The following is a 144,179-nucleotide window of genomic DNA, read 5'->3' as shown; positions in this document are numbered from 1 at the left end:
CTGAAAGTAGGGCCTCTCTAGTCCTGGTTGGAGTCTTCATTACTTGATTTTTGAAACTGCAAAACATAAGGGTCAAAAGTATGATCAGCCCTTCTACTCTGCCCAACAGACACTGGAGCAGTAACTTTCCTGGATGAATGCTTTTTGGCAGTGGTTTTTTCCTGTAGTTCCTGTGCCCAGTCTTCTAGTCTCCAGGTAGGTTCACCATCCCACTTCCTCATATCGTCCCCCTGGTCACACAGGAGGAACCACAAGATTGCATGTGGTGTGCGCCACCAGTATCCTTTCCCTTGAACAGGAAAAGGCTGACTCTTAATAACTGAGGCCTTGGTTGCAGTGCATGAGGAAGACCTGTCCTTCTCAGCTTGCTTGGACATTTTTGAGGGCAGTCTGTCCACAGTCAATACACAGGCCCACATGGAGAAAGTGAGATCATCTTCATATTCTCAGTGTTATCTTTAAGTGAGATTATCTTCATGTTAATCTCTAATCGAGATTATCTTCATATCCTGATCATCTGTATTTGGTGCCTCTGTGTCTGTCCAGCTCATTATCGCTAGGGTGTAGGTGTGATGTCAGTGAATTTCATAAAAACTTTCGACACATGGACTGCATGTACCGGATTTCATCTAGGTCTTTGGATGCCTGGTCATCATCCAGGTTGTTATAGATCACCTGCATCACGGCTAATTCCCTCAGGTACTGGATATCTCCCTCAAAGTTCGTCCATTTGCTTCAGGAATTTGCAAGTTCTTCCTTGAAGGGATACCTGTCCTTCACACTTGACAGGAGTCTCCACCAAAGACTGAGGACTCTTGCCTTTTTTCCAACCCCTTGGTCAATTGTCTTATCCTTAGCAAGGGATCCTAGCTGCAGGACTTCCTTACCCTCTAATTCCTGACTACTGGCCCCAATATCCCAGCAGTGGAGTAATCAGCTGAGAATTAGCTCACCTGGTTGATGGCTAAAATCTTTTCACATATCTCTCAGCTCACTTACGGATAAAGATCAGGTGATTTCCATCTCATTTATCATTTCAGTCTCTTCCTCCTCCTGTTCTTGTGACTGCTCTGCTGCGGAACAGGCTGCCTCTCCTGATTCTTTCTCTTGCTCCCTCTTAGGAGAAGCTTCTTCATCCCTTACTAAACGAGCTGACTTCTGCTTCCATTTTTTCTTTTTAGTTATAGAGGCAACTGGTACAGTGTCTGGTTTAGCCATAGTGTCTTTTGGTATGTTTTCCCTCTCTTCTCCTTGAGGGTACTGCATAATATCAAGCAGTGTTGGGTAGATGCTGGCCAGGGCCCAGCACAGTGTGGTAAGTTGTGCCCCTTGGGAATAGCCACAGCATTTTTTTTTCAAACATTCTATCACTTCATCAGGATCCTGTAGTTGTTCGGGAGTGAAGTTCCAGAACACTGGAGGTGAGTAGTTCTCTAGATACCTGCCCATATTTTGTCACATGCCATGCTACTCATGACCATACTCTCACAGAGCCTGAGTCGTATTCCTAAATTGCTTGTTAGCCTTAGACAAAACCAAAGCAATATGCCTAAGAAATACCAATAGAAGTATTTGAGCTACCCAAGGATGTTCAAGACACTGAGAAGGTACTATTCTGTATTTCCTACACGGTAAGAAGTACATGTGTTAATTGTCTCCATGACATAGTACCTAAAGTACGGTAATGGCTTCAGTACAGAGCCCAAATAGCAGATTAAGCTCAAGGTCAGTGTTTTAATAACAAATCTTTCAGCAAAGCAAGGAATTAATTCACTACTTCCCATCGGCAGGCAGGTGTTCAGCCATCTCCAGGAAAGCAGGGCTCTATCATGCATAACGGTTACTTGGGAAGACAAATGCCCTCACTCCAAATGTCACTCCTTCCTTCTTCTTCCCCCAGCTTTATATGTTGAGCATGACGACATATGGTATGGGATATCCCTTTGGCCACTTGGGGTCAGCTGTCCCGGCTGTGTCCCCTCCCAGCTTCTTGTGTACCCCCAGCCTACTCACTGGTGGGGTGGAGTGAGAAGCAGAAAAGACCTTGACTCTGTGTAAGCACTGCTCAGCAATAACAAAAACATTCCTGTATTATCAACACCGTTTCCAGCACAAATCCAAAGCGTAGCCCCATACTAGCTACTATAAAGAAAATTAACTCTATGCCAACAAAAACCAGCACACCATCTTTCTTTTAACCCCTCTTTAAGTACTGGAAGGCTGCAATAAAGTCTCCCCAGAGCCTTCTCTTCTCCAGGCTAAACAACCCCAACTCTCTCAGTCTATTCTCATAGGAGAGGTGTTCCATCCGTTTGACAATTTTTGTGGCCCTCTTCTGCACCTGCTCCAACAGGTCTGTGAATTTCTTGTACTGAGGATTCCAGAGCTGGATGCAGTACTCCAGCTTCTTCTGTGTATCTTTAATGCCCAAAGTGGTATGTTTGTGGGAATATTCAAACATCTACCTTGCCTTCATCTTACTGTCTCAAGGGTCGTCTCCTACCGCTCTGAAATGTAAAGTGTGTCATTATTGACCTGGTCTTCACTTTCTCAGATCCGACATTGGAAAAGTAAAGTTTAATACCAGATAGTCAGCAAAAGAGAGTTCATAAAGAAATAGTTATTTGCTAGGGCAGGCCAATATGCTGCACAGTGATACTCTTCCCTTTTTTCTATTGCCTTCTTCTAAGCACACAGGTAGGACTGTTTTCATGTTGACACATAAATTTTAAGGAATGAGGCCTCCAGCCAGTAGATGCTTGCTTCACTAACCTACAACTTCCAGATAGACATGGATTATCCTTGAAATAATTCTCCTTAGAGTTCTCTGACATCCAGATGTACTCTTCTTTAAGCTTTCTCAGAAGTCTTTGAGACAAGCAATACCTTCAGGGAATTACACCTGTAGCACTGGATATGCTCCAGGCAGAGTCTGCAGAATTAATCAACATTGAACAGGTGCATCTGGAAGAGATTAAAAATAAGGGTAAGGTGTACACTCTAGAATTTACCAATATGTGCAAGAGCTAGTAGAAGTGGAGGGTGAAGCGATAGAGAAGAAATATGGATAGATATTCCCATAGCTCTGAAGAGCAGAAAGAGCTGTGGAAGTTTTTTACCTTGAATCAATATTAAAAATTATTCCAGCAAAATGGAAACAATTTATATTACTTCTCTTTTTGTTTGTGTGTGTGCATATTGTTTGTGCATTCTAGAAAGCAGTCACTCGAGATTTGCAGGAGAGATATGGACTCTGAGCAGACACATTTTTTTTCTTTGTTTTTCTGTTAAAAATTGTGTCATGTTCCCTTCCTATTTTGTCCCTCATTATTCTCCATACTTGAATCAATAGAATCTGCATAATAGTTCATGAGATTTCATCAGATCTTTCATCTTTATGCTTGAGATGGTGGATCCATGTCTTCTGGGGAACAATCTTTGAGATTTCATAGTTGCTATTTCTTGAGAAAAAGCACAGTCTATATGATTATTCTGAAGCTCACAGTATGTTTAACCTCTACTGTCACTGTCAGGATAAAGTCTGTCTGCCATAGGGTATCTGCATTTGCCCTACAACAAGAGGAGACAGCCAAAGAGTTCACATTATCATTATTTCTAAATAGCCCTAATTATTATAAGGCTTAGCCATGATCCAGGAATCTCCAGACTGGAAAATAACCACCCAGCATCTGAGTGCATAAATTCTTGGTCCATGCAGTAATGGCTGTATATTTCGGATAAAAGTCAAGAGACCACTTGAATAACCTTATAGCAGAACTTTTGGAGCAAGAACCACTGAAAAATTAAAATCTGGCAGATTTCATAAGCAAAAAAATGTCATAATGTAGCATTACCCACTGTAAATGCCTGTAGTTAACATTTATGAATCTGAGAGTTGGCCAAGCAAAACTAAGGAAAATAAGTGCAAATCCAAGAAGATACAGGGATTAAAAACTTCTAGTTTAAGAATTCAACTCCTGAGTTACTTATAGCCTTCTTAAAAACTTTGCAGTGTTTGATAACTAACAAGTTATCCAAAATTTTAAATCTCCCCCCTCATTTTGTTTCTCAAAGAATTTCCTATGTGTCAAACTGCAGCTCCCAAAATGGCAGTTCAAGATCTCATCAACAATCATTGCTTAAACTAGACTATTAGCAATTTTGGAAGGCTATGACCATGAAGAAGCATTACAGTTTTCTGAGCTTTTTCTACTGGTAAGAACGGCAGATGGCAGTAACTTTTGGAACCATGGATAGAACTGTGACTATCCTTGCCTTTTGTCTCCCCCACTCCTTTATTCTATGCTAGACTGCCAGGTGGCCATAAACGGCAGTTTTGCAAAAAAGAGAAAGTTTTCCTCTATTTTTATTAACTTTTAAAACCTGATGGCTGAAAGCTTATTAAAAGGAAAGCCTCCAGGCAAGGTGAAATAAATTGTGAATCATCTCCCAAGACAGCTATGTTTTCCCAAATGGACCCCTACAAACCTTATTACACTATAAAAAAAGACTTTCACAGTGGGAGGAAATGTTCTCTTTAAAGGTCTGATTACACTGTACAGCACCCAAGGAGTAAATGAAAGACATTTTGTGTGAATGGCTTTGAGTATTTATAATTTCCACTGATGCTGATTATTACTGAAATTCCCTAACTGCTTTACCCCAACTCATTTTCTTTTCAGGGCAAGGCAGGTGGGCTACCATATATAGTCAAAACTCAGTAGCCATTTAGGAAGTTATTGACCTCCTGCCTCTTATTTGAATTGCTGCATTTTTAGTTATCACCTAGGAAAAGATAAAAATTGCAGTCCATCCCATCATATTAAATAACAGAAAATATTCTTCATTTCCACCACAGAGTCTTTAACTGCTAACACAGTTTACTTTTGGAAACTGCTTGGGACAGAATCCCTACAAGTCTTGAGTTATATATATTCCTCTAGCTGATAAAAAAGTAGAGCCATTGCTGAGGTTTTACTGCCACTCTGGCTTTACATGCCACAAAACTATTTATCTCACCAGATACTAGTTTACTGGCAGTCAAGTCTGTCCTTCTGCCACAGTACTATGTCAACAAGAACATTAAGTGAAAGTGAATCAAAGCTGGTTTTCGTGCTAGGCAGTGTACAGCAGAAAGGATGGCAGTGGCAATAAATACAGTAGATTAATAGGTCTGGAAATGATACGTGCTCCCAGCATAGAAGTATTTTTATCCTGCTTCTTACAGCAGCTGATAAGAGGGAGAGAGGCGAAGCAGGTGGAGGAGGGAAGAACCTCCTTATGGCCTCCCTTTAGTATGTTTTGGTTCATGTTGCAAAGTGTTCTTGGAAAGCATGAAGTAGGCTCATTTAGGATGAAAAAACCAACAAGACATACTCAGGCATACATCTAATATGCTCCAACTGCAAAAAGATAACCAGTCCCCAGTACTGGACAAGAGTAAGCTAGCAGAAAAAACCCATAGTGTGCACATTGTGTTGCCCCACACTCACTTTTTTGGTCATATTGTGCTACATTACTTCAATAATAACACAGTTATTGAAATTCAGATGAGGAAGCAGTAGTCGCTACCTAATGCTTTAAATCTGTCCAACTGAACAAACTAGAATCAGCTGACGTTACCCTAGAATACACTTTTAAATGTTTTATTTATATGTGAGGCACTGGAAGCAATTTGGACAATACTACTGTAAAAGTGAACACACAAAGGACATCGTAAAATTCTAAACTTTTTCAGAAGGAAATTATTTTAATGAAATGGCAAATGCAGCAGGTTTGAAGGGCATCAGATTCAAGATAACTTGCGTCACTGGTAGAAAATAAATTCAAACCATAAGATTTTTCCAGACAACGCTTCTCATGTACTAGATAAGGTCTCACCTCATCTTGTGGCAATACAGGTTTTAGAAGAGTGTTTCCAGGCACTCAAAATATTTCAGGATAAAATGGCAGACTAATCTGGAGAAGAAAAGAGAGGGAGGAAATCATATTGTTCTGGTTTGTCCACCATGCTGTCAGCAGGTTACAGCAATTTTTCCTCGTGTGCTTGAGTTATATATTAATTCAGATATTTTAAGTTGCAGTCAATGACACCATGAACGTATTTTCAATGTATATATATCTACATAAGCAAATATCACAATCTCCTCTCCATCTATAGCAACTGCTCTTGAATCATATTATTTTGTGTTTTTTAATGAAATGTAATAAATATAAGACTACATTCCTGATAATATTTGCTTTCATTTAAAAGCTGCTGGAAATTCTACTTCAGAGATGTTTATATTGATTTCTGTGGAAAGTTTCCTGAAACTAGAAAATTTTTTTATGATCCAATCCCTAAAATTTTTAAAGAAAACTGTTTGGAATGAAAGTATCCATCACATAGTTTAATTAAATTAATGAATTTATTTAATGACTAGATTTGCCAACTAAGCAAACAATGCATCAATGCCATTATCCACTGAAATACATTTATTTAAATATTTGGTTACTGCTTAACATGGTTCATTATATGCTTTAGCCTTATTGTATAATGTGCAAATAATGCTAGAATATAGCCTTGGGGTACTGTATTCAATATTAAAATTTCAATGCCCCTTTGGCAAAGAGGAACATGAGATGATATAGTGCTTTTGCATCTCAGCTTCAACTTGGAAGCTTAAGGATAATTAATGAAGGACTTAGAGGAACATATTGGAAATAAAATAACAAAGCCCATGTGATACACCTTAGGTTAGGCTTTGCCCTCCAGTGCTCCCACAGTATAACTACGTAATCTTTGTGGAATTATACTGGAAGACATTGCCAGAGGTTTTTTGTTCAATACAAAATAATTTAAGACCAATGTACAAAAGTATTTCTCAGACCTCCAAATATTTTTTTCTGCAAACCCGTGTATTAGTGTATGTTACATGTGGTATACATTAAGGCACAGTACTTCCAATTCCTTCTAGTTTTTTAAAGTGTTTTATTTTAAACATTTGACAAAGGCAAATGATTCTTTAAACAGAAAGAAAGAAAAGAAAGAAAGAAAGACAGATTTTTTTGTCGTTTGAAAATAGATAGCCTAACTAAATTTCTTGCTACTATTGGTCATGTAGCTTCTGAAGTAGCCAAAAAATCAAATGCTGAGGTAACTACTGGTTTTGTTTAACCTCCTCCTGAGTTATATTCCTGCAGTGTTATTGGAGTTGTGAGACTTTGTAAGTAACCAAAGATGCTTGGCTTATTGCAGGAACAGTCATAAAAGAAAAAAATCAGAGACTCAAGGTCAGAGACAGTAGCTTCTTGTGCAACAATATTTTAAAGACTTCAGTGATCAGTAGTAATGACTCACTAGGATGGAGAGAAGAGATAATTTTTAATTTTAAATGATATTTTATAGTGTTTAGTGTTCCTGGTCTGGCATTTCTGAATAGCAATTCTGTCATCCAAGTGGAAAAATCATAGGAAAACTATCCGTATGGATGAGTATGTCCAATATTTAAAAGAAAACAATTTCATGCTTTCAAATAGGTAGAGAAAGGGCTTAAATGGAGAAAAACTGTAGCTTTTGTAGCTCTGAAATGTATACTGTATTTTTCCCCTGTGATGAAATAGCAAAGCAAAAATTTTAATATTAAACCCAATAATATGAGTTAACATGGGCTAGCTGAAATTACTGAGGAACTGAGCTAGAGCAAATAAAACCAAACCAAGCCAAATATGTAGGACTTGAATAGTCACTGCATTCCGCTGTGATAGTGCAGATGTGTGATTACCTGTTCAAAGGTATCTGCATAATGGAAGGGGAAGTAAATAGCGCATATTTCTTTTAAAAAGTGTATGTCTTAAAGCTATTCAAAGGAAAAGGTAGGTTTCATCTGTCTTGAAGTCTTGCAATCATGTCAGAATTTTTCTTAATTATTTATTTATTCCAATACAGTATGTTCAGATAGAATCCTGTTGTGTTTTATTAAATATTCCAAAACTTAAAAGTTTGAAAAGTCTGAGAATAGAGTCAAACAAACTGGGATCAAAGATGTTACAGGTGAAAGCACACAGCTAATAAGAAATCACCACTAGTAAAGTCTGACTTGCTGTGACTGAAGAGTATGTCTTGCATTAAAAGTATGGCATAAGGATTCCTCCTAATGCCAGCATTATATTTTCTAAAGCCAATTGACATACAAACAGTGTTAAACACGAATTTTATTAAAACCACCATTAAATCCACTGCTGACTTAATGATTACTACTCTCAGCAAATACTCTAAGTGGGCCTCATGGAACAAGTAAGGGATCTCTTTGGGTACTTTTCAGTAAAAGATGTTGAAGTGAGGGAAACACAGGTTGAGCCCCAACAAGTGGATAATGTTGCTATTGTGATCTGAAAGCTTTAACTATGATTCTGCCAACTGGTGCACAGCTCTGAAAAATGAGAAATGAAACCCTCGTGGCTTGATGTCCAAGTGGAGATCAGTGACAATGGTGTCCCTCAGGGGTGGTATTGGGACCGGCACTATTTAACATCTTTGTTGGCGACATGGACAGTGGGATTGAGTGCACCCTCAACGAGTTTGCTGATGACACCAAGCTGTGTGGTGCAGTTAACACCCTCGAGGGTAGGGATGCCATCCAGGGGGACTTTAACAGGCTAAAGAGGTGGGCTCATGTGAACCTCATGAAGTTCACAAGGCCAAGTGCAAGGACCTGCACATGGGTCAGGGCAATCCCAAGCACAAATAGACGCTGGGCAGAGAACGGATTGAGAGCAGCCCTGAGGAGAAGGACTTGGGGGTGTTGGTTGATGCAAAACTCAACATGACCCAGCAATGGGTGCTTGCAGCCCAGAAAGCCAGTTGTACCCAGGACTGCGCCAAAAGAAGCGTGACCAGCAGGTTGAGGGAGGTGATTCTCCCCCTCTGCTCTTCTCTCACGAGACCCCACTTGGAGCACTGTGTTCAGCTCTAGGGCTCCCAACATAAGAAGGACATGGACCTGTTGGAGCAAGTCCATATGAGGGCCACAAAGATGATCAGTAGGCTGGAGGGAGCACTCTCCTATGAGGACAGGCTGAGAGAGTTGGAGGTGTTCAGCCTGGAGATGAGAAGGCTCCGGGAAGACCTTATACCAGCCTTCCAGTACCTGAAGGGGGCCTACGAGAAAGCTGGAGATGGACCTTTTACAAAAGCACATCGTGATAGGACAAGGAGTAATGGCTTTAAACGGAAAGAGGGTAGATTTAGACTAGCTATAAGGAAGAAATTCTTCACTATGAGGGTGGTGAGGCTCTGGAACAGGTTGCCCAGAGAAGTTGTGGATGCCCCATCCCTGGAAGTGTTCAAGGCCAGGTTGGATGGGGCTATGAGCAAAGTGGTCTAGTGGAAGGTGTCTCTGCCTGTGGCAGGGTGGTTGGAACCAAGTGATCTTTAAGGTCCCTTCCAACCCATACCATTCTATGGTTCTATGATTCTGTGAAAAACAATGTAAATTATAAACGAAGTAAACAAGGCAGCATAAATAAAAGTGTAAGGTGGTTAATGAAGCTGTTAACATACTTATTCAGGAGAAAAACTATTACATTTTTAGCTAGTCTTATAAGGATAGGCAAAGAGGTTGCAAATGATGTTAACAGAAAGAGAGGGTGTGTTTTTTTTCAGGCCTGGGTTCTGAGATTGTTAACTGCAAATCAGTGGTGTAGAAATGTAGTAGTTATTTTAAGAGCTCTGCAATATGTAGAGTGCAATTGATTCTCAATGTTCTGGATGGTGATCTATTAAAATGTCAGAAATAGAAAAGCCCTGTTGGGTAGACAACTAGTTTTATAGAACTTCTCTGTCATGCTACTTTTTACTTTTTATTGATCTGGTAACCAAAAGGACTGGATAATAAGTCCCTCATAAAAGCTTGATTTCTACATTGCTTGCCATGTAAAAGCAGAGTTATTTGACCTCAAAAATCAAAAACTGATTTATATGTTCTCAACCACATCCCAGATAAGAAAATTGAACAATTCAGAGAAAGTATTCTAGAAGATAACCATAATTTGCCTTCATGAAGATTTTCTTAAAACAGAATATTGCAGGTGAGGGGGGGGATCATGTGACTGTAAAATTCTACTTTTCCTCCTTTGTGCATATATATATATATGCGTATATATATATATATTTGCAGTATGTGCTCTGGCAATGTTAGTAGCTCCCTCATAAAACACAGGTCAGGTGGTTGAGAAAGGCTATTGAAATATGCTCACTGGCACTAATAAGTATACTTTGAGTAAAGCAAGGCTGTCTCAAAATGAACATGTTCATCCAGTGTCTTTATATACTTATTAAAGCAAGTGGTCTCCCACACTTACAAATTTTTTTGACAATTACTGGCCTCAGAAAACTGTATAATCTCTTTCCATTTAAGGGCCATAAAACACACTCAGTAAGTGAAGACATTACTATATGCTAGCTTATATCTGGTATGTTGTCTGACTAAGGAGGGTGGTGAAATCAATGCATTTGACATCTTACATGCACAGTGCTGTATCAGCTGCATACAAAGTATGAACAAATCCTAATGTTGAACCTCAGGGTATTTGTTTGTCTGAATTCTTCTCATTCTTTTGCTCAACTGGGAATCACTACAGTTTCCCTCTAGAGATGTATAGAGAGGGAAGGTGGTGCAGATTTTCTTAGCATCCCTTACCCCACAATGCTAATTTCTGATTTGGCTAGTCTTTTTTCTTGCTCTCTGTGCTACCATTTGTTTTATTTCTAAAAGTAGATAGACAAAACCAACATATTTATATATGAAATTATCTATAGATTTTAGATACAGATTCTAGATATAGCTATAGAGGTAGAGATGTATACTCCAAACTAAATTTATCATAATCCAAAGAATAAGTATTTTTTCCTCCTAAGTGACCTGCATGAATATTGACAGCATAAGGCCACACAACCATGCATACAATTTATTGCACAGTTCTAAGAAAAAAAATATTTAAAAACTCCCAAACCTGAGTCCAGAATGTTTTTCTCTCAATTTTATTTTTTTTAGAACAGCATTGGAATGTGCTACACATGTTAAGTAAGGCAGCAATCTCAGACTCGTAATGGAGAGACCTGAGTAGGATGAGATGGACCCTAACATATATAGTATAAAAAAAAAGGAGGAAGTTAAAAACCTGGCTTTGTACTGCAGATTTTTTTCAGAAACAAAGTAATTGTCCATGAGGTGGTTTCCCTGGTCCAACATTTGAAAGGAGAAGTTACAGGATTTAACTCTCCACTGACATTCTCCAAAGTTCTCCAAATCTGGAGTCAAGGATGCTGCATTTTAGAAAAGGTGCATCATGAACCTAAATGCCTAGCTATATTCCGGTACAATTAGATAAGCAGGAGAAAAGAAAGGAAAACAATTTCAGAGTGAGAAAGTACCATGTCTTACATCATCAGTCCAGAATGGGCTGTAAATCTTCTCTAATATTAAGTAGCAGTTTGAGGAATGCAAATTGTAAACATGAGAAGGTATTTTTTAAATTTGACTATTTCCAAACTGTTTTAAGAGAACCCTTTAAAGAAACTAACAAGTAGTCGAACCATTCATTTGCAATCTATTTAAAAGTTATCAATCATTTTAAAGTATGTTAGAATATATTTAGTTTATATTTCACTTAAAATTTCACTTTTTTAAAATTACAATTATCTAAATTCAGAAATATTTTTTGTTGTTCTGTTTTTGGTCAAGCAAAGAACCTCTTTCATTTGAACTGAAATAATTTCCCTTTTATCATTTATAAATGTCAGCAAAATGAAACAAGCAACCAAGTGAAGAAAATCCATCCTATTAATCAGTCTTCTTTTACTAAAGGAGTCCCTGTGGATTAATAAAGTATGAAAGACCTCACTGAATGATGAAATGAGTATCTGAGAAATTTGCTGGCAAATTTGTACCTGTACCCTTCTACAGACAGAGCCATGAACATAAAGAAATATTAACATCAAACTACTTACTATCACAGCAAATCACTGATAAAAGGGATATTCAAACTACGTAGTGTTTTAATTGCAAAACTCATTTGCAAGAATATTACTTCCAGCCTAGAACTTTTGAAAGAAGTGAGTGAGTGAAAGAAAGATATTTGATTGAGCTGGCCTGCCCAGTTATAAACTGAAAACCGTGTCTAGTCTTATTGCAGTAGAATTCACGGTTTTTACTAGTTTAATCTCCTTTCTGTTAGGCTGTAGTTTTGAGATGAAAGTGTTACCAACAATTAACAATTTAAATTTTAAAAAAATCTGACCTCTAAAAAAAATTTTCTGATTTTTTGAGAATTCTCTAGAGCCCTCCCTATTTTGGAGCACAAAGTTAACTGCTACAAAGGTTCACATCTACACTAGTAAGTACCATGCTACTTCTGCAGTTTTGCCCAGCTTGAGTAGAAGCCAGTCCAGTTCCAGTCTAAGAGGACTTTTCAACATGGCATAGTGCTATGGACCTTTCTGCAAGGAACTGCATGAATATAAATTCAGAATGGAGGATATGTTTCAAATTATCTGCAAACTCTCAAAAGACAGATTTGTTGACCTAAGTGGATCCACAACATCAGATTATAACCCTCTTGTTCTTCTGGTTCCTTGTTCCCCTGTCATCCACACTCCAGTTAATCCTCTTTGGAACAACCAAACTTGACCTGCTTGGGTTGAAACCTGCACTTGGATGTCAAGAGATTTTATTCCAAGGCCTGCTACAGAAACTGGTTTGAATAGGATAGACCTGAAGTTGTTTCTACACAGGACAGAGTAATTTATTTAGGTGGCTAAGAAACAACTATCTTATTATTTGACCCTCAGGCTAGTTAAAAATAAATGGTCGAATACAAAGCAAAATCTCATATTTTACATGGAAAGAAAAAAAAAAAGGTAAATTAAATGCAAAAGACTAGTTGGTTAATAGGGCATACCTGTGAGTACTTCACGACCTTCCCACAAGGCCTGTAAGATACATAATAATGCCATTTCCAGAGAGAGGAAACACTGACCTACCACATTTATTGCAGCGAATAAGTATCTCAGCCATGCACAGACAATGCTGAACTTGGAACAGGAAGTCATAAGTTCACTGCTCTTTCTGTTTAAAAGTTTGAGTTACAAAAGAAAATACTGAAACGTAGCTGCAAACTTCTGTATCAGAAAAATAAAATAATTCACTGTGCGTATTATGAGAGCAGGACACTGGAATCCAGCAACATCTGAAAGCTGATGGACCCTCTTGAGGGTGCCGTTACAATGATATAAAATTAATGCTATTGAAAAGCTGGAGTACAGCCTCTTTACAAAACATGGTCACTGCTTTGTAAAGTCTGGAGGCCAGGCCAGAACCATAAGGGGCATATTGGTTGTCAGACACACAATATAAATCTCTTTAATGTGAACAGGAGTTACAGGCACCCTCATGACTGCTCAGTCATTCAAGCACCCAGACATATTCAGAAGCCAATTACAGAAGCCAGCCTTGCAAGCCCTCCTTCACACAGACCTTCCCTGTTCACACAAGTGCACATGTAAATAAGGGCTTGTGACCGAATCAAACCACTCACTGCACCTATACAAATTTCTTCTCTTCCATTTCGCTTTGGCAGTTATTTAAAAAGCAGAAAGCCATGCTCCTACAGGTGCAGCATTTCTTCTGTAATGATCCTTTGGACATATATATCATATTTAAGAGCCAACAGCAAGAGATATTTTTCATTCAGAATAATTAGTTGCTTAATTGACTTTTAAGAAATGAGGAGCAATTGGATGTCATACATGTCTGGCTGTCAAGACTTCTATTCTGCTCCTGAAGGTTTTTTTTGTTTTGGCTTGGCTTTGCATTACACAGTAAGATTTTACATACTCAGAACATTAATTATAACTGGTATTTATTAAAACCTCAGTTTTTATTAAAACACCATTTAGAAGGGATTAGTCACTGAATTATTGCTCATTCCATGCTCGCTAGTTTAGTTTCTCCTCTTTGTGTTCAGAATTATCTGTGACTATGAAGTGACTCAAAGTCCTGTTAATGTAAATGAGTGAAAACTTCAGGTTAATTTTTATATCCCTTCTTATCTGCTTACATAAGTAAACTGATTGCAGTTTGGTCCTTGAGAGGCAGGGTCTTATGGGGTAAAATCTTTAAAATCAGTTTAAATATGGAACATATTTACTATCTTAATTGACAGTAAACTTGGCTGCTAAACTTAAGATCCAGTCTTGAGATCCAAACCTCTTCTTCCACCCAGAGTGGAACAATGTCTAACATTGTTCAGCTCCATTTATTGATAAAATGAAAGGTTAACTATCACATATGTTTCTCATTATTGAAAGGCATAGAAATGTTAATGAAATTTCAGTTATATTTGGGCTTAAATTCATACAAACTTCAAATGGATTTAATTATCTTCACCTGACTATTCAGCCTGATCCAGTAACAAACATCTTTTTGTCTTGTGGTTCTCCTGCCTTTCCCAATTGCCATCATTGTTTTGTCTGCTGTTTGTTCTGGCATGTGCAGGAGTATAAAATAATAAACACATCACTTTAAACCAAAAAACTTGGTGAAAGAGTCCCATAAAGAAGATATTAGTCCTGCTATTTCAACATCCTAAGGAATGTTTTATTCTGAATCTTCAAATTTTTCATTGATTTTGAGAAACAGAACTGAACTTTTCACCTATACTCTCTTCACTCTTTCAAAAAAACAATGCCAACTAAATTGATTCTAAAACCGTGTGAAATTGTGAGATTGAAGGAAATGTGGGGAACAGTGATTTTCTAATGTAAGATAACTAGCGTGTGCATGTCAGCAATTACATAGTAAAAATATATGAATTAAAAACATATAATTCTTCTTTAGAGAGGGACATTTGAATTCCAAGTGGCAGAAAATTTCTTGTGGCAAAGTAATTTTAGTTAAGCAGATACATGTTCCCTCCAGTTAATATTTTTTTTCTCTTTGTGAAAGTTCAAAACTGTATTGCAGCAAGTTGAATGACAAGCCCACTTTGTCTCATTTTTCAAACAAGCATTATTGTTTTACTGGTTAGTTTGCATTCTGTTTTCAGGAGGATGGTCTGCTTTTTGTCTTCTCTAAAAAAAATGACAGTTTGATGGGGAACGTGTCAGACTATTGAATACAAAATTAATGTGTTATCCCTAAGGAAAAACCTACTAAAACAGGTCAAAAGCTGTCTGAAAAAAAAACATTTACATTTATGAACTCCTCATAAATTTACATGGCAGGAACAATTCACAATATAAATTCAAATATTCGTGTTTCTAAAAAGACAGCAGGTAGTGAAAAAATACCTACTTTTCTTATGAAGAATTCTATATAAGCATAAGGTTTATACCAAACATTTTTGTGACCTGAGGTTTTAAAAAGTATTAGAAAGTCTAACAATTACTAATATTCTTTCATATCTAAACCCAAAGTTTACCAGAAGATGAATGTCACATGTCACAGGAATGAGATTGCATTTGACACTCTGGCATTTCCTTTGGATCCAGAATTAGCTGCAGCACTTATCCAGTGGTTTTGTAGTCTGAGGTTACCCTTTCAGTAGTTCAAGAAGGACATCCCTGGGGACATAAAATGTTTCCTGATGTAGCCCAGTGACCAGCACAGACTGCTTTTGGTCAGTCTGATGAACTCCACAATGACAGGCCTCTGCTTCTTCTTACATAGCCATTAAGACATACCTCAAAACATCTCCGGCTTTTTGAGGGCATGCATTTTTGTGAAGAAAAGTCTTATCTCAAAGCTTAGCCCATATTTTCGCAACACACTATCATCTCAGTCAGGGTCTAAAGCACTATAATTACAGTAATACAGTAACAATTACTTCTGGTTTTGAAAAGAAAGGTGGAAGAACCCTCTAAAGATTGCATGTAAAATTATGAACCTAAACTGGGGTGAGCTATCCTCAATATAAGTTCCTCTGGAGTTGTGTTTTCAATGTGAATGTCTGTTACCAATCTAAAATTCTCTAATTTTCTCTCAGAAAATATTTGGTGAGAAACATTAAAATGTATACTTTCTGTTTCTATTTTTGCGAGCAGATCACTTGTTAGAACAGTCACAGGAACTGAAGACAAAAGAGAGACAATCACATCCTAAGCAGATCCTATTTTTTATTCACATGAATATTCATAGTGGAAATGTAAGGTGTTTGGCCAACCCTAACTGATTTCCTTCTGGTAGTTCAATATTATTTTTCTGCTACTGGCAGAAACCAGAAACCAGAAAACAGAAAGAATCATGCAAATGTCAAAAGAAAAAAGAAAAAAAAGGAACCAACCAAAGACACTTCAACCTTTAAATACTTATTTTTGTACATGGGCTATGCAAACACTCAAATTATAGGAAAATCGAGATCTTGTGCAGGAAAAGAAGAAAGAGAACAGGAAAATAGAAAAGGCTGTGACAAAAAAGTTTGTGTACAATGACTTTTTCAGAAAACACATGCATAAACCCAGTTATGTCTTTTCCTTGTACTACTTGCTGTTTTTTCTTAGTATGAGAACTGTTAAGAGATGAACATAAAGTACTGCATGCAAAGATGTTTTTAATCAGATACCAAAATATCTATATTTAGCATTGTTCATGGTGCTCAGAAATAAAAACGTATGATTGTACTTCATAGAAAAAAACTCATCTTGTTAAAAAGATTGCCTTGTGTTATGTACAATATTAAGAAGAAATAAGATAGGCTGCTATGTTGGAATCAATTTTTTTAGAAACAGAATTCAAGAAGGAGGTCAGCTAACTGAATATTCTTTTCTTTCAAATGACCACTCAAAGTTCTGGAGTCCAACTGTTTCAAATGTATTGTGATGTTATTTCAGTTTGTATCTGCAAAGCATGTTATTAATCCTACAAAACACTTACTAAACTAAATAATTTGAGAAATTAGAAGAAATAAATTCCCAATTAAAAATAGATTACTAGAGATACCTCCTTGAACAGCTTCTTGTAAAAGCAAGTTATTAACCAACCATAGCAGGATCATTAAATGTAACAATACAGTCTTTTTAAAAATGTCTCTATTTCAGATAGCTTATAGAATTTAATTCCTATTGGGCATAACATTCTAAAGTCAATTGCAAATTGAAACATCATGCAAATGGTTTAGAATAAATCTATTTTCTATGGATTTTCCTCCTCTTGAGTATAAGTTGTAAGTTTTGCATCACTGCAGCAAGATTACAATGCATCCCACTGGAACACATTGGTGATCCTTTTCTTGGAGAAATTTACATTTTCTTTTTAATGTAATATGGAAAGATGAACATAACACGTAAAAATATACTGTACAAGATCAGTATACTAAAACAACCAATGATTGTATTAAAATAAAAGTGTATTAAAATAAAACCTGTGAAAGAACACAAAATGCCAATTACCACCAGAATATCTAAACACTCATCCCTATTCTCAAGTCAGTTTATAAAGGAGTTAAAAACACATTAGAAGGCCTATTGACTGATTAAGCATATCAGCAAAACTTTCCAAGAGGAAGTAAGTTTAAAAAATTGCCTTCATTTAAAATTTTGCATTGATGAATTACCCATCTATAAAAAAAGGCATTTTTAATGAATTCTGAAGGTTAGCAAAATGTTTATGAGGTACACAATGACTTTGATTTTCCCCTACAACTGGAAGAGAAAGTTTACGTTTCATCCCTCAGAATACATTTATGTTTAGATAATATTTATTTAGATAATAAGTACCAAATCAGCACAAATAATATTGTGCAAGATACAGCAGTAAAATAAGGTGGTCACAGTACATCTCAGAAAAAGTTGCATTGACTAAAGGGGTTAAAAGAAGTTTGAAAAAAGTCTGCTTTATTTATGTTATATCTTTGTGGTTTAGCACATAAAGAGTATTTTTGCATGACAGATGTCAGTAAGTTAAATGCATGCTTCCATATAACTTTCACAAAAAACCTCACACCTCAAAACGAACCCCACCAAAATAACCAAAGTACAACACCACTTCATGTCCAGTCTTAATCTATAAATAGAGCAGTATTTCACCAAAAGTCAGTAAGAAATAGTGTCGTGTAAGATTAAATATATTCCACTAATCTAAATAATTTACATAATTATTTACCTGAAAAAAGACAACAGTTTTAATGTGTGCATTCAAGTAAGAAATCCAAGGCTGACGGAATATTTTCTCATCCCCTCCATGTGTTAAAAATAAAAATAATATAAAACAAATTTTATAAAGACAGGCAAGTAGACAAGGCAACCTAGAAAAGGCAGTGTTTCTTGAAAAATGTAGACAATCATTCATTCATTAATTATTTCATTTGAAGGTAGGCAATCTGAGTGCTTATGGAATATGTGGGTCTGAAGAACACAACTAGGTGTGTTATCTTGAATGGAGATGAACTTTTATCCAATCTCCTGACCTGTATTCAGGACAAAGCTAATTTTTTATGTCTATGCATACGGATAATAGGATTCTAGGTTCCTCCTTACATGGGTTTAGGAACATGTTTAGAAAAACTTTCAGGATGACACATACATATCTTTCATGTTAAGATATCTTTGTAAATGTAGATTGTAATTCTCAGGGAAAAAAAAAAAAGGTAAATGCATTAATATTCTTATATGAAAGGTTTCCTAAAAGAATTCTCAAAGCTAATGAATTAGCCATGAAGGTAAGAAACCTGGTACTGGACTTCAGAGTCCCTACGGGAGCCCATGCTGAGCCCCACATGGGCTAAACAAGTCGCAGGTCAGTGGCGTGCTGAAACACTGCTGTGCTTTTTATACCAGCTTTTTACATTGACAGGCACTGACCTATCCTGAGCAAATTTTTTTGTGGTTAATCTGTCTGTTGAGTCCCTGTGTGGATATAGAATTGGTGTATCTGGAAGTCACCTTTCCCAAGATGCCTCTTTAGGAGCCAGACTGACATATCTATGAAGGAAAAATGGAGTAAATTCTGAATGACAGTGACCTTAAGTAACAGAGTTTCCATAATGTCTCCCATCCCAACTTCAAGAAAATGAAGTCTAAATTTTACTCACAATTAAAAAAAAAGAATCAGACAACTCTAAACCAAAGTTAATTTGATGTAGCTACATGACTGTAGTATATATGTGTCGTGGTTTAACCCCAGCCAGCAACTAGCACCACACAGCCGCTTGCTCACTCCCCCCCGGTGCAATGGGGGAGAGAATCGGAAGAGTAAAAGTGATAGAACTCATGGATTGAGATAAAGCCAGTTTAATAGGCAAAGCAAAAGCCACGCACACAAGCAGAGCAAAGCAAGGAATTACTTCACTACTTCCCATGAGCAGGCAGGTGTTCAGCCATCCTCAGGAAAGCAGGGCTCCATCACGCATAATGGTTATTTGGGAAGACAAACACCATCACTCTGAACGTCCCCCCCTTCCTTATTCTTCCCCCAGCTTATATACTGAGCATGATGTCATGGTATGGAATAGCCCTTTGGCTGGTCTGGGTCAGCTGTCCTGGTTCTGCTCCCTCCCAGCTTCTTGTGCACCTGGCAGACCACAAGAAGCTAAAAAGTCCTTGACTAGTGTAAACTCTGCTCAGCAAGAACCAAAACATCAGTGCGTTATCAACATTATTCTCATCCTAAATCCAAAACACAGCACTTTACCAGCTACTAAGAAGAAAACTACCTCTATCCCAGCTGTAACCAGGACAATATGTTTCTTGCTTTTACAATGTCATTAAGTTAGCTTTGGCTCTTTTTGGTGCCAGTAGAGTCTTGTATGAAAGTCAGTGAAATAGTTAACTGAAGGAAGGGAAAGTTGCTCTTTTTCACTTAGTATACACTATCTTATTATGTGGATAATCAAGATCGCATGCTAAAGCTAATAAATATTAACTGCCGAGTGTTGCTTTTTCATCAGAATTTCTGTCATGTGGCTCTGTTAAATAAAAAACTATCCCATGGAGACTACTTTACTGTACTGGTTGGATTTGGGTTTTAATTAAAACATATTATTGCTGGTCACTCCAAAACTGCTCTTTCTGATAGCTTCCCCCCCACCCCCCAACTTAGAAACTTCATGTTTCCTATTACATATAAAATTGCTTTATTACACCAAACATCATTTGATTTTCCATCATGAGGCACAGTCCCTGTAGGCTTAACCATGGGATTTTAGATTGCTCTTAAATCTCTTTCTCTATCAGTTCTTCAGTAAAACTAACAGCAAGAGGTAATATTTAAATATCACTCTCTGCAACAGAATTATTCTTAATCAATTAAATGTGGTCAGTTTATTTTTCTAGGTGAAGATGTTTGCTTGACACTGATCCATGACCCTTTATAGTGTACTAGCTATCATTGCTCTCTTCACGGCCACCCAGCTGATTTTAAAACCATATGATAAGGCAGCTATACTAACCCATTTAAATTTATTTATCTATGAAAGAAATGAGAGAGGTGTTGTTAAGTTTCACTAAAGTTTACGCATATGACACTGTATTCTTTGTGTTCTTTAATTCTGGAAATCTTTTGAAATAACATATACTTTGATTTGTTCTTTCTAAGCCTATGTTGTTTACTGGTCTCAGTTCTATTATTCTTTAGTCTGAAACTCTTGAAATGTGTGAAACATTTGAATCCATTTGTGTTAAAGATATTTGAGTTCTGGTAACCTGATTTAAGGTGTTACTGTTTGCCCTAGTCCCATTTGCAAATGCACCAATTCTAGTATCATTTCTAGCTTCTCTGACTTTTTTCTGCAATACTTGGACTTAAAGCAGAATTGAAGGATGAACAGAGCAGCACAACTGAAAACTCCAGTCCTAGTGATCTTTCACTTGTTCACAGACATTTTTAGTAGCTCTGGGATGAGCAGCTGTGTGATAAATTGGCTGAGATCATGTACAAACCATTAGCAAAATTAATACAGAGCATCTTCTAATAAAAATAGCTTGAGACTTTTCTACCACTTATCTGTCTTCAGAGTACAGACAAGAATTAATTATATAATGATATCCTCTGAACTTTTCTGGTCTTTTTTTAATACAACAATGATTCAGACCTAGCAGAATAACCTCCACTAGTCTATAAGAAATTTTCTTTTGAACAAAGAATCCTTCTCTAGGATTATTTCACCTTCTGGGAACCACTACAAACTTGTGGTATGTGCTTAAAACTCCTCTGAGCCTACCTGTCCAGGGCATGGCAAAGTGTTTCCCACCCACTTCTTAAAAGATGAAAAAGTAGGGGGAGAGAAGAGAAAGATTGTGAAATACGTTGGTTCAGGTGCTCCCTGCTCCCTCTTATTTCCACAGGGACCAGGGGGAGGACATCTCTGCTGCTGTATTTTCTTATCCCACAATGCATCAAAAGTAGCTGGCAGTGCTTTGCCTTTGGTAAGGGACACAATGACCAGATCAAGACTGAAACTGCAAATACAGAAACATCTCAAGAGGAGAAGTGTGCTATAATTCAATTCATAGTTTGCCTCAGGAGCAGGAGAGGATTACAAATTGTTGTTTTCTCTACACTGAAGAATTGATGCTTAATCCTTGGCACTATTAACTGGCATACATGCAGATTTATGCTAATTAAATATTCCATTGCTTTTTGCCACACAGTTTGCAAATATACTGATCTCACATGGTTAGTCACTGATACTATGAAATATGACCTTGAAAAAGTTCTGAATAATACATTGCATATGTGACATAGGAAGCTGCATAATTCTTTGGGAACTCTGTGATGTATACCCTGGACATTTGTTCACATAGGTGCCTGAGATAGTTGCTGAATAATTCTATTAATTTAGAATCTCATATTACTTTGAGCGCAGTATAACTAGTTTCCCTATTTCCCAAATTACAGAATTCCTACTCTCAGAACACCATGATTCTGTATAAAATTCCTGAAAAAAAAAAAAAAAAAATACAGCTGAGTTCTAGACCAGAAACAAAAATACATTCCTATTATCAACTTTCAGTTATGTCTAGACTTGTTTTTTAAGATTTTCTATCCAGAAACATTATTAATAAATCTTCATCCTCTTCAGTTATTTCTATGATGCGATTCATTTTTTCAGTCATCTGTATAGGGCGTGGATAAGACATTTTGTACATTATTCAAGAGTAGCACTCACTTTAGGGACAGATGTTGATATTTAGATCCCCCTAACCAAATCTTCTTTGACTGTGAAGTCCAGGACATAAGGGTCCTGGCTCCCTGAGGTAGGCATGTTTGGGGAAATCCTCTTGAGAATATGATTATCTGGCATACATTTTGATGACATTTCAGCAGCCTGGCAGGGCTTCTGAAAAAGATTTTACATGTTTCAGTAGGAAGAGACAAAATAAATGTCTTTGTTAACAGGATACTGAATTTTCCCTGTTCTGTAGCTCACATAAGCAACAAATATGTCCAGATCTTGTTCTCTTTGGAGTCAAATTAGAGTTGACTTCAGCAGAAAGAATCAGTCTTACAACAGGACAGGAACTGTTCCTGCTACAGCTGCCAGAATGTGGCAAATATAAAAAGAACAAGTACCCTGAAGGGATAAGGCATCCCCTTTAGAAGAAAATGCTAAGAGAAAACAATTCCCTGAATGGTAGGAGTTAGATAGATTCGAAAGCCAAATTAGGAGAAAAATAGAGATAGAATCTAAATATTTCATAGTTTGCCTGAATTGATTCTAATGGTGATGAGGGACAGGAATTTGTGCCTTTTCTAATGCTTATTGATGGACCCCTACAAATGTGACTCTGTGGAGCTCATGCAGGTTGACTTACGTAAGTTTACAGCCTTATGCTTATCCAGTTCCTTCCTCCCCTAGGAGCCTAGCTATATTCAGGATATTTAGACTACTCACTTCTACTTCAGTAGGTAGACTAATGTTGTATCTCCACATGGCTATTAGGCCTGAAAATAACTAGAGTATCATTTCAATATCTTCTGTGGCACTCTAACAGTCTCTTAAGCGCTCTGTCCTAATTTTCTAGTTAACTTTTACATCTGCATCCTGCCATCTTTTAAGTACTCAGCACTAGTTTGCTCATTCCCATTCAAACTTTTCTATCTTTTCAATACTGTTTAAGATTTAAAAGTTCTGAAGTCCCTCAGATTCTCATTTATTTTTGAGAAGAATAATTTTGCTACTCTTACACAGGTTGTAGAGAAAGCAAACTGTAAAGATTTTTTCTAGGACAGGGATCATTTCTCAAATTCCATTTTTTGTCAGTCTTTATTCTTGAAAATGACCATTAGCCCTAAGACCCTTGCCTTGCCTTGCTCCCTTTCCCTTTCCCTTTCCCTTTCCCTTCCTCTTCCCCTCCCCTCCCCCCCCCAACCCCAAGTAACCTCTTCTAACTCCAGGTCCATCTCTGATTTAAAGGCTCTCCTTGTCACCCCTCAGGAATCACACAGCACTAGCACCTGCCTCCAATTCTTGCTGGATGATATCTCTCAGAGGTACTTCTTCATTAAAGTGGCTGTGCCTTGGGGCAGTGCTGGTTGCTGCCAGCTCTCATGGCTCTTTGGAATAGAGTGCCTTGCTGAAAAAGGTTAATGATTTATATTGATCACAGGCACCCAAACTGGTTCATACTTTACAGAAGCAATAATCCTTTCGACTGGCTTGGTAACTCACTGATATTTGTGCTAAACCCAGACTAAGGAGTGAGGAGGAGATAATAAGGAGTCAGGCAGAAGTCAGTTTTCTGCCTTTTGAAACCTCTGGCTCTGAGTTAGGCTTCCTGTAAAGATAAAAGACTTAGAGGGTATAAAAGCTTATGGCACTAGGCAGGTGTTGAAGGGTATGTAGTACAATTCTTTGTCCCTTGTTTTTGAATCTCTCATATGCCACAGTTATTTTAATATAGCACTCTAAATGCAGAATATACTAGTGACTCAGAGAATATACAGTTTTATGGAAAGAGGAGTTATGGAGGAAGTCGAATCCCCTCTTGTAGGAGAGACTTAAGAGGTCTGACACCTCACAGGGTGACACAAAGGTCAGCACATTGGCTGAAATAAGTGCTTCTAAATCGCCAAACTTTTCTTCTTTTTTTTTTTTTTTTTTCTTTTTTGTAAATATCTGCCTAATAAAGGACTCTGTTATTGATCCTTGTGTTTCAGGGAATCATCTGTGCCAACAGACCAGAGAGAGAGAGAGACAGAGAGAGAGAATGTAACTATGTTTTCAGCAACGACCACATTTCCACAGGAGTAGTACTCTTATTCCACTCTTTGCTCAAGTAAATGCTTCACATAAATTTTAACTGAAACAAGAAAAAAATCCAGCATATTCCAGATCATTACATAAGTATTCAAGACAAGTTTTACTTTTCACCTATTCTGTAGCCCAGTAAGTGTTTATTGTAAAAAGACAGTAAGCCCTCTCTGGAGTGCTATGCACCAAAAGGATGGACAGTTTCCAAGTAGTCTATCAAAACAGAGAAGTCCTGTCAAAAGCTGAGTAATTTTGAGCAGCCCAGAAACAATCCTTTACATCATGGGGAATTTTAGCAGCAAAAATATAGGCTCTTGCATAGTTTGGATCTAAATTTTGTTGTTGATACCTATATAGATAACTAATATGGATGAAGGAAAGGCATCCATTTCCTAATAAATCTTTGTCTCCATTGCTTAATAAATCTTACCCTATAAATCTTAATTTCTTCCTTGCATTGAGAGAGACTTACTACTGAGGACATACTTATGGATGTATTCAGGCATTTTTGGATGCAGATAGGCACTTTAGGAAACCAGTCTTGTATTCAAAAGTTCCTAGGTACCAAACTTTCTTTGCAATTACATTTCTCAAACTTTCTTCTTTTCTCCAACTGAACTCTTATTGAGCTTCATTTAAAATATATGGGTTTTTTTTGCTGTGGTTGCAGTAAAAATCACTATACTGCAAACAATACTTTTTCGATAACCATTCCAGAAGATGAAAAATAATATATGCAACATTGCCTACTCAGCTGAGCTTGTAAAATTCTTATTTGGGAGAGAGCAAACTAGCATTATTTTCTTCAAAAATGGTCTCTTGTCATTTTTGCACTCTTACAGAAAATGGCTTTACCAGTTTATGACTACTCCTGCCTGAAAGGGAAGTAGGAGGAGGGCAGATATTTTTAATTTATGGTATCACTATAGCACCCACAGAATTTCATACTGCCATTTAAGGTTTTCCTGCCACTGTTTTATTTCTTCAATGGTCATTTACATAGATAACTCCCATTGCATAAAAAAAAATCTGTTATAATTCCAAGTTGTTTGAGAATTAACAGACAAAAAACTGATAGCTGGAAAGGTTTACAGATAATATTCTGGTTTGTATTAAACATTAAATTTATTTGCAAATACAATTTCCCCTCAAGAAATGATGAATCACTGCTTCTCTATGTCTATATGTAAATCTTAAATAATCAATCATTTTTAGGCAGTTCGCATTTAGGAACATTTGTTGTCAAGTTGCTTTTACATTAAATCTTCATATATTGTTTTACAAACATGACCTTCAGGGTATAAGATTCATTTCAATAATATGACTGTTCTGCAAAGGCATAGTAGAGTCTAATATGAATGTAGTACACATCAGGATTGTCTAGCTGTAATCTACCTGAATTTGCAACAATTATTACTTCACTGTGTAAATGGAAAGAATATTTTCCTTAAGAGTCTCCTTTTCACATTCTTGTCATGCATCTCTTTGCATGTTTCACCACCAAAATTGAACAGAATTTTGTTAATAATCTGTGCTTGATATTACTTTTTCTTGATGTTTTAATTCTGCCATAGAAGCAGGAACATCATCAGAGAAGGGATATTCTCCAAGCATATTTTGCCTCACTTTGCAGCTGGCAGTGTGGAAAGAAGATAGTCTTATTCTTACCCTGTCATACTACGGTCACTGTCCAAGAAGAGATAAATGTTTTTCTCTTCAGTTATCTTTGCTTTTAATACATAAATCTTCAAAGCTAAAGACATACTTATGGCAGACCAGTGGTCTACCCCTATTCTCTGAAACCTTGGAAAGCATGTTCTGAGGCCCCAGGAACTTCAAATCACATGTCCATACTTCTGCATAGATTAGGCGATGCTCCATAAGCTGTAAGCATTTTCTTCAGTTCTCCAAAGAAAAACATGTAAAATATCTCAGTTTCAGGAACAATGTGTTAATATCACTTCATAAATGCATTCAGAATATATTTAACTGGTGTTGACTGGCAAGTGTCCTGAGTTAGGTCTCCATGGCCCAGTTCAGGTCCTGAAGGCAGAATGCAATAATGAGCATGTTTAGATCACAGAAGCCATGTCCCTGCATAAGCACTCAACTCTGCATAGAATAATTCACCCTCCTGAAAGTTACATGGAGAATTTTCACACTGTGTTGCCATATGCCAAGTATATGTCCCTCAAGAAACAATCGACCTGGGACTCTTGTATGTGGATACGAGGAGTTAACTAATTCATTAATATTGCATCTAAATTCAGATGTAAACACCCTCTTGCTGTAATCTCTTCATTCCACAAACTTTGGCTAATTTCTTATAAAACAAACTGTTTCAATTTTCCTTCTCAATAAAGTTCCTCAGCGAGATTATCTCTTCCTTATTGTTGAGTCTTTCTTACTCTTTTCCATTCTTTCTTCCTACCACTAGTTATAGTTTTTGTTCTGTTTTTCAATAAAAAAATTTTGTGTCTTTTCAAATTAAAATAATCTTCAATGGTTCTTCTTTGAATCTTCCTCACTGAATCTTAATCAATGATTATAAATTATTCTATTCTTGGCTCTTCTTGTCTCTTCTCTATTTCTTACAAGACACTTCTAAAGTGTCTGCAGATACCTTGTTGATTATCTCTTCAGAAACCCTTACTAGAACACCCATGTTCTGATTTTTTTCTTCAGTCCCTGATTCGAGTTGTGAGGATTTCAAAGTGTGTACTAGAATACATGAGTGAAAAAACACCAAAACATAAAAACACTAATAAGGAACCTGTACACCTAAGAGCTGAACATATCATAGAATCATAGAATCATAGAATCATTAGGGTTGGAAAAGACCCTTAAGATCGAGTCCAACCATTAACCTAACTGCCTTGTCCGCCTCTAAACCATGTCCCTAAACACCACATCCACACATTTTTTGAATATTTCCAGGGACTGTGATTGCACCACTTCCCTGGGCAGTTTGTTCCAATGCCTAACCACTCTCTCCTTGAAGAAATTTTTCCTAATATCTAATCTAAATCTCCCCTAGCACAACTTGAGCCCATTTGCTCTCACCCTGTTGCTTGCTACCTGGGAGAAGAGACCAATCTCCACCTCACTACAACCTCCTTTCAGGTAGTTGTAGAGACCAATAAGGTCTCCCCTCAGCCTCCTCTTCTCCAGAGTAAACAACCCCAGCTCCCTCAGCCGTTCCTCACAAGACTTGTGCTCTAGACCCTTCACCAACTTCGTTGCCCTTCTTTGGACACGCTCCAGCACCTCAATGTCTTTCTTGGAGTGAGGGGCCCAAAACTGAACACAGTACTTGAGGTGCGGCCTCACCAGTGCTGAGTACAAGGGCACTATCACTTCCCTAGTCCTGCTGGCCACACTATTTCTGATACAAACCAGGATGCCATTGGCCCTCTTGGCCACCTGAGCATACTGCTGGCTCATGTTCGGCTGGCTGTCAACCAACACCCCCAGGTCCTTTTCTGCCAAGCCGCTCTCCAGCCACTCTTCCCCAAGCCTGTAGCGTTGCATGGGGTTGTTTTGACCCAAGTGCAGGACCCGGCACTTAGGCTGGTTGAACCTCATACAGTTGGCCTCGGCCCAACGATCCAGCCTGTCCAGATCCCTCTGTAGGGCCTTCCTATCTTCAGGCAGATCAATACTTCCACCCAACATGGTGTCATCTGCAAGCTTACTGAGTGTGCACTCAGTCCCCTCATCAAGATCATTGATAAAGATGTTGAATAGAACCAGACCCAATACTGCGCCCTGGGGAACATCACTCATGACTGGTCACGAACTGGATTGGTCTCCATTCACCACCACACCATTTAGCCAGTTTGTTACCCAGCGGAGACTGCACTTATCCAAGCCATGAGCAGTCATTTTCTCCAGGAGAATGCTGTGGGAAACAGTGTCAAAGGTTTACTAAAGTCCAGGTAGACAGCATCCACAGCCTTCCCCTCATCCACCAAGTAAGTCACCTTGTCATAGAAGGACACCAGGTTGGTCAAGCAGGACTTGCCCTTCATGAACCCAGAAGGGTTCAGCTGAAAGGTAGTACGGGCATAAGTTCTTGTTTATAACTATTGTAACATATCTAGTTAAGCAAGTATTGTTGACAAAGTATATTACAAATCCACCTACTAATGTATCTAATGAAAATGTTCTTAATGTATTTATTTTATTTCATTACATAGCCAGCTTGTTTCCTGGCCAAGCAAGCTAACATGCTTGTATTATGAGCTGTTTTTTTGAATATTTTCCAAACAGAGTTCAAAATTAGCCTAAGCATCTCTTGCTTCTAACCAGAAATTGAAGAATTATACCTAAAGATTCATTTTTTTGATAAATTCTGCACTTTTCTAATTACAAACAGATCTCAGTCTTCACAAATTTGGTCATTATTCAGAATTTAATGTTTGGTTTTTTGGCCACTCCAGTCCTGCACCATTTGTTGCAACAGTAAAATCTGCTTTGACAACACTGGAACTAGGCCAGGGATAAAGCACAAGTGATGTGTATGAAAAGTGGCTCAGACTGCTAATTGAAGTGTTGGAAGTTGGTTATCCTTCAACACCTTCCTCAGTCAGATGATTGTTTTTGTGGATTGATTGAAAAGGGATAAGTATTACATAGGAAAGATATATAGAAGGGCGTAAACAAGCCTTTTTTTTTTTTTCCATTTCTTATCCAGAGAATGAGGACCTGTTTTGAGGAACAAGTGCAAGATGCATAAGTAGGATTGTGGATTTTAAAAAATATATGACTTCGTTTTGGACCAAAAGAACTCATCTGAGTGTCACCTAAGTGCCAATGTTATTATATGGAAATATAGATGGGTTGGAATCAGATTTAATGAGATTTAGTTTTTCTTCTGTTAAAATCTATTGTAATGTGATATAATATAGTATAACATAATACAATATATTAATGTGATATGATAAGATAATAATTAATATAATACAATATAATAGTGGTGGGAGTGTATTTTTAGAGGCTGAGAGCATGAACAATCTATTTTCTAATTTATATGATTATTTGACTGGTGGGCTTGCACCACAGAGAGCCAGCAGTAATCACAAGTACTCTGGTTTTAGAAAATTTGATTGCAAAGAATAAAATTTTGATAAAAATAAAAAGGAAGGAAAACCCCAGAAGTACATATTTTTATTTGCTCTTTTTAAGTCTCCTTTACCTAAAAATTAATTGTCACATATTTCATATGTTATATTTGTATATATTTTAAGGCTTTTAAATTAATCACTATAATAATAATTTTTAATGATGTCCTGGTTTCAGCTGGGATAGAGTTAATTTTCTTCCTAGTGGCTGGCATAGTGCTGTGTTTTGGATTTAGGATGAGAATAATGTTGATAATACACTGTTTTTGTTGTTGCTAAGTAGTGCTAAGTAGTGTTAAGTTGTTGCTAAGTAGTTGCTAAGTAGTGCTTACAGTAGTCAAGGACTTTTCAGCTTCCCATGCTCTGCCAGGTGCACAAGAAGCTGGGAGGGGGCACAGCCAGGACAGCTGACCCAGACGGGCCAAAGGGTTATTCCATACTGTATGACATCATGCTCAGTATATAAGCTGGGGGGAGTTGGCCGGGGGGCAGAGATCGCTACTCGGGGACATGCTGGGCATCGGTTGGTGGGTGGTGAGCAATTGTACAGTCTATCACTTGCTTTGTATATTATTATTGTATTATTATTATTAGTTTTTATTATTATTACTACTACTAGTACTACTGCTACTGCTACTGCTATTTCTACTATTTCATTTTATTTTACTTCAATTATTAAACTGTTCTTATCTCAACCCATGAGTTTTCTCCCTTTTACCCTTCTGATTCTCTCCCCCATCCCACTGGTGGGGGGATGAGCGAGCGGCTGTGTGATGCTTAGTCACTGGCTTGGGTTAAACCACGACAAAAGATTTCTTGGACATACTTTAATTTTGGTACAGGGAATTAGGGCAACAAATGCTTGTACATGTAACTTTTGAGTTAGTACTATGAAATATCTTATTCTAAATGTTTTATTGATGGTTAGCACCCATGATGGAGGAATAAAGTACTTCTCATAGAACAGGAGAGATTAATCTACCAAAAGATATCAATGCTTCATGAAGAATCAAATAGGGTTGAAAGCAAATGTCAACTCTAAATCAACCCCAACAGAGGTTTTCATAGATTTTCTAAAAGCTGCTCAATTCTTGAGTCCAAATATCAATATGCTTTTAAGATTTCTCTTAAAATACCAATTTCAGAAATACTCAAGAACAATCTGGACAGTCCCAACTCAGAATTTACCACCCATTTTAATGATGGACAGATGCTCTGTGACTTAGCACAGAGGATTTCATCATTTGTTGGTTGTAAAAATACCTTTTAGCAACATCTTAAACATTCTGTTGCCCAGTTACACATTTTAAATTGCCTTAGTTCTAATCATCCTATGCTCTCTTATATTTTTTTTTCCTAAAGTTGATTGGAAAATAAGCTTTCAAAGGCTGTTGTGACTGCCAAAGTAAATGTCCTTCCCACATATCCTTTTTTCTTTTTTGCATTCATGAACCCACAACACAATCCACAAATCCTCTGAAAAAGTACTCAGTCTCCCTGTTCAACACAACAAGGGGACTTCCTTAAAAGTGGGTCTCTAAAAGTCCTTTGTTAGAGGGGACTTCTGCTACAGGATAAGTCAAAACAGTTTTCATAAACGCAGAGAGGAAGCCCTAAACACTACCACACAGTCTCTGCATACAGTAACTGCAGACTTCATACTCTAACTTATTTAAAGTTCTGACAACATATGTCAGAGCCAAAGGCCACTTCTACAAGAAAACTTGTACAAGCAAAAATCACATTCATACAAGTTGAAAAGTAAATTCCTTTTTCCTTGTACAAAAAATGAATTTGTCTGTTTCTTTATAGTATTTGATCAATAGTTCTTAGTTAGGATTTAAGCAAACAGTACATTTTTAAGAAGTTTCAATGCATTAGAACATGTCATTCTTATCTGATCTGTACAAAGCTTCCTGATTCCTGAACCTGTGACCAGGAATTGTGTTGAAACTTTATCACAATTTATTTCCTGGTACCTTTCCGTGTTTTCCTGCATCCAGATATGTCCCTGTACACATAGATTGTATCCTGCTTCTGTTTTTCTATAAAACATGTTCACAAAAGTATAAAACCTGTTTTCATATTTTTGTTAAACTGTAGTAGGAAGACTGCTTGAATCGTCTGAGCATGGAAGCATATATCATCACAACTTCTTCAACAGTTCCAAAAGGCAAATTTTTGCAGCATTTTTTGTAGGTTTACAAGTATAGCCTGCATATCTTGAGGGACAGGTCAATTCAGTTTCAGTGACAGTATTCTGCTGAATACAACTGTACTGTAATTCACTGTATGCTAGATAGTTCTACTTCTATATGAGATATTTAGATATTGATGAATTTTGAAAAAATCATTTCCCACACTCAACTAGATTACAAGGAAATTTATAAAAGAAAAAAATAAAACCAGATTAAAACAGGAACAGGGAAACATGTCAGTCACTCAAAGATAAAAAACTGCCTATCAGTGGAGACACAAAAGCAATGACAAAGAGTTTAAATGTGTCTGTATATTTGGATAGTGAATGGATAGAAAACTTCACTGGAAATATCTGAAAAAAACCAAAATGTCTTCATTCCAAAACCTAAATATTTCCAAAATGTCCTCTCTGCTGCTGAATTCTGACTTGCAATGAACCTTCTATCTTTTTAGAGAATTTGTTAAAACAAAACATCACCCTGTCTTTCTCATGACCTTGATACATACTGTGTTATGTCATTAACTCAGATCATTCTCATTTTTACTAAGCATTTCCAAGTAGGTGAAGAAGGTCATGCAGCATGCTTAATGACACACAGTGCTGCTTTGACGTTGATAGACAGGAGCATCAAAGCAAAAACTGGAGTATTGCATGTATGCCAAAGAAGCAATCGGTTAACTGTTCAAGAAATCCTAAACCAAGACTAACCTGAGGATGCAGTAGGTTCATGTCTTCACCATGTGTGTGCTCCTATAGACACGAGCCCACAGATTAAAAAAAAAATGCATCTTAAGCATCTGTAAAAACAAATACTTATGAACATATTGTTGTGAGAGTTATGGAATGTAAGTTACAAATAAGATATAAGGAAGAAAATCAGATTTGTCCTATGGTTATGGTTCTGGTGTAGCTACGTATAAGGGACGTGGGCACATCTGGTATACTTACCATTTCTCTGAGTTGTTCAGATGCTCCCTTCCCAGTGAGGCTCTGTACAGGGAGGCAATAGGCTGACTGGAGACAACAGACAAAGTTGAGACAAGAGGCTTGCCCGACTTTATAGCAGCCTTCATTGCAAAGCATGGACTGATTGTTGCAGGAGCTGTCCAGGTGAGAGCAGTGCCAAGAGTAACTCCACCAACCTCTATTGGGACCTAACGCTATTTATTTGTGTGTTTGTGTTGACTGACACCCTGGGTGGAGAGTCTGGGAAGCCCAGTGACTGCCTCAGGGAATCCTGCTGCAGAACTGTTGAGGCTGCATCCAGATGAGTCCTTGTGAATAATCAGTAGAAAAGGCTCCTGTGAATGAGGGAATGGTTGCATAGACAGCCTTTGGCACATACTTCTGATACTTAGGAGATATATTGTGTCCTGGTTTCAGCTGGGATACAGTTAGTTTTCTTCCTAGTAGCTGGTATAGTGCTGTGTTTTGGATTTAGCATGAGAATACTGTTTATAACACACTGATGTTTTGGTTCCTGCTGAGTAGATTTTACACTAGTCAAGGACTTTTCAGCCTCCCATGCTCTGCCAGGTGCACAAGAATGTGGGAGGGAGCGTAGCCAGGACAGCTGACCCAGATTGGCCAAAGGGCTATTCCATACTGTATGTCATCATGTTCAGTATATAAGCTGGGGGAAGAAGAAGGAAGGGGGGGACATTCAGAGGGATTGCATTTATCTTCCCAAGTAACCATGACACGTGATGAAGCCCTGCTTTCCTGGGTATGGCTGAACACCTGCCTGCCGATGAGCAGTAGTGAATGAATTCCTTGCTTTGCTTTGCTTGTGCGCGGGGCTTTTGCTTTACCTATTTAACTGGCTTTATCTCAACGCATGAGTTTTATCACTTTTACCTTTCTGATTGTCTCCCCCATCCCACCGTGGGGGGGAGTGAGTGAGCGGCTGTGTGGTGCTTAGTTGCTGGCTGGAGTTAAACCGCGACATTTTGTACATAATTTAAGGCAATCAACTCTATGTAAAGACCCGAATAAATTAGCTGCCTTTTTTTTTTTTTTTTTTTTTTTTTTTTTAACAGACTATGAGTGTCTGTGCAACAGTATGTAATGAACACGAGAGCTCCTGGGTCACAGTGGAGCACATAGCCAAGCGTATAAAAATTAAAATATTTAAAGAAAAAAAATCTGAATTTCTTTCTGTTTTCTGATTGAGTAATTTTATCTCTTATTTATTATACCAAGAAAGAAAGAAGAAATCTGAAAATTTGCTGAAGTAATCTATAGAATCACCCAGCAATCACTATGAATGTAGTGTGAATGAATGAAATTATTTCTTACAACCTCCAGTAAAAAAAGAAAAAAAAAAAAAAGAAGTGAAATAAGATTAGCTTCCAGTAGAGTATGGAGAATAGCATTTAGATTACCTCCAGGCTATGACTTCACTGGGGAAATGGGGAGTGCCAAAAATCCTTCTGATTCCACCTGCTTAATATTCAGAGGATTACCATGTATTATCAAGTTCAAATACTATTCTGTAAATACTTTTGCTTTACTACAACTTTGATATAGGTATAGCCAAGTGTGAAATATTTTCTTTTTAAAGAATTTTACCAATTCTTTCAGTAGAGTTTGGCCTGCTTTTTAGATGGAAATACAACATCTTTTATCAGCTAGCATGCTTTTTTGCATATTATTTCAGAATAAGAAGAGTCTCAGAACATATCCTAGACAGCCATTCAACTGAATAAAGTAAAGGAACAGCGGTAAGTATATGAAAGCTGGAGCATTTCTTAGGAATGCATATCAAACTAATAAGCAAAAAGCATACAAGTTTTGAAATCAAGAAAAGCAAGTGAGTCCAGGCCACAAATCCCTGCTTTGTTTCACTTAATATCCAGTTGAAAAGCAACACTAAAATCTCAATAAAGGGGATGTAGTGGGACAAGATTTTTTGTTTCTGGATGGAATTCACATAGTACCTATATCCTTACACCCTTCCACACCTCTCCCAGCCTCTTCCCAATAAAACAAATGTCCCTTGAGGTAGCCATTTTAATTCTTAGCCATTATACTGTATTATACTGATATTTAATAATGATATTTTAGCTTCCTGCTAATTAGGACAACTAAATATTTACTGGATTACAACAAGAGGAAATATATAAAAATTAATATCTGAGAACTAGCAATGTCTAATCCATTCCAAACAGATAATGGACAATTTTCTTCTTTTTTTCTCAGGCTCCATGCATGTTTAGAACACTTCAGAGAAGGCTTGCTCTGTGTTAGCAGTGCCGTCTAACAAGTCACATTTCCTCTGCTGAGAACGTTCATTCTCCTTCAATGCAGAGCTGAAGGCAGTGTCTCCCACGGGGGCTAGTAAAAATGCTGGCAGAATTATGATGTGCATTTTACACATCAGTTCACAGAACTGGAAAGATGCACCACTGAGATCAGCCTGTATTTTTCTACAATCCACTTGAAGACTCAAGAAATTCCTGTTATCTCTCCATTTCTTCGTCTCTCCCCTTGGTAGTGACTTTATGGACACATATGTGTATTTAGTTCCTATAATCATGAATTAATGCCACTTTTCAATACAATTCACTCACATTATTCCTGTGGCCTTTACTAATGACAGATTAATGCAAAGGCCAAACTTTAAGAATACAGTAAGGTACTGTAGGAACTAGTTATGTTTCCCTTTGCCCAGTCATTAAGACCAGTGAAGAATAACATATGACAGCAGAAAACTTCAAATGGTAGACAAGAGTGGTTGAACTGTCACAAGGGAAGGCTCTTTCCCCATACCAATTTCCCCACACCAAATGGAACAAAAAGGGAGCAACACATGAAAAGGAACCTTTGAGGCATTACTCCAAAATCTGTCACCAGTGTGAATACCTGTCACTAGGGACTCTGCTGCCACGGCTAGGATTTGAAAGCACAATAGTATCATGTGGCTGGTCTTATCAGTTGCTTAGAAGAGAAATATTAGCGACCAGGGCACTTTATTTTGTGTATCCCAGTGAGGCTGCTTCTGGTGAGTGGATGTCAGAAAAAACATCCTCTGTTTTTTTTTTTTATTGTGAGAAAATAGGTATAATTTTAAGGGAAGGTACAACATTTGGTGTAGATTGAAAAACAGATGAGAAGTTTTGTGATTTGTTTTATAAAGAAGCTATAAAGGAGGTTTCCAGAAGGAAGGGTAATATCTAAATAGACAACAAGACAGTTGAATAATGTATTTGTAATAACTACAAAAGATTGCATGGTGTCTGTTTATGCAGCTAGCCAAGATTACCTGTTAGGATTTTGAGAAGGTTCTTCCAATATGCCACAGATCTTTAAAGCCTTTTCTTTTTTTTAATCTCTAGAACTCCTCAAGGGTATGTTTGCTCATCAGAAGTAAAAGCTATAAAAGACAGCATGTGCCTTTAATTGTGTTGAAAAGTAGTGCTGGATTCAATATGTAGCTCTTTTAGATTTCACAAAGCACTATTTACATAGTAGGGAAACATTTAAAAATTGCTGAGACTATCAGGATTCAGTCTTAAATAGTTCATGGAATCTGCAATATTATTGCAAATTTTGTATACTTTATGGTCTGACAATCAATTGCTGAATAATTAAGAAGAGAGTCCAGATTGTAGAAAATGTAGCAGTTATATCACATGTTTCCAAGAAACAAAAAAACTATTTAACATTTTGGAAAAGGGTGATGAAACCAATTTCAGGCATTAAAAATTGTCTTCATCAAAGTGATGCATTACAACTAGCTGCATGAACACAATGAATTATTTATGTGTTTATAAGACTCAGTGCAAGGTGTAATATGGAAGATGAAGCCAACACACCAAAAAATACATCTTTCCAAAGAAAAATGTTGTCAAACCTCTTAAAATAAAGTTTTTAAAGTCAAAATATTTTTAATTTTTTTAATACTAGTTTACTTGACATCCACAACTCATTATGGCAGAACATGGCACATCAACGGTTTTGAAGGTAAGTGCACCTCTTTCTTCCTCATATCATAAACTATTATTTCAGTACTATTGAAAGCTGAAGATCTGCAAAATTAAATTAGGAACTTGTATGTTTTAAGAGAAATTTGGATTCTTTCACTGTAACTTCATGCTGGTCTTTGGCCTACAGATCTAACTCCACAAAGGGCTTAGCATCTCTGAGGGGTTTAATGTAAAGATTGTAGACACCTACTTCAACTAACCACCCTGCGATAGGACCCTAGGTCTTCTGTACAGCACAGAAGAATGCAATTGAGATAGGGCTGTTGAAAGGAAGGTATCTGTCCCTACACGGAACCCCTGTCTCCCTCTGGGAGGTGGTAGAGCATGGCTTGTCTCTTCTCCAATTTTACCTGGGGAGTCAATGACCATGACCAAACTTACACAGAATAAAGAAACTTTTCTCCATGCACTTGTGCTCTGCCGCACATTCCCAGAAACAAAATTTCTTGAATTTAAGAAGAACTCAATGAGCTGGACCCTCAGCACAGGCTGCATGTGGTTAAGTGAAAGCAAATACCGGGCAGTTTGTTTTACATGTATGGTAATTATGATTTGCTTGCAGCAGCCTTGTTTTGAAAACAGGTCCTCAGCCACAACAGGTAAGTTTTGCCTTCTGTATTAGTTAACAATATGATAACATGCATATCTGTGATAACACATTATATTTCCGGTAGATTTTGAGACTGTAAGGATCTTATTCAAGTTAATGAAATTATTTATCTTTCTTTCACTGGGAACTGAACAGCTTTCTAAAGCCCTTTAGCCTGTAGGGCCAGAGAATTTTGACACATATGTAGACATGTATGCATGCATGCATAATCATTTGTCTAGAATAAAAGAATTGGTTTGAGTTAAGTTTGTAGTAAGAGAAGTAATTAGCAGTTAAAATTTTTGTACCCAATGTGAATTGTTTTGCTTAGAGGACTTTTTAAGCCCTGAAAGTGAACAGTACTCAAAAATCAAAATAAAGCTCTTGAACCAGTCTATTCATAATTTTTTTTCTAAGAAGATATCATTTACTTCGGCAAAGCAGTGCAATGTGTTTGATTTTATATTACCATGAATAAAATTTACTCTGTTTGTGAAACTTTCTTTGTACTAATAATAGAAATAGTCTCCACTACTAAACTTCGCTAATATAAGTCCAGCACTGACAGACTTCAGAAGAATGCTTTGACTGACACGTTGTTACAAACTTGTAATGGTCTCTCTCCATGTGTACTATTCTTAATCATTTTAAATTAAGGTTTGATATTGAAGGAATTCCCAGGAGTAAGATTGAAACCATTGTTGTGTACTTTGCTGACAATCTGAGTTGTGGTCTCTTTTCACTTTTTTTTTTTTTGTGGTCTCTTTTCACTTTTTTGTAGCCTATGCATTTCTAAAGATGGAGATCTGAAACTTTACAATTTCTTCATGAGATGAATAGTAAAAGCTATCTATTCAAGGTTTCAAGAGTGAATATGCATGCAAACTATACTTCCACAGAGGTTGATAATAAAAGATTCTGTTTATAGCAGGGGCTTAAAAAGTGAACAAAAGCCAAAGCAGTGGTTTGAGCTATTTGGATTTTTAAAATCTTTAAAGTCATAAGAGAACACCATTTAAAAAGGTCTAAAGTGAATAAAAAATGCAATTTGTAGCATTTATTTCCCACAATAATTAAGCATTAAAAGTAATGCTGAGATGTAGACAGTGTTTCAAATGGAACATAGTGTCTCAGTATATGTCTGTACTTAGTAGATATACCAGCATGTGGCTTTCGCCATATAGTAGATGAATAAACTAGGTACTTCACAAAGTTGATAAATGGATTGTGTACTGCATTTAGCAAATGAATGTTTTAAGTAACACTTTCTGTTTTTCAGAGTTAAGTTACATCATAGTATAACCACAAACAAAAATCAGAACTATTTATCTGTTTATTTATCAGGTTTGGGGAGGTTAATTATAAGAACACAATGTATTGATATACAATGAATTGCTCCTTCTGTACTTTGGCAGATTATTCGATTTTAAAAATTATCAAATGGTCTGTTTTTAAACTTGGTTAAAAAAAAAAAGGAAAAGGAAAAAAAAAAAAACCAACAACCTTCAAGGATGAAACCTTGTCTTCCAAATTTAAACACAGAGTAAAATTTTACAGTTGAACCATAAAGCCATGAAAATAGGAGGTTATAATGGAATTAATGACACAGCCTTAACTGTTTCACTACTAGCAGGTATAGCTACAATATAAAACACCCTCAATGTAATAAAAACCCTGGTCATGCATAACATCAGGGTGTCAGAGACATTATGTGCTCCTGGAGAAAACACAAAGAAAAAACCCAAAACCCACAACTGCTAAGATACAAAACCTTAATATTTTGGGGTTTGTCCTTAGTGAAAGGGAAGGAATATTATTCTCTATACAATGAGGAAAAGATCAGGAAAAATTAGAAACAAAAGCATAAAATGATGAAAAAAAATATTTCAGTCATTCTTCCTTCATTGGTTAATAAGAATTGTGGCTGATACAGAGTCCTGGTGTTACAGAGCAGCTCTGTAAAGATATCCTTAAAGGGATATCTTAGGATCCAGGTTGAAACACTGGAATAAGAGATTCATTATAAAATACAGCTTAAAAATGTTTTCAAAGGTTTTCCATCCAATCTCTACATATTATTGTCAAGCTCATAGGAATCAGATCAGAGCTAAAAATTAGAAGCATGCTGGGTCTAATGATGCAGAGCACACAGGGGAAAAAAAAAAAAAAAACAAAAACCAAAAAACCAGGAAATCCATGCTTTTCTTATTTTTGCCCCAATTCTATGTTATCAATTTGTTATTTTATATTACAGACAAATATTCACTCAAGTTTGGTGGGTGTTTTGTTGTGCATATTTCCCAATAACGAATACGGTCAGCAGCAGTTTCCTCAAGACAGAACTGCTTCTGAAAATCAGGTATCTAAACAATGGGTTGGTTTCCTTTCAATATATTTTCCTTTCAATTTTTTGTTTTCTGCTCTTCTGGGCTTTCAGAAGCACAGATGCTGCCTAATGATCTCATTTAAAAAAAGAAAACTAAAAACAAAACCAAAAAACAACCCAAATTCATTGATCTTCCAATTCTACCAAACCCTTTTAATTTGAGGTTCTTATACTCTCTTAGAGTCTTATGGAAATATGTAAGATTACTAAAATTAATTATGTTTTCCACAGGGATTCTGGATTCCTTGTTAAAATTTAGAGCCTTGACATCATTGAATAGGTTTTATGTGAGAAGCAAGCATTATCTCATAATTTCCTGAGATATATACAAAAGTTAATTTTTCCCCCTTGATGTCATATAGCTGAGCACACAGTTTTTCAGTAACTGGGCAAATTAAATGACTAGAAAGTCTGACTGCAGGAAATTCCTTGGCTATTGTAGGGAGAGACTCTACAGCGTGTGTCTATCATGCAAAGACAGAATGTGACATATAAGAAATGCCAAGAGAAAATTTATAACAGTAAGAGAAAAAGTGGATAGAAAGGAACTATTTCTGCATTAGTATCAAAGTGGGCTTTCAGAATGATCCAGGTGGACTGCCCAGGATGTGTATGAGAAATAGAGAAGACTTATTTCCACAACAGTGCTTTTTTTAAAAAGTTCTTTTGGTTTTCTTAGTCTTGAAAAAAGGTTGTCTTGTATTGTGTCTAAATTTTGGCTGAAAGGGCTGAAAATGTTTCTGTGAGTCCCTGAGATCTAGTGATCAGAGAATTTAGCCATATAATGTTCTCATATGCACTAACAGTGTCAGACAAATCCTTCATAATGACGGAAGCCAAAATGGACTAACAGAAGGCTTGTGGGTGGAAGCATTTCCCATTTAAACACACCTATGAAAATCATAAGAAAGACAAATTAGTTTAGTACGGAAGTACAGAGGAAATCACATCTATCTAGAGAGGTCTGCTCAGTGACCTTTGGACTTGAGGAGAGATAAATTAAATTAATTTGAAGAATTCTTTCAGAAGAATAGAAGAAAAGAAAGGAAATATGTAGAATGTAATGACTGTTTAAAACTTAATGCTATTAAATATTACAACTACCTTTTAATAACACATTAGGGCTAAAGTTTTAAGTAAGATATATTCGGCTGTTAGTAATATCATACTGGTACACTTACTATAATAAAAGGAACCCCTGAATACTGAGTTGATGTTTCTTGGACTTATTGTAACTGATTTCCATTTAACAATGTATTGACTACACACATACATGCACACACACACATCTCCACATATACGTGTGTGTGTACATATGTATGGATAATATAGGTTATGGACTGTTTTATAACAGTTACAGTTGATGCGACAAATCTTCAATGTTTTGCTTATTTTGAACAAAGTTTTCTGAAAAAAAGCCAAACAAACTGGAGCTTAGAAGAAGAAAGCAATGGAAAATGGTAGGGAAAGATGACATGTTGAAGAAACTTACTTTGATTTAACTGAAAACAAGAAAATAAGCTAATCTCCTACATTAACTTTACAGGAGAATTAGCATAGAAACCTGAAAAACAATCTATATTATCAAACTTCATTAAGTAAAAATATTTACACTACTTGTCTTTAGATAAACAGTAACTTACACCATTGCAATCTTTCTGAATTTCCATTCAGAACAAGAATGGTTAGAACTCTTCAAGCAGAAGTGCAATTTTCATTCAGCCTCATTATCTTTCTTGTTATGGCTAAATTCAGCAATGGAAAAAGCACATTCCTGATTTATTTTTTTTTGGGGGGGGGTTAATTTTAATTATTAAGATCATATTTCGCCTTACAGATATGCAAGACTTTGCTGTAACTTTTATAAGGATGAGACACATCCTTAGAGAAAATTAGCAAATAGATATTTGCCAAGTTCAACAAAAAAAGAAGCAATAAGTCATAACTGCTGTAAGTTAATCACCTTTAAGAGTAAAGTTGCTTGATAAATTTAAAGGAGTTGAAAATCTTTCCTTTGCTTTCTCCCCTAAAGACCTATTATGAAGATGTTTATGTAAGAAGCCAGGGCGTGCCAAGCAGGCAGTTACAATGCTAGGTACTTGTATGGTCAATTTGCCCCTATTGATAGTCTCACATTCATTTCCAAACAATATCATTGACATTTTATTTATAGAAAGCAAAATCAAGTGTTAAAATACATCACTGTTATTAATTTGGTCAATGTGAGAAGCTTTTTTTTTTTTTTTTTTTTGTTAACAAATACTTCATAGAAAAGGTCATAGAAAATTCTTGGTTGATGATCTAGAGATCATTTCCCCTTCTGAGAGTGTAATATGTATCTCTTCTTCCTCTCCATTATGAAATTACTCTCCAACAGATCTTTCACTTCTTTAAGTCTGTCAGACATACAAGTATCAACATATCTGCATAGACATATTTACAACCGCTTTCTACTTTGACTGCGTATCTTCAGATATGTCAGCATCACCATGCTCTTTGTCACTGAAATATTTATTCAGGTAATTACTTTAGTAAAGTAATCTTCAACTTCTTCATCTTTCCCAACCCTCATATAATGGTTCTGGAGCTTTTTTTTTTTGTTTCTTCTACCAAAATTTTGTCTGTGTCAGATTTACCATTTCCCTGACAACTGTAGCTTCCAGTTCATTCAAGTTATGACAATTAAAGAATTTTATCTTTCAACAAAGTTCAGCAGTGATTCAAATCTCTTTACTGACTTCAGTTAATTACATACTCAGTCCAAAGTTTTCTACCTCATCTTCAAACCAGTTTGCTGAAGCTGGAGTTATATACCATCAAACTCACTGCACTGAAGTTGTTTTGAAGTCACCTACTTTTTCCTGTTTGTATCTCACTAATCTGATTGGTTTCAATGCTAGCCAAGATTCCATCTTCCTCAGCAGCATATCACAGCATAAAAAACCCAGTTCTGTACATGTCAGTGATTTTGTGCAGACTTAAGTATTCCAGAAATATCTAAGAAGTAGGGTTTTGCTGCAGTCTGCCACTGACTTCAGCAGAGATAGTGTCTCACTCAACAATTTTTTTTAATATATTATCATATTTTATTTTGAACTGTAGTATTTAACATGTCTTAATAACATTTTTGAAAATGGCAATGTTGAAAACATTTCTGTCTTGATCATAGTTCTCCTGTCCCAAAGCCTTGTTTTCATTCTTAAGTGATCAAAAATCACCTAATTTTTCTGCTGTTTCTACTGCTAATCTCTTGAAAATCACACATACTAAGACCACAGCAACGTTACCCACATATGTGCTCATCATATATTCTCTTAGACATAGTACTTTGAGAAATAAAATCTAAAAAACCTCTGGCAGCCATCATTTTAAAGAGCTGTGATGTGTGGGAAATACCAAACCTTTCTGTTTCTAGAGGCACTGTAATATCCCAGGATTCCTTTGGTCAAATGCTATTTACAGGTCTGATTAGCAATAGGTTTCAAGCTGTATTACTTATTGTAATAGTTTCTCAGTGTTGTGTCTTCCCTGTAATGCTTTCTTATAATGTGAATCATATTTTATAAGCAATATGTCCACTTCATGATGTATTTACACTATCACTTTCTTATTAGTCTTTTTATAGCTTTCATGACACAGGCTAGAATATTTAAAATTGTCACAAATCTTTATAGTAGCTGACAACACAGACAGTATTTTGCTACTTTTCAATGACTGACATAAATGTAATAATTTATATGAGATTACAATAGAATTAAAACAGAAGACTGGACTAGAATGTTGTAAGAGGCTACTTAATGTACTAAAATGAGACTGCCTCAAGTCCATTACGTATGCTACCATAAATTCCTGTTAGATGCCATCTAAATGACAATGAATTTAGAAATGTCAGATTTATTTCATACTGACTTTACATTCTAACCCTAAGGACTAAAAGCCTCTTTTGTGACCCTGGGTAAATAAGGATTGCAGTAATCGATTCTTGCATATTCATTATGTAAGACTACACGTAGTTATTTGTGCAGTCCAAGAACCATGCTTATTCTAAGTTAACGGTTATGCTAAAGAATATCTAGCAAAATATCAAAATAAACTGAAAACAGAATCTAAAATTGGTAGAGTGGGAATGTTTGAGATGAGATAAAGGAAATGTTGATTTACAGAATCAATTGTCTCCTGGGTATATGGAATATCTTGCAAGAATAGTGCATGCATCTGAAGATTGTAACTGTTTTATGCTGGATGTTTTAACATTCAGAAATGAATAGGAATCATGCTTACTCCGTATAAAATAAAAGTGATTCCATGCCAATGAGGTGTATTATTCTAGTTCACTATTCATTCAAAATGCTGATAAAACCTATAAGCCCAGAGGACTGAAACAGCTCAAGAAATTGATATTGGTAAAAAGAAAATAAAAGTGAAGATAAAGAAAGAAACTCATTTTTATTTGTAGTTCAACAACAAATTGCACTGCTTTCAAATGAACCTAGGAGAACAAGGTGATTTCACGTTCAAGAGATAAGTGTGGATTTCAGATGCTTCCTGAAATCATGTTCACCATGCAAACCACTTTCCTTATTATGCAGCAAAGAATTCAAGTTTGCTTTTATTATCCCAGGGCATTGCTACTGCTCTGTTTGGTCTACTGCCTGTTCATATATAAGTACAGTTGTACTGTGTGTATGAATTTAAAGAAGAGCTTGGGTAGTTTAGTATTTGGCATAAGCACTTCTGCAATGAAGTTAATATGATTGCTAAATTGCTTAAAGGATGAACCACGACAGTTTATGGTATTGTGAATAACGTGATGACAGTTTGCCAAGTTCTGCTTCTAGTACATTAGTGTAAAACTAATAATAAATACATTAAATTCTCCATGGAATTTGACTGGGATTTAAAGGCAGCACACAGTTACAATTATCTGAAGACAATCCCTTCCAGTTCCATTCAGCAATTTAACATTTCTGTTGCATCCCTAGTTTTCTACTAAATGAACATCTGGCCTTTTATACATTTTGTCTGGACAGTTCTTGTCCAATTACAGCTCAGGCTGTCATACAGCTATTTTTGTACATGTGTAAATTTCAAAATCAAGATCTCAATGACACTATAATTTTGGACAGGGATAAAAAGTTTTACAGGAAATTTTGGAAGTAGCAAGTCATCCAGTGGGTGATGTAGATATGCACTTCCAAGATGAAAATACATGGGTTTTTTTCATATATTCCTAAAGAATTGATTAATTTAGTAGATGAGCTAGTAAATTAGGACAAATTATTTCTTGTTCTTAAAGACTTCTTACAATTTTCGGTCATATATTCCATTTTATAGTTACTCATGCTAATTTTATTCTAGTGAGAATTCCATTTTCTGTAAAAGAATTGCTTCTGCATTACAGCTATGTGAGTTTGGAAAAAAATGTTTTCTTTAGAGACATGTAGGAAGGTATTTATCTGAAAGTATAGGGCTATGATTCTGTCTTAATGCAAAAGATAGACCAATAAAGATGAAACTGGACTTGTGTTTCACTTTTATATAACTTCCTAATAAATAACGAGTACAAAGTTTCAGTATCTTCCCTTACATGTCTTGTATCCAGGCAGCAGTATAAGATCACTACTTACTTGACATCTGAATTTATTTTAGGTTTCCTTTGCTCAAGCACAATTTATTGCTCAGGATTTGAGTCAAAGATAGCCTTCTGTCTTTGAAAGATGAGAAAGTACAGGCATTTTTTTCATATGTTAAAAAAAAGGAAGTGTTCTGTGGTATCCTCTGATTTTATAACTAAATAGCATTTGGAGTTTGGGCTGTTTTCTGGTTCAAATGATGCTTACAAGGTGAAGACACTAAATGCTAGAGGCATGATTGGAGGAATGTCTGCATAATTGTTCTGCACGTCAGATACAGAAATTTAAAAATGTTTGCTCTATCAGTTTGCCGCTGATTATGCACCTGAGATATGGTATGCTACACAAGTTTTAAAGTACATTCTTTCTTAAAAAATATATTTTTTTTCAGGTTTCCTGCATAATATTGTTATCTAACAAAGTACAGGTCTTTCTTTGTGCAAATTTTTGTAAACCTAGAACATATAGAATATTTTCAAAGAAAGATGCAGCCTCAATTGAATATGTGCTCTGTGTGAAACTGCTTACTATATCTCACCAGAATAATTGAGACAAACCTGAGACAATTATAAATGGAAGGGTAGCTATTCTATAACAGTAAATTTGTGTATCTTATTTTTAATTGGATAAGGAAATAGTATGAACAAAGACAGTCCTTCTTTTTCATTCTTAGTTCGAGTTGGGATTTTTGTTTGCTGGGAGAGTTTTAGTGAAAACAAATTTAACTAGGCTGAGCATGTGCCTAGGCTGAAGCATGTGCTACTGAGAAATAACATTGGTATTTTAGAATTTCTAGATACCTTCTTTCAATAGCTAAGCTAAAATATATATGTTACAAATCTAAGATAAATAAAAGAGTTCAGAATACCTATTCACATTATTCTATTCCCAATTTAGCTATTAAATAGTAACCATCAGTTCAAAATACCATTTAAAAACATTCTGGAAAAATATGAAAGATATATTACCATCTCTTAGGTAGGATTTCTTTTCTCAATAAGTAACATGTCTCCACAAAGTGTTAAATGGAAATAAAGGCTGAAAGTGAACACAGTAAAATGTAGTGATGGAGGAAAGCTATGTTTTGGGAATAACAAGATTAGTAAATACTTAGGGAAATGGTTTGATTATATTTAACATAACTGAAAAGTCGAACACATTTCCACCTTTAAACCTACTACTTTCACTAGATAAAGGAGAAAGTTGTAATCTAGAAAAAACAAAATAAATCAGTCCCTCAATTCCTTATTCAAGTCTGAACTGAGAGATTTGAATAAGCATGAACATATTTATTTATTTGGATCTATACTTTCTATTATTTGTTACAAGCTTTCCTGATAAATTCAGTTTGGTCCTGATCATACACACTCCACTCTTCTGCCCTCGCCCGTCATGTGTATTTCTTCTGCTCCTTGTCAAGAGTCAGGCTTTGTTTGAGTCATTTCTCTCTCCCTCTCCCTGCCTTGCTTGCATGCCACACATTCCAGCCACATCCTCTGTTGTCTCATACCTTTTATTCTTCAAGTTTCTTCTTCCTTTTTGCATCTGCAAATCTTTAGTTCAATTTTATTATAATTCTTATGCAACACAATAGCAGGGACTGTGTAAACCCCCCACAAATCTACATCTGAATGTCAGCTGATACAGTGTTAATTTTTTAAACTTTGTACCACCCTCTCTGTACCCTGGAGTGTCTTTGGTGTTTTTCTTTAATTATCTTCCTTCTATTTGCCTATCATGTCCTGATTACTAGATTGAGTGGGGGTGAACAGCTAAGTTACTATTTCACTGACTGATGTAAAATTATCTCAGACCTCAAATAACAAAGTGCCTGCATGCTCCCAAGAGCTTCTGTCTGGGTCAATTCTTTCCATAACTTTTCACATATAAAATCCACTGAATTGATAACAGACATAAAAGTATTAAATATCTGATTACCTTATAGCATTTTATGCTGAAACACCTCAGATGAAAACACTGTTTCAAATGGCAACAGCCTGGACTAAAGGACTTTGTATCAACAGCAACAATTTGTTTGTTTGTTTGTTTATTTAAATGAATGGACACTGAAAGAGCCAGAGGATGAGAACAAACAAATCAGAGAGGGAAATAAAGACTATGGTGTATTGATACTTAGGAAGTAAAGGAGAGATTGGAGAGATTTAGCAGATTTGCTTGAGATTGCATGTGATATGGCCTTCATCCGTTTTACACGTTGAGACTTGACCTCCTGAACACGGTTGAATATTGTAAGAAGAACAAAGTAGTAATACAACATTAGAAGATGGGGCTGTGGATTTCATTGTAAACTGTTTTAGGAGGACTGTTATGTGAAGATGCTGTCACAGTTAAAGCAGGAATTAAATTAAGTTGTAGGAGTCATATAAATAGGAGGTGAGTTCATCATTAAAGATGAAGCCAAAAGAATGCAGAAATGAGACAGCTACACTTCAGAATATCCTCATTGCTCAGAATAGTATTGTTATTTCTGAGTCATTCATGTTGAAGAATATGAGGAAGAAAATTTCCACAGGGAGCCAACATGAGAAGTAAAAAAAAGCCAGGCATATATACAGTAGAATACATTTTTCACAGATGTGGAACAAAGGTCATCTCAGTGTTTAAAATGGTAATCAGATTACATCTACAAAGCTATTTATGTTGTGATGTGTATGCTAGCGAAGTAATACTCTGAAAGGAGCTAGAAGCAAAACTGGATGGAAAACAAAGACAGTTGCAAAGTTGGCAATTGCTAAAATGAAAAGCACCGCTCTTCCTTTAAAAAAAGTTTAGTGTACTGATAGGTGTTTGGGTTCTTTTCCTGCTATTCCTGGAACAATAATCAGGACTTATTAAGCACATTTGTTTTCTCCTGAAAATGTTAGGTTTTCCTTTCAATTAGAATTGAACAGCATGAACAAAGAGACAGCTTCATACATGCAGGATCAAAAGTCAATGAAGCTCTGAAATTTATACAACCTGAGGATTTTCCAGCCATTTATTTCATTCTTTCTGCTTAAAATTAGTTTTCACTAACCCACAGGTGACATTCCCAGATGACTTTGGAGATCTGCACTAGAAAAATAGTTACAAGGAAAAGAAGCTTGGCCTAGTTCTCCTTCATTATGACAGCACTTTGTTTAGTTGTGACACAGTGGAAATATCTCAAAGGGCATTTGAAAGCCTTTTTCACTGAAAGGCCTGTTTAAAAGGGACATTGGCATAAAACAAAGATCAAGACCCTTGCCTTTGAAAAACTAATGCATTTTTACAGAGAAAGGGCTGGATAACATTAGCATTTTCTCTTACACATTGGAACTACACTTGTCTATTTAATTGTGGCAATCGCAACAAAACTACCTTAAAGAAGGGTCAAGGGGGGATGTTGAAAACCAGATGGGTGCTTTGAAAGGTTGACTGTTTGGATTCAATCAGTCACATTTGCTGGCATTCTACTGGGACAAGAAAAAATTGTACAGATTACTCTTAAAATTTCATAGCTGTTTACTGTTTTACTCTTGTTAGCTGTAGGCTTTGCTATGTTAATTACAACAGGATGAAGAGTAAAAATGAGTAGCAACAATACAAAAACCTAATGAATTAGAATATATGTATGCAGTTTACTAGCATATTATCTATATGCTATAGATGTACATTTTGAAATTAATGTTATGCAAGTAAACAAATGAATCTTGATCCTTTCTGTTGAAAACCTCTTGCTCAGTAGAACCACTGATATTAATGAGAGAGTTAAAATTCTTTACTATGCTGAGCATAGCTAATGCTACAGCTGCAGGCCATAGTTAATCTCACCTCAGTATTTTCTCTGGTGCTCTGACTTAAATGTAGCATAGAAGAGGAAATGATAGTAAATCTTAAGGATTAAGTCTTCTCAAGAGGAGAAATATCTGTGTGTCACAACCCTTGGTCATGTCTATGTGGAATCAGTGACTGGAAGCAACTTAATGTGATTAAACTGATCCCTGTCAGGTCAAACCGGTGTACCTTGTGATTCACCGCATCTGAGGGATGAGGGATTAAAAGAGAGTAGTAGCATGGTCTGAATGACACGTGAGGGGAAAATGTTGGCAGTCTGGAGCTATGTTATTGGCCAGGTGAAGGAAAGTAAAGTTATATCAGGAGGAAGAGTTGTGTTCAATTTTCACTACTGTAGCATGCCCTGTTGCACTGACTAAAAACTTTAGGATTATGCTGAGATGGAAGACAATTTTTCTAAAATATGATTTTTTTACATTTTGGAGGCAAACCAACAAAAAATTCAACATTACCCTCACACTGACATTTCTACTATATTCTGCTGCTATAGGTATGATGTTAATCCAACTAATTCTGAAGGGTTTACTCTTCCTTTTTAAAATGCCATGTTGACTTCTGTCCTGATGGACAAACTATTCAATTCTTCAGTAATTTTTAGTGGATATCAGAGTGTAAATCAATAAACCCCATCTTGATTTTGGTTTTGGCTTATAATCCAATATAAAAATAGCAGGGGGGCGGGGGGGGGCAGAAAAAGGAGAAAGTAGGCCATTGTGACATGGCCATGACTTTCTACCAGCTTGACACTGCTCTGATACTTAACATTATTTTTATTTTGGCTTCTAAGATTATTTTTCAAAGAAAAAGAAAAGTCTGGCAATCTTTATGAGACTTGCCTTGAGCAGTGCCAGAAGTAAGTTGGATCGAACAAACAGTTGCTCACATTTACAGACCAGAATATATAAGATGTTGAGTCTCACTGACAATTTCAAACCCATCTGCCCCTGCCTTAAATGACTGTATAATAAATGTGTCTGAAATGTAACATATGGACAAAGCTGTATTATCTTTCTTACTCCTTATCACATTATTTTTGTAATGTATTCTAGAGTTTCTTGGAAATAGAACTTTTAAGATTTTAATGGAATTCTCTGTTATATCTTATTATTATCCAATAATATCTTAAGACTACATTTTAACTGAATTGCAATTCACTTTAACCTAAGGGGAAGCCAATTTGCCAGGAATCATAAACACAATTACATGTATATGTATACATGTGCATGTATATGTATATCGATATATTCAGAATCCCACAGCTTCACATCAGTGTGTACATGTAGGCTCTTATGAGCAGACAGTGCTATGTAGGTGATTTGAAACTTCAGCTTTTCCTTGGCTAAGCAAGAGAATCCTACTCACAGCTTACATGTCTGAGGGAAGAAATAGATAATGGCCCATTTACATATAGATTCACCAGGTCAGCATGCTTACTAGCATTATTACAACTTCAGCAAAAGGAAGTTATCTTTTATGCCATCTGAGAATATGGCTCAGTATCAGGCTGAAGTTTGTGATGTCAATATAGGGACACATATATAGGATTCCCAGTAACAAAAATGATTTCTGAATGTATATTTGTCAAAATTAGTGTGCGTGTTGAAACCATATCTGACTATTCTGTGAGGCAGAATGGATTCAGAACCTTTTTTTTAGGTATCTGAATTCCCCTTCAGAATCTCTGAGTCAGTCTGAAAAGTCTTACTTTTACAAGACCAACATAACTACTGTCAGATATAGCATAACTGGTAGCAACATGCAGTAAGAGTTAACATAGTCTTTTTACCCCTGTGTAATTAAGTAACACTAAACTGCCAGATTTCTCAGTACATCTGTGAAGCTTCATTCTAAAGGTTGCATAGTAGAAGGATTGTAGAGGCAGGAGTTAATTTGTTTGACAAATAAGCAATTACAAATGCATTCATTTTAAGTTTCTATTAAATAAAGCAAATATAATGATTGTGGTGTGAACATTCATCAAGTGTAGTTTCGTTTTGATATTTGTTATGAATATATTATAGATATGTGCATACAATTATCGGTAACGATTTAATTACTTGTTTGGTAAACAGAAAATTTGCACTACAATTATTTGTGTAATTTTAGGATAAAGTGAGATAAATAATAATTTTCTGTGTTCATGACAATTGTGTTCCATAATTAAACACTTATTTTCATTTTGAAATTAATGAGTAAAATAGCAAAAACTAGTTGATACATAAAACAAACAAACCCAGCTATCTGGAGAATTTTCCCACTAAGGAGAGATCAAATGAATGTGATGAAATACAGTACAGCAACAACCAATCTAATGCAAAAATGACTGTAAGAGAACTCAAAGTGGAGCAGGTACTAAGTGGAATGCTGCATTACACTTAAAAGCCTTGCTGAAAGGTAAAGACTGCTGCTGAGGGCAGTTCTATTCTAAGGATCAAGCCAGTAACTTTTTTCTAGGCTTTGCATTGTAATTTGTGCATTTGGAACTTGCATTGCTACTTGTTCTCATGGCTTTGAACTCCACTGCGTTGGATATATACATGCCGCAGTTTATATCAGAGCAAATATTCTTGTTTCCTTGTGTTATAGAAGAAAACTTAACTGACTTTATCTTCATATTTCTGCTGTACTTGATGTATAAAGATTCAAGGTATCACACTGCAAATTTGGAGGTATGAACATTTCATAAGCCCTACTCATACCTCCAAGACTTTGAGAGGGTTCCTAGTAATGATTAGAGTGAAGCAGAATTTTGATTTTGCATTTCTAACTGTACCAAATACACACAAAGAAAAAACATCTTTCTTTCTGTCACTGGAATGTGCTTTGAAAGTCTTACCAGGCCAAACACTCCATGCAAAGACATGATCTAGTCTCCTATTCTGCACTCATCTGTTCACTATGATACTTTCTTATTGAATTGGTCAATTAATTATAGGTTACCTTAGCAATTTCTCTAACGCATACACAGTTAATGAACAATAGCAGACAAATAATTATAAAGAAAACCTTTACTGACAGCATTTTGATTTGTTTAATTAAGGAATGTTAACCACATTGGACTGTCATGCTGATGCTGGTCAAATAAAGACAATTCATTTCTGACCTCTTTAGTGGGCCAAAGCCTTCAAGTCCATGGGAATGATTGGGAGAATATTTCTTCTTAATGAATTTTTAGACTTTTGATTACTTCATTGAAGAGAAACTACATGTCCCAAAGTGCCACATCTACAAGTCTTTTAAATACCTTCAGGGATGGGAACTCAACCACTTCCCTGGGCAGCCTCGTCCAATGCTTGATACCCCTTTCAGTGAAGAAATTTTTCCTAATATCCAACCTAAACCTCCCCTGGCACAACTTGAGCCTATTTCTTCTTGTCCTATCGCTTGTTACTTGGGAGAAGGGACCGACCCCCACCTCACTACAACCTCCTTTCAGGTAGTTGTAGAGACCAATAAGGTGTCACTTGAGCTTCCTTTTCTCCAGACTAAACAATCCCAGCTCCCTCAGCTGCTCCTCGTAAGACTTGTTTTCTAGACCCTTCACCAGCTTCATTGCCCTTCTTTGGACACACTCCAGCACCTCAATGTCTTTCTTGTAGCTAAGGGCCCAAAATTGAACACAGTATTCAAGGTGCAGCCTCACCAGTGCTGAGTACAGGGGAATATCAATTCCTTAGTCCTGCTGGCCACACTATTTCCGCTACAAGCCAGGATGCTATTGGCTTTCTCGGCCACCTGGGTCAAGCTGGCTGTTGACCAGCACCTCCAGGTCTTCTGCCAGGCAGCTTTCCAGCCACTCTTCCCCAAGCCATGATACTAACCTTCTTCTTCCAATAAGAAATTTACAATACCATTTCTGAATAGATTAGTCCAACTGTGACTATATTCCAACTATAGATTTCTTGAAATGCAAAATGCATTAGCCAAAAATGTTTGTGTCTATGACATTTGGAACAGAGCATGGCCTCACTCCTACGAGAGTGAGGAATACAGGTCAGTCCTCTTTCATCCCACATATGTTCTTCACTGGCTTCAGCATCAAAAGTAACTAACAGGGCTTGGGGAAGAACTTTGGAATTCCTTTTTTCCATTTAATGGTGTTGGATTAACATCAAATATTATACTAACAAGAAAAAGCCCTCATCTTCTGGTCAGCAATCCAAAAAATAACAGGCATTCAGAGGAACTCAACTCTAAAGATATGTGCACAGCAGGCAATTTTAAAATGGGCCAGATTGACATGTGTTTTGTCACTTTGACAGAAACTAATCTGTATTCATATTTTTGTATATTTTATAGCTAGAAGGAATCACTGTGATTACCTTGTCTGACCTCTCATGCCATTTGGAAGACAAGACTTACTAATATTAATACTTACTTCATATCTAATAGATGTGCTTGAACTACTACATGTTTTAGGGGGAAAAAAAAAAAAAGAAAAAAAAAATTTAATATTGATTTATAAATTTCCAGTAATGGAAAAGCCTTGGTAAATTGTCCCAGTACTTAATTACTATGTAACATGAAAATCTATGTCCTGTTTATGGTCTGAATTCAGGTAGCTTGAGCTTCCACCCATTGATTCTTCTCCCTTAGAGTGAAGAATGCTTCATTAATCAGATTTCTGTTCCTCAGTAGGTACCCATAGACTGTGATTGTGTCAGTCTTAACCTTTTCCTTGATAAGCTAAATAGAGTGAGCTCCTTTCAAGTCTGTCATTACCTGTATGACAAAAGGACAAGTTGCTGGTCATGAGTATAAATTAGAGGATAAATTAGAGGATAAGAACTGGGGTTGGGAGGGAAAAAGTATAGGAAATATACAAATCTACACTGTCATCCATATAGACAATTATAAAAATGTGAAAGTAATGCTACAAGCAAACGGTTTTGGAAGATTGCTACAACATGTTTATTTTGACTCCTGAATAACACCTTTAACTTTTCTTTGAACCTCTGAGTTTTTCAACTTTATTTTCTGGAAAAAAAGTGAAGTACAGACACCGTAACTGGGCTCAGTATTCCAGTCATATCCACATCAAAACCAGAGATATATACATGACACAGAAGTAATAAAAATTCTACTCCAAATAGATTATTTCCCCATAGAAAAGGTTTCATTCATTTATTCACTGTCAAACTTTTGGCCACAATGACACACATATTTAGCATATATTTCAGCTTAATAACTATGATTTTTTTTGTAATCAGTGCTTCCCTGAAGGATTTTCCATTTAGTTAGCATATGCTACATTTTTCTGCTTGACTAATTTACTTTACAACTGTCATATTCTAATTCAGCCAGTTTATAAGTGACTCTGTTTATGTCAGTGATCTTCACTATTTATGATTTAATGAATTGGTATTTGTTATGTACAAAATTTATCATTAAGATTTTATTAATGTTTTTTTATTAGCGGAGGATCAAGAAGCAAATCCTACCGAGTCCTTCAAGATACACTGAAAACCAGATTTTATACCATACAATATACACCAAGAGGATTTTGTATTGTTCAACTCAAGGCATCAAAATAGAATGATTCAAAGTCAAAGGAAGAGATTATGTGCATCCCCCAAATTTGCAGTTGTATTCAAAGAAGATACTAAGTTGAAGTTATAAGACTTAGTTTTCGTAAGTCCATGTTAATTGACATTAATTATATTAACTCTCTTAATTCTTTTTAATCAAACTCTGTTCCAGCTGCTACATTATTTTCTTCAGGATCGATAGCAGGCTGACAGGCCTATAATTAACCAGATCTATTACCCAGGTTAATTTACCGTTTCTAAATATTGACATAGCATTAGTTTTCTACTAGCATTCAAGAATTTCCACAGTCTTCCAAAACTTACTTAAAACTGGTATATATGAGTGCCAACTTAAAAATTTTTAATGTTAATAAATGTCGCTTAACATGCTTTAGAGTTAGTGGCAGAATTAGAGTGTTTATCATCATCTTTATCACATGAACACTGCATCTACCTCTTCCTGAAATACAGACATACTGGACACTTTTGCCTTCTCTGCATTGTTGCTAGCAGTGCTAGGATGTCCTTCTATAACAGTCCAGTATCATGCAGATGGTTCCTTAATGCATGTCAACAAGAGGTAAGTCAATGAAGACCAGAGACTCTTGCACTTAAACATGGCAAGTTCAAATGGCAAGAAGTAAAATGGGGTAAATTTACTGTATTGAGACTAGAAGCCATGTAGTACTATTAACCTATCACTTTGCTTTACCTGGACATTAGTAGTAAAAAATCGTGAGTAGTGAAATTAAAAACACAAGCTCAACTTTTTGATAGTTCAGGCTAAGCAGTGAAGTGAAATTAAACCCTTTTCTTCTGAACGTGGAAGTAGGTATTTGCCAGCCATTGTCCACCACCACTGAAGGTAAGGCTTATTAGCTGACAAATGGCCTATAATCTTTTTGTATTCAGGCTGACTTGTGACTAAGCATATTGACATCAGTGAAATTTATTTCTCTTAACATTGCAAGCAGTTGAGGTTTTTTTTTTAATTAGGTATTTGTTTTACTTATGGATTTCTACAGTTCAAATTTTCTCATCACTATCAGTTTTCACTTTCCTTCCCATAACCCATATTATAGGGTTTTGGTTTTGCTTTTTGATAGATATTTTCACTTTGGTTTAAAGATTTTTTTTTAAAGACTTTTTTATTACTTTTTCATTCATGGAATCTAGTACAGTTGTCATTCATTCATTTAGGTATTTATTGTCCCACCCGCTTCTGCGCAGAACAGTTTTGAAAACTGGACACCTGACCTTTTTTTGGTACCAGCTGTGTTTATTAATAGTTTCAATTTCAAATGTAGCACATCTAATCAAGTGATTTTTATTCCTGTGATCATACTGTCTTTAACTGTCATAATATCTAATGTCAAATTCCCATATGTCAGAAACAACGGATTATTAGAATACTTTTAGAAAGAGCAACATCATTCTATAGATACGTTATCCAGTGCTTGTCATGTGTATTATAACATGAAGGCATAGTTATCCAACATTGTTTACTTTGGCCTTTTCAATGCCTCAGAATTAATTAGTACAATGTTTGAGATAGAACATCACTCTTTCTCCTCTTTTGTTCACTTAATCTATAAGTAAGTGATTTATAACCATCGATTTTAACAGTCCAATAACATGAATCCCACAAGTTTCAGTATTACCAATTACGGCAAATTTATGCTCATAAATATGCAGTTCTGATTTTTCTTGTTTATCTCCTACACTCTTGGCACAGGCATATAGACAGTTAAAATTTTCTTTCCTCCAAGCGTCTCGGTGCCTTGATTAATTTTGTTCTTGACACCTGGATTTTGTGCTAACTGAACTCTCCTTTGTCCATCTTTTGCTGTTAGCTTAGTATCTCCTTGAGTAATTAATTTAACTCATCTTCTAGTTGGTTATCCTGCTACTAAAATATATGTCAGTGAGCCTTTTCTTACCAGTAAAGAGGGGTCAGCATGCCAGAAGACCAAGACTTCCTACTTGATGGGACAGCATGAGTTTAATATAGCAAAAATATGAATTGAAAATTATCATTGTGGTGAATTCTTTACAAGAAAAGCTGCTTAAACATTTAAGGAAAGTAATAAATCCCTAATTCCTATGTATAGCTAATTACACATGCAAGTATTCTCATAACACATGGAGTTCATAAAAACTACTATAGTAGGAAAGAAACAGAATAGATGATGTTATACAGAATGCACTATTAATTCTAAACCAATACAGAATTCTGGTTGCATTTTAAATACAATCAATTTCATTAGCCTTAATCTTCTACAGAACACAGTTTAACTCCAAGGTATGATGTGCAGTGCCTTGAATCAGAGGATTCAGGTCTTAAATGGAAGATGCTACTATTCCAATTAAAAAAAAAAAACAAAACTTTAGTTTCCTCAGTGTCCTGGTTTCAGCTGAAATAGAGTTAATTTTCTTCCTAGTAGCTGGTAGAGTGCTGTGTTTTGGATTTAGTATGAGAATACTGTTGATAACACACTGATGTTTTGATTCTTGCTGAGTAGATTTTACACTAGTCAAGGACCTTTGAGCTTCCCGTGCTCTGCCAGGTGCACAAGAAGCTGTGAGGGAGCATAGCCAGGACAGCTGACCCAGACCAGCCAAAGGACTGTTTCATAGCCTATGACATCATGCTCAGCATATAAGCTGGGGGAAGAAGACAGAATGGGGGGACATTCGGAGTGATGGCATTTATCTTCCCAAGTAACTGTTACGCGTGATGGAGCCCTGCTTTCCTGGGGATGGCTGAACACCTGCCTGCCGATGAGAAGTAGTGAATGAATTCCTTGCTTTGCTTTGCTTGTGCGCGGGGCTTTTGCTTTGCCTATTAAACTGTCTTTATCTGAACCCATGAGTTTTATTACTTTTACTCTTCCGATTCTCTCCTCCATTCCAGCATGGGGGGGAGTGAGTGAGCAGCTGTGTGGTGCTTCGTTGCTGGCTGGGGTTAAACCATGACACTCAGAAAAATCTAGTTGTCAATGTCAAGTTTCTATAATGTGAAATGTTCTAGTTGGCTATGTAAGGAACCCATTTATTTTTGTTGATTGTTAAGTATTTATATTCAGATTTAGGCATCCAATTCAAATATTCACAAATACAAATTTTAGTGCTGATTTGTTCAAATCTTTTGCAATATCTGCTGTAAAATATTCTTTCTTGATAAATTTCTAGAGGTATATTTGACCTCTGTGAATTTGAAAACAAATTCATTAAATACTTTTAAATAAATATGCATGGGATGTGTTTTACAGTATCCACTCAACTCAAGTTATAACCTTTAAAAAACTTACAAATAAACTCTTTTATTGCCTTGATTGGTATTATCTTCCTATTTTTCAGGCACTGACTAATACTTTCCTTTATTATTAAGAATCAAAAGCCAGGTTTACTATTCTTCCTTTGGTTCTTTTTCTGCCTTTCCCCAAAGATGAACATACCAGCACAGCTAGGGGTTGACTTGAGCTCCCACTGCAGGGCAGTTGCAGCCTAGCTTGTGCTCCCAGATTTTCTTGCACATTTGGAAGCACCTTACAACATACAAAATCTCCAGCTTTGGCAGCATTTCAGTAACATCCGTGTTCTCACAGCACCTTTTTGTGTTAACAGGCAGGATTGACTTTTCAGCCATAAGGAAGGCCCATTAGCATTCGTGGCTGTATATTGCTTTCTGATGAAATCTGGTGCCAAAACATCCCTGAATTTGCATCAGTGGACCTTCATTCTGTCACAAGCCCACCACTGCTATTGCTTTCCTTTCAAAACAACACAACTTTGAGAAGAAAATACATGTTAGTGATCAGCTAATGTATTCATGAAGCTTTGTAGCAGGTGAAAAATTACTTGTATAAATTGACCTTAGTGGCTACTGTAAAGCAGTCTAATTATTGCATTCTTAAGAGTGACTGTAATTAATGTAATCTCCAAAGCACTAAGATATTAATATTTCAGGTTGCAGATTGTCTGTAGCATTTGCTGCACAAGCTGGTGGTTTAATGTGCAGGCTGTGCCATAATTCACTACTAATCTTTCAATACTGTACCTTTAAAGCGCCAGTTCTTAATAAATTGCAGCCGTAAAACCGTAGGTTTGAACTTAGCTCTTGTTGAAAATTGGCAATTAAAAAACAGCAGTAGCCTAATACAAAAATTTAAATTAAAAAAAAAAAAGTAGATATCATGTCTAATAGTAGCAATTAGAAACAAGAGCAAGGTATTATTAAACAGGCCTGGATATTACCTGGTATTTAACAAAGCTGACAGATTGCATCTGTTGTTTGATACAGATCTTCAAAATCTCAGCCATTGCTCAATGGAATTTAAAGAAACAGAGAACATAATGTTCTTGTTTCCTATTTGAGCATTATCAAAACTTTGAAGTGTGAAAGTCTTATAAAATGACATGACTATTTTTAAATAACCTTTCTTATATCTTTTCAAGGCATGAGGTGTAGACCACTTGGTTAAAAAATCTGTGCTGTTAACCCTGAAGTACCTGACACAGGCCAAGAATAGTTCAATAAACTATAAAAGAGATTAACAGGAGGTACTGTATTTGTGTTGAAAAGGATTTGAGCTGCAAATGAACCTTAATTCTTGAGTTACACCTAGTTGGCTTAATGGATTTGAAACTATGAATAGTTTTAATAAAAGTACTTCCCATAAATATATTTTTAGAAGTATAATAAGTATAATGCCACTTACTTTCAAAAACATGTCTTGGCATTGGAAGTCTGAAAGCAAACTAGAATGTAGATTTAGAGGGGTGAGAGTAATATTACATTGCTTTTGTTTGTTTGGGGTTTTTTTGGAGGATGCATTTTATATCCTGTAGGCTTTACACTGCTCTATCTAGGCTAATAAATACATGTTGGAGACTGACAGGTATGTAAGTGATGTGCTTTACTACCTAGCTTATTGGCAAGTACAAAAAAATCCATTACTCGAATTAGTGATTATTATGAATAAAAAAATTCTTAATACTCGGTTGCAGTTTTATGGACACTGTTTACTTAGGCATAAGGATCTGAACAGGTTTAATGTTTTATTTGGCTTACTTTAAGGAAACAAGATTTGTTTTCAGATAATTATAAAAATATGATTCATTATATTGTGGAAATAATGGACACAAAATTGCAGATACTTACCAGTGTTGTTGTTTAGCCATACATATCATAAACTTTTCCTACTTTCCTGACTCATGTTTAAGGACATTTTTTAATTTGAAACCTAATATGCACCTTACAACATTTCTACATTTCTCTTCTCAATGACTATATTTTGTAATCTGGAACTGACTCATTAGAAGGAGGAAGAGCTTCCAAAATGACACTTTAATGCATTTTGTTATGACTCAGGCAGCTTATGACAGCCAGCTTCTTTATTCCCATCCTCTACAAGTACATTACAGCTATAGTGACCTCCAAAGACAACATTCTTTGTTTCCCAAAGGTCAATCACATTCAGAAGTTTGTTCACCTGTTGGTAAATTATTCCCTCCTAGAACTTACACTATCCTATGAAGCCTTTAATCACATACACGAATGTCTGTCATGCATGTATAGTTCAAAGCTTTCTTTTTTCCTTTCTTTAATAAATGAAGTAAATGACATGCTTTCAGGTACATTTCTTTCTCTGTAAATGTATATATGTTGCATACATTCTGGTAGCATTTTAGTGTGCTTTCTGCTACTGTTCACATAAGTGTTTAGCAAAATGTACTATTTCAAACACCTTAGAGTTTATACCCTGTTTTCCATTAAGGGTATCAGTAGCCTCTACTTGCAGTGCAATATTTTCCAGGAGTTTTTCCCTGTTATGTGTATCTGTTTGTCAGCGCCTTTACGTATACTCACAGCCTTCATCATTCCAAAGATGATGAGCCCGAAATACTGGTTGGCTAACTGGAAGCACAGCTGTGGGATGTTAAAAGCAAGTGGCTAATCAGAAAGAGTATATAAGACACTGAAAAACAGGAAAAAAAAAAAAATCTGAAGGAAGAGGGAGTAAAACAGCAGAGCTTAGCTTAGCTTAGCTTAGCTTAGCTTAGCTTAGCTTAATTTAGCTTCACTTCTCTCACCTTCTCTTAGCTTCTCTTTTCTGCATTTAAAATAAGTCAGATCTACTGGTCAGTAACAGGTGGTGTCAGCAGTGGGATGTCCTAAGCACTGCAAGGAGTTTTCATAAGCTTTGGAAGCTCTGACAAATAATCAAAGCTTGATAGCAAAGATCAACACAAAGTGAAGGGTACCTTGATAGCAGAGGAGTAGAGGGAGCTGGGGAAAAGAGTAAGGCAATATTCCATATGTGCATCTATGTTAAATATATAGGAGTAGAAGCTTTATCTGTCTATCTGATTATTTAGCTGTCTATCTTTCATACACAAGTGATTCCTGAAGCTCTACCACTACCTGAAGTTCTACCATTTCTGTAGGGGTTCTTTATGGCCCTGCTCCATAAAATTTCTTGGCATGAGTTTAGCCTTTGCTATATGACTAGTCTTATTACAAATGTTTAAAGTGAAGCATATGCTAAATGATACTGTTGATGGTTGAAGTTAATTACAGAAAGCAGTTATTTGATGTATATATTATGACCAACTGACTTCCCCTATAGAAAGTAACAGCAGTATCAATGAATCTGGTTTTATATACATACAGGTTTCATCTTTGATGCTAATGCAGTTACAATACTGATAACTTTGACCTAGTATGACTCATTTATATTAAATTATTGTCATTCTTTTGTTAAAAATGAAAGTGGGGAAAGAAGAAAGCTAACAAAAAACACATGTAAATGTCACCATCTTCCCTCGTTGTATTTTTCAAAATTATTATATTTATATTTGCCTTCAGAATAGAAATACTTTATTCGGTCATAAACATACAATGTTTGGAAGGACAGTTGTACAGGAAAGAAATAGCTGGGCCAGGAAGTGAGCTAAGATAAATGAACACTGTGTGACAGCTCAAAAATGCAGTGAAAATGTTGAATTCACCCAAATTTATGGTAATTCTTGTTTCTGTGCTTGATGTATTTCAATTCATTGAAGAAACTGAGAAAATGCAAAAGCTAAGCTGAAATTCTAACAGCTCATATCATGTTTTAGCAGATTCAATCCTGATTGTTTATACTTTCCATTTCAATTTGCAGTTGCTAAATGTATCCAATAACTGTGTATTATATACACAACTCTGTCAAGATTTATCCAAAAGCAACTTGAACAATTATAAATAACCAGCATTTTGCAGGTGAACTTTTGAGACTTTATAGAAGACGTGTGAAAATCATTGGCAAAGGAGGATACAAATTTGTGACTGGATAGCAACCAGTAGCCCAGGAAATTTCACTTGTTTGAGAATTTCAGGGTCAGGAAAGATATGTCCAAAAAATCTTGTCTGTACTTCCTTCAGCATCCTTTTCTCTCGGGAAGACATTATTAAAGTGCCAGCCTACTTTGCTTAGCATAATTTAAAACCAACTGAAAATATTTTCTGGCTAACAGTTTTGGGAAAACTAGAAACAAAGGCATTTAAATAGGTATTTAGAGGCATTTTAGGCAAGTAGAAAATAAAATAAAGTAATTGCTTTACAGCATTTTGAAGGGGAATGGGCAATAAAATGAATACCAGGGAAAGAAAAACTGCAGAGCCATTATAAAGAACATGAAGCAAACAACACAAATTCATGGATTGCTAAATTTCTTGGCAAATTGGTAATCCATTTCACTGCTATAATTTGGCAAAACATTTTGTAGACTTATAATTTACATACGTTACTATATTATGAAGTTAAGGCATGAGCATTTAAATGGGTGAAATTGCCATTTTCTTAACCAATTCATGAGAAAGAAGAAAAGCTCTTGAACCAAGGCAAAAAAAAAGTCGTCTGTAACACTGGTGAAGCTTGGATACCTACAGGCTGAACTGAATTGTGAAGAGCCTGGTAATGAAAAGTCATATGAAACACTGAACTTCCTTGGAGTTCCACTGGTACAGTGACAATTAACAATACAGGAAATGGAATATTTGAAACTTATAAATCATCATCCTTAAATCAGGGAATCTTCATTCAAACATAAAAAAGCCAAGAAGGACATTACCCAGATGCACTGATCTTTCAAGTATGACAGTTGTGCTGTAAAAAAAAGCAGTTGTGTTAAATATCTCTGTCACATTTCCCTGTCAAAATGGTTGATTGATGAACTTCAATATGCTCATTGTCTGCAACTGGTATCTGGATCTATATTTTGAGAGAAGGAAGTATACACAAGCATGTCTAAACTGAAATCCATTTGTAGCACAGAAACAAGACAAAACCTAAGTGCTGTGTGAAAGAGACCTTCCCTGACTTTTTTCAAATGAAATTAACAATGTTGGCATTTCAATTATCATCACTAGAAATATGCATGAAGTCTTTTAGCTGAAACAAATCGAAAATTTCACACATTTCATAGCTGCTTTGCATAACTGCTTTTCGTGCCTCCCTACAAGTTTAAGCAGATGCCTCATCAGTGATGTGCTGAGGTTTCCTTTACAATCATACATTAGATATATTTTTAAAATGGAAGGTCAGAACTGAATAAAAGGACAGAATTTGATTTCTCTGTTTCCTAGCAGACAGTGAATAGCCTCAAAAAGCCATAAACACATAATTATACCATTTGCACTCTTTTCAGAAGTGTCAGAGTCACATATTTTAAAAGCCTAGGAAATTAACTATTCTTTCTTGCTTGAAGTAATTGTATTAGTCAAAGTTAAATTTTCTACCCAATAAGAAAATAAGATTTCCAAAAATTTGTTATTTACCTTTCTGCTGAAGCCACAATTCTGCAAAATTACCCCCAAAAATGAAATTTTGATGTTATTCTCTCAGGAACACCAGCATGTGGTTTTTCCAGATCAAAATACACTTACTCAAACTCTACAAGCTTATGTGCCAAAAAGTGAGTGATTTCTGTGTGTTTCATTCCTACAAATTTCTGAGTAGGAGCAGTCACCAAACCAAGCTTGTGGGTGCTGAGCTTTGCAAAGAGTTTAAGGCCAACCTGGTGCATCTGGTGGATCCATCCTCCTTTGGTGGGCTGTTTGCCATGCTTAGGGAGATTGTTAGTGTCAAGCAGCATCCAGAAGCAAAATCAGCCTGAATTTCTCAGATGTGTGGAAAGAAGACAGTTCCATGAAATCTTTCACTGGTAGTCCATCAGCATTTTTCAAAAGAAAATATGCACCAGCATAACTTTGTAGGTCTCTGATACTACTCTAACATGATAGTTGAAGCTTATTCCTTAGTAACTGTCCTGTTTTCTAAGAAAGGTGTATACTCCCTATATAATAAAGAGCCTGGTTCATTGTTAGGTGTCTACATTCAAAAAAAGAAGTCTTGTGCACAGTTGCACATTGTATGTTCATACTTTATTGGGGGAACTGATAGAAAAATGTAAACACAGTTACACATAAAGTCCAAAAATGTGAAGCTATTTTGTTTTGCTCTCTTTGCACTGCAAAACAACAAACACTCTGCCTTCTCTTGTAAATAGCCTTCTGGAGTAGGCTATCTGACTGTGGCTAGCAGCTGGCTGGACAACTTAAGTACAAATGGCAAGATATTTATCTACGGAAACATGATACCTGTAAACGTCAAGTTTCAAGACTTTTTGTGTTTAGCATGGCATGGCTTCTTGAGGAGAGACATACTCAAATGTAGATGCTGTCTAATTCTACGGAACCAAGTGCAAATTTGTGCACATATTCACTATTAAATATGCTACCATAACTGTGAAATCAGTAGCAAGTAAAAATCACTTGGTACTGAGGGTGAAAATGAGTAGGCAAATGCTACCTGAGGCCTAGTATTTAAACTATTAAACTACCAAAAGTTTTCTGCAAAGTGTATGTCATCTTTGCCTTTTGGTTCTCACCATAACACAGCAGTAAAACAGCAGGCACCTACAGTTTCTCATAGAGTTCAGCATTTTCTTTCAATTTGCTCATCAAACATATTATCTTTCACCTCTTTCATTTCCTTTCACAGGAAATTTTCAAATGGAAGAACAGTAAAAATTGTTAATAAAGATCAACTTAATTTATTCAAAACCATCGTTTGCTATTTGGAGGGAAAATGTGTCTGTTTTTCTGTTCCTTGCAATTCACATATTCATTCTGTGATAAATATAAAAATTCACATGACATATTGATGTATAAAGTTCACTTTCCGTTTGGTAAGAATAAAGCATAAATTTCATTTGATGTGTAGTCGCTAAGGTAACAATATTGTTAGTGATTTTGGTAGCACAGTGCAGCAAAGAGGGATGCAAAAGACGTGAATCATCTGCGTGACAACTACTATTCTGTTTTCAATTTCTAAATGCATAAAATATGTATATCCTGATCATTATCCTGTTTTTAGAAACTGAAGATAAGACAACACAGCATTAAGATATCACAATGGTTGGTGACAATTTATGGTATGTGCTGAAAAAAGGAATGAATGAGAAAATAAGTCTGAGTGATGGAGATACAAGGTTTTTTCTCTTCTAACTTTTTTCTTCCTTTACCCTGCTTTATGAAGTACAAATGTCTGAAAAGAGGATTTTAATTTCATTTCCCACTTCCCTATGAGCTTGTATTTAGTGATGTCACAGCTGGTTACTATAGAAAACTGAGACTAATAGGGAATTTGGATTTGGGAGTAAGCTATAGGAAATGATGAATTCTTTACATATTTCTCTTTTTTCTAACACAAATGATTAAAAGAAAAAGTAGACTAAAATATTCAAAACTATGGTAGGCTTTATCTGTAATAGCACTTAATTCAGGGAGGCTTAATACATTTCCATCTGTTTATTTGGAAGTATTGTCTAAGACAGGGATGTAATACATGGTAATGGTATTCTAGTGATTTAAAGCTTATGTAAAAACACCTTTCTATCAATCTTTAAAAAACAAACATCTATCAATCTTTGAAAAACAAAAAAATATTTAAAAAACAAACAGTAAAACCCTAAAAAACCCTTTTTACACTATTTATTTTTTAAAGGTTGAATGAAGATCTCTTAATGTCTGTATGTTGACATAGTGTATATATTAAAATGCATTATATAAAAAATGTTTTAAGGACATTCTAGGCACAGGTCATTTATTAGCGTCTTTATCAGCAATCTCATACTGATATCAGAAAATTTAGGACAACAAAAATAGCTAGAAGAAAACTCTGGCTACGTAATGTTGTTTATAGTGTGGGAAAATGTTAAAACATATTAGCTTCTCTGTCCACAGCACAAGTGTGCATTTAATGCAATTTACTTGTTGCAGTGTTCCCCTCCACAGGAGCTGCTGAGAGACTTGTAGAGATCTTAGTCTGTCACAATCTCATATGAGTGTCAGCTCAGTGGTGCAAGTCTTTACACCTTATGCCCATGGCTCTCTTCAGATGCAGGCCTTATACCTGGCAGTGTGTGTTCCACTGCTATTTCACTATTTCAACTACCACTAATGAGACTGCACTGGCAAGGAAGCTCCAGGGCTAAAACTAGTTGTTGCAACATGAACTAATACTCCCTACTTGGATCAGTAAGAGGTTTACATAACCTAAAGGTCACATGCAGAGGACAGCCTGTGTTTGTTATCTGGTGTACCTATGGAAGACACTTTTTATAACAGAGCTGGATACTACTGACAGGAATAAACTTCACATAAGGGTCTGGATTTCTAACTAGATGAACCTGTCAGACACTTCGATGCTTGTTCCTCACTAAAACTGTGTTACTGGGCAATAATAAATGGCTCCCAAATTGGCTCCAGGAAAATTACTAACTAAGAATTGAAATATTCCAGCCTATCTGGGCATAATAGATCTAATATTTAAAGCAGTGTAATTTATGTTACCAAATAACTCTTTAGATATTCAGGCATTTGATAAGCATTAATTACATGACTTTGTTATAATGGTTAGATATTATGATTTGTATTGCATGACTGTTTTGTAATGTTTAGATTTTGCATTTTATTTTTCATGTCAAGACATAACAACACAAGAACAGAAAAAGGTAAGGACTATGTCAGGAACATATGGTTTCCTATCTGTGTATTTCTACAGTTGTAAAAGTGGATTACTTGGAGAGGAAGAAATGTTAAAACTACTAAAGCACACAGAGAAGATACTCAATATTCCCCTGCCTGTACCTGTTCATAAGATAATATCACTGAAACAGAAACAACCTTTGCTCAGTAAAGAACCAAATACTTGTTTCTTACTGAGTAAAGCCCATTCTGCTGATAAAAATAATCACAAGCACTGCAGTGGGAATGCTATCACCAGGAGACTGCACAGCATCTTTCAAGAGTTGTTCCATGTTTGTAGGAACTGAATCCCTATAGAATCTATAGGGTGAGTTGGAACAAGACATTTCATATTTAAAATCTGTGGGGAAAGATGCTTCAATTTCTATTTATTTAGGGTTTTGTTTGGTTTGGGTTTTAATTTTTATTTCTCACTTATCTATCTCCTCTGTTGTATTACTGGTTTAGAACAAAAATTTCCTTCATAATTTATGGCCAATGTTAAACTGGCAAGTCTGCTTACAGAGAGGAAAATATCTTACTGATAACTTCTTGAGTTTAGTGGTCTGATACTGCTCAGTTTTGGATGACTAGTCAAGTTTATGAAGTTTCATTACTTTCTTTCATGCTTTCTGACCCTCTATCAAAATTGTACCTTTCCTTACATCCTGACATTATATCTCCTTAATAGATGAGGTATATTTCTGTGGCATTGCAGAAGGATAACTGAGGAAAGGGTAATTTATTTTCTGGCCTTAAGGAGTATTCTAAGCTACGACAAGTCTACCGGTTCTGGAGGGACCTGTGTAGCTGCAAGAAAAATGGGCTTTATGATCAGAAGTAAGCATATATTTATACTTAGGAAGCATATATCAGTATTCTGTGTACCAGTTAGTAACCATTTACCTATATTTCTGGAGTTCTTTTCCTTTGCTTTAATTATTACCTATTATTACAGGGAAACATTTGGAGGCACCAGCTGTGATCAAGGGCTTGGTGTCAGTCAGCCTCAGCTTAAGGCAATGTGCCAACATTTTAGGCTAATGTTTCCTACTGAAGACAGAGTAAAAATGGAAGTATATTCAGACTCATAATTTGATGAGTGGGGCAGTAGAAGAGGTAGAAATAACTTTCTAGCTTCTCTCTGTTCTGACCACTCTGCAAATACCCTGATCCCCTGATCTATAAAGCCATAACAATTCCTCTAACTGTGTGGTGTATTTTTATAACTTACACATGAGAGGTTATGTGTCAATCACTACAGTGCCTCACTTTAAACTACGAACAGTAGCAACATGCTTAATTTTCAGACTCCAAAGTATGCTTTTCAATTGGCATACACATCTTTTTATAACAAAAAATTAAATGTTTGCATATGTGACAAACCTGTAGGTTTAATGCTATTGAAATCCCACATAGGCTAATAAACAAGTGATGGTGGCAGCATTTACAGTGTTACCAAGCATTCACAAAGTTCTTGATTCTGGAAGTTGCCAAACCCGGTAGCCTAACAGAGGTAAGGCTGTTGCAGCTCTGTGTCCCTATGTCCAGCTATTAGCATTGCTGAGCATTGTTCCCAGTAGGTACGCATGTACACATATGCATAATACATATATGCATATGTACATGGCCAGTCACACAGAGAAACACACAGAAAACAACAACACTGCACTCATGTACAGATAATGTCAACAACCATAACCTGTTCTCCTCAGGGTGAAAGCCTGTAAGTAGAAAAAATGTACATTACTGTACATATATCCAGTACAGATCTCATCAGTAACTGCCCAAGACAGTCTACCCAGCAACTGCCCATTGAATTCCCACTCTGCCCAGCAGCTGGTCCCTGTCCCCATGTCACACATGGACATACACTCACACACTCTCACACACACTATGGATCCCACTAGCAACTGGCTTTGTACACCCAGTCTAATCAGTAGCTGGCCTTTGGATTCCCTGATCTCCCAGTGGCCTCATGCACAAAGATATACATGCAAGAGAGGTCTCTGCCAGCTGGTCCAGCCCAACTGCCTTGCCGTAGCCTACCATGAGTCCCTGTGACTGCTCCAGCTGCTGGCTTGGACTCCTGATCTCTCCAGTATCCACCTCTCAGACCCCCTGAAGTCTCCAATACCCAGCCCAGATATATGGCCACTTTGACACTGGCTCCTCAGCATCTCATCCTACTTGCCATCTCATTCAGCCTCATGTTCACTAGCAATATTACACTGAAATGCATACCTAAACAATACACCTGCACTCAGGTCTCTCCAGCTGCTGCCACTACAGACATACATGCCTCTGTGATGTCTGTCTCTGGTTGCTGGCACTCACCCCATGATGAAACTCTGATCACAGAGCCTAGCACCTGCTTTCTCCATGAACTTACAGCAGGGAAGGTCTGAGCTGTGATAAACTATATATAAAACCGATGCAAAGTTTCCTACAACATACACTCATTATGGAATTGAATAAAGGACCAAAAAGGGTCAAGAAAATTTATAGCATGTGAATATGGAAATAATACTCACATTTTCAATTCAAATAAAATTTTAACTGTCCCTAAATGGAATTGTTGACCTTTATGAAGTGTTAAAAATGTAGGAAAAACTTTTGTTATTTCATTCCAGAAATGCTAAAGTCCTCATTATTTACTGTCACCAAGAGTACTGAAAACTTAGTCTGCTTTTTCAAAGAGCATCTAAACAACACAGTTGATAGAATGTGTATTAATTACATTTAAAGTCAGACTATGACCAAGGACCATGCGATAGCTTTTCTTTCAGTGACAAATATTAGCTGACATCCTTTGTCTACCTCTTTCCAGCACTTGCAAATAATGTAATTTTCTGATCATCATCTATAAAACTGACAGCCTGAGCATTTCCTGCTTTCTGGCATACATGTGTATTTAAAGAAATACTGCTTTGTTAAATGTGCTTGGTCAATCACAGGTACTACATGCTCCATAATTTTCCTCTTATATTTTAAAGGAATTTTAAATGTGGTTTAACATTACAACAACTTGAGCCCATTTCGTCTCGTCCTATCACTTATTACTTGGGAGAAGAGACTGACTCCCTGCCTCGCTACAACCTCCTTTCAGGTAGTTGTAGAGAGCAATAAGGTCTCCCCTCAGCTTCCTTTTCTCCAACTAAACAACCCCAGCTCCCTCAGCCGCTCCTCATAAGACTTGTGCTCTAGACCCTTCACCAGCTTCATTGCCCTTCTTTGGACATGCTCCAGCACCTCGATGTCCTTCTTGTAGTGAGGGGCCCAAAACTGAACACAGTACTCGAGGTGTGGCCTCACCAGTGCTGAGTACAGGGGGATGATAACTTCCCTAGTCCTGCTGGCCACACTATTTCTGCTACAAGCCAGGATGCTGTTGGCCCTCTTGGCCACCTGGGCACACTGCCAGCTCATATTCAGCTGGCTGTTGACCAACACCCCCAGTCCTTTTCTGCCCGGCAGCTGTTGTGGCTTAACACCAGCTAGCAACTAAGCACCACACAGCTGCTTGCTCACTCCGTGCCGGTGGGATGGGGGAGAGAATCAAAAGAGTAAAAGTGAGAAGACTATCATCTCATGGGTTGAGATAAGAACAGCTTAATAATTGAAGTAAAATAAAATAGAACAGTTAAATAGGTAAAGCAAAAGCCCCGCGCACAAGCAAAGCAAAGCAAGGAATTCATTCACTACTTCCCATTGGCAGGCAGGTGTTCAGCCATCCCCAGGAAAGCAGGGCTCCATCATGCGTAACGGTTACTTGGGAAGACAAACACCATCACTTCGAACATCCCCCCCATCTTCTTCTTCCCCCAGCTTATATGCTGAGGGAAGCATGTCATATGGCATGGAATAGCCCTTTGACCAGTTTGGGTCAGCCCCCCTTGCTGTGCCCCCTCCCAGCTTCTTGTGCACCTGGCAGAGCATGGGAAGCTGAAAAGTCCCAGACCAGTGTAAGCTACTATGTAGCAACTACTTAGCAACAACTTAGCACTACTTAGCACTACTTAGCAAGAACCAAAACATCAGTGTGTTATTGACATTGTTCTCATCCTAAACCCAAAACACAGCACCATACCAGCTACTAAGAAGAAAATTAACTCTATCCCAGCTGAAACCAGGACAGCAGCTTTCCAGCCACTCCACCCCAAACCTGTAGCCTTGCATGGGGTTGTTGTGACCCACGCGCAGGACCTGGCACTTAGCCTTTTTGAACCTCATACAGTTGGCCTCAGCCCATTGATCCAGCCTGTCGAGATCCCTCTGGAGAGCCTTTCTACCCTCCAGCAGATCAATATTCTCACCCAACTTGGTGTTGTCTGCAAACTTACCGAAGGTGCATTCAATCCCCTCTTCCAGGCAATTGATAAAGATGTTAAACAGAACTGGCCCGATACTGGGCCCTAGGGAACACCACTTGTGATCAGCCACCAACTGGATTTAACTCCATTCACCACAACTCTCTGGGCCTGGCCATCTAGCCACTTTTTTACCCAGTGAAGAGTGCACTTATCCAAGCCATGAGCAGTCAGTTTCTCCAGGAGAATGCTGTGGGAAACGGTGTCAAAGGCTGTCCAGGTAGAGAACATCCATAGCCTTCCCCTGATCCACCAAGCATGCCACCTTGCTATAGGAGACCAGGTTAGTCAAGCAGCACTTGCCTTTCATAAACCCATACTGACTGGGCTTGATTCCCTGGTTGTCCTGTACGTGCTGTGTGATGGCACTCAAGATGATCTGCTCCGTAACCTTCCCCAGCACCGAGGTCAGATTGACAGGCCTGTAGTTCTCCGGATCCTCCTTCCAGCCCTTCTTGTAGATGGGTGTCACATTTGCTAACTTCCAGTCAACTGGGACCTCCCCAGTTAGCCAGGACTGCTGATAAAAGATTGAAAGTGGCATGGTGAGTACTGCCAGCTCCCTCAGTACCCTTGGGTGGATCCCATCCAGCCCCATAGACTTGTGTATGTCAAAGTGGTGTAGCAGGTCACTAACCATTTCCCCTTGGATTATGGAGGCTTCATTCTGCTTCCTGTCCCTGTCTTCCAACTCAGGGGGATGGGTACGCCAAGAACAACTGGTCTGACTGTTAAAGACTGAGGCAAAGGACACATTAAGTACCTCAGCCTTTTCCTCAGCCTTTGTCACTGTTTCCCCCCACATTCAATAAAGGATGGAGATTCTTCTTAGCGCTCCTTTTATTGCTAATGTATTTATAGAAACATTTTTTATTGTCTTTTACTGCAGTAGCCAGATTAAGTTCTAGTTGGGCTTTGGCACTTCTAATTTTCTCCCTGCATAACCTCACAACACCCTTGTAGTCCTCCTGAGTTGCCCGCCCCATCTTCCAAAGGTCATAAACTCTTTTTTTTCCCCCCGAGTTCCAATCAAAGCTTTCTGTTCAGCCAGGCCAGCCTTCTTTCCTGAGGGATCATCTTTTGGCACATGGGGACAGCCTGCTCCTGTGCCTTTAAGATTTCCTTCTTGAAAAATGTCCAGCCTTCCTGGACTCCTTTGCCCTTCAGGACTGCCTCCCAAGCGACTCTGTCAACCAGGCCCCTAAACAGGACAAAGTCTGCCCTCCAGAAGTCCAAGGTAGCAGTTCTGCTGACTCAACTCCTTACTTCTCTGGGAATTGAAAACTCTATCATTTCATGATCGCTGTGCCCAAGGTGGCCTCCAGCCATCACATCACCCTCAAGTCCTTCTCTGTTCACAAACAACAGCTCCCGTGGGGTGCCTTCCCTAGCTGGCTCCCTCACTGTGTCAGGAAGTTATCTTCCATGCACACCAGGAACCTGCTAAACTGTTTCCTTTCTGCTCTGTTGGATTTCCAGCAGACATCTGGTAAATTGAAGTCCGCTACGAGAACAAGGGCTAGCGATCGTGAGACTTCTAGCTGTTTATAGAATATTTCATCCGCCTCTTCATCCTGGTTGGGTGGTCTATAAAAGACTCGCACTATGATATCTGCTTTGTTGGTCTTTCCCTTGACTCTTACCCATAAACATTTGACTTGACTCTTACCCATAAACATTTGACCACCATTGTCAAGCTCTGGACAGCCAGAACTCCCTAACATACAGGGTTACCCCACTGCCTCTCCTTCCTTGCCTATCCCTTCTGAGGAGTTTATAGCCATCCACTGCAGCACTCCAGTTGTGCAAGTCATCCTACCATGTTTCTATGATGGCAACTGTGACATAGTTTTCCTGCTGCACAATGGTTTCCAGTTCCTCCTGTTTGTTGCCCATGCTATGTGCATTGGTGGAGATGCACTTCAGTTGGGCTATTGATCCTGCCACCTCTTTTGAGGGAGAAGCCCTAATTCCTATGTGACTGTTTTCAGGTACTTCTCTGGTTTCTAACACATGAACAACCCTTGCATCTTCGCTGCTGTGTGGATCTCTATCCCCTGCCTGCACTGAGATGTCTAAGGTGCTGTGCGCATTAGTACAGGGACATTTCATATGTGCTCCAGTGTACCCAGCATGTTGTGGAGCAGACCAAAAGACCTTTCTAACACGCTGTCCCTCAAACATCGGCATGTCACTACCAGGCTTATCTCTAGCGAGCCCGACTTTATCCCTTTCCCCCTTCAAAACTAGTTTAAATCTCTTTCAATGAGCCGTGCTAATTCCTGTGCAAAGATGCTTTTCCCCCTTTGAGACAGGTGTACCCCATCTGTCGCCAGCAGACCTGGTGTCATGTAGGCCAACCCATGATCAAAAAAAAAAATAAAATTTTGTCAGTGACGCCAGTCACAGAGCCAGGTATTGATCTGCTGGATCTTCCCATTTCTTCCAACATCATTTTCCCTGCAACTAAAAGGGTGGAGAACACTACTGGGCTCCTGATCCCTTAATCAATCGCCCCAAGGCCCTGAAGTTTCTCTTGATTGCCCTTGGACTTCTTATTGTAGCTTCATTGCTGTCTACATTAAAAATCAATAACAGATAATAATCCGAGGGCCGTAACAAGTTTTCTTGTCACATCTTTAACCCGGGCCCCAGAGAGGGAGCAGACTTTCCTAAAAAGTGGTCCAGTCATTATCCCCTATTATTTCAGAGGACCTTGTAGTTTCCAGGCTTCCTAAGTGAACGGAATGGGGTTTCTCCACTCCTTGTAATACTTTCTGCCACTTTAATATCTCTTTACTTGTCGTATTTATTGCTTTAACTTTTCTCTGTGCTTTGGAATAATTTCCCTTTGATTCATTTACTCCATCTGCTTGTTTGTTTTATTACATTTTCTCCTGATAAAAAATGAAACTGTAGTCTGCTACTTTTCAGCTGAAAATGACTGCCTCAATTGATTTTATAATGTGCTTTATATAAACTGAAACAAACGGAATAGTTAAGTAAAAACACAGAGCTCTACTTTAAGTACATTGTGGATATTTTAAGAGCTTTCAAACACTCAGCTGATGAGTAGTTAACTCTGAATTGTGACCAAAAGGAAAAAAAAAAAAAAAAAAAGTAATATGAAAAAACAGAATCTACTTTGATGAAAGCTATTTCTATTCATTAAGAAAGTCTACGATATTTTCTTCTTCAGTGCCAGGGTAATCCTGACAGTGCTGCTAACAAATTGTACACTCCTCTCCATTTATTTCCATGAACTTAATTGACCATTTCAAGAAAGAAATGGCCCTTTATGATAACAACAAGATAAAAGCCAGTAATTGACTGAAATGCATGGGTCCAGCTAGCTAAAACCGCTTTCAATTGATGGAAACCTACATAGAAGGTATGAAAGCTTCAGCCAATAGCAAAAAAGGTCACATCATTATTTTATTTTATTTTAAAGGGGGAATGAAGACAAAATGTCTTGGATATGAATTATGGACACTACAACTTAAAAAAAGGAAAGATGGAGAAAAGAAGCAGTGATGCTTCAAAATAACGTTGCGGCATGCCTGATTATTTCAAACCATGCTGGATATATCACGGAAAATTTATATTATTTAAAAAGCTTTCTCTGGTATAATTATGCTGTCAGCACAAGGCTATTTAATGTGCATGCATTCAGGAAAGTTCTTTATTTTTTTCAAGAGCCAGTACCTACAGGTATAATGTATGCAAACAACATTTTGATAGGTTTAATGCAACCGGCAAGCCAAGCTCCTGAGAACAAATATGTCTTCTGAACAATAATAGAGTTTTATTTCTAAACAATTCCAAAAGTACAATTTAAAAAACAGACTTGCATAGTTAAGACAAAGGAATTATCTGCACCCCCCAGCTTTTTTTTTTTTTTTTTTTTCCCCACAGTCCTAGTAATAAAAAGAAGGAAAATAAATTATCTTTGTCCTACTGCAAGTGCCTCTGTGTCATTTGGGATTTGGCACACCAGAGAAAAGAGCAGAACAGAACAGGTCAACTTGTATTCTACATAAAGCATGAATGGATCATCCCAGGAATTTATTAGTGCCTTATCTGTGATGTGCCCCTTCTTGTTTGAAGTTCCTTCTGTGCTGTCCATTAATAGTCACTTAGGTTCATCTCTGCAGGTACAAAGCTACAAATATTGCAATAATATCTCATACAATGTGAGAGTGTTCAGCAAAGAAACAGAGCTCTCAGGATGTAACTCTTTCTTTCATAAAAATGACAAATAATACAGAATTTTACATGTTTTTTTATGGAAACTCCAGTAGCATGCAAGAGGTGTGGGCCAAAACAAGGTAGCTCCAGGCAGTCATGCTGTACATTACAAGGACAGTTACATTCATTTCTGTCAGAGTAACAGGAAAATAATATCACGACCCTCAACTCAAACTGTTCACACATCTGGGAAGAAAAGAGCTATGACGTTACAGACACAGGGAGTGAAAACTGGATAAGGATTCTGTTCATGCTAAACTATTATAGAAAAAAAAATGTAGTGGTTAAAAAGCATATCAACAAAAGCATTTAAAGTAACTTAAGTAACATTTAACTTCAAAGTAATGATGGGGTCAGATGTGCATTTTTGCTTGGGAAATCAAAGTGTTGAAAAGAGATGCAGAAAAGGAAAGGAGCATGAATTCTGTGACACATTATTGTCTTCAGGATTGTGACTAATGCTGTTGTGCTTCAGATATTGGCCTTCGCATGTCTACTGCTTTTGGCAGCTTTCACAGGGGGAGTAAAAGAAACAGGCTGGCAAATGCATTCTGAGATCAATCTGTACTAATCAGCTGATATTCAAGTAAGAATTTATGCTTCTCTAAAATGCTTCAAATCATTGGTACATAGAGATGAAAATGTAACCACTGAAAACCTAAACCTCAGCAGATGTCCTGATATTGTTTGGAGCAGCCAATGCTTTATGCAAAATGTGGATCTATTGTCCATTCTATGGGCATTCAAGAAATCCCACTTTCACATCACAACATAGATGGGATAATACATTAACAGTGATTATATGTAAACATTACAGTTTGGACTGGGACTGTGCATTTGCCATGATTCTCCTGGTCACATCCAATGTCATACTTTAGGTTCACATCACAGGTGGGGCTGAGAGGGCAGGATCTGGTCTAATCCTGTAAGAAACTAAACGTGCACTGCAGGAGCTAGTGCTTCCTCATGTTTAATGAGCATTCAGTCCAGATCATCAAAATGAGGATGCTACAAAAAAAAACCCACCACAAACAAAATATCCCACACCTCCAAAGTGCACATTTAACATTAATTCTCCCACTTTCAGATGTGCTCCTACTAGACCACGTTCTTCATTACTGTAGACAAAATTTTTATCTCACAGATTTCAAATACTTTATGAAAATAACTCTTAAATGCAATAATGCACAATGTGGAGGACAAAAACACAGGGTGTCATTTTGTCTATGTACTCATAGCTCTAAAACGGGGAAAAATAAGCCATTAAGTACTTAAGCCATTAAGTACTCTACATTTATGACAAAAATATTACAATATTATAATAAATTGCTTTAAGATTCAGCTTGTATCTTGTAAAAGCAAACCCAAATCTGCTTTGTTTGCATCTAATTCTTCATTATGTTTATGAACCACACTATAGCACTTAGTAATTTTACAAAAAAGATCAATCTCACAAAAGACTCTTTTTCTCAATTATCTCATGGCAGATAAAGCCATGTATACTCTGACTATTAAAAAACACACAAGAAACATGTTTTCCCTTTGTTCTGAAGACATGGGTGGCACTTATTTTTTCAACAAATATTTGGAATATGGGCATTACCTTTGGTTCTCATTCTTCAGCCAATTTTTAAGACATGTAGTGAAGATGTGCTTTTTGATGATGTAACTCATGTTATGCTGAGTAATAAATGCAAATTAAGTATTCTGAAATACGATCTTTAAAGACTAATCTATTAGAAATTAGTTCATCTTAATATCAATATTCCATTCCCATATGGATTATGGAATGTTAAATTTTGTGGACAGACATTTATGTACCTGAGGCCCGTATTTCTTTGGCAGTCTTTATTTTTCACCCTTCTATTTACTCTATGAATCGAAAATGCAAGTGACGGGAAAGGAGGTGTTTATCTTTGGTTAGGACTTTACCTGATACCATGGAAATCGATGTTTGATTCTCGCTGACTGCCTTCACATATACCTAATAATAGCCAAGTTCAGTATCCTTAGGCCTGGCCTGAGTTCAGAAATTACTCAAGAATATCCAAATAAATCTGGTAGGGTATGTATTACTGATGTTGTCATAAAAACAGAGGTCTAAAAATGAATACTGTTGCATAGATATACCTAGGATTTCATATAGGAAAAACTGGACCAGGCTAAATGTCGGACGTACTGCCCCCGCCTCTGCTCTTTTCGTGCCTTTAGTCTCTGCACAGGCGTACGAGGTTGTTTTTTTCAAAACTGTGGAGAAGATGGTTTTTTCGAAGCACGACGCTGGATGGCGCTACAGCGGCAACGTCGAGACAAAACCACCACCACCACCACCTCGTGGGTCGACATTGTCGACATTGCAGCTTGGTGGCATAAGGGGGAGAGAGAGAGAAAAAAAAGGGAGAAAGAAAGAAAACACGGAGTTGAAAGAGTTGGGGATAAGGGTGGAGGAAAATTGTGGGGAGGAAAAAGGGAACAACATGGTTTCAGGTGAAGGAATGCCTTAACATAGATTAACTGAGGTATTGCTCAATGCAAGATCATTCTCGAACGACTTTAACAATTCTTCAACTTTGAAGGGTAAACATTAGAAATGGGGTTAACAATAACTGGCAATATGCAATTTCTTCCTTCAGAAGGAACTGGGAACGGGTTTAAATGATGGGTACTGAGGTTGGTTGTGGCTGATGGATGGTACAGATTTTTGTTACACCATCATGTGGAGCGCTAAGAACAAATTGCATATTTGACACGCATGTCGAATTAATTGAATAAAACATGGAGTTTTACAGAGTAGGAACAGTAAGGTGGCAGTTGCACACAGCAAATACAATATTAACTGTTTGACCCATGGTGCTCCTGGTAACCAGGACCACAAATCGCCATTCCAACCACTCCAGGTTTGAACAGGGACGTGGGCTATTATCCTGATAGTTTTGGTCAATTGGAGAACTACTTCTCCCACATCATCTATTTCTAGGCAGCAGTTAGAGATATTTAATTTTCCACACACCCCTCCCTCCTCAGCCAGTAAATAATCTAGAACCATGCGGTGCTGAAGGATTGCCGTGCGCATTTTTGTTGAGATTGTCGAGTTAATAGGTCTATGGCGTCAGCGGTTTTGTTGGTGATAATTTCTAGGGCCGCTTGTAGTCTGATTATTCGGTTTAGATTATAGATTGGTTCTCTTGCCCCTGCAATGGGCTCGTTCGGGTTCCAGGTTGCTGGTCCATAATGTTCAATTATTCGCTCAGGGGGCCATTCATCATTTCCCCATTTTTGTGTCCCACATAAATTTACCTTGGTAGACCGCGTCTTATGGGCAATACTTCTATCTCCGAGGTTATCATACACTTTTACGCCTAATTGGGGTCCAGCAGTTTCCGGCAAGAGAAAAAATAGAGGCCTTATGATCCCTATATAACAACTCCTGACCACCCTGTGGGTAAGAATTTATATGCCATATTCCCACAGATCCAATAATGCCCTTTTCTGGCTTTATTTCCCTGAGCGAATGGCCCATCTTTCCCTGGTGGAAATTGAAAATAAGTTGTGTCTTTGTCACCCAGAGGGCTGAAAATGGTGGTTGCCCCATCCCTTATTCGGCTGGTACAATACCAAGCCCCATAAGTACTGAACGTTCAATATTTACTTTTTGCAAAGAAAACTAAACAATTACATTTTCTAAGCTAGTACAACATTTCATGTTACTTGGCTATTAAATTTTCCCATATACAGGACTATTTAATGATGAAAACAGAGGAAGATCAAAAAAGTAAGAATTATATATATAGTAAATCATAGGTTGAAATTCTTGAAATGTCCAACATAAGCACGTATCATTGGAAAGTTATTGAGTATTTCTTCTTAAATAAGCACACATACATATATATGCTTAAACATGCACCAGATAATTAGATGTCTTTGTACTACTGCATAAAGACTGTAGTGCACTGAAACGTCTAATATTTAGCCCGTTTGCCATAAATATTAAATCTTGATTTATTCATAGAGCTGCAATGAAGTACAAACATGTATGCACACATATGTACCACCAATTATAAAAACTGATATACACAGTGGAATATTCTAATGGGTTGGTGTCCCTGAGTTAAAATGATCCAAAGTAGCAGGTGCATCGTGGTCATATCACCGCCCTTAAAAAACAGAAACAGGAACAAAACTCACTCCTTGGGTTAGAAGAAAGGAATAATCCATTTGGTGTGGATTTTGTGGGTTATCCCACTGGTATCTTTTGCTTTCCATGTATATTTGTTTAGGGGAGTATCTAATATGAGAAGCACAGTTCCCGCAGTGGGAAGCTCGACCAGAACCAGCTGGCCAGGAGAGTAAGATGATGCACCAAAGGAACTCAGGTTTCAAGAGACAGGTACCATGGTTGGGGCTTGTGGACAAAATGCCGCAATTTTCAGGCACCCGTTTGTACCCCAGCGATTATTAACATTGGCCACTGCCTCCCCCACCTGCTCAGCCCATCCCGGTTGGTGGGGTTTAGTAGGTCTCCTTTATTATTGCAGGTGAGTTGTCTGATAAACATCCACCCTCCACCTCCCTCCTCACCCTGAGGGGGCGGAGGTTTTAGTTTCCCGCCACTCTTTTCGTCCTCCTTAAACCCTTCCTCCTTGTCCAATGCCGGCGCAGAAGGCGGGTTTGGTTTGGCAGGGGGGTCCTTGCCCGGACCACCTCTGCACCAGGAGCAGAGCACTTTTTGGCCCATCCATTAGGTCTCGAGGCACACCCTTTTGCAGTCCCATTTGCTATGACCCTTGTCGGAATGGGGGTTTCTCCCTTTTTGTTAGGTCGGGGCTTCCCCCCGAAGAAGCCAGCGGTTTATTACCCAGCTCGCTGCCCGCACGGCCCTAGTTTCTACCTTCTGGTAAGTCCTGCCTACTGGCCCATATTTCCTCCTGTAGTTTATTAGTTCCTGAGATATCTCCCCCCAGGTCCACACCTTCCTCCGCCCCTGCCGCCGTTCGGGGGTTACCGTTCCCTCCAGGGCAGCTGCCATTCGCTCTTCACGAGGCACATTTTGAATCCTCCCCTGTAATTGGATCCCGATAGGTTTTAGAAAGTCAGAGTCTTATTAGCAGCGTCAGCCACTCGGGGTCTACCGGTAGTAACATCGGAGAGCTTAGATTTGCTTTAAGTTCCCAGTCATACATCATTTGCAGGCATGCCGCCTTCTGTACGTTTTCTAATAGTTGATCGATGGAACCAGTTACAGCTAGGGGATCAGCCCTCTCTAATGGTTCAGCCCCCCCGCCCAATATGCCCTCTGGGTCAGAGACCACGGGGCTCGGCGATCGCCCGTTATGAGGAAGACGCCGGGGCCCCAATACCCCTCTGCTTCCTTTTCTGATAGCATGATCCCGTCCCCCCCCAACAGGGATACCCTCCACATGTATTCGGTTTCAGACTCCCTTGCCGTCCTAGCAAAATCCTTTCGGAGTTTAGCCAATTCGGTGGCGGTAAAAGGGATTTCTTTAACTACAACTTGGGCACAGTTGTTGCTGTTGTCCTCATATATGTATTCTGTCTTTACCAGCAGGCACACATGGAGGGGGTTATTCACAGTCTCCCTAAATCGCTTTCAATCTTTCTGGGGATAAATTTGGCACACCCCTTTCTCCTCCAGCATTACCTCCGCCTTAGCGGGGGTGTCTGCCTCCCTCAGGAGCTGAACCCTCAGCTCCTCCTTCAAAATCATATTTTGGCGCTCCTCCTCCTCTAGCGCCCGTTTGGTCTCTAGTAGTTGCTCTCGCAGCGGTGCAATCGCCGCTTACAACGAAGCGACCACAGCCTCCGATTGGCAGGGCGCTCGTTTCTTGTCCTCCACCACCGCTGCCAGACACGCTCCTAGCACAGCGCAAACGATGGATTTCCCTTTCCCCTTCTTCACTCTAGTGTCTTTATGCAAAACCGCTATTCGGTCCATAACACTTTGCAGTTGGAACCAGTGGTCCCGTGCCCAATCTCGTCCCGGGGCTCAGGGGCGAGAGTGGTATGTTTCTAAAATCCCATATAATTTCTCCGTCTCTTCACAAGAATCGCCTGCCTTTTGGGCGGCCATGTCCTACAAAGGGGAGTTCATCCCGGGAGGGTCAAACCTTAGAAAAACCAAGTTTCCCCTATGCACTCCCAGGAGGCCAAAACATAAATGCGGGTAGAGAAAAGGAAGGAGCGGGCGCACACGCCACCGACGACGACGGCCACATGTGCTCCTTATACAGGGGCTGTCACGCATGCGCAGATCACAAATGCGTACCTGCGGTTTGCCACGGGCGTGCTGTCCCCGCCTCTGCTCTTTTCGCGCCTTTAGTCCCTGCGCAGGCGCACGAGGTTGTTTTTTTCTCAAAACTGTGGAGAAGATGGTTTTTTCGAAGCGCGACGCTGGATGGCGCTACAGCGGCAATGTCGAGACAAAACCACATTTTTTTATCCGTCCTTTACACTAATATACCCTGAAAATGTTGTTGCAATGTGAAAGTAATAGGTCTGTACGTCTGGTATTACGCAATCTCAACTCAAACTAAAGGTCTCAATGTTTAAGAGAAATATTATTCTAACTGTATATAGCAATTGGCTTCACTTGCTTTCATGGTTCAGATCAGGGTCTCCAGATCCAATAAAAAAATTTAAATATATACTGACACTCAGTGGGAACTAGAAGACTGCTTGATACTCCATGTATTTTTTAGTACCTATCACAGCCCCATCCTAACAGACTCTAACAGCACTGGTCTAATCATAAACATATTTTGATAATTTTCTTTCTAAATATGGTGGATGTTCAGACATGTATCTGCTTTTACATGACCTCACTCAAAAAACAAGGGACCATGTTCAGTTCTCTTCAGAGCTTTCTTCAGAGCTGTCAAGCCATTGCATAAAGCTCCATGGATAGGGATATCTCTGTTCCCTCTAACTGCTTTGAAGAATGCAAGAGAGCTGAGCCAGAGAATAGATATGTTGGTAATAAATAGATATTTTTATCATTAATGACGTTAGAAAAGTAATATGTGTGTGCTACCTTTCACAATTATGATGACTAACTTAAAAGTGGAAAACTATTACACATAAAACTGGTTGCACCATTTTTCTTCTCACACTTTTTACTTGTCTTGTCTTTTTACACGTATCAGCAACCTCTGCGAAGGTTTTCCAGAAAATCTGCTTTTTTTTTATTGTTGTTGTTGTGATGATGTCAGAAACTTCATCAATCTGTAAAATGGCTGTAACAGTCTTAAAGCGTTCAAACTAGGAGCAGTAGTCAGTACTAGAAAGAAATTATAACTATTTCAATTTTTCTATTCTCTTTCTTCTAAACAAGAAAGATAAAGTAGATTGTGAATGACTCTAACGTGGTTAGGGCATATTGATGCAGGAAACAAAATGCATTGTGTCAACTTCTTTTGGCGGTTCCAGGCAATCCTTGTTATTTTCTGGTAGAAATACGGAGACATCTATGACAAAATTATCAAAAAGTTTTAAATTGCCATCACTGCTGCTTTTTGCTTTTAATATAAACTTCTGACTCTCTTAGGCCCATAGATCCATCTTTTGATTCACAGAGGGGACTGTGATTTATTTTGTCTTTTTTTCCAGTTATGATAAATGGAACTGAAATAAACAATGTTGTGGAGTGCAAATTTTACATGAAGTCTCATTTCCTACACAGTTCATGTCATGTAAAAGTGTGACCATAATGCTTGTAGAATCATTTCACTCTGACATGAATCAGTAAATTTCTGTGTAAAGGGTGTAATTGCAGCTACTAGAGTTGGAAGTACACAGCTTGAAGTATAAGGTAATGCTATTGCAAATAGTATAGACTTGCATATAATATATACATAACAGATGACAAGAGAACAATACTGAGATGATCTGAGGTTTAGCTCAGTACATTAACTGGTTCATCAAATACGAATCAGTTGCACGCACAAAGAAATCTCCAGTACTTTGTATGATTTTGTAATGTCATGCTTTTATAATAATGCCTTGTTAGAAGGAAGGTGTTTAAACCTGAGTTATTAATAAAGAGCTACATCATCCACCCCTGGGTTTTGGCATATGCTTTGTAATGCTTTTGCCTGAGGACTCTGTATTATGCTTGAATGTTCTCTATTAATACAAACCAGAAATAAACCAGAAATATTTCAGCGCTAGAAGAAACAAAATGTTGAAAACCAGGAAACAATGCTTGTCATTACTTGCTTTTCCATATTTTGGATGAATAAAACCTAAATACTATAGAATTTTCTCTCTCACACTGTTACAGACAGTTTTTTTTAAAATTCTTTTTCTTTTTTTGCTAAAAAAGTAGACTAGCTATGTAATGTGTGATAAAACCAAAGAAACTGTTTCATATCTTTTCTCTGATTCTGTGCAACGCTAATAACTCTATATCAGAAACAATAAACATCAAAACAGATTCTACAGATATTTGAAAAATAGGTACACATTACAATGGAAAAGGTAACACATCTCTTTGTCTAAAAATGGGTGCAAACATTGCGTTAATTTTTAAAAAGGGTAGAAAGGAGGACAATGGGAACTACTGACCTGTCAGCCTCACCTCTGTGCCTGGGAAGATCATGGAACGGATCCTCCTGGAAGCTATACTAAGGCACACAGAATACAGGGAGGTGATTTGAGACAGCCAACATGGCTTCACTAAGGGCAAGTCCTGCCTGACCAACCTAGTGACCTTCTATGATGGAGTGACTACATCAGTGGACAAGGGAAGACCTGTGGATGTTGTCTATCTGGACTTCTGTAAGGCCTTTGACACGGTCCCCCACAATATCCTTCCCTCTAAACTGAAGAGATACGGATTTGATGGATGGACTATTTGGTGGACAAGGAATTGGCTGGATGGTCATATCCAGAGAGCGGTAGTGGTCATCAGCCCAGGATCCAGATGGAGACTGGTGACGAGTGGTGTCCTTCAGAGGCCTGTATTGGGAGCAGTACTGTTTAATATCTTCATCAGTGACATAGACAGCAGGATTGAGTGCACCCTCAACAAGTTTGTAGATGACATCAAGCTGAGTGGTATAGTTGACATGCCTGAGGGACAGGATGCCACCCAGCGGGACCTGGACAAGCTTGAAAAGTAGGCCCATGTGAACCTCATGAGGTTCAATAAGGCCAAGTGCAGGGTAATGCACCTGGGTTGGGGTAATCCCCAGCATCAATAAAGGCTGGGAGATGAAGGGATTGAGAGCAGCTGTGCTGAGAAGGACTTGGGGGTATTGATAGACAAAAAGCTGGACATGAGCTGGCAATGTGCTCTTGCAGCCAAGAAAGCCAACTGTATCCTGGGCTGCATCCAAAGAAGCACGGTCAGCAGGTCAAGGGAGGTGATTCTGCCCTTCTGCTCCACTCTGGTGACACTCTACTTGGAGTACTGCATTGAGCTCTGGACTCCTCAGTACAAGAAAGACGTGGACCTATTGGAGCAGGTCTAGAGAAGGGTGAGAAAAATGATCAGAGGGCTGGAATGCCTCTCCTATGAGGAAAGGCTGAGAGAGTTAGGGTTGTTTAGACTGGAAAAGAGAGGCCTCTGGGGAGACCTTATTGCAGCCTTTCAGTACTTAAAGGAGGCTTATAAGAAAGATGGGGACAGACTCTTTAGCAGGGCTCATAGTGATAGGACAAGGGGTAATGGTTTTAAACTAAAAGAGGATAGATTGAAGATGTCACTGCTCATTGCAGGAGGGTGATGACCTTTAAAGGTCCCTTCAAACCCAAACTAGTCTATGACTCTATGATTCTATGAAAAGATGTTCATTAAACAATCTGAATTTTTTGTCTTGTTTTGTAGTTGTGTGGAATTTGGCATATTTAATTGAAGTAATCAAACTAGCATTTATTTTCATACAATAAAAAGCAAGGAAATAAACTATCAATTTTTAAAACATAAGTAAAAGTTTTTTCTGAAAGAAAAAATTTGAAAAATCACTGTAAAGATGATACTAGTAGCATATATGTCAGCTTCATGGCAACAACACAAAAAGATGAAGGCTAAGAGGCCAGGGCAGTAGGGCAACTGTGGAAGATGAATTTAAATGCTTAGGTATGCTTGTAGAGATATTTACAGTGAACCCAAATGTTCCCTTATTTACTCAGATGAAAATGTGAGAGTAGCACCCAAGTAACTATGGAAATAGCTAAACCTTAAAACATTGCAGTTATAGATGAAAGAAGGTGCTATGTGTTCATTTGCACTGTGAATAGAGGTAGTGACAGGGTTTTGGGGAGTCAGTTGGACTACCAGTGCCTCCCTGACTTTCTATCACATTATTATTAACATGCCAATTCACATGATAAATTCAACAGAAAAAATATCCTTCATTTTGTTCCTAAATCAGTGTGTGTGCATTTACAACCGGTTCATGTAAAATAATTCATTAAAATAGCACACCATAGTATTGACAACATGATAGATCAGGCTTCTTCTGCCTCATATCACAGGAATGGGGAAGAACAAATATGCCTACATCCTCATGTGACACAACTTGGGCCATGCACCTGAAATTTTGTGGTACAATATAGGTGATTCTTTTTCCAACATAATAATTTTCACACTGCTCTGCAAAAACTGCTGTTTGGGGGCTTTAACTGCATAAGTAAGACTTAATTTTAACAAATGCTTTGGCTGAAAATAGTTAGTCATGACTTGTCCTGATGGTTGTCTCTGGTATTCCTAGAAAGTTGTTATTTCAGCCCAAATTTAATTAAATTAAGCGCACATTTCTAAAAATAAATAAATAAATAAATATCAAAAAATCAGTCCAAAGTAAAGGTTTCCTTCTTGGTCAATGAGTACAAAAAAATTTGCTGTGACCTAAAACTTTTATTTCAGGGTTCTTTATACTATTTATTACTAAAAACCAGACTTCCTAATTTTGGAAGTTAGGAAACTGAAACCTTGAAAATTTTTACTTTATTATCTTTTCAATCATTAAAATGACAGAACTACAACAATGTTACTACTTTATTGCCCAGAATTACAGCTTTTCTCCTTTTCTATCCACAATCTTGATAAGTGTCACCTAGATATGTGTTCTTTCCGTTAACTGAGATTTCCCTTAGTTGAAGTACTTGCTATCATTTACCCTTCTCTTAATAGCAAGTAGATTAGAATTGCAGTGGCCAAGCCAAACCTGAAGTATGTTTGTGCAAATTTTCTTGTTGAAATTATCTCACACCTCAGCTTAATGTTAACCGACATTTCTATCACAAACAGCAGTAGATGGAGACGTACTTCAGATGATGCGTGAAATATTCTAAAATTGATCTGTTTAATTGTTAGGTTTTGTTAGATTAGTAGATAGATGGGAGTTCAAAACATAGCCCAGGGACTTAGCACTATTTTATCAGATTGTTGCATCTGAGTAAGATTTAACTATTAGTAATGGAAGCTTTACTAAACAATTTGAAATGGTTCCATTAAAAGCTGACAATTTACCAAATATGCAGCATATACTATACTGAAACGGTGAAGGGAGATTAACAGCTTGGCAACTTCAAGCAAATACCTGATGCCTTGTTACATCCTTTACTCTTCAGCCATCTGTCTGTCATGGACACCTCATCAAAGACTGACACCTCATTAAAGCAGAACATCTTTTCCATATCCTATAGATATTAGCTAGAAAACATTTGCAAATAATTGTACATCAGAAGAAAGCAGAATGCAATATTATTATTCTTCTAATAGTAACCACTGATACTAGAAGAGGTGAAAGTTAAACAAAACAATCTATCTCTTAAGCAGGTTTTCCTGTTTATTTCTTTTTAATCAGTTCATTGAAGTTTTTCATCGTTTTTTAAAAATAAAATTTGAAGAATGTTGCAATGTCTTTGAACCTTTTGTTAGTAGTGCTCTAAAATTTTTAATTAATGAACAGCATTTTATTTAGGGAAGGACAAAAAGTAAAGCTAAATTAACTCATCACATTTCTATTTTTCTTTTTTTTTTATACTTCATATTCTATTTAAACAATGTTCTTTCAAACTTCAGATACACTTTTTGGGGAGTGTTGTGGAATGCTGTCTACATAGACAAGTTAGACATACGAAGAAGGTATATGTTTGTATTGTCATGTTGAGGAATTTGTTTCTTATCAGATTTCTAGTTCTTATTGCATGCTCAGCTGCATTCAGTTCTATAACTAATTTACTCCTTTAAAATTTGGGCATAGCCTAGAATACATTATGTCCCTCTCTAAGAGCTGTGACTGTGGGTATTTTGTGCTGAGCTATTTCATCCTTTATTTGGGCTGAAGGACCTTCTTTTTACAGAAATAACAAGACCAGATTGTATTATTTCTTTTCATATGCCCAAATTCCAGCTTTTTTCTGATATTCAAGAAACAAAATACATGCTTTACAAACCCTTTTCTGAATGCCTTAGCAAGTCAATTTCAAAGTGCTTGGCAAAAAAGATCTTTAATAATTCCAGAGATCAAATATTTTTGGATTCATTAAAACGTTCTTACACTAAGCTTCTTATTTCACGGAATTTAAAAAAAAAAAAAAAAAAAAAAAAGACTTAATCCAACCTTAGCATATTTATTTTTAATTTTCTAAAATTAATTAGTTTTGAAAGTTCTTAATTTAGTCTCCAAAGTTAAACAAAAGAATGATCATTTTAGTTCAGCGTACTATTCCTGAAGAATCAGACAAGATAATCATTAAGCAATTCTGTGTAATCTCTTAATCTACTGTCTTTACACACTGCATCACCATTTACAAACTGAATTGCTATAGTTCGGCTAATATAATGCCAACAATGGGGAAAATACAAAATTCACTTGTAGTATTTAACTACAACATTTCCATACCAGTGCTCATACAGATGAAGTCATAGCCTTTGTGAAATAAGGATAATTTACAACTGATGTCAATAATCTCTCTACATGATTATTAGTATTGCTAGATGTCAAAACTAAAACTTTCTAGAGGAACATACAAATATCAACAGTACTGAAATTTCTGGGACAGGCCTACACCCAGTTTGGTATTGCCTAATATATTCAGAGCATTTATTAGCAATGATTAAAATCCAAGCTTGCATTTTTTAGATAAGGAACCTTGACTTTTTACTTTATATCAACTCCAGACTACTTCAGGAACAGGACTCGTTTTCTTCTGTTGGTAGTTCCAGTTTCTATCAACACATAGGTTTTCATCTGAGTGTCATTAAGGGTTTACACATCCCAAGTTCACATTCTCTTCACTGAGCTAATAGATTTTTGTTTGGTTCGGTTTTTAATATTATTTATTTTCTTGTTTTTACATGAAGACTTTTGAAAGGACTATAGGTAATCCTGACTCATAAAAGGAAACCAAACCAAACCAAACAACTTTTCTGATTTCATAAAATTGTTTTTGTACTCATTTCTAACAGGAATTATCAATTCAATGACCCTTTAGGGAAATCATTAATTTGAACTGGACAGTAAAACGCACTTTATTGGATTCAATCTAAGGATCCACCAAATCAAAATAGTCTTGCCTTTCCTAGCAGGCATGAGTGATTTTCTTGCCAAAATCACTGCATGTATACAGCATAGTATATACATACTGCATATATATCATGTATATATAAATTCTACTTTCACTAAATAAGTAAATAAACTACATACACACACATATCGTTTTACTGCTAGTTATAGTTAGGATATTGAGAATTAAATGAAGTCAATTCATTCACATCCTCTACAAAATGGAATTCTTTTCCTTTACTCTCTTGTTACTGCTCCCCTCCCTCGAGCTGCTGTTAGCTGTTTTATATACATAAAACACTGGTGTGTAATTCACCAGATATAGAGATTCTGACAGTGTGATCACTTGCAACCTGTGACACTTCTTTCATCCAGCAACATGTATAAGCCTTTCCGACTGACAGACACCCTAACCATCAGCCAAAACAAGCAGAATCTGATATTTGCTATGTCACAGAGAAGCTTCTCTTTCTACTAAATATGTAACACTCTAATCTGGCTTGCATGATCTACTGTTTCTTCAGAAAGGATGGCAGCGATCCCTTTTTTTTTTTCATTGTGATAACTGCCAACAACCTGTAATCTTCAAACAAAAGTTAATTCTTCACACACAGTTAGCTCTTCAGTCTGAACTAGGGGGATAGACAGAAAGCTTATTTGCACTTCTGTTTCTGAAGTCAGACAAAGGCTGATTTCAGCTGCAGCATGACTTTGAGATGAATCTGTGGCATTTATAAATGATCTTGTAGCTGGAAACGCCAAAGGCTATTCAAGGACTTAGCAATTGCTGGAATTTAGAAGATTTGGGACAGGACCTCAAGAAATATGGAGACATGGACATACTGGAGAGAGTCCCATGAAGGGCCATGAACGTGATTAAGGGATGGAGCATCTCTCCTATCAGGAAAAGCTGAGAGAGCTGGAACTGTTCAGCCTGGAGCAGAGAAGGCTAAGGGAATCTTCTAAATGTATATAAATACCTGAAGAGAGGGTGCAAAGAGGCTCTTTTCAGTGGTACCTAGTGAAAGGACCAGAGCCAATGGGCCCACACTGAAACTCAGGAAACACTTTTTCCCTGCGTGGATGGCCAAGCACTGGCACAGGCTGCCCAGAGTGGTGGTGGAGTCTCCCTCCTTGGAGATATTAAAAAGCCATCTCAATAACAAAGCCCATCCTGGGCAACTGGCTGTAGGTGGCCATGCATTAGCAGAAGGGTTGGACCAGGTGACCTCCAGTAGTCCCTTCCAACCTCAGCCATTCTGGCATTCTGTGAATCCTGCTCAGTACATATTTCTATTTTGACAGCGGACTATTGAAATCTTTTTAATGAGAAAGTTGTTGCAAGAATTTCATATTTCTCTAGCTGTGGTTTCACTTAGACTATGTACTCCCACCTCTTTTGTAAAAAAGTGATTTGACAGCATATAGTCTCAGAGAATCTCTTCTGATCCTCACTGTTTCCTCCTTGTCTTTCTGTGACTTACAGGCAGAACTCCTAACATTTTCTGTGTCCTGATCCTTTCTCTGTAAAGCAGAATTCACTTTGCCAATTTTCTCCCGCTATATAGGATTACCACTAGGAATTCTACACCAGCAAGAAATCTGCTTATATTAGAAGAAATCTGTGTATAAAGGAAGCTGCTCTTGTTTGCTTCCGATGCATCTAATCAAATATTAATGATCACGATCATCAGCTAAAAAGATCTTTCCCCCTCCACCCTCAATTAGCATCTCTGTGTTCTCCGTTATTCAACTTAGCAGTTTATTTTCCTCATCCCCTGCTATTCTCATCAACAATTCATGGCACTAATGACAATGCTTTCATGTACCTATGATTATACTTAGAGGATATTTACCAGTTTTCTGAGACAGTAACTTAAACAACAGAAAAATTATGCAGATTGATCATCCATTTGTGTTTAAAATTAATATTTGTCTTTCAAATTTTGTAAGTTCAGAACCTAAAGAAAAAAAATTGAAAATATATCAGTAAAACCCATTATTGTCTGTAACCAATGTTTGACAAACAGGCACTGGAAAAGTATACAGTAAAAGTGCAACTATAAACACATGATATGCAATTCTGTGGTCTTTGGTCCTGAGTTTGTGAGGTGTTGATTAGCTTAACCACTTAAATACTAAAGTCTCTTGGAATCAGGTGTACTCAGCTCTTAGCAATGGCATTCAGCATCATGCTATCTCAGGTCTTACATCACTCACAAACACGAAAGGAGTAAAGTGTTCCTAACATAACTCCAGTTTGTGTGCTGAAAGGATTGTAGGAATTAATGTGGCCCACATCCATGCTTACCTAAGTAAGTTTCTGCTATACTTTGCTTGTCTTTTTACATACAAGACCAAAAGAAATTAGAGATAAATCCTGCCTGCTGTGCCAGCCCATCCACTGTGTAAGCCACTGCAACATGGGAAAGAAAGCAGTTCCTTCGATATCCACAGCCAATATAAAAAATATGAACTGAGGGCTCTTTTAGAGATTCTGCCTTTTTTATTTAACCTACTCCCCAGAAATCTTATGTGGATACAGCATCTTTTGGACCTGAAAGCTTAGTACATAAGTAAAATTTATTTCATAACTAAATGCAGAAAGGGAGTTGAAACAGTTGGTTATTCCTAGATGTTAGTTTAAAAGTGCCTAGTATTGCAGGTCTTACCAGTTTCCATATTAATAATTTGGAGCAATAATTTTACTCTTTCTAAGATACTCTACAGAAACAAATTCACCTATCTTAGGTGCAAAGGAGGACTAAACCTTCACATTATGATAGCTATTGGACTTTTAGACAGTTGTTCTGGCAAGATACAACACAGTATACCAACAAGCAAGGCAGTATGTAATATATAGGGTAGTAGAGTACTGTGAAGAAGCAAGTAGACACTACCTTGCATAAAAAGGAATGAAGTCTGTATGCTTCATAACATTAAAGAGTGATACAGGTAGATTAAATAGACAAATCTCAAGTGACAGAGCTGTGGAAAAAAAGCCAATAACTATATTTTGTAAAATCAAGTAAGTCAGCTGCTGAACTACCTTTACAATGGTTTGAGATGTACCATAGAGCACTGCACCATGCTTGTTCCTGAAATAGATAATCTTCAAGTGCTTCTGTACTGAAAGATTTTATTTTTATTTTGTATTTATTTAAGATCACAACTCAGAGATATGGAAAAGGAAAATGCAACTCTGATCAGATTGTCTGGCACAGCTTCTTTTTCAAAGAAAGCACTTATAAATGCTTTTGGAAGGTTCATTGGGTCTGTCTTTGTGTACTGTCAGAAAGAAATGCCCTTTTTTTCCCCCAAGGTTGTCTGATGTACAAAGAATGCTGGACAAAAAGCTAATATATACATTCAAAATAATTTTAAGATGTCTCCAATTAAAAACATCCTGATGATACATAACGTATTAATAGATGTGCTTCTGTGTCTTTTCCCAGAGCAGAAGCATCACCTTGTAAGTCTTCAGGCGGGCGGAACTGTTCAGCTTTGCTTTGCGATTCTCCCAGCCTTAAAGGCCACATACATGATCTGGCAAGAAAAAAGAAGCATGTCTATATTGATATATAATAGTTTCCCTCTGTGACAAATTCTTTGGATGAAGACATCAATGGCTTTGGATATGGGAGAATCAATATAGGGAAAAAAAAAAAAAAAAAAAAAAAAAAAAAAAAAGAAAAAGGTACTTCCAAACACACAGTGAGAGAATGATGACAGTTTATGTTTGATAAAAGGATGAACAGCTTGTGAGTGAAACCCTGCCCTAAGGAAAAATGAGTAACACTAGAATAATAAAATCCTGGTGAGGACACACATGGCAGGATGTCTGTTTAAAAAGAAATACAGTTTTCAAGTTAGACTACTTGCTAAATATTTAGTAATTCTGACTTTAAAAATTGTCTAGCTAAAGAATTTTTCTGATTTTATTTCATGGAACAAATTAATCACAGGAAAAAGGCAAAAATCTCCTTTAAAAAGAGAAAATCCCAGTTTCTTCTCTTCTGCCAAACCACTAGAGCAGAAAACTTTTATTTCTCAAAGTTACTTATTTTCTGCATACAAAGGAGAGACTTAATGTCCCTGCTTTTGGGTATGTTTCTCAGACTGTCGGATGTTATTAGCAGGTAAGAGAAAGCTGCTTTGCACAAACGTTTATCAGAACAAACCACTTTTCAGTTATTAAAAACCCTTCTGTGTCCTTATGGTTTTTTACTATCTCTTGCCAAAATGACTATTGAATATATTCTGGCATTTGTCATGTATTACAGATATTGCTGTAGCAATATGCAGGATTCTCAAAGAAAACTAAGGCTCACTGCTGTTGCCTTAGCACAGATGCCATTTAGACATGTTGGTGTATCTAACATATCAGCATGGAACTGGTAGATTTCACCCAGATCTTGTCATAACCATGGCCTTTTGGAAACCAAGAGGAGTACTCTAGGGAGTCTCAAATGACTTTTGCTTAGGCAGCTGAAGCTTGCTCAAGTGACAAGAGATGCTGAAGGGAAAAGAAGGAACATGACTTTCAAATTGCAAAGCAGGCTGGCAGCAGTCTTGAATCACTTTGAATATAAGTTTCTTGATCCTTCAGACAGTGATCTATTTCCTAGCAATCCCTTCCCATCTTTATATGCATCAGCAATATTCATTCAAATGCATTATGTATGAATTTGCCTGTTACTTTGCAGCTGTTTCCCTCATCTCTCTCATAAAGGAATAAAAAAAATCAAGAATCTATTGATGAAATTACATTCCTTCTTCTAAGAATCTTGCTCCCAGTACTACTTATCTGTTTAACTATTAGTTTTTTTTAAGAAACAACAAATGTCACACATATATTAAAGATCATAATTTTAAGAAGATCAGTGTTTAACTTAGTTAAGGAATTAAGAATATATGTCAGCTGCACAAATGTGTCATTATTACAAAATTACTGATGTGCCCAGCTGTTTTATTACCAATTGAACATCAACCAATATAAAAGTGAGTGCTTTCGTTTGCCACTGTCATGTTTCAGTCTCATTACTCTGTCACTACGTTTTTTACATAGAAAATGTGCAAGGTGTGGTAGAATAAACCATTTTACTAGAGCTGAAGAAAGTCACATATCTATACTGTCTAATGTAGCTTAGCCAATAGTCAGAATACTGCCTTTATCTCTGAATGATTTTGGTTGTCAGAAAGTCTTTTAGAAGGGTGCAATTAAACAAGTAAAAAGATTATGCCAGTGATATACAGTAAAGTCATATCTATGGCATGACTTTCTGACTATATAATGAGATAAAAGAATGAAGTATAAGTTACTTACTCAGATGAACTGAGCATTGACATATGAATGTCCTTCTTGTGATAAGCTAGAAACCCAGCTGATTGAAAACTGCATTGTTCTTTTAGCTTTTCAACAATTGAGTAAATTGCAGAACAGTATGAATTGGACTAAAAAGTATCATATTAGGGAAGATCAATGATATGGACAACAAAAAAGACAGCTGCTTTTTGAGGACAGCCTCACAGTTTCTAGCATAAAGCATGTACCAAGAACAGATAAGAGGTGTAGAGATTCAAGCAATACCATAGTTATTCCTCAGGTATCCAAATCACTGCTAAAAATCAGTCACACTGTATAGATTAAGAGCAGGAAAGGTAGCCCCATCACGAGAGCTGTATCTTGAATTCAGAGCTGTCTTCTGTACTGTCCAGCAGATGCAACAGAGAAATTCACACAGCTATTACTTGGGAGATATGCAGTTAGCTGTAGCAGCTGTAAAGCACACAGGTAAATTGGATTTTTAAATGGGTAAATGCCTATTAAGATATAGATTAGTTTGCATGTGATACGTTAATGTCGTAGTTTGATTTATAGCCTAAATACCATGGTTTCTGTCAATACAGAGGAACTCGTGCTAAGGACTTCTAAATAAAGGTAGCTTTATTAATTTTGTTACTTAGGGATGTCAATTTATTTATGAATCCTTTTAAGTTTTATAAAAATATGGTGCATATTTATGGTATAAGTTTATGGTTAACTGACTTCAAAGTCTACATCCAATTTTCAAAATGATGTTAATTACTTACAAACTTAAAATCCTTTCAGTGTCATGCTTTCAGAGATGCTTTTTTAAAAATTAGATTCCATACTCTCTTGATTATTTTTTTCTTCTTTCCTGCCAAATTTCCCTACTTCATTGCATGTCTTTTGATTTTCCTTGTTCTTTTCTTTCCTATCATTATCTGCTCGTTCTCCTCTTATCTGCTCGTACTCCACTTATCTGTGTTCTTGGAGCTGTTGGACATCAGAAAACTATTAAAGCAATTACAGCAGCAGCAGTTTAAATTTTTCCAATATCTTTGCCTTCTCTGGGTCCTTGCTAGCCAGGTGGAACTGCAAATTTCCATGATCTGACAGTTTCTTCTTTGTTTTACTATGTTACACAAAGATTTACTCCTTTCTCTCTTTAGATTGCTCTCTCCTCCTACCATTCAGATCAAACAATTGTAAACCCTTTTTGTGCAAAGCCTGTTTTATAAAGTGAGCTATGATTGCTCCTGAATTATGTAAGTTCCTCATCTGAAAGAAAGAGATTAGAATGACACAATAGAGAAAAATGAATGTCAGTATGTCTAGAACAGATGGTCCCCTTCCCATTAAAGATGCAAAAGGCAAGAACTCATGGACTAGCAAACACTGAAAGGAAAAAATTTTCCATGCATTTGAGGTAAAGCAGTTTTATGAAGGATTCTGCCACACTGTTCATTCTGCCAGTGTTTATATGAGGTCATGCCTCACCAGAGCATCAGCTTTAACGATTTTCACTTTTTTTAAATTGGTATATATTTACTATTTTCTGATATGATTCATTCATTTTATCATTGGGGTATTAAGATCTGCTGGTATTCTGAGACATAGAACTAACCTAAGGTTTAGGTTTTGATTTGTTTGGTCTATTTCCGAAATTATCAATTAATAAAGAGATTTTTTTTATGCCAAAAAAAAAAAAATAGGAATATAACAAGAAATAGCTCTTTGTTATTTTTTTAGTATGCATTTTCAGAGGATTTCAATCTAAGACATTATTTACATATTCTGAAAGTCTTCCTGAGGTATAGTTTTGACATTTGAACAAGAAACAAATCAACTTTTTATATTTTTCACAGTTAAATTATTTCTGAGCAAGAACAAGAATATTTCATTTAAAGTAATTACAGCCTTTCCTATAAATAGATATTTATAATGATATAAAAATATGTGCAAAACATTAAGAAAAAACAATTAGTGCATGTGTTCTACCTATGAAACTTATTTGTGTTCAAGCCCGTATCTGTACAGAATTCATGGACTATGCTTTTGTAGTATGACTCTGATGCTAGAAACGCCTGTGCAAATAAGCGGCTGTATTCATATAAGAATCCTCATTGATTTCAAACTACTCACAGAATAAATATTGCCAGATCAAGAGCTCAAGTAGAAAGCTATCTTTCTCATCAATACCAAGTAATATTAATGTGGAAATATTAATTATATTTTATTGCAAATAATCTAAAGCAAATTTTAACTTTTATTCTTGAGTAAGATGCTATAATAACAAGAAGTAAATTATAATTATAACCTAGTAACATTATTAACACTAATTAGCTTTCAAATAAATGTTCACTCATATTAGGATACTGCTACATTTGCTAGATTAGTTTAGTTAATTATCATTGTATGAGACTATAAATGAAATCCATGTTATCTTTTTTCTCTTTGCATTTTTTTTTTTGAATGAAATCTGTTGAAGGAGAAACCATCAGTCACTTTATGAAGATCAGGTCTTTAATCTAGAAAAACATACAGTGGCCTATATTGCTATAAGTTTTGCATATGTGACATTCAGCTCCCTTATTGACTGTTGGTCAGAGAGCCACAGCCACTTTTACTTAGTAAGTATTTTAGTGCTGTAGATTCTGAACTTTACCCAGGAGCAGCATGAGAGGTGGTAGCAGGATGATACATCTTCTGAGGTGTTTCACATTAAAGTCTGATGTATTCATTCTTTTGAGCATGAAGGCTGTTGTATCTATTCTGGACAGGCTGAATTTTGCTAGAATAGAGCAAAGTAAGAGATTAAAGTGCATAGGTGTCCAAAACAACCATATGTAAAGATTGAAGACTGTTCTGCTAAGCAGCAGATAGAAAACAATATTCTGTTAAGCTAACCAAACTTTTTTTATACATTTTTTAGCTTAGAAATTAATTGTTTACAAGGCTAAGTTTTTCTGTAAAACTTTTGATAGAGCAATCTGGATCATCATAGCTGTTTCTCTGACATTTTTAGCATAATTTTATTCACTAAGTCTGAATTTTCCTGACTAAAGTTCTTAAGTTATTATACAGCATTTGTAAAATCATGAGTGTGGTGGCCTACTCAACATCTGCAATGCAAGAGATGAGCACTAATTTCGTCAACTATACGAGTATCATACAGTAAAGCTAATTTTACACTGAAAAAGTGTATTTTCTCTTTTCATATAGCATTATTGATAATTGATTATACATAAACAGTTACCATTCTAACACACCGTGACATTATAATTGTCAGTGGCTTCAGAAAATGTGTATTTTCCCGATGTTTCTTATTGCCAGTAAGTCCACAGCCTCACTTTCAACAGTTAGCACAGCTATTCCTAGACTCTTAGTCCTCAAAACTCTCCTGGGTTTTTTTGTTTGTTTATGGTTTTGTTTTTGTTTGTTTTTTTTTTTTTAAATAGAGTTCTTCAAAACTTCAGTATCCTCCTTTTCACTCACAGAGCAAGAGCAGTAACCTTTATTTCTATCTATATTCCCCCACCCCCCCAAAAAAAAAAGTTCTTTTCTGTGACATTGTGAGATCAGGTGTCTTTTTCTTTCATTAAACACCTTCTTTCTTACATGACGATTAAGTCCTTCTTTTCATAAATTAAATTTTCCTACTAGGCATCTTCTTCACTTTCCAACCTATTTTTCTGTATCTTCTAGCAAGCAAGTAATTTGTGTATCTATATACTGCCATTCCTTGCTACTTTTTTGCTACATTCACTACTTGTATGTTATTTACTTTCAATTTTAGGCAACATAGTATCGAGGCCTTTTTCCTCTAAGACAAGCTCCCAGCAGGGGTTTTTGATGCTGACTGGAGGTTTTAACAATTAAAGTTCAGAAAATATTAATTAAAAACAAACTTTCTTTCTTTTCATGCAGTGATATCATGTAGTGTTTTCAGCTGATCTCTAGTCTCCAGAGGATATGCTCTGCTGTCATATTCTGGCTAATAACTTCCCTAATTTTAATGACAATCATCTCCTCAATCTTACTTAATTATCTCAGAATAATAAACAAATACTTCTCAGGACAATCCTCAGATGGATGTAGTTATATAAGCATTCATTTAATTAATTATTATATAATCATTCCGTTAATTATTTAATTATCAGAAGTGAGATCTCAAGCCTGATAATGAAAAGTTGAAATTTTGCATTCTTTGAATGATCATACAGTAAAATCTTGATGCAGAGTGAGCTTCCAAGCTTTAGAAGGGGTGATGGGAAAATGAGACTGTAGAAACGGATCAGCACACAAAAATGGAAGAGATGAACAACACATGGTCCAGGAAGTCTTTAATCAGAAAGCAGAAAGCTTCCAAATCAATCTAAGTTGTGACAAATGCTATTCCAGGGGCTGAAGTGGCCTTTAAAGAGTGCAGAAGTTCCTTCTCACCCTAATTCAGCTGTTTTTCCAAACTGAAATTTCTGGACTGAATCATTGAAGTCTTAGTATATGTTACACTGGAAGTTGTGTGAGATCTCGTAACAGTAACTGTATCATATATTTACAGTTTATCCTGTCATATTATTATTACTACAATTGCTCCTGTTTTTTGCAGTATGTTACACAGGGAAGATAGTTCTTTATTAAATCTGCTTCCATTAAAATGGACAGGAAATTACACAAAATTGCCCTAAATATTTTCAAGTTGAAAAGCATCCCGTGTCAATAGGTAAATGAGTGACAGGACTAAGAATGCCCCTGTCAATTTGTCAGTGGGCAGGTTGACTAATTTGCCTATGAATGACTAATTGGGCTGGTTATTCAAATGGTAAAATTTATGAATGAATGGGAAATCAATGATACTCTAGCCTTTTTTTACCAGTTTATCTTTCTGTTTGCCAGTTCACCATTTATATGGTTTTATTTACATACAACCAACTTCATGAGCACTAAAGACTCAAATCTTATTTTAACATTTTTCTTGAGAGTATAAAAATGTTTAGCTTTACAGGAAAAACTACTCATTCATATTGTCCTGGGTACAAAAAAAGAAAAGAAATAAAAAAATCTAAATTATTATGCTGTCACCATCATCATGAAAATTACAAGTACTTTTTTCACATCTTTAGCAAAAGGCACAGTCTGTCTTCTCTTTTGTGTTATTTAAATATGGCTTTTCTATCTTCTTAATGGATATTTTGAGAGAACAGAATTAGTTCTGTATACTAATAATCCTGCATCTACCATTTCTAATGCTGTGAGAAAGTGCAAGCAAAATCACTTAATTTTAATCTCAGGTGCCCTAATTTAGATTGACAGTGTAATAGTAGTGATTTGGTATGAAAGCATACCTGCATACAGATGAATTTATATATTCATCCACTTACCTCTTTCTTTCATAGTAGAAGAAGAACATTAGGTTTACATTTGCAAAAGTAATTTTCAGTATGATACCCCAAAAATGAAGATGAAAGATGAAGAGCTGCGTCTGTGGTGAGTGTTGCTCTTTTCTGAAGTTTAAATTAACATTGCAAAAATCTCCATGAATTGTTTTCACAGATGTAAGTGTTTCAGTGTAAATGAAATCCCAGCTGGAATAAAGGTAAAACTCTGTGAAGAAATACTTTTTTTAGGGTGATGCTTTAGTTTGATCAACAGATGGGACTGTGAGTAGGAAAAGCAAATAAACATAAGAAAAAGGAAGAGACATGATCTGAAGCACAAACTCTTTAGGAAATTAAATCATAACATATACTGTGATGGGATAACTTAACAGACCTTTATGAATAGTTTATGAAAAATTTATGAAAATTTTGTGAAGACTCCAAGACATATCATTAAACAATTCAGGATGAATGTTATGTTAGATAAACTGATATTTGTAAAGATTTAGTACAGTAGTTTTGTTGTACATCAGCAGTGTGGTTGTCTTAATTGTTACAGGTTTTCCTAAACAAAGGAAAAACCTATACAAAAAATCTTCCTCCCTTTTATTCCCATGGTTCAGAGACAAATGTTCTAGATTTGGTTTTGATTAGTCTTATTTTGAAGTAAGCTCTTTTTCCTAAAAAGAAAAGAGCATTTAATTTGAAGTGAAAATAACAAACACAGTGTCTGTCTTGGTGCAAGAGCATGGCACAGAAAAAGTGAACATCTGTGTTTCTGTGCTAAACGCACTATGTATGTTTTAACTGTGAATTGTGAATTTTCACTGTCCAGTACACAGCAGAAAGTTGATAACAACAGCACTTTCTCATGGCTGTCTTCTTCCACATAGCTGTTCAATGCTAAGCGTAATTAGGACCATGGAAGTTCTTCCCCAGTTACACTTCTTTCTCTGTTTTGTTTTGTTTTTCCCCACTAGTGTTGTTTTAGGCAATCTAGGTTCTTCAGAGATGTCTATGCTTTGGAGTATTTTCAGTTACATGATTAGATCTAAGAAAGCGCAGCCATGAGCTCTCTGAAATCATAGGCCACTGCACAAATGTATTGTATAGGCACATTTAGTCGTATGAACCTCACTCTTTCAATCTATTTCCAGTTGGAAATTTTTGCTTTTTTATTGTAGGTTGAGGTAAAGTAGATAATTCATTTTCAGTTTTCTACATTAAAAGTATTTTGTATCTTTGAAAAGTTTCCATTTATTCCTTTACACAAGCTCTTTCTTCTCGTGTGGATTTGTTTACATCATAATTGTAGATTTAAGGATGCAGTTTGCACATAATTCTTCCAACTTCTTGGTAAGAGAGCTGTAAAGTAGACAATAGGAGAGGTTATAGCATGAATTATGTAATCTGATTTCCAGCATTCTGCAGAAGTCAGAAAAATTTCTACAAATGAAGTGCCTTCAGGACTATGCCCTTGATAGTTTCCTTCACAGTCTGTGCAAGGTGTCTCTGAACTTCAGTGGATTAGTCTATAGATAAAGCATGGCATATTGATAAACCTTATAAGGTTTCATTCTGGTTTATCAATGTGTCACACTTACAGAGTAGCATAAGCCAGGACATCCTCAGGAGTTCACAGAAAAAGAATGGTCGTTGTTGGACGCCATGACCCATCCAGCTGCACTTGCTGAATGATTAAGAAGTTATTTGTTCTCTTTTGGTCACTTCAGTTGCAGAGAATCAGGTTTTACTTCTTACTGCAGGTACAGATATGACAAAGGGATTAAAGGAGATAAATTGCTACTTCTTTCTATTTTGCATGACTGAGAGAAGTAAAGTAGTTCTGGCACTGAATAAGTGAAAATCTGAGTTTAAAGAAGACAATCATATGTGACTGAAATTGTATATCAGGATTCTCTGCCAGTGAGGCAGATCCCCTTATCCTGGTGAAAAATATAGATAATGTAAACATAAAGCGCAAAATGGGAAACTGGAAGGCAACTTCAATGTCCAAGGTAGTTTCAGAAATGAGAAATCGTTTGGTCCTGCAGGACTCCAAACAGCTCTCAAAGGTATCATTAGGAAATTTTTTCTGCACTATGCTTAGTTCCCAAATTCATGGTACTTAGCTCAAATTGTGAAACCATTATACCTGGTGCTCTCCGCAAACAAAACTTCTATAGAAAAAACTATGTTTCTATTGAATGAAATAAATGTTTTCAACTACTTGCATTACAAAATATATCAAAACTTTGTTAGCAGAATTAACATAAAGATCATAATATATGGATTCCTGATATTTAGAAACAATAAAAAAGAGAAAGTTTTCTTCCTATTTTAGAACTATTGGGTTTTTTTATTATTTTGTTTTGTTTTTAAATCTTATTCTAAAACTATATTATATATAAATTTTTACATTATTTGAGATGATGATTTAGTGTTTTTTTTTCTTTTCCAGAAAGTACCAGAATAAACAACACATAAGGGATCAGGACATGTTTTTCATTTTTGTATAATCCATAAGGCCTTCAATGTACCTATGTTTGAACATGAAAAGGTTATGTTGTATTATCCTTCACTGCTGTTCTTAAAGATAGAATCTGATTGTACTTTCTATCACTAAGTCTTTTAATGCAGTGAGGTTGGGTAATAGACTCTTAATCCTTATAGCAGGTGCTTATAATAATTTCTACCACTATTTTATTAACAAGCTTTCTGTTTTTTTGAGTGATCATTGGAAATTAACCCAATTTACTTATTATCCTTATCTCTGACCAGAACTTCCGTAGCATCTTCTTCAGAGCCATTAGTGCTTCTGTGCCACTTAGTTTTAAAGAGCTGCAAAGTTTGAGGCCAACAACATGTGCTGTAAGTCTCTTACTTGGATCCCTTGGATCCTTATTGAATAACAAGAATTAAGATTGCTGATGCTTCTGTGATTGAAGGACCACTGAAAACAGGAGAACATTCTGTCAAATTTTAAACTGTCCTTAGCAACTACCTTTTTGTTATTAAGAAACTTTTCTCAACATAGATGATATATTTATTTTCCTTTGATTTCTGATTGATGCTTCTTTCAGAAGTATATGGAAAGATTACTTGTATTCAGTTGTAAACTCATCTTGCTCAGTCTGATTTATCTGGAAAAAAAGTCAATCACATTGCAATATGCATCATAAAATGCATTATTAATTATGATTTATTGATTGCTATAGATTTTAAATCTCTGTCTCTCCTACTGTTAGTAAGTAATACTGGAAGTATTCAAGGCCAGATTGCATGGGGCTTTGAGCAACCTGGTCTAGTGGAAGGTGTCCCTGCCCATGGCAGGGAGGTTGGAAGTAGATGGCCTTTAAGGTCCCTTCCAGCCTGAACTGTTCTACGATTCTATGATTATAGTCTAAAAGAACTTGGTATGATTGTAGTCTAGAAGAACTTGATAGGATCATAGTCTATAAGTAGGTTGCCCAATATTGCAATTCTTTAATTTGAAGTCATAGTCATCATCCAACACTTGGAAGTTTATCTCCAGATAAGTTTAGGAAAAATCCAGGGTTGCTTTATAGGTCCTCAGAGCTCTGATGCAGGAAATAATTTTCTGTCTATTGTTACTTGGGGTTATTTTGACAAATTTCAGATGTTGCAGCACATATGAAAAGTCATCAAAATAAAAAATGCTGACTTCAGGCTGCTCAGGGAACTACTTAGTAAGGTGCCCTGGGAAAAAAGCTTTTAAAGGTGCTGGGGTCCATCAGTGCTGGTCCCTTTTTAAGTACCACCCCCTAAGAGCACAGGAGCAGGCAATTCCAAAATGTTGGAAGTCAAGCAGGTGAGGTAGACGGCTGGCTTGGCTAAGGAGGGATCTTCTTCTAGAACTAAGACAAAAAAAGAAAATGTATGGCCAGTGGAAGCAAGGTCAGGTGACATGGGAGGACTACAGAGATGCTGTTTGCCACTGCAGGGAGGAAATATGCACGGCCAAAGCTCAATTAGAGCTGAAGATCAACAGTACTGTGAAGGACAGTACTGTGAAGGTGAGCAGTTGGCTGATGGGTTGGGCTCAAAGGGTTCTAGTAAATGGGGTTACATGGGGCTGGTGACCAATCACTAGCGGGGTTCCGCAGGGATCCATCTCGGTGCCACTGCTCTTCAATATCTTCAGAAATGACTTGGATGCAGGACTGGATGGTTTGTTATCAAAGTTTGCTGATGACACAAAATTGGGAGGAGCTATTGACACTCTCGAGGGCAGAGAGGCCTTCCAGAAAGATCTGGACAAATTAGAGAGCTGGGCAATCACCAACCATATGAAGTTTAACAAGGGCAAGTGCTGGATTTGGCACCTGGGACACAGCAACCCTGGACGTACATACAGACTGGGGAATGAGAGGCTGGAGAGCAGCCCCACAGAGAGGGATCTGGGGGTTCTGGCCAATGGCAAGTTGAACATGAGCCAACAGTGTGGCCTGGCAGCCAAGAGGGCCAACTGTGTCCTGAGGTGCCTCAAGCACTGTATTGCTAGCTGGTTGAGGGAAGTGATTGTCCCACTCTACTGTGCTGTGGTGCGGCCTCATCTTGAGTACTGTGTTCAGTTTTGGGTGCCACAGTACAAAAGGGATACAAAGCTACTAGAGAGTGTCCAGAGGAGAGCCACAAAGATGGTGAAGGGTTCAGAGGGGAAGCCATACAAGGAGTGGCTGAAGTCACTTGGTCTGTTCAGCCCGGAGGAGACTGAGGGGAGACCTCCTCACAGTCTACAGCTTCCTCATGAGGGAAAGGGGAGGGGCAGGCACCAATCTCTTCTCCCTGATGACCAATAATAGAACCCGATGGAGCAGCAGGAAGATATGCCAAGGGAGGTTTAGGTTGGACATTAGGAAAAGGTTCTTCACCCAAAGGGTGGTGGAGCACTGGAACAGGCTCCCCTGGGAGGTAGTCATGGTGCCAAACCTGACAATATTCAAGAAGCATTTGGACAATGCCCTCAGATGTATGGTGTGAATTTTGGGGTTGTCCTATGCAGAGAGAGGAGTTGGACTCAATGATCCTTGTGGGTCCCTTCCAACTCAGGACATTCTATGATTCTATGATTCTAAAAAGTTTTATTAGTGTCTACTGAATAAGCACGAAAAAATGAGCCCTTCACCTTTGTAATCCTATTTTAAGCATTAAAATTCTCAGTGCCAGACTGCCATTCAGGGGTTCGCGTCTCTCTGGGGATTGCCTATTGGACAATTTTCTAGTATTTATGGAACATTATCACACTATTGACAGATTTCAAAATTGTTAGTGAATGCAGTTGTTTTGTCAAGACAACAGCACTGACATGTTGTGCACCAAGTTTTCTGCTGATATCTGGAGAGGTAACTTTACTGGATTTGCAGGTGTGATGCACTATCTTCATCACAGAAAAGATACATATTTACTGAAGTTTCCTAATTGTGATATTTTCAAATGGTTGAGTAAAAAGAATAGGATAGCTCTCGTTCTTTCAAACATTTAGCAATTTCAGAATGTTAGTCTCCTTTTACAGGAGTTACTCTGACCTATTGAACTTCAGGTTCACTTATACCTATTTCAAGTTAACACTAGAACTGTATTCTGTAGTTTTTACATTGAGACCTATATAGCTATCCAGAGATTAAAAACAAACAAAAAAATAAACAAACAAACAAACAAAAACCCTAAAATTGTATATTAACCAATTCTAATCTTTTTTTTGTGTCCTTTAACATGGTCAAAATACAGGTGTTATTTAGGTGTCTTAATACTGAACTCAAGAAATTAGGAGGGTAGAGGATTTTACATTTTGTGCTAGCTTTCCGTTGCCCACTATTTTAAGGATTCTCTATAGATAGCTTTACCACTTACATGAGGCCAAAGTCTCTATTTGTATTTCTTCTCATGCCTTTCAGGAAAGGGCTTATTCATCCTTTCTGCCCATGATTCTATTTATAACCTTCTTTACATACCCAATAATGGTAACTGTTTTACAACAGTCTAAATGCTTACGAATATGTTAAATTCTATTGGATGAATACTGGAAGAGATGGGGTGCTGTTATTTCAGAGGCATTCATTGCTGGCACTGATGTTTTGATCTGCAGACAGCTGCACATGTATTTAAGTCATGATGAGCATCTGATAAGGAATGCATGTTTCCCATAACACCTTTAGATCTTCTCAAATATTCTCAGACTTAAACTACAGAAAAGAGTGATGGCTGATAAAGGTAGAGCTATTGTTCTCTCCCCACTGCCATTTTATTCACGAGCTCTAGTTATTTTACTTGAAGACTGATAAGCTTGCAAGCAGAGCAAAGTTGATATGTAGTCAATTAACAGAACTAGCTTCTTTGGCTGTCACAAGAGGTTATTTGATATTTTTCATAGAATCATTTAGATTGGAAAAGACCCTTAAGACCACTAAGTCCAACCATAAACCTAACACTGCCAAGTCCACAACTGAATCATGTCCCTAAGCGCCGTATCTACATGTCTTTTAAACACCTGCGGGGATGGTGACTCAATCACTTCCCTTGGCAGCCTGTTCAAATGCTTGACAAAAGCGTCTGTAGAGAACCGGTACCAAATGCGGTTTTGTCTCGACATTGCCGCTGTAGCGCCATCCAGCGTAGCGCTTCGAGAAGACCATCTTCTCCACAGCTTTGACAAAAAGCAACCTCGTGCGCCTGCGCAGGGACTAAAGGCGCGAAAAGAGCTGAGGCGGGGACAAAAAGGCGCGAAAAGAGCAGAGGCGGGGGCAGCACGGCCGTGGCGAACTGCACGTACACATTTGTGATCCGCGCATGCGTGGGAGCCCCTATATAAGGAGCGCACGTGCCCCTCGGCGGGGGCGGCAGCGGCGCGCGCGAGACTCTTCCTTCCGTTCCAGCACCCTCAAGGCTCACCCCCCCCCCCCCCGCTTCGATCCCCGCCGGAACCTGAGGCCACCGAAGACCCGGCGGAAGATCACCGGACTCAAAGTGGTGGTGACAAACTCCTCCTTCTCCTTCTCTTTCTAACTCTCTCTCTCCTATTCTTTTCCTCTCCTCCCTTGCCCTCCCTCCTCCCTCCGTTCTCTTCTCCCCTCAAATAAAAGTAAAAGGTTGTACGGCATTTGACCTCGTTTGCGTCTTAATCTCGTCCTTGGGATCGTATCGAAACCTCTCCCGACATTGGATCGGGACATTTTAATTGGCGTCACGGACAGGATCCCTTGAGACGAGAGTGTCATACAACCTTACAGTGTGCTGAGCGAGTGTGTGTGAACGTGACGTACGAGCAAGTACGAAGCGAGTGCGGAGTTCCGATCCGCGGTTCTGCTCTCCCGCGAGGGAAGCAGCCGGAGACGAACGAAGCGCAAGGAAGGAGTGGATGTTGAGACCTTTGCACTGAAACGTGCGTAGCAGTTTGTGATTTGAGCTCCTGAGGGCGTATAGGGGAGACTTGAATTTTATAGTGTGACCCCCTCAGGAGGATATCCCCTTTGTAGGCTCTGCTCTGTCTTACAGTAGTTTATGGTCTGGCCTTCTGGGGGAGTATAGGGGAAGTTTGGATTGTACGGTGTGACCCCCTCAGGACGATATCCCCTTTGTAGGCTCGTATTTGTCTTGTAGTAGTGTGCGGATTGGCCTCCTGGGAGCGTATAGGGGAAACTTGGGTTTTTTTTAAGGTTTGACCCTCCCGGGACGAACTCCCCTTTGTAGGATATGGCCGCCCAAAAGGCAGGCGACTTTTGTGAAGAGACAGAGAAATTATATGAGTTTTTAGAAACGTACCGCTCTCGCCCTTCGCCCCCGGGACGAGATTGGGCACGGGACCACTGGTTCCAACTGCAAAGTGCTATGGACCGAATAGCGGTTTTGCATGAAGAAGCTAGAGCGAAGAAGGGAAAAGGGAAGGCTGTTGTTTGTGCTGTGTTAGGAGCGTGTCTGGCAGCGGCAGTGGAGGACAAGAAACGAGCGCCCTGCCAATCGGAGGCTGTGGCCGCTGCGTTGCAAGCGGCGATAGCGCCGCTGAGAGAGCAACTACTAGAGACCAAACGGGCGCTAGAGGAGGAGAAGCGCCAAAATATGATTTTGAAGGAGGAGCTGAGGGTTCAGCTCCTGAGGGAGGCAGACACCCTCGCTGAGGCGGAGGTAATGTTGGAGGAGAAAGGGGTACGTCAAATCTACCCCCAGAAAGACCTAAAGCAATTAAGGGAGACGGTGGATAACCCCCCCCATATGTGCCCGCTGGTAAAAACGGAATATATATATATGAGGACGATAGCGACAACCGTCCCCAAGTTGTAACTAAAGAAATCCCTTTTACTGCCACCGAACTGGCTAAACTCCGAAAGGATTTTGCTAGGACGGCAAGGGAGTCCGAAACCGAATATGTGTGGAGGATATCCCTGTCGGGGGGGGGACGGGATCATGCTATCAGAAAAAGAAGCAGAGGGGTATTGGGGCCCCGGCGTCTTCCTCACCACGGGCGATCGCCGAGCCCCATGGTCTCTGACCCAGAGGGCAGCATATTGGGCGGGGGGGCTGAACGCATTAGAAAGGGGGGATCCCCTAGCTATAACTGGTTCGGTTGAGCAACTACTAGAACACGTACAAAAGGCAGCATGCCTGCAAATGATGTATGACCGGGAACTTAAACCAAATTTAAGCTCTCCGATGTTGTTACCGGTAGACCCCGAGCGGCTGACACCGCTAATAAGAGGACTCCCCGACTCGTTAAAACCTATCGGGATCCAATTACAGGGGAGAATCCAAAATGTGCCTCGCGAAGAGCGAATTGCAGCTGCCCTGGAGGGAACAGTAACACCAGAACAGCGGCAGCGGGGGAGGAAGGTGTGGACTTGGGGGGAGATAGCTCAGGAACTGATAAACTATGGAAGGAAATACGGGTCAGTAGGCAGAAGTTACCACAAGGTGGAAACTAGGGCCGTGCGGGCAGCGGAGCCAGCAAATAAACCGCTGGCTTTTTCGGGGACAAGCCCCGGCCCAACAAAAAGGGAAAAAACCCTGCTCCGGCAAGAATTGTGGCAGAAGGGACTGCAAAAGGGGGTGCCCCGAGACTTGATGGATGGGCTCCCCACCAAAAAGTTGAAGCTCTTGGTGCGGAGGTGGTCCAGGCAAGGACCCCCTCCCAAACCGAACCCACCTTCTGCGCCAGCATTGGACAGGGAGGAAGTGTTTAAGAAGGATGAAAGGGTGGCGGAAAACTAAGACCTCCGCCCCCTCAGGGTGAGGGGGGAGGCGGAGGGTGGATGTTTATTAGACAACTCACCTGCAACAATAAAGGGGACCTCCTCATTACTGTCGCAGTAGGGCCGAGGAAGAGGCCCATGACCTTTTTAATTGATACGGGGGCCCAAATCACAGCAATAAAACAAAGCGAGGCAGAACGGTGCGGCATCTCAACTCCTTCTAAGCGCCTGATAGTATTAAACGCCCTAGGGAAAACCCAATCTGTGCCCATGACCCCGGTAACCTTATGGCTACCAGGAGATGAGAGTCCGGTGAACACCATGGCAGCCATAGGACCCTTTCAAATGAACCTCTTGGGCATAGACGTTTTAAAGGGCAGACAGTGGCGCGACACCCAGGGAAATTCGTGGTCTTTCGGCGTCCCGCAGATCAGGCGGCTGGCCGAAGCCCCCGGCGTGGGGGTGCGCCTGTTGCAAGCGGCGCCTGCCCTCCCCCCTTCCAAACTGACAAGCGTGAAACCCTCCCCGCTACCGATAGGAGCAAGAGATGGAATCATGCCAGTGCTGGAGGACTTAAAGGGGAGGGGGATTATAGTTCCCACCCACTCCCCCTTTAACTCCCCGGTATGGCCTGTCCGAAAACCAAACGGCAAGTGGAGGTTGACAGTAGATTACCGGAGGCTGAATGCCAACACAGGCCCATTAACAGCTGCCGTACCGAACATTGCCGAGCTTATAGCCGCCATTCAAGAGCAATCACACCCTATTATGGCGACTATTGACGTTAAAGACGTGTTCTTTATGGTCCCCCTGCAGCCGCAGGACCAGGACCGCTTTGCTTTTACCTGGGCGGGGCAACAGTACACCTTTACACGGCTCCCTCAGGGATACAAGCACTCCCCCACCTTAGCCCACCATGCTCTAGCACAGGAGCTGGAAGCAATTCCCATAAGGGCGGGGGTGAAAGTTTACCAATATATAGATGATGTACTCATAGGGGGAAATCAGGTGGAAGAGGTTGGGGAAGTCCAGAAGGACATCATCACCCATCTAGAGAGCATAGGATTGACAATCCCACCTGAGAAAATGCAGACCCCTTCAAGTGAGGTGAAATTTTTAGGAATTTGGTGGAAGGGAGGGATGACATGCATCCCACCAGACACCCTTTCCTCCCTCGACCAAATTAAGATACCAGAATCGAAAAAAGACTTACAGCATGCGTTAGGGCTGCTTGTGTTCTGGAGAAAGCATATCCCTGATTTCTCAATTATCGCGAGACCCCTATATGATTTACTACGGAAAAGGGCGCAATGGGAGTGGACCCCGGTCCACGATGAGGCGCTACGGCTGTTGGTGTTCGAGGCAAATGCATACCAAGCCCTGAGGCCTATCCACCCGACAGACCCGGTGCAGATCGAATGGGGGTTTGCCGCAACCGGGCTATCAATTCATTTGTGGCAACGGGGGCCGGCAGGGCCCATCCGGCCCATTGGCTTTTATTCTCGGAGTTTCAAGGATGCAGAAAAACGGTACACTACGTGGGAAAAGGGGCTGTTTGTAGTCAGCCTGGCTTTACGAGAAGCAGAGCGCACCATTCGCCAGCAACCAATAGTGCTCAGAGGTCCTTTCAAAGTGATTAAGCCAGTTTTAACTGGGACACCTCCCCCTGACGGGGTGGCACAAAGAGCTTCAGTGCGGAAATGGTACACGCAAATAGAACATTATTGTGGTATTTTTGAAGTTTCTGAGGGCGCTGCCAAAAATTTAGTTATCCAAGAGGGAGTGGCCCCAGACCGGGAAGGTGACGTGCCCCCTTCTGCTGTGCAGGTAGCCCCCCCATTTTCAGAACAATTACAGAACGCTTGGTTCACTGATGCCTCTGCTAGACGAGAGGGCAGAACTTGGAAATACCGTGCAGTCGCCCTACAGATAAGGACCGACCAAAAAATAATTACTGAAGGAGAAGGCAGTGCTCAAGTAGGGGAATTAGTGGCCGTATGGAGTGTCTTTCAACATGAAGCCCAATCTGCCTCTCCAATCTATATCTACACTGACTCCTTTGCTGTCTTTAAGGGGTGTACAGAGTGGCTCCCCTTTTGGGAACAAAATGGGTGGGAGGTTAACAGAATACCTGTATGGCAAAAGGAAAAGTGGCAAGATATTTTAACCATTGCCAGACAGGGGAACTTTGCGGTAGGATGGGTAGCCTCCCATCAGACGGGAGAAGATCCGTCCGGTCATTGGAACAATAGGGTTGATGAGCTGGCCCGCCTCGCCCCCTTGCAAAGTGATCCAGTAACGGAGGATTGGGAGCGACTCCTGGAATGGTTGCACCTTAAGAGAGGGCACACTGGAGCCCAAGACCTCTACCGAGAGGCTCAGGCCAGAGGCTGGCCGGTTACCCGAGAAAATTGCAAAACTTGCATTTCGGCCTGTGAGCAATGTCGTATCCGCTTAGACAGGCACCCCCTGGAAGACAGTCCCCTACATTTGAGAGAGGGAAAAGGTTTGTGGGAGGCCTGGCAGGTTGATTACATTGGTCTGTTCCGTAAATCAGAAGGAAAGTGCTATGTATTAGTGGGTGTTGAAATAGTATCTGGCCTAGCACAGGCTAAAGCCTGCGCTAAGGCAACAGGGGAGAATACGGTGAAGGCCCTGAAAGAATGGTTTGGGACCTTCCCTAAACCGCAGTTGATACAATCTGACAATGGCACACACTTCACAGCCAAGATGGTCCAGGAGTGGGCGGCTCGGGAGGGGATTTCATGGGTATTCCACACTCCATACTACCCCCAAGCAAATGGGATTGTGGAGAGAACAAACGGCTTGCTGAAGCGCTTCCTGAAACCACATGAACCGGGGTGGGCTGAGCGGGTAGGGGAGGCAGTGGCCAATGTCAATAATCACTGGGGCACAAATGGGTGCCCGAAAATTGCGGCATTTTGTCCACAGGGGCCAACCATGGTACCCGTCTCTCGAAACCCCACTTGCCCTGGTGCATCATCTTACTCTCCCAGCCAGCCGGTTCTGGTCGAGCTTCCCACCGTGGGAGCTGTGCCTCTCATATTAGATACCCCTGCTAAACAAATATACATGAAAAGCAAAAGATACCAGTGGGAGAACCGACAAAATCTACACCAAATGGATTATTTCCTCCTCCTAACCCAAAGAGCAAGTGTTGTTCCTATTTGTTTTTTAAGGGTGGTGATATGACCACAATGCACCTGCTACTTTGGATCATTTTAACTCAGAGACACTAATCCATTAGAATATTCCACTGTGTATATCAGTTTTTATAATTGGTGGTACATATGTGTGCATACATGTTTGTACTTCATTGCAGCTCTATGAATAATTTGAGATTTAATATCTATGTCAAACAGGCTAAATATTAGATGTTTCAGTGCACTACAGTCTTTATGCAATATACAAAGACACCTAATTGTCTGGTGCATGTTTAAGCATATATATGTGTGTGTGCTTATTTAAGAAAAAATACCCAATAACTTTCCAATGATACCTATTTATGTGGGACATCTCAAGGATTTCAACCTATGATTTACTATATATATAATTCTTACTTTTTTTGATCTTCCTCTATTTTCATCATTAAATAGTCCTGTATATGGGAAAACTTAATAGCCAAGTAACATGAAATGTTATACTTGCTTAGAAAATGTAATTGTTTGTTTAGTTTTCTTTGCAAAAAGTAAATATTGAATGTTCAGTACTTATGGGGCTTGGTATTGTACCAGCCGAATAAGGGATGGGGCAACCACCATTTTCAGCCCTCTGGGTGACAAAGACACAACTTATTTTCAATTTCCACCAGGGAAAGATGGGCCATTTTCTCAAGGAAATAAAGCCAGAAAAGGGCGTTATTGGATTTGTGGAAACACGGCACACAAATTCTTAACCGCGGGGTGGTCGGGAGTTTGTTATATAGGGATCATAAGACCCCTATTCTTTCTCCTGCCAGAAACTGGTGGACCCCAATTAGGCGTAAAAGTGTATGATAACCTCGGAGATAGAAGTATTGCCCATAAGACGCGATCTACCAAGGTAAATTTACGTGGGACACAAAAATGGGGGAATGACGAATGGCCCCCTGAGCGAATAATTGAACATTATGGACCAGCAACCTGGAATCTGAACGAGCCCATTGCAGGGGCAAGAGAACCAGTCTATGATCTAAACCGAATAATCAGACTATAGGTGGCCCTAGAAATTATCACCAATAAAACCGCTGACGCCATAGACCTATTAACTCGGCAGTCTCAATAAAAATGCGCACGGCAATCCTTCAGCACCGCATGGTTCTAGATTATTTACTGGCTGAGGAGGGAGGGGTGTGTGGAAAATTAAATATCTCTAACTGCTGCCTAGAAATAGATGATGTGGGAGAAGTGGTTCTCCAACTGACCCAAGATATCAGGATAATAGCCCATGTCCCTGTTCAAACCTGGAGTGGTTGGAATGGCGATTTGTGGTCCTGGTTACCAGGGGCACCGTGGGTCAAACAATTAATATTGTATTTGCTATGTGCAACTGCCACCTTACTGTTCCTACCCTGTATAATTCCATGTTTTATTCAATTAATTCGACACGTTGTGTCAAATATGCAATTTGTTCCTAACACCTCACCTGATGGTGTAACGAAAATCTGTACCATCCATCAGCCACAACCAACCTCAGTACCCATCATTTAAACACATCCCCAATTACTTCTAAAGGAAGAAACCGCGTATTGCCAGTTACTGTTAACCCTATTTCTAATGTTTACCCTTCAAAGTTGAAGAATTGTTAAAGTCGTTCAAGAATAAGCTTGCATTGAGCAATACCTCAGTTAATCTGTGTTAAGACATTCCTTCACCTGAAACAATGTTATTCCCGTTTCCCTTCCCACAACTTTCCTCCACCCTTATCTCCAACCCTTTCAACTCTGCATTTTCTTTCTTTCCCCTTTGTTTTCTCTTTCTCTCTCTGTCTTATACCACCAAGCTGCAATGTCGAGCCACGGGGTGGTGTAGAGAACCGGTACCAAATGCGGTTTTGTCTCGACATTGCCGCTGTAGCGCCATCCAGCGTAGCGCTTCGAGAAGACCATCTTCTCCACAGCTTTGACAAAAAGCAACCTCGTGCGCCTGCGCAGGGACTAAAGGCGCGAAAAGAGCTGAGGCGGGGACAAAAAGGCGCGAAAAGAGCAGAGGCAGGGGCAGCACGGCCGTGGCGAACTGCACGTACACATTTGTGATCCGCGCATGCGTGGGAGCCCCTATATAAGGAGCGCACGTGCCCCTCGGCGGGGGCGGCAGCGGCGCGCGCGAGACTCTTCCTTCCGTTCCAGCACCCTCAAGGCTCACCCCCCCCCCGCTTCGATCCCCGCCGGAACCTGAGGCCACCGAAGACCCGGCGGAAGATCACCGGACTCAAAGTGGTGGTGACAAACTCCTCCTTCTCCTTCTCTTTCTAACTCTCTCTCTCCTATTCTTTTCCTCTCCTCCCTTGCCCTCCCTCCTCCCTCCGTTCTCTTCTCCCCTCAAATAAAAGTAAAAGGTTGTACGGCATTTGACCTCGTTTGCGTCTTAATCTCGTCCTTGGGATCGTATCGAAACCTCTCCCGACATTGGATCGGGACAGCATCTATAAACAGATGCTTGTTTATTAAGAACAGACATCTTTAGTAACAGTACAAATAAATGTATTGCATCACTTTAGATTTTCAGAACAGCATAAAAATATATAACTCAAAATAAGTTTTGGAAGTGAATTTTTGGCAACTTCTATAAAATCAGTTTTGCATGTATACAGTTACATACCATTTGTATCATGACTAGATTATTGTGGATTACAACTGTATTATAATACACCCATCAATTCTGAAACTCTCCCCATTGCAATATCAGTTGCTTCTAAAACCATTATAATTTCTATCAACATGATCATTAGCAACACAGCTGACATTGTACTTGGTAGAGCAAATATCTTTATGGTTTAATTTCTAGAATTACAAGGTAGTAACAATAATCTCATCAACCCCGAATTTCACTCAAGGAGCTAGTACCCTTTCTTGGAGAATCTATTTCATCTATCACAACTGTAAAACAATTTCCAAAAGTTTTCTCAGAAATATTCCTGTAATTATGAACTCTTATCTTCCTTTACCTAATTATGAATAATTGAACTTGTGAATTTACTTTATCTGGTAAAAAAAGTAAACTATAGCTGAAAAAGAGTCCTTAGATCATGTTCTGCTCTCAAACAAAGTGAAGAAATTTGAAATAAATCAATTAATTCAGGGATTTTTTTCTTATTATTGTTGGTTTTCCATATAGCAAATCTGTAGCCCAAATTCTCATCTGCTATGGTAATACATACATTTAATTCTAAATTAGCTGTGAAAGATTATCATCTAGCATGGTGCTTAACCTCTGAAGAGATGAGGCAGAAGTATGTAAAAGCCTGAAAACATAACTATACTGTTTCCAGAACTAGTATTAGCACAAAAGCATCTGGCATCTCAGCTAGTCAGACAAAATGGCTCAGCATCACATTTGTGGGACAGAGGTGTGTGATGCACAGACATCCTCAGGGTGTGAAGTCTGCTTAGTAGCTCAGTCCAGTTGGGTACATTCCTAATGACCTACTGGATCTCTGTTTTTAGCAGGAGTTACTATTTTGCAATAATTTGTGAGGAAAAGGAACAGTCCAGTGGCATCAGGTTTTATCTTCCATTCAAACCCAATTGGATTGTAACCAAACAGGTGTTGCTGAAGCTGACAGCTTCCTTACAGAGACTCTAGAAAAATGACTGAGTTTTTCAGGTTTTTTGGGTTGTTCCATATTGCCATTGTCCTGGTGAGTGGTTTTGCTACCGTTAAGAATTTTCTGCTTTCTCACTTTGATAAGTACTGAAAATATGATATGTTACAAGAAAACTCAGTAGTTCCTCAAAAAATATCAGCTTCTCCACAATGAAAACAGAAGCCTAATGATTTTCAAATTTATCTGATATCTTTAGAAGTTAGAGAATCCAGATCACATCCTTACTGAAAGATAAACTGCGACTAAATGTTTGCAAATGAAGAAACAAAGTATGACATCAGTAATGTATGATATTCTCAAAACCAAGCTAAAACATTTAACATAATGCTTTTGTGTTCCAAGTACAAAAAGTAGACTAACTTGAATTATTGAATTACTTCAGAAAGGTTGAAAATTTTAAATAGCCATTGTTGCATTCCAGTTTCATATGACAGCAAAGTCAGTTTGACTGTCGAAGTCAAATGAATTTATTCACCTGTTGAATCTAGTTTTCCTCTTCCTAATCAGTCTTTATTTAAATGATTTCATTTTTAACAAGTTGAAAATTCCAGCTTTGTACATACAGCTTTGAACTTCACTCAGTATTCAGTACTTTCTTAATAATAATGACTTACCATAACTAAAAATAGACATAATATTCTCTGAAAAACTTACCTGCTAAGCTGTGCTCTGAGATTTCTCATAGTACAGATTAAAGTGTAGGATAAATGAATACAATAGCCTATAGTTTATCTACTGAAAGGGATAGAAATTTTATTTATTTTTCCAGCTTCAGAACCTTTATTTTCTCTCTTGTACAGATAACAAATAGTCTGAACAAAACTGGTGGTCTTCTGACTATCGACCTAGTTTTGGATTCTCAGGAGTCATCTGAATATGCATTCTTCAGGAATGAGTGAGGAATTATTGGTGATTCCACTCCATTTGGTCAGAAGACCTAAATGATGGTGATTGCCTGTTTTAGATAAATGTCATAATAGTGATATTGAAGTTTTAATTTTTATTTGACTTTAACCTCTATACCATGGCTCCAAATAATAATACTTCATTTTTTAAAAAAATACATAATAAAAAATATGATTATCCCCAGTATCTAAAGATATATCTCTCACACCAGAAGTGTACTGGCTTGAAAAAAATCAGTTCATCCAAAGGCACTCACAATCACAAAATCCAAAGTCTACTTCTGTATGTTATATTATTTTGTATAGTTCAAATGAAACATTTACAAACTGACTTACTCTTTGTTCAATGAACTAGGTCATTAATAAAAATTCATTTAAGAATCTAGACATAAATATGGCATGTGTTTATATACAAATTTGATGAAGATTAGATACTATAATCCATGTTAATTTGATAGAGAAAAACCTGTGACATCACAAAATGTAACAATACTACATCCTATATGTGAAGCTATTTTAAATTTAGATAGGTAACTTTTGCTTTGTTTTGTTTTGCTTTTTAAGATTTAAGGGGTTTTTATTAGCAGTGTGGTAGCAGTGGAAAGGTCACTATTTGAAATATCAGCCTAACAGAAACAAAGATGACTGAAATCTGTACTTTCTTCTGCCGTTGATCATACCCTCTGTGCTAAATGATTTGGTCATGAAGCCAGGATACAATGCACATCATTGATTAAAACTACATTTTGTGTGAATATTGTATACTATAACTTTCTAAGATTCATTGGCCATTTTAAATTCAGACAGTCTGCAAATTGCCTCAGCACTGAGGAAAATGAACATAAAGGAAAAAAATGTAGCTAAATATTGAATTACTCTTCATGGTATTCAAACTACAAAACAATACTGGCAATATCACAAATCTTTCGGATAAAAATATGTTGATTTTGGGAAAGGATAGGCTGAAAAAAATAATGAAGTAGTCATGCATTCATTAACAATAATTCTTTTGCAAGATCACTTACTTTAACAAGCCCAGAAAGCCAACAATGAACAAAGGAAATATTGAACTAACAAGCAACATATTTCAGAAACATTCCCAAATGTTTCATATGAGATTGGGTGGGGGGTTAGATTTTATGCTCCTCTAAAAGCAGATTTATTCTTTTTTGACAATTTTTTGGATGGAATTCTGCTTGTACAGAATAAGAAGAATTATACCTGAAAGACCATTCTAAGAATGAATTTTCACACTGATCACCTATAAAACAAAAACATCAATTCGACTATTAGTAACAGAAGAGCCTTCTATCAAGAGTTATATTTGACAGCAAACTGCAGACATAAATCTTGTCTTTACAACCACTCTATTTGTTTCCCAAAATGACAAGCCTTTCAGCTTAACTTCTATCTCACACCACTAAGCAGATGATCTTGCTTGTCTTTAGTGTTCCTCTTTTCTGTAGTGTTTTCTGACGGTACTCAGCAAAATAAACAGGGCACTTAGCATTAGGGCAGGAGAGAGATTTGAGTGACATTTCCTTTAATAAATGTAGTCTTATGTTTTTGTCATTGTCTGTAAATAGATTCTGAATTCCTCAAGATATTTAAAAACATACAGACAGACCTACTTCCCTTGCAAATAAATGAAGAACTATCTAGCACTTACCGTATTTGTTGCTCTTAATGCTATATTTTTATGTCTCTTCCATTTCATGAATTCTTCTGCTCCCTATGGATGGCACATCAAGGTAGCTGCAAAAATATTGATTACACTGCAAATGCTCTACACTTTCCTCCCACAATGTTGTCTGCAAACAAATGTTGTATCACGTCTAATACCTGAGAGACAATAAAGGCTGGTGCAAAGCAAGTGAAGCAGGTGATAGCACCTTATTTAAAGTTTAAGTACCTTTACAATACCATTGCATATTGTACTGTTTATAAATGCAAGATAGAAGACTGAAAGGGACAGTGGGCACCTCTCACTGAGGAATTACAATTTAGCAATATGAAACATAGAACACCTCTCAGTTAGTCTTGCATCTAATAAATTGGTAGATGAGACACGGCTGAGAACCTGTTACACATTGACAAATCAAATATGGAATAAATATGAAAAATGGAATATTCCAAATCTGGAATTTTTTTTTTTCTTTAAAAACCTGCCCATTCACATGTATGAAGGAAGAGTGAATATAAAATTTCTGTACAAAACAATACAATGCCCTTGGAGTTTCTAGAAATCATAAACATTTTCTTTCAACAGAAAATACACAGCATAATTTTACATCAGCTTTGGTAGAAAATGAAAGATAACAGATCAATGAACTGAAAGTGAAGCCTCACCTTGCTGAGGATAGTATTCAATTAGTCACGTGCAAACAAAAAAACACTCTTGATTTGAATGCACCAATAATTTTGACTTAATTTTCCAGAGTTTAAAGCAAACACTTAAGAAGACTCAGTACATGAAAACATAAAATTAAAGTCTTAACTGTGACAGAACTAACTGTAAGAAAATGTGTTTTGATCTTTCAATGTACACAAAAAAGATAAAAAATAAACTTCCTATTTTTTCCTTATATTAACAGGGTAAGATACCCTAAACTCAAGAGTATTAAACTGGACAAAGAGATCTCCAATTTATTAAGGCTATGGGTGGCATTTTTATTTTTTTCTGTGTTTGTTGTTTTTTTTTTTTAACTAAACATAGACCAATAAAGAAAAACATGAGGTTCCATTGTTTTTAAAATAGTGTTAGGATAAAATGAAAAAGTTTTAATTTATTCAACTGAAGATTCATAGTTATTAAAGTACAAAAATCTGGTAGCATATGGCTTCTTTAGTTTGCCAGAAAAAAAATCATAACAAATCAAAGGGAAGATGAGTTACGTTAGAAATAATGCATATATTTCTATTCATTGTAAACCAGACTGGACTGAAAACTTTTGATAATGGCCTTGACATCTTGTTTCACTGTTTTCAGAATGAAAGATATAAGTTAATGAGTTTGACTTTTTTTTTTTTCTAAAAGTCATATTTCAGTATGTATAAAGATAAACAAAAGAAAATAGCTATAATGGAGCTATTTTATTTTCCTGGGAAAAAATAAGATAAAATAATAGCTTCTAACAATGTAAGAATTTGTCCAGAATTTTCCTTCTCAGAGCATTTAAAACTTTCTGTTTTGATCTTACCTGACATGAAGGCAGATGTAGAAAACTCAAAACCCTTTGCAAAATGGAAATGGTTTACTCTATACAGCTTTCAGTAATTTACTGAATACTATTGCCAAGATTGGAAAATATTCCTTATTAAATATAAATATGCATTATATTGCATACCTGAACAAGCCTGAAACGAGAACTCATGTGCAGAATCCTCTTGCCAAATAACAGAGGTACCAGAAAACCATTTACAAAATGAATGAATGTAGTTAGCACCTGTGATAGTGTGAGTTTTTGTGTATGTTTTTACACTTTAATCCACACATAGAAAATAATAATACAACTGAACATAAATGGGAAAGAAGGGTAATTTTAACTTTGTAAAGTATTGTCTGTTTCTTACATAGATGGAGAATATGGAAAGAAGATGGATAAACACTGGCTGGATAATATTGTTTAGTAAAATTACTCTTCCCTATCTTGAGTACAACAGAGACAGCAAAATATATAAAAATGGAGTTGAAATATTTTGGTGCACAAAAAAATGCTTGGATTAACTATTACATTAAAAACAGTTTAGATTTCCATTTATTCCAAGATACTAGGTTATTAGAATAACAGTATCAAAACCAAAAACTTGTATTTATAATGATAGTCAATGATGACTATTGAGGAGTAATATTCTGTGCCTGAACTGATTCAATTTCAGACTAAAAGTTTTGAGTTTGCTTTTCCTGAACATTTTAATATTGCCAAAACAATCTTTTTTATTTGTATTCCAAATGCTAAAGCAGTAGTATAGTCTGCTGATCAGGTATATGTAAGGCACATTTATGTTACAAATGTCTGCTTACTGTAGCTACAATTACAGGCTTCACTTGAAAAGGTGCACTGAATATGGTTTCTGTTTCATGAAAAATCATATCTCCTTATTAGCAAAAGAACCTTCCATTGGAAAATCACTTTCATTTACCATATATGTACTTTTAAAAAATTTGATCAATCAAATTTAAATTGTAGCTCCACAGATCATCTCTTGAAACACTGAATGATCTCAGTCTAAGTCAGAATGTGACCTAACAAAGACTGGAATCAAATCTGAGCTTTAATTGCTTAAATCATCTTAATCATCTAGTATTTCATGCATACAAAAAAAAAAAAAATGTGAACATACTTTAACATTTAGCTTATTTAGAATGCATGTAAACTCAGTGGATTTGGCTAAGATGAATAAAGTTAAGCGTGGTTATAGTTATTCAGGAGCTCAGGGCCCAACATGAACTTGCACAGACTATATTCAGCATGGTTTTAGGATGTAGGGTTCTTCAGGTTTCATGCACTTTGAAGACAAGAAGGCCATTCAACATATATAAGGATATTATGGCAATGGCAGTCATGGGACTCTCTAAGCCTGCCCTGTAGCATATGAATGCATTCTGCTGAATCTGTGGGATAGGAGATATTAACAGAAGGAGGATTTTAATTAAAAGAGGTGTCCTGATTTTGACTGGGGTAGAGTTAACTTTCTTTCTAGTAGCTGGTAGTAGTAAGTGAATGGCTGTGTGGTGTTTAGCTGCCTGTCGGGTTAAATCACAACAAGAGGAAAGATTTCTGAAGCCTTGACTTTAGAAACTAGATTTAAATCTTCCTGCTTCAGACAGAAATGGTACCAGTTTGAATGTACCTAATTGTCAGTAAAGTTGACAATGTCAACACTTAGTAGCAAGGAATTCAGGGAAAACTGGAGTCCAGCCTACCAGTTTAGTTACCATCATAACTTTTCAGTTCTAGATAGCATATAACTGCGATTTACAGTGACAGTTATAAACCACACAGTCTCTCTGTGTATTAATTTTTTCATGTAGATACAGGCATAGTGAATTAAATGGTTTTATGTAAATAAAAATAATTTTAAAAAAATCTTGGGTAATTTCACATGATGTGTGAAAATACTTCTGTTTATATCTTTTATTTTTTGCCTAAAGAAAATCTCTGCCAAAAGAAGAATTTATACCAATATCAAACAGAACTCTGAGATCTGCTCCTATAAGACTTCACAAGACCAAAGATCAGTTTCTTTTCTACCTGCCCATACCAATTAATAGTAATTAAAATGTAACTAAATTCAGTAGGATAACTTGTGTTAATAAGTGCCCATGAACAAGTCTACAAACAGTTGAAGATGGTAACACTCACTCTTTAAAAGACTAATTTTTACTATAGTTTGTCTGTATTTATATTTAATGGAACAGTAGAATGAATGCACTACAAACATATGTATAGTTTAATGGCAATATTACAGACTGAGTCCTGTCAACTTACTTGAATTCTGCTTTCACAGTTATGATATTAGTGATGTTTTTTCCTGAAATTAATGAGTCCACCTGGCAAGATTAAGAATGACTGATCTGACATAGTAGAGTTTGCCCACCAGTGCAGTAAGATTATTACATCTCACTTATTGAAAAATAAACAGTATTGGTCAACGTAAATGAATCTTCAGCTTCAATTGAGTGTGCATTATGCAAGGCCAATTGCATGAGCTGCCTACACACAAACACCATTTCTGGGTTTTCTGCCATGCACTTTCCTCCTTGCCAAGTAAAGAAATTCATCCTGAAACAAACAGAATATTCTGCTGTTTCTCAAATCACATGTGCAGCTGAAGAAAACAGATAGCAGGTGTAATAGATTGTACCCTAAAGGTAGAATAGTTCAATGAAGCGTGCTTTCTTTTATTGTTCAATAAGCGGAGCCTGGTATTTCTGATTCAGTCTCTTCACTCCTTGAAAGCAAAAACAAGAATTCATTATTTATAATATGCCACATCATGATGTAAACATGTCTTGTACGTGTTTCAGCTCACTGGGCTTGGAAGAGTGTCCTATTAGAATGGAAATGCAGATTTGTGCTTTCTGTTGTAATAAATGCCACTGAACGTGCTTTACTTCTTACCACTGGTTGTGTAGAAAACAACCCCTATCTTCTGTTTTCCAGCAGCTCAGCTCATCCAGGTCAGGCAATATCCCTTTCATAAGGTACATAAATGAAAAAAACGAAACCAAAAACACATTGAAAAAAATTTCTATACAATATTGTATGCTTTCCCTCTTATCTGTTATTTTCCCTACAGAAAATTATGTTCTTAGCTGCTATTCATTCCTTAAGATTAAATTGTATTAGCAGTAGAAATTAAGGCTTTACAACAGTTTTCAAAAAAAAAAAAAAAAAAAAGAAATAGTGATGGTATTCTGGATGTTCTGCTCTTGGTATAGGACAAAAATTATTCAATGGCTATGACGACAGCACAAAGTTTGGCAACTCAGTTTAGTGTGCTGTTATGGCACAGACATGCAAGATGATCTCAATCATAGACCCATTATACTTCAATTCCTACCTTTAAAACTAGGATAATTTAACTCCTGTAGTTCACAGATCTCTGAAAGTTAAATACTTTAGAAATTTTTAGATGCTTTGAGAACATAGCAAAGTATGCTTGGAAAACAAACCGAAATACAGATTTATTGGGGGTGAGGTAATTCTAGAATGTTTAGTTTATTTTGTAAGATATGTATTCAATGAGTGTTAACAACTTTGCCATCATCTGGATGGCAAATGTTAAATATGTTCATTCTCCTGCAGAACACTACTTCACAGAATGTAAAAAAAGTTCTAGTTCAAATACAGTTTCCCGTTACGTTCACAGGTGATTAGGTTTAAGGATAGGGATAGACAAGGTTTAGGATTAGGGCTAAAGGTATATTATGAGGAAATCCAAGCAATGACTTGGACTAAACTTTTCAGTTTTCATCTAGTTGTAGGAAATGGGGTAGCTAGATATATTTATCAAGATGTTTTCCCTCCTGACAGAATGGTTCTTTTTCCACATTACTCAGAGAGTCATCTGAACAGTGAATGTTCTCCACAAATCACCCAGGTGCAAACCTGAATTAAATTCACGCTTTTTCCTATTTTGCTGCAGGGCTTTTTGAAGACTTCGTAACTCTGTACTCCTCCTTCCTCTACTTTGACTTGCTTATAAAAACATAAACCAACAAGTTGTCCATCATACTATTCATAAAATAGTGAAGGAAAAAGCTGTCAACTTATCAAGACTGTCCCATGGCTTCAGAACAAAGAACAACAAAGAAAAAGAGAGGGGAAAAAAACCTCAGCCACTATTTTAAAATATGTTACCCAAGCTGAAAGAGAGCTATTACTTTCTGATGTAATAGAATATGGACACCATCTAAAAAAATAGCAAACACAGATATCCTCCAGTTGGCTGCAACGTATATTCTGCTTTCAAACCCAAATTATTAGAGAAGAAACTTCTAGGAATGTCCTAGAAACATCATTCAGAAAAAAATTAAGCAGCCAGAGGTGAATATACCAGGCTAATGATTATTGACTAGTTAAATGAAGTTTCCAGGAGTTTCTTCTGATCTGTATAGAATAGGATGCCATAAAATACCATGTGACTACAATTACTTCTCTGTAACACGGTGGTGTAACACTAAACTCCAGCATTAACTGGAAAACTGCATTTATTTTAGCAGGGCTTGACTTGATTATAGTATTTCTGAAAAAAAATTCAGTTCCTCCTCTTTGTCTATTACAAAGCATCACTGCAGGGATAGCTTAGTGTTAAGCTAATAGAAATTATTTCAGACACACAAAGGTCTACTATCAAAAAGGATGGGAGTAAGATAAAATTTTGCATACCAAAGGATTCACAGCAGTAAGCTATAACCATGATACTTTCCTGATATATTTCATTGCCTGGTTGATGAGGCCTTACTTCTTCAGGTTTGTGGCTTGGGAAAGGTTTCTTCTTAGGCAACAGAATAAGCCACCTTCTTACCAATGACAAGAACATGTGCAACTGAATAACCAATGCTACCAACAGTAGTGAGAAGGCACAATAGTCCAGATCCAGAGACCACTTTGTTCAACTTTGCATGCTTATTCTCCAGATTTTTTTCCAAGCCCAATAAGGATAAGGTTACACCTGACAATGCCTTTCAGTAGTTCTGATTTCTTGTTCCATGAAATGACAGTGAAATGGAAAGAATTGTAATAAAGTGATAAAGAAAGAGATATTGGGTTATATATTATGTCAAATTAAAAACCTCAAAGTGACAGCCGGTGATTCTGTTCACTTTTTTCTAAGACCGAAAATATAAGAGATTTCTAATAGTTTCCCTTTATGAGGCTATATAGAGGTCAAACTGGTCATATATCACTTTATTCCTTGAGTTGTAGCAAGAAGATACATGGTGAATAACAATTCAAAGACTTTCAATTTTAATGCAATAATAGGCAAGAAATCGATGAATGCCAGCAGAGACTTAACTGTCAATTAATGATCTAAGGTCCTGCTCTCATCTGTGAACTCCTACAGCTAATTTCTTGGAGACGGTTTTTGGATTCTATTTATATTTTTCTAAATATTAGTCGTAAATAATATAGAACGGTGATTGGCCATTTCTGGAAGATGTCACAATAATACTGTATGCACTGTTTCATATAGGAATCCACAACATATGCTCATAATTTGATGGGATACAAAGGGTAAAATTTGCAATATGCTAATGATTTTAATTTTGTTTGATATGTGTCTAACTAGAGTGAAAAAGGCTTAGGACTAAATTAAAGAAAAATTGTTGACCCTTAAAGTATGACTTAATAGAATAGAGCTACTGAGTGTAAATTTATTTCTTGTAGATATATTTGTTTTCCTTTAATCAAAAATAATTCCTGTTCACACTAGCAGTAACTCCACTGCAAGAGTAAACTTTCTGAATGCAGAATACTCCAGGTGCCAAATGATGTCCATTTATACATGCTCAGAACCACTTCAGTCTAACTACCATGAATAGTTCAATGCCAAGCTTTTGAGTTAAGGTTTTTTTTTTTCAGTTTACCCAAGGTAGTTACTCCAACATATATTTTACAGCACAACTTGCACATGGTGGCAGAACTAGTGCAACACAAATTGTGTGAACTTGTGGGTTGGCATGGTGCCTTTTCAAAAACAAACAAGACAACCAACCTTGGCAATTAAAACAGGCAGTTAAGAAGTGGGTACAATCCTCTTCAGCTGTAGAGAAATCAAATATTGAAAAGACCAGGTCCTAAACACCAACTATGGAACTGTTTGGAGAAAAAAGAGAGTTTGGAAGGGGAAAACCTCTGTAAGTTCAGCTGAATAAATGAAGATATTAAAGAAGACTGTGAATGCATTTTGACATTCCAATAACTTGCTTAGGAGCAAGAGAACTGTGTGTTCTGTTTCTTGGTTTCTCTTAGGATTTTGCATTAAAATATCAGTAGAATAAACTTCTCAATCCTAAGAAAGAAAAGAGTTAGGCAGCATTTTCCCCCCTCTGACCTGTAGATTTTATTTATTACGGGTGTTTTAGATTTAACAGTACCCTAATGAACTTAATGGGTGGCTTTTTTAAGTGTCTAGTACATATGAGAAAAAGCAGCAGTCTTTCCTTCAGCAGACAATATGAATAACCAAGCCTCACAAGTAAACTCAAGACTTACTTCAGGGTATAAGAAGTATTGTAAAATAAATAATTCTCTACCAATCCTTTAAAGAATGCGCAGGCTGTAAGGGAAGCAGCCCCACCTAGGAATTTCAGTGAGTTGATGTCATAATTCTGCAAGGCTACATCCTCCTGAAATCCAATTTATAGAGTAGGAAAAACATGTGTTTGAAATTATCAGTTGTCATTATATCCCTTGACCTAGACTTACAAGAAGAATACAGAACAGAAGGTGCAAGGCAATACGGGAGGTAAGGAGATGAAAGGCAAGAGTACACTGAATGGTGGATGCTTCTTCACATCAAATACTAATGTGTATGGTGCTGAGAACCAAGTTTCACTTGAAAAGGAATTTTGAATATTTAACAATAGCACCAAAGAACTGACTTTTAGATAACTTTTTACATTTCTAGATGACTGTGCATTGTGCTTAAAATGTTCCTGCAATAATAAGTTCTACATTTATTAAGGGGAACAAAAAAAAAAAGGTACAAAATTATGAAGACCAAAAGTCTTAAGAGAAAGGTGCCAGATGAGAATGTGGAAATAAAGAGAAGAAATAACATGCAGAAAAAGGTGGAGATCAGAAATAAGAACCCAGGAAGCCAAAGAAAATCCTAAAAGCCTCTTTTTTTTTTTTTCTTTTTTTTTTAACTTTTACACAAGACAGCATGAATCAATCTTGTCAAGAGGGAAAGACAGAGTGGATCAGCCAGCTGCTTTCTAAACACATTAGAAGAAAAACTTCCATAAAAATCATAGTATCACTCTGAGAAAAGCAAAAAACTTGAAATGATGTTTACGCTGGACTAGACTAAACTAGACTAGACTATTTCAGTTGGAAGGGACCTACAATGATCATCTCATTCAAATGCCTGACCACTTCAAGGCTGAACAAAGTTCAAGCATATTCTTAAGGGCATTGTCCAAATGCCCCTTAAACACTGACAGGCATGGGGCATCAACCACCTCTCTGGGAAGCCTGTTCCAGTGTTTGATCACCCTCTCAGTAAAAAAATGCTTCTTAATGTCAAGTCTGAACCTCCCCTGATGCAGTTCTGAACCATTCCCAGGCATCCTGTCACTGGATCCCAGGGAGAAGAGATCAGCACCTACCTCTCCACTTCCCCTCCTCAGGAAGCTGTAGAGAGCAGTGAGGTTGCCCCTCAGCCTCCTTTTCTGCAAACTAGACAAACCCAAAATCCTCAGTCACTCCTCATAGGACATTCCTTCCAGCCCTTTCACCAGCTTTGCTGCCGTCCTCTGGACACATTCAAGGACCTTAACATTGTCTTTAGATTGTGGGGCCCAGAACTGCACACAATATTCTAGGTAAGGCTGCACGAATGCTGAATACAGCAGGATAATCACCTCTTTTGACCAGCTGTTAGATGCACCCCAGGATGCGGTTTGCCCCCTTGGCTGCCAGGGCACACTGCTGACTTCTGTTGAGCCTGCTGTCAACCAGCACCCCAGGTCCCTTTCCGCAGGGCTGCTCTCCAGCCACTCCTCTCCCAATTTACACTTGTGCCTGGTGTTACTCCATCCCAGGTGGAGAATCCAGTATTTGGACTTGTTAAATTTCGTCCCATTAATCATTGCCCAATGCACCAATCTCTCTAGATCCCTCTGCAAGGCCTCTTGTCCCTTGAGAGAGTTAACAGCACCTCCCAGTTTAGTATCATCAGCAAACTTGTTAAGGGTGCATTGAACTCGGGCATCCAGATCGTTGATAGATATATTGAACAGAACTGGCCCTAGAATTGAACGCTGAGGAACACCACTGGTGACTGGTCACCACCCAGATGTAGCCCTATTTGACCTGTTAGTGGAGAGCAAGGGAACCAAAAATTTGAGATTATGTTTAAGGATGTTATCTAGGGTAAAGGAAAGCTCTCAAAAGAGTACTGAATGGAAACAAAAGAGCTTTACCAGTCTATGAATTGTCCACCTCTGAAAGGTTCTCTTGCTCTAAAGCAGTAGTTCAAAAAGGTCCTGTCCTCCTTCTCCCTAATAGTATCACAAATTTGAGCTTTCTACAATTTTTATTCTCCTATATATTTAGTTTACATATATCCTTAGTGTGAATTGATGTTGCAAGATTGCATTTTACCTGTTTGTCTTCCCCTCCCTGCAGCTGTTCTTTTAATATCTGTATAACTTTTTGGCACCCTACTGGCTTGTATACCAACTGACAATCTAAAAAATTCTCCATTTAACTTCAGTTCTTTCATCACGTCTATAATACAGTTTCTTACTCAACTTTCTTTTTCTGAGTTAACCAAAGCTTAAAATATCCTACAGTTCATTACTGGTTATTGTCAGATAAAAGTGTACTTTCTGACTTCCATTTTACTGCCATTTATTACTTGAAATTCCGGATTAAATGTTGTATATACCCTATTAGCCTATTCATTCTAATGTTTGCATAGCTTTTAACTGTTCTCTTTTGCACTTGACATTTTTTTGTTTGTTCATTTGTTTTGTTGCAACTCACTTGTACCTAACCTTAACAGCCTTATAAAGCAGCTCTTCTAAAGGAAATTCTCTGATTACGTTTTACCCATAAGACCTTTAAGTACTTCCTATCTCCTACACATATACCACAACAATCTCTCAGCTTGACAGTATTAGACCTTGTGACACAGCAGAGCCCCTATCCCTTAAGTCTTGGTTTATAAGAGCAGAAAAAACAGAACACGTAGGCCGAAAACAAGCTGTGAGGTGCTCTGGCTAGGTGAGAGATGCACCTGCCCCATTGTCTTGACGTTATTTCTGTGGTCAACCTTTTTTAAAACCCCGTGTGTAAATTGGCAGGAAGAGCTTTCTTAAGCTTTGGGAAATGTTAATCTATACATATTTTTTAATGCCTTTTGAATACAAGCCTATAATGAGACCATTGTAAGAGCCATTTACAGGAAAACTTAATGTTTCTTCTACTGATTCAGGATGTGTTATTTTTTTCATGTGCTAGAAGCATAATAGCTCTGGAAGCTTTTTGTTTCCTTTTGGGAGTAATACAAAATTCTTATTTTTAGCCTTAAAGCTCCAGACTATTTGAGTCCAAGTAAACTATACAAATAACTTTATCCCAGTGCACCTTTGTCACACCAGTGTTCACTTAATCACTTTTGCTAGTTCATTTGAGTATTTTCAAAGAAGTGATATGTGAAACGTCAACAGTGTTGGGGCTGGAGGTGTGAGAGAAGACCTACAGGAAACCTGTGCTCTTTTGAAGAAGGCAGGCAGGTTGTTGCATCTCAAGTAACATTAGACATCAGTGTTCAGGTAACTGAATTGAGATTGCAATGTGTGGTGAGACACCTGGCATGCCTGCAGTCTGTACATATCCCCCTAAGTTGAGTGGTTTTATAAGTATCTTAAAATATGTTCTGTAAGCTTATTTAGGCTTCTGTCTTAGTAAGGGTCATACTTATATTAACAGGAATGTACATTTTTCAGTCATCACCTCAAGGCTTGTTTTGGCCTTTTTAACAATAAGAAATTTATAGGGTCCTTATGAAATTAAAATTTTTAAGAAAAAGTTTTAATCAAGATATTTAGATATCATTATATAATTAACCACCTATCGTCTCATTATTTTCACACAATCACTGTCCATTTTAGATACAGGGCCTATTTTATAAAGTTTTATAGATGCATGTTTTTTCCTGACTTTATGCTTCAGAGAAGACTGCAGAGAACAGCTACTGTTTCTGAATATCTAATAACTACTCTATATTCATCAGTCAAATACCTTGTATAGTTTGATACAGATCTCTGTGAATCATTCTTATTTGCTCTACATGCTGACTTATTTTAGGAGAAGGCTGATTTATGAATCAGCATTTAGACTCCTTTCATATTGACTTATGATGATATATAATTTTGCTTGAATATGATTTTTTTCATAGGAATGAAGTTCACATTTTAAAGGATTCTATTTCTGCAGCAAGCAATTTCAAGTTGATTTTATTTTGTGGATAGTAATGTCTATTATACATGACATTTTACAGTATAGACTTCACTATAATTAATCAGGATAATACTGTCTCTTCTAAAACAACTAAAATTTCTGGGAAAAAAGTGGATCAAATGGTTTCACTGCTATCTGTACAGAATACCAAGCAAGTTATTCTGCATTATTCCCAGCATACTGCAGTGATGGTTAGCAACCTGTATTCCTCTTTTTGACTAGGACTGTTGCTGTCTGTGAAGTCAAAAGGCTTGATAGATGAAGTGGGTTATATTGCTTTATATGTTGCAGATGGTTACTCATAATCCCCAAACATCAGGGTAATCTGTGTTGACAGAATCTCCACTGTAGACAGTATTGCCTGTACAAACTTCTTATCCATTGCTACATAACATACTACCTTTCAATAAAAATTGTAGCCCTTTGTGCATGTATGAATATATACAATATTTATAGGCACTCAAGTAGAAGAGTGTTTCTTTGCAATCGCACAGTAGAAATGGTTCAGCTCAGTAACAGAGAGGAATGTTATTCTTGTAATTATGTGTTAGGCTAAATCATAATTGAGAAGAAAACTCAAAAGTCCCAGGTCTTGGTCAGTAGGCAGGTAATGCCATCCAAACGTAAACACAACTAACTTTATCATATCCTGGCCATTTCTCCTGCTAGGGTAATCACTTCTACTAAAGAAGGAAATCTGTTAAAGTGCAAGTAAAGGTCCTATTTTGCAGCTACATATGGTTGTACATTAATTGGACAGGCTGTTGTTTGGGGTGCCAACATTCAAATTCAATTTCACTATGCCATAAACACCAACTTTTCCATGGTAAACTTTCAGTGAGTATAGCTCTTCAAACAGGTGTTGAAGAGTATCACTGTTTTTCTTCATTTCCTTTAACATAAGACTATTGTTTATGGTATAAAATGTGTATGGTAGTATTTATACTTACATGTTCAGTGATTTGAATGTTATATTTCAAGATAGTGTAGCATCTTATTAAAGAACAATTAATAAATTTGACCACAAAACACTGAAATCTGAAATTTCCCCTATGTGGGAAAGTCTGATATTTTAACAATATCTTAATTAAAAATTGAACTAAAAGATAAAGCTTTGGTAATGTCCTAATAGATGGGATTTCAAAAGACATTTTAATTTGAGAAAATTTTAAAACAACTTCAAATGCAACAGGTAATTTTATTTCATTTTTTCCACTCAATTGTATACGTTTATGTACTTCATGATATTTCAACAGAAACTTCTGTCTCTAGCTGATACACATCAGACCTTACTTTCTTTCTACTCCCTTGTATCCTAGCTCAAAGGGGCAAATATTTAATGGTGACTGATGGGTTGGAGTCACCTTAACTGCCTTTTCAGGTAAAAAGTAGGAAAAATATTAAATTCTGAGTAAGTTGGTTGGACAGCCTTACAGACCTTCAAAACCATAGTTCTGTGTGAAGCTTGGCAGGAACTCAAATCTCACATAGGATCTCATGCCTGGGTATAAATGTAGGAGGACTTGTTTGCTCAAGAAGTTTTCAATATTTTTTTGGGGCACTTACCAGTCCAAACAAATCACTGACCTTCTCTCTTGTTCAGGAATATTATTCACAAATTAATGTGTGCTTTTTGTGACCTTCTATGTTTCATATCAAGAGATTACTAAAACAAACTTACATAAATAGAATAATTGAAACAATCAAAACTTTTTCTGTTTTCATTCTTGTATGTTATTCAGAGAAGTCTGTTTATTAAGGTAATCACGAGAACTGAGCTTCAAATTGTTCCTCAAGTGAAACTACTTCATAGGTTTCTATCTGGCCTTACTGAATAAAGTGGAATTCATACGCAGTTTTGTTATATAAAGGAAAAGATAAAACTATGTAGTAGAACAGAGAACACTTATCTTGTTCAGAGATAATGTTTTAGGAAGGAGAGAAAATTTCACCTTTTAGTTTATTATGAAATAAATAGTTCTGGCTACCACAATGCAACATAGGTATGTGCGTTATTGTTCTCATACCACAGTTTTAAGAATATTTGAAGTAAGTTCTCCGTGAGCTTTGACAGAAGTGTCAATAATTTTTTTTAATCTCTCATGAGGAATTCTATAAATTAGGATAATGTAATTGTTTAATTAATTGACAAAATATTACAGAGAATTCAATACGTGTTCTTCTTTCATAGCATTTTCAGTAGTCTTGTTTTACTGCTGTTCATCTGCACTGAACATTCTTATTTTCTAGACAGCATTCAGGATACCCAGGTGTCCCAGGCACTCACAGTGGTATGGTTAATTGTATATCATTGAGAAATAATATTCCTTTTTAAAAAACACCTAACTTTAACTGTTATCTTGCTGAGGCCACCACCCAAAAAGCAATAAAACCCCCACATAGTCATTTATTTGTTGGAAGGTTTTCCTAATATTGGAATCAATGTTGCTTTATTATTAAGTTTGAACTAGTTGAAAACAGCTGGTTTGGGATAGCACTTTATACAATGACAAAGAATAAAGGCTAAGACAAGAGTCTTAACACAAGTCACATTATTAGTGTTTTCTATAAGTAAGGAGATTAAAAATTGGTAGGGCATGTAAGTTCACTGAAACTAGACATAGCTGGCATTGAGAACAAATGTAAGGGAGAAAAGGATTGATAAACTTAACCCTAACATGACAACCGGTTAACAATACGTGTCCTTTCCACCCCTGCCCCTGTCCCCTACATTTGGCTCATATAGTTTACAAATGCTTTCAGTTTAACAGGGAGGAGCGTCAGGTCTGTTATTAGTCCCTTTACCCACTTGCTCTGCCTTGGCATTCACTTTCACAGTACTGCATCACAGCTTCCACTGCAGGATGAAGGCATCCAAGAAGACCCTGGAGCTGCATTAGCAGTAAGGAACACTGCAGAAGACACAGAGAAAATGAAGCTAGTGCAATCAGAGAGCCCACAGGGAGATTAAACTTTCTCTAGGTTTTACCCTTGTACCTTTGTTTCCCAATTTCCTTGGGAAATTTGTGTATTATAAGAGCAGGTAGGAAGAAGCACTGAGATTGGCCTGCAGGCAGGCAAGGATTGAGACTGAGAAAGAGGGGAGCCATGGGAAAACAAAGTGTCATAGAAACTAGGATTTCATGTTGAGTAGATTATGAAGGAACTGACTGCAGTTCCTGGCTTGTAGGGCCAGAGACGATCTCTCCCTACACCTCCAGGAGCCCTACTTTCCACTCCTCAGTGGGCAGAGTTCTGATAAGTATCCTCAAAGTATCTTAGAAAAAGGTAATTACACCTATTTTAAGCCCTTGAGAAGAAATAGATTTAAAATGTGTTTCAACTGTCACATAGTACTCCAAACATTTGCCACTAGTAAGCGAAGAAAGACTTGGAATTGCAAGGTATATCAGTGACTCATCAGCAAGTCTTACTGCTTCATAAAAGTTAAGAGAACATTAATTTTGCCATTGCACAGGCACAGAAGAACAAGTGAGAACTAGCATTAATGTATTACTTGCATAAAATCCAAGTCTGCAGTCTGCTCTTTCATAGACAAAAAACTCATGCACTAAGTCAAAGGGTTTGAGGTCTGCTTAAGAATAGTCCCATAAAATGTTAAACTACATACTGAACCTGAGCATTAGATCTGTATGTAATCTATTTCATAGATTAGCTATAAAATATACAAAGTCCAGCTGAATGTGAACAATTACTTTGCTACACTAATTACAGTATTTATTAAATTTAGATTTATTAGACTTTTTTTAGATTTAGATTTAGGTTAGATCCCTAAACTGGAATCTGGCTTCCCTCTTTCCTCTTACCGGCACTCTTTGGTTGAAGGTATTATTACTGAATGTGATAGCAAGAGAGTCAACAGAAATTTAACTTCTGAGGATCAGTGAAAGCAGCAGAGATTTACTTATGGAAGTCATCAGACATGTAATGGCTAATGGTAAAGTTGTATTTTGTTTCCTCTACAAGGTCAGCATGAGATGTAAAATGAAGCAGAATAAGGAGGCAGTAGTGAAGGGTAATCTCCTGTGTTTTAAGAAGAAGAAAATAAGTGGTTAGGACAATCCTGTCCTTATCCAATGCAAGCTTCTCAACTGATATGGAATGGACTTTTTCTGATCTTGTTTCTCTGTCTCAATGAAGAAGCTTAACATTGACAGAGCCTACACACAAAGATCCTCACCCAGGACTATATGTATTCTTTGCATACATACCAAACAAGCAAAAAACCTAATAGGTTTATCTAGCCCTTGTTTCCAACAATTGTTTGTTTCCAACAATTGTTATTATTACTTATAATATGGAAATATAACAGCATTATTAGGTAGAAATTAATTTGCTCTATATTATATGTGGAAATGAGGGGGTCTGGCATTAAATACTGACTGAGAAATAATAAAGGAAATGCATAATACCTGAGAACCTAAAATAATTAAGTGATCATGAGAACGTCACATAGATTTAAAGTTCAAAATCTGTGTTCCCCCCTCCCCCTTTTGTATTGCTTTAGGGAAATAACTATAACAATTTTTTTCTATAAATATGTCCTCATCCTATGAAGGTATTTATGTATTACCTAATAGTGCTTTTGTATTTATGAAGGAAATCAATGCCTGTTTAAGGGAGGTTTATATTGAGAGACCTGAGATGGACAACTTAATGCAACTTATTATTCAGACTTTTACTGAACAGTCTGTCAAAGGCAGTTGTCTCTAATTTTTCTTTTCAAGCACATTTGTATAGCAACAATTAGTCTAAAAACAAATGGAGGGAAAGACAAAGATATCCCTACTGCGTTCAGATACTCTCATAGGTCAGTCAGGCAAATGAATATTTCTAAATAGTTTCAAGATTTAAAAAATTCATTTCTCTGCTTAAACCTATCTATTATTACTATCTATTCCCACTTGCTGTATCATAAGCATAGTTTTTCAGCAATATCAAAGGGAATGTAGCAAGTTGAAAAAAATTCAAATTTTCCATCTTCTACAGAATCCCTGCTCTACAAGTAATGTCATCAAAACTTAAGAGATGTTGAAAGAGACTCATTATGAGGTGAAAAATATGTGTTGTAGGTAGTAACTGAAGATCCAGTTGCCCAAATTTACTTCTGACAGTACTTAGAATGAAAGACAAAAGTACTGGCTGTGTCCGGCATGCTAGAAGTCTGTCGAGGACTGTTATGGCACCAGAATTGTCTCGACGTTGCCGTTCTACCGCCATCTTCTGGTTTCGACATCCAGCCCCCAACGAAACCACCACAGGATGGATGCCCATGCAGAGGCCAGGACAGGAAAGGCGGGGCCATGGACTGCACGCACACCTGCGCAGACACCAGGGCGCGAAAAGCAGAAGCGCAAACTGCATGTACGCAGACCCGTTCTGCGCATGTGCATGGCCCTATAAAAGGACCGTGTGCGCCTTTTGAGGTCCTCTCTCTTTTTCTCTTCTCGTCCTTCCCCGTGCACCTCCTTGGAAGCTGCTCCTGCGGACACAGAGACTGGACCAACTGGACCTTTGATCGATGGGACAACACCGGACTCAGAGTGGCGGTAGCTAGTTCGCCTACGTGGCTCTTTTCTCACCCACCTGAGCACGCTCTATTTTTCTCTCTTTTTCTCTCTCTCTCTTTCTTTCCCCTCCCCCCAACTCCCTACCAGGTCCTCACCCCTTCGTTCGCCAAAATAAAGTCAAAAGTTTGTACGGCATTTGACCTCGTTTGCCTCTTAATCTCGTCCTTGGGATCGTATCGAAACCTCTCCCGACATTGGATCTGGACAAAGTCCTTATATTTTGCAGAGTTCAACTATTTTTGCAGGCCATCAGCTACACTATGAGTTTCTAATGACCCACCAAACAGATGTAAATGAAGCAGAAATGGAACAAAGAGCTAGAAAAATTTATTTTACACCCACATAGGAACAGAACAATGTGAGGAATTAATGAAGTGAATTGAAACTTCAGTTACGCCTCACTTGGTAACAACAAGACAATCATCTTTAGGGTGTATTGGTCTACACAAATATTTTATAGAATTATGTCTTGGCTGATGATTAATCTTATAGACTTAGAGGTCAGTCGTGGTTCCTGTCTCTTCAAGAGAAACTTGACTTGCTAATATATTTTGGTCATTTGTCATTTTTTCTGACTTAACATGATTCAATAATCTGACTAGCAATTCTTGTTCAGCACCAAAGCAGAGGAAATGAATGATTTTTCTGATATCCCTACTGTTTACCATCTGCTTGTTTTACTACCCTGGAAAATAAACCTTCTTAGTAACTATAAAAGCTGGTGGATTTGATTACGAGATGAAGGATTCCATACAGAAAATTTAATACTGGGGGGGGGGGAATAAAAATCAACCTTTTGGAAGCAATTTCCTAGAACTGACTGCCTAAAGCTTCCTGGTAGAAGTTTCAGTAAAGACAATAAATAAATCCACACTCTCTCATTTCTGTCTTTTAATTTTTTGATGAATTTGACTTCTTTGTCTTATGGTTTTCTAGATATCTGGGTTTTTTTGTCTTAATGGTTCATTAACACCCAAAATTAAAATCACTGCAATTATGACATGAGCTTATTATATCCAAGGATTTTATTGTTTCTTTTCATTTTCTCAATTTTCAAGTACAATGCTCTTTTGTGCATTCTACATGAATTCTGATATTTTAAGACAATTGAAAATACTAATAGTAATAAAAACACTGGATGAACTAATGAACAGGTGAGAATACTCGTTACCTGAAAAGATAAACTGATGACAAAATCAGAATTATTTTAAATCAGAAATGGTTTTTCTTTATGATGTTAACTCTCTCCCCCTTTTTTTCTCTTTTGCTGCCATGTGGTCACCCAGGATGAGAAGTGAAATGTTCCAAATGTTTTAATAGAGTAATTGATATATGCTGACTAGACTCAGAGATGATACATTAGAAATTTGGGCCAAATTCTGTACATAAAAGTTTTAATTTCAAGAGTAGCCAAAAACACTTGTTGAAATTTTTTTTATATTTCTCCAGTTATGTCTCTGAACTTTAAATTTATCTTTTTTAAATCCCAACATGAAATTAATATTTTAATTTCCTCAGGTTTGAGAACCTTTAATTGCTCTTATAGGCTGATATATGTACTAGCTTCCGAATCCTTTTTCAGAATGACAGCTTCTTTATTCCATATAAGCAATAAGTAAATATAACTTGATAACTTTACCTGACTTCATGCTTTGATGCATAAAAAAAGGATTCTAGCTCAACCATCAAGTTAGATCATCAATTTACTCAGTTGTGTTGCCTGCCAGACTGAATGTGCTTTAGTGATTGATGACTGAAGGGGTTCCTGATACACTCTCAAGAACTAATTCATCCTTGAAGTGTGTTTTCTCTGTTATCTTGGTGAAAATCAGTAAATCAGGAAAAAACTTGTTGGTCAGAAAACCTCATGTCCATATACATATGTATACAAACCTAAGGTGTATATATGTATATTTACATGTCTAAACCTGAGATGTTATGTGGTTGTTACAGAATCATATTATTTAAAATAGACACTCTTAGCACTTTAGGTTACTTATAGCCAATCTTTGTCTAATATTATTTTAATTATAGGTTAAAATTATTATAGGTTAATTAATAAAATTATAGGTTAAAATAATATTAGACAAAGATGAGCTATAAGTAACCCAAGGTGCTAAGAGAGCCAATTTTATACTGTGTCTTGATATAAAAACAAGAAAAAGCGTTGACCAAAACCAACTTTTTTTTTAAGTTTTCCTGGAGTTATTAAGATATCTTTTCTTAAAGATCTTTTCTTTAAAAATACAGCTCATTATTAACATAAACTTAGTTAGAAAGAAAGCAAGTATGTGCTCTGTTGCATTAAGTAGAATGCATCTCTGCTCCAGAGAATTGGCAGTATAAATAAACAAAAACTGGGAAGTGAAGCAGATATAGAGAAGCAGAAAGACTTATCTGAGGTGAGATAATAATTTCGACTCAGAAAGAGTAAAAGAAACTATACTGACTTCCAGTCCAGTTCTGACTGGTAGACCACATGGGTCCCAGAAGTTGAATTCACTGCTCTTTCTTTCTGACACCATTTACTTCATATATGAAGCAAACTGCTTTATATAGGATTTATATCTTCACCTAACATAAAGAAAATCTTCTCTTCAGGAAGCATGCTGTATTAGCATGTGTACTGCAGAGTAATGAAAATAGTGTACCCCAAAGTTTCTTGCTTTGCTTGCACATTTTCTTATAGAAGAAATAAATAAGGAAGAAGGAAAGAGAAATATGATAAAAACAATATCACAGCTGGTTTATCGCTCCCTCTGAAACATATTATTTGACCTTTAAATAAGAATACAGTGTAGCCTCTATACAGACAAGTTAATACAGGGCATATTTGTGTATAAATATAAAGGTCATATGTTTGAATTCTGTATAGCTAGAGCAGTTAAACTAGCTGCAAAGACCAGACCATCAAACTAGGATGTTATAACACAGATACACATGCTTTTATTAACTCACTAACAAAGTATTCGCATATCTGCACTATTTCCATCTCTTAACACAATTCAGAAAAAAAAATCTGAGTATCTTCTAGATACTTGGATATCAATCTACACCTTTAAGAACTTAACTGCGTTTATATAACTTATAAATAAAATATAGGTAAGCAGTACAACTTAAGAAAGAAAGAAATTGAGGTTAAGACTAATATCAATCTTTCTTAGCAGCATTTGCTAAGTAGTTTGAAAAGTCAGTGATCAGATGCAAGTACATAACCCTTCTACTGTAAGGGAAACGGAGAGGTAAATCTCATTCTGCTGAGACTTTAATTCACTGAAGTTCAGTTTTTGAATGAACGCACAATATTTTCATACTATATGCAGTTTTGGAAGGCAAAGAAGACGTTAGAGGGTTCCATGGGTCTGTCTCGTAATACAGGTAAATCGGGTAAATAGAGTAGTGCTGGATCATAGACGGAGACCAGATTGCAAAGTAAAGGGTACTCTCCTCCTTCTAGCCCTAACAATTATCAAAGTTGTTTGCACATATTTATTTCTTTTTCCATTCTTTCCAAAAAATAAAAACATAATCCTGCCCATGTTTGGAACTATAGGATTACAGAAGTACTGATTTTTTTTTCTTTTTTTTTTTTTTTTTTCTTTTTGTAGTATTGTTCCAGGGATGCTGCAGAGGAAAATTTTCATTGCTAGTTAGGACCTCCTTATGGCCTTGTTTACTCACTGCTTCATGTAGAGGTGCCAACATTCCTTCCCTCTTTTTCGCTGTCATTCTAAACCACAAACTCTTTAAATATTTTCAGGAAAGTAAAAAGAAAAAAAAACAACAACAATAAGAAAAAAAAAAAAAAAAGAGTTCAAATTTCCTGGAAAGACCCAAGTAATTAGGCTTTCTGCTGGAAAGTAAAAGATTTAAATTGAACCTAACTGCCCTAGAACCAAAAGAACTGATCTCAACATTGTGTTGTTAAGTATAAAAAGTAATTTTAGCTATTTCTTGTTTCTGCTATGGAAGAAGGATCAGCTAAAGAAATCTTTCTTTTTTTTTTATTTTTTTTTCCCCAAGAAAGGCTTAAACATGTAGCAACTAATTGTTCAGAACTAAGAATTCATAGAAATATCTTAATTGTAGAGATGCATTGGTTCTAAGATACACTCTTTTGCAACATTTTATATTATTTATTTCAGGCTGGCCCTGCTCAATATACAAATAAATTACATATCCCATTCTCAGGAACCTTATTCTTCCTGTAGATTTTTATAGAAAGCGAGAAACTTAACTTAGAGCTTAGGATTCCACTAGAGTGGCAAATACCTAAAGATGATGGCAGCAATTATCTACTGGTTATTACCCACTGTGTTATTTCCACTAGTGACTCTAACTTTTAATGAAAGGAAGTCCTTCATAGTATGCAACAAGCAAGCTTTCCTTCTAGAGAAAGGATGGTGCATGGTCATTGGAGATGCTAGCTAGAGACTTTCTATGGCTAATGAAAGCAATGGAGGTGTGGCATGTTTCCACTGAGAATCAGAAAAGATGAAAAAGCTTACCTGCTTTAAAACCATTTTTTCAGAGGGTAAAATATGACCTTGTCATGAATCCACTTGCAAAAAGTTTTATAATCTCCAGTAGAAAGTGTGAAAATCTTTTAAATTTTAGTCTATATTTATATTTTACATTTGTATATCATAGATCATAGTCACACTGAAGAATTATGTTTGGTGTGATTGAGCATATAGGCAGTATTTACCTGTTAGTTTATGTAATTTCTCAGAAAGTGTTACTTAGAAGTTCAATCATTAATACATCCAATCAGATAGCAAAAAACATAAAAACACAGGAAAGAATAAGGTGCTTTTTGAAATGAGGCTCTCTAATATGGAATTACTACATGGGCATGCATAAATGGAACCTTCTACATGCCTCGGTTGCAGACTAATCAGGAAGTCATGGAAATAGAAATATAAGAAACCGTACTTTCTTCTCTGTCATAATTTCATTTTTAAATAGTTTGCTTCATTTTCTCTAAACTTTTAAAAAGTATTATGTATCAATTTTGTTTGCCTAGACAGAAAAGCATTGTCAGAGTGCCACATCAGCCTCAGAAGCATATTTGCGTCTTGTTCTTTTTCAGGGATAAATTACATACTGCACAACTAAGTGTTTTCATATGGAAATTACAGATTTGCTTTTCCTGCTCCTTCTTAAACACTTCTCACGTAATAGATTATATTTAAAAAAAAAAAAAAAAAAAAATTGGAAAACTTTGAAAAGGGACCAAATATTGTCTTGACTTGTGATGCTCCCAGAGTAATACATTATCCAACAGTGGACAACAAGGAACTCCACAATGTTAGCGTTTTGCAACACTTAAGGAGCATTTATGCAAAAAGACTTTATATAGTCCTCATGTGTGAACTATTTAAATAATTTGAAGTATACATTCCTAGTTTGAGGGGAAAAAACCTACAAAGAAGTAAGAGTCAGAAACATATGCATTATGAAGCAGTTAGGATCAAATTCATGCAATTATTATCAAAATGAGGCAAAATAGTTCATTACATTTGAATAGATGTAGTCATAGTTATCACTTGATATGAATACTATGGGAGAAACAAATATCTTACTCTTGATATGGTAAACAATAGGATAGCTGAATTCCTTTCACTTCTTGGGCCAGTTGCTGTATACTTTTGTTGCAGGATAGAATTTTCTGTTTAGAGTGTTTAAAAATTCAAATCACTTAATGAAATAAAAATTCTTACAATGAAACAGCTTATACATTACTTTATTGCCTCTGATTTGAGAAAATAGTACTCCCATTGACAAAGACTTTTATCCTGCATTCCTTTTCGAATGCTGTCATGGTTGATCAGAGATAATAAAAAAAGTATTTACTGTATTATATGTTCTCCATTAAGACAGAACTTTCCTATTTTGAAAGTATTGAGCATCATTGAGTTCAACTGCAATTCAGGACTGTACTTTTTAAAATCATCTTTGTTACCTACTTGGGAAAGTGCATTCCTTGTTGTCTGCTTTTTATGTAACACTTGCACATGAGCTTTGAATTTTATTCTGAGAATTGATTTTTTTTTTTTAATACCAAAACCATTTATATCCCTGAGATAACACAGAAGTACTTCTACTGCTGTATTTTTTTTCAGCAAAGCAAAGCTAATAAATGTGAAATCCTCTCTCCACACTCAAGATATCAAGGTAAGGCAGATACATTTGAAAAATTGCTCTAATACATCGGAAAATATAAAAATCAATAAGCTATAAAAGCTAAAAAGCTTCTTCAATTTTGTCCCCTTATTGCTCAGTGTAGGTGACCAGGGCATTGAGAGCAGTCCAAGGTTGCAAAAAAGCTATTATACATCTAGATGTGCATGGTGAAGAATATAAGAAACCCCTACACAAGTCTGAATGCACACTTGAGAAACAGAAGGGAGACAGCAATGGCCTTCAAGTTCTTGCTCATTTGATTGAGGACTTGAAAGTGTGCTTGAGGGATTCTGCAGCCACAGCTGTGGTTCATGTCATCTTTGTATGAACATGAGATAAATCCTTTGAGACTGAATTCTAGCTGTTTTCCTTGTGTCTTTTTGGGCAGTGGAACATCTGGTTTTTATTTTCACTATATTAAGAAATTAAGTGTATAAACCTGCCTGACCAGAGGGATTTTTGGAAGCTAAAATGTTGCTTTATGAATGTATTTATTTCCAAAAGCCGAATACAATCATTTGCAGGTTGTCTGCATTCTGAAAACTGAAATCATAAAAAAAAAAAAAAAAGACAAAAAAAGCAAAATGAAAATCCTTCACCTTCTTTCATTTCCTTGCACAAAGACATGAATCTGTGATGGATGCGCTCGACCTCTTGACCAGATTCATAGTGGTTTGGTGCAGGCTCTGGAAGAGGTAAAGGCCTGAGCCGTAGCCAGGCCTTGAACTCCTCTAGTTTCAATCTGTTCTCTGAAAACCCACACAGGAGCAGAGTGACACAGTGAGCATCTATGCATATAAGCTTGGAACACCTATCATGCAGTTAACACATAAGTAGCCAGTGGCTTTTCCAAGACTCGTTTATCAAGGAACAAAGAAAGTTTGGGGTACAAGGAGTCTCCTGCATACCTTTTCTATGGCATATAATTTGACTACAAGCCAACCACTTTATTCCATATATATGACAGCCTAAGTGAGCCTTCTTGGAGCTCTCCCTGCTACGCAGCATGGCTGCATGGTGGTGATCTCCCCTTGAGCTGGGACACCTCTCAGGGTTGCTCCTTGAGGCACAGAGACCTTTTACCAATGACAGTTTTTTGGTAAGCAACCAATATCGCGCATAACCTTGTAGTATGATAACTTTGATTGCAAGATGAATTGATGCTAATGAAATATTATATAAATTTTGCACATACAATCCCGTAGACATAAACCATTAACTAAGCCTAAGACTAGAATTGGATCCAGCCACATCTAGACTCCTCTCTGAGGAAGGAGTTTAGAAAGCAAGGGAGTCCTCTCTGAAGCTCGTGACTCAACAGGAGGGTCTTCCTTACTCTTTGCATTTCTTCCTTTAGACATAAACCATTGTGCAAGTCTGAGACTAAGACTGGACCTAGCTGCACCTAAGCTCCATCAGGAGTTTGGAAAGAAAGGGGGTCTACTCTGAACCTCATGACTCAATGGGAGCATCCTTAGTCTTTACATCTCTGGTCTCTCTGTGAATCATTCTAACTCAAACGTAACTCTGTTTTCCTTTGTATGATTCTTCCATGCACTAATTAATAGAATGAACCTTGCCATCAAACTTTGTTAAGTCACACTTTTACAACATCATACTAAACCCACTTTTGCTGATACTTTTGTCAGTGATTCCTTACACATTCTAAATCACCCATTCGTGACAAATTGGTGCAGTTGGTGGATCCTAAATCAGGATTCGCAACAAAATCCACTCCCAGCTGAAAGGTACAGCTGTTCTGTACCCTGATGGCCTTTCCACTAGCGGGATCCAGTGCTGCTGCTGTACTAACTTCACAGCCTGGAAGTAGTAAAAATAGATCAAGAAGATTTTTCAAAGTGCTATTTTTTTTTTTTTTTTTAAATAATGACTACATATATAAGAAAAAAGAAACCAGAAGGTTACCAAACAACATTTTAACTGAGAATCACCACTGAGCTTCAAACAAAACCTTTTATAATAAGATTCATATGGTGTGGTAGAGGTGTCTATGCAGAAAACGTAAAGGGACAAATAATAAGTCATCGGTGTGTAGCCTGGTCTCTGAACCTTACTGCTCTAATTTCCTCTGGTAGCCATGGAACAGCTCCAATGCACTCCATGCTTCCCAAGGAATGTTACATCATGTGGGAATCATCCAGCAAAATCTTTCCCTGCATTTCACCTTCCTCTCCTCCATGTCTCTAAATTGGAGTGATGGTGAGGAAGCAGGGACACCACCTTGCATTTAAATATTTATTTCCACTACATACAAGTATTATTCCATGGATTTTTAGAACAAACTCCTCTAAAATTTCCCAAGATTTACAGCTTGAGACCTCTTA

Source organism: Platalea leucorodia, assembly GCF_965183815.1.
Source record: "Platalea leucorodia genome assembly, chromosome: Z".
Lineage (NCBI taxonomy): Eukaryota > Metazoa > Chordata > Aves > Pelecaniformes > Threskiornithidae > Platalea > Platalea leucorodia.
This window is presented reverse-complemented; position numbering follows the sequence as displayed.